This window comes from Telopea speciosissima, chromosome 8 (genome assembly GCF_018873765.1).
Source record: "Telopea speciosissima isolate NSW1024214 ecotype Mountain lineage chromosome 8, Tspe_v1, whole genome shotgun sequence".
In the NCBI taxonomy this organism is placed as follows: domain Eukaryota; kingdom Viridiplantae; phylum Streptophyta; class Magnoliopsida; order Proteales; family Proteaceae; genus Telopea; species Telopea speciosissima.
In genome coordinates, this window is record NC_057923.1 from 55237433 (window position 1) to 55381611 (window position 144179).

Consider the following 144179-nt stretch of genomic DNA (forward strand, 5'->3'; position numbering starts at 1 on the left):
ATAAAATTGTATTCTTTTTAAATATTTCAAACCATGTGGATAATAAATTCTATTCCTTTTAACTATTTGGAAAATTTTGGTGGATTATGACCCTAACAAATAAGGGGTGTTTTGTAGGTGAAGATGTAAAAATTGGCCTAAACACCTAAAATACGACCTAAAACGAATATTAAACCGAGTAAGGAATCAAAACCAAACCGAGTTGGTTCAGTTTTGGTTTTGACAAAATGTTTATACTTTTGGATTTGGATTGATTTTGATTTCTGCATTTTGTATCTTGAACTGAACCGAATAGTTGAAACCGAACCTATTGACACCCTTATATGACATCTGGCCCAAATAACTTGAGCCGATCCGACCTAGTCTGATTCCAAAATCCCAAAGCAAGAAACTAGCTAACTGAGAACATGGTCAGACGAATAATTATCTCCTCCAATTTGCGGGCACCTCCAATTCCTCCAATAGGGGGGAGTGGACCCACCTTGGGCAATGTTTTTGGGCTGGGGTAGGGTGGTCATTTCCACCCCCATGTGAGCAAGCGAAAGAATTGAATAGGATAACGATCCATAGTCAGGTTAAAGTCGAATCTTTATCATCTCAAGTGTAGTGTACTGTCCAGTGCATCTACGTGGCATATCAAACACTACACAACACTTGAGATGATAAATATACATCATTCTTCTTGTGTGGTACACCATCCGATGCGCTACGTAGGTGCACTGCACATGAGAGGATAAAAATCCGGCTAAAGTCACACCAAACCCGGACGGACTAAAACTCCAAAAATGGACGGAGTCCATTTCGTGGAGTGGCCTCCCACTTTCCCAGTTAGCAAACATACGTGAATCCCACATTCCCACTACCAATTATCTTTCAAAGACACAATGCTTTGCTTCTAAAACCCCATTTTTTATTCTTGAAAAGATAGGCCAAACTGCAGTCAAACCTCCATTAATTTTCTCCCTCCTTCTCCCTCTCTGCTTTTTTCTCTGGTTCTCTGCAACTCTACCCATTAAAGAACTCCCCACAAGAAGCTCTCAAAAGCTTCCAACATCTAAAGAATTCAAGTTAAAAAAAAAATGCCAACATCTCTTTCTCCCTGTTGCTTCAATTCAGAATTCAAAGCCTTTACTACCTTCAAATCCAAGCTTTTCAAGCCATGGTCATGCAGATGCAAGACAAGATGCGTAGTCTTACCATCTTTCAAATTCAAATTGAAAACACCCAAATGGGTAAGTAATGCCTTTCGATTTCGTCGACACCATTCCACACCCAAGAAAATCCAAATAAGGAAAAAGATTTCTACAGCATTACGATCAGTTTTCCGGCCATCGGTGAAGCAATTAGAGGAGATGGACCAGCTTGGGGAGATGGCTAGTGTGACGGAACCGGAACGCGATCGCCTGCTCGTTTCATCCCCTGTTACTCCTGCTTATGTTCGGACATCGACCAGTAGGGCTCGGAAAAAGGAATTTACAGGTGGTGATGAAGATGATGTGGAGGAGGCTTGTAGGAGTTTTGAGAATTATTTGGCTGAGATGATAGTGGAAGAACAGAAAGTGAAGGATTTGATGGATGTAGAAGAGCTTCTCCAATGCTGGAAGAATTTGAAATGTCCTGTATTTACAGACATGGTTGGTAGATTCTATGGGGAGCTATGCAAAGACCTCTTTTCAGGTGAGGAAGGAGAGAGTGTTGATGTATCAAACTGACCGGCCTGATGTTCTATTCTGTTGTTGGGGTTAGTTGTTTTCTCATTTCTTGGTTAGTGTGTATCTTTACTCCCCAATATGAGACTTCGGCTGTGTTTGGTATGCATTCTTAGAGTGCATTCAAGGTCAATTTCACATTCTGGGACGATAAAAATAGATGTTTTTATCATCTGAGAATGCAAACTATTTTTATCATCCAATAATACAAAATTGACCTAGAATGCATTCCAAAATTACATACCCAACACAGCTTTATCTTTCTTCATTAGCCAATTGGCAAAAGCAAGTGTTTAGAGCACATTATGGGAATTGGTAATCTTGAGTAGGGGTGCGAGTCGAGCGGTCTAGACTTGGGCTTTGCGGTTTTGCCGGTCCTAAATTTTGAACCAGCTGGGCCAGGCATGGCTGGAAGTCAACATAAATGCAGTCAAATGCACTCCTAGTTCATACTTTTTTGTGCATTGCTTTATTTTTTGGCTAAATCAATGTATGTATAAATGAAATTGAAGTGATGTTACAAAAATGACTAGAAAACTACCAAAAAACCTTGTCAGAAGTCTGATGACCTTTCACCTTCGGCATTGTCATCAGCAAAAAGTCAAAACCTGGAGAACAAGACACATACAAGGAAAATTCCCAATGCCCCAAAGAAAAAAAATTTGGAAATCTATAATGGGGCCTGCCTAGCCCTTCACAAGAGACAACCTGAGTAATGAAGTTAGGAGTAACTTGCCAAGTGCTTGAAGTTTTTTGTTTGGCTGCATGATTAGCTAAAACATCTGTTGTTACGTTTGCTTTCCGGTAATAATGGGTGATTCTTCACTGAATAGAATCAAGGAAAGTAGAGATTGACCACCAAGTCTGAAGAAAACACCAGGGTATCTTGCGGGTGAGGATAGTGGTGATCGTGGCTGCAGAATCACTTTCAATCCAAAGCTTATTAATACATAAATCCCGAGGTTGCTTAATAACCATCAAGAAAACCACTATCTCTGCCATGAAATTGGTTCCCACTAGGGGTGTAAATGAATAGCCGAAATCCGTTTCCGTATCCGTGTCCGTATCCGTTCTGCACTATCTGAATCCGTCTGAAAGCTAAATGGATGTGGATATGGATAGGCTATAGTTATCCGAAAAGCTATATTTACACGTAAACAGATAAAATATCCGATCCGTATCCGTGTCCGTATCCGTTTAGCACTATCTGAGCCGAATCCGATCCGTTTACAGCCCTAGTTCCCACCCCTTGATTGGAGGCAAAACATCTAATAGGTGTGCCAAATTGGTTCCAAAAAATCCCTCCAACTCCTATGGATCTTGAATTTCCCAACGAGGAACTGTCAATGTTTAATTTCCACCACCCTGGCGGTGGCTGCTTTCACCTCACCTCTATTATATTTTTTGCTAGCAATTTGGAGATAACAACTCACAACTTCCTAGCCAGGTAACTTTTACCCCATCAATACAAGTTCAATTCGAGACCTCTACGAAACACAAGTTTACCACCTGTGAAGGGACTCTGCACAAATTTTCATATCTTCGTTTGTTACGCTCCAACCAAATCTGCTGGCAAATAATAATAAGAAGAGACCCCAGATTTCCTTGGCTTTTTTGTGCATTGCATATCTGGTAAATAGGCAAAAAAATTTATAGACCAGCAGGTGTAGGAGGTATATCTAGTTTGACCATGAAGAGTGATGTGGCAATTTGGACCATATGGATAATGGGTTTATAAATCATAATGTAGATTAGTGACATGTCAAATTTCATACCTACATTCAATCATATGTCCTCTCATGTATTAATATTTTCATTATATTCTCATTTTTCTATTGCTTTTATAGGAAGTTTCATTTTCACTAGAACTTCAAAGCTTCATTTTACTGTTTCGCCAGCTCTATTTTAATTGAAACTTGACATGTAAACAAAGGATCTTGGGATCTACTTGTCCATAAAATGTCAATTATATCCAATCAACCACATGGTGAAGGGGAATCCTTCGACCATGAGTTATTATGATAGTGGGATAAACAATTTATCTAGTACGGGCTGATTAATACCGACAATAGATGGGTGTCTTTTCTCTACCAACCGGTGGAGAAAAACTTTCTCCTTGATATGTATAGGGGAGAGGTTTTGTGCATGGCAGTGCATGATGCATGACCTTGCACGCAGCCGTCAGATGGGGATAAAAGGGGTTGCATCGTAGACCCTTATCTCCCATCCAACGAATGTATGATGCACAACCGTGCACAAAACCTTTAGATATATATATATATATATGTATGCATTTTTTTTAGAGAGGTTGGGGGTTGGGTATGCTCTCTCTCTCTCTCTTTCTCTCTCCCTCCCTCTCTGTGTGGCTGTGTAGCCACCCATAAGAGTCAGTATCTTCTTGTCACATGATCAATCCATCTGTGAAGAGGAGGGTTGGCCTTTAAACACAATTATTTAGTTGTTTCCACAGTTTCCAAAACTGATAAAAGAATCAACAAAATGTTGGAACTAAAAAATGGACAATTAAAAGAAGATTACAACTTAATTTACCCCTTTGGTGATAAGAAGTTGCACCCATTGATTGATAAATAGTATTAGGAAATTCGGTAAATAAGAATTGAGTATAGGTTTACCAGCCCTACTCATTTTCGTGCTAAATATTGTCATTTCTTATTGGTGCCCTACAAGGCTACTGATACCCAAAAGGTTGCTCCTATTTAGGAGGACAAGGATATGTAAGGTCAATATCTGACCATACCCTCACCTTTGTAGCCCTATTCAAAATGTTGGACCACTTTGATAAACTTTGGAAATCCGTTTTTTGTCTAGCATGGCTCTTACACCAGTGTGGCGGTCAATGATTGTACATATGTAAGCATCAACAAGGTTAGAGTTTCCGCCTTTCATGGGTACAGGACGATCGTTTTGCTTCATCCTATGTCAGAGCGTAAGGGCGAAGCTCCTAAGCTCCCAAATGGAGTTCTTTCTCTCTCTCTCTCTCTCTCACCTTCTTTTTTTTTTTCGTTTTGTAAATAGATAAACTCCATAACTGTGAAAAAAGAACATTATTAGAATGGATCTTGAATGAAAATTCCTACAACATATTTATTTTAAATTTGAGATAAGATAACATCCGAGTTCACCTTGAGAAAAGTGTCATTTCTCTCCCCATTAACGTTGGATGCAAGGCCAATGTGTTATGTTCTTTATTAAGAAGACACTATGCCAGGCGTTGGCTCCAAACCAATCTCTTAGATGTGAAACAGTCTTAAAGGAACTTTCATTTCAAGGAGAGGGTTCCCTACACTGCCTGAGTATAGTTTCAGGCGAATGAGAGAATTTCTTTTGGAATCTGACAATAAGGAGAAGGGCATTTATGACATATCACCCTCTCACTTGAACATTGATATGTGAAGGGATGTGCAATTTCATTTTTTAAATTGGCATTGTGCATAACTGTTACCCTTTCAGGAATTCTACTTCAGATTCTATTTTCGTGATCAATCACTTAGGATCTTCAATCCAATCAAATAATATAGGGAAGTAATTTTTTGTCCGAGAGTGTGGCCTATATCAACACTCCCATGTGTCTATCTCTCTCCTCCTCAAAATAAAGGGGTAGAGGTGTCTTTTCAAATGAGGAGGAGAGAGATACACTCATGGGAGTGCTGGTATAAGCCACACTCCGGGACAAAGAACTTTCTCCCAATAAAACATGCATGTTGCAAGGGGGAGAGAGCATAGCAATGATTAGAATATAATAGGCTTGATTAAACATACATATATGTACCGTGTTTTCCCACTCCCAGGGACTTGGGAGACTGATGAGTGCGGATAGTGTTGAGAGGTATCACACAAGGGGTGGGGGCATTGTCGATTTTTTCCTACAGAGGGGTTAGACATTAATGACCCTAGGATGGTGATTAATTGCCGTACAATGAAGGAAAGCTTTCCACTACATATATAAACATGCTAGTCCTTCCTATCTAATGGTCGGAATAGCCACATCATATGTGCGACACAACCAAGGTGGACCATTTTGTGAGCAGACCTTCTAAATGGATTCAGAATGAATTTTTCCCTATATCTAGGAATGTTAAATGGTTAATTCAATCCGGCTGCGGTCGATTTTTTCGTGTTTTGTATATAGACTCAGTCAAATTGAAATTATGCCGATAAGATGGTCGGTTTACAAAAGCTAAACTGAAACTGATAACTATCAATTTGGTCATTTTCGATCCGTTATCGATTTCTTTATATATATAAGAACAAAGTAAAAAATATGGGATTGAGTTCTTTGTTCGGCTGCATAGCGTATGCTAGTGCCTCCCTGTGTTTATCTTTCTTCCCACAATAGGGGAGTAAATATGTCATTTCATTAGAGGAGAGGAGAAAGAAAGAACCAGGGAGACACTAGCTTATGCTATGTGTGTAGCCTAACAACGCTCTTTCCCCTAAAAATATTGGATCCAAATCGTCTACGGTGCAGCTGCCGGTCCTGCCTATACTACGCAGACAAAGGGCCACGCACAAAGACTACCTTACCCCCACTCGGGCAAGGCGATCTTTGCACGTGGCCCTGTGTCTGCACAGGACGGGCAGCTGCGCCGTAGATGATCCAAATTGAAAAATATTACCCTTTTTTTTTATACTGATCGTCTCTTTATAGTCATGGTATTTAAGTAAATTGTATCGATGTACCAGCTGATACGTATTAGTATCGCCAGAGATCGAGACTGATACCTATACGGATCAGTGGTGTCGATATTACTGAGATAAAATGAATAAATGATCCAAGAATCGACTGTGTATCCAAATTTGACTATTTGAGAGCAAAATGGTCTGATCAAGCCCGACACAACCAATCCTAATCGGTATTGATGTTGGCCAAGAGAGATACCGTAACGGAAATCGTGATTTAAATCCCTGCTTTACACATAAATGTTGTCAGCGTCACCACTCACCATCCACCTCCTTTGATAGAAATGGATCGAACAGGATATTGAAGTTATTGGATCGAAGGTTTTAATACTCTGAATCGGAAATGGGATCGGTCAAAGAGGATTTCGATCCGAAACGGTTCAGGAATCGAAAATTTAAACTGTTTTATACTGATAATCGAATCAATTCATGAATCGAGAATTGGCCCATAAATCGATTCAATTTAAGATGGATTACAAAGAAAATGATTAAGAATCAGTTGGTTCAACCTATCTGTTTAAATTCAGGATGCAACGATTAGGAATGGTGGAAATAAGGTTTGGTGTCGGCCGATTCATCGAACTGATTCCCGATTTCCAATTTTTTAAACCATGATTAAATCATAAAACCCATCACTTTCTTCTTAAATAATCCAGTACTTTTTTTTTGTCAAGAAATAATCCAGTTCTTAGTCTCTTCAAAGCCACACTTTGGGTTGTCAACCGGTCAGCCCCGTCAATTTCAGTTGGGTCTCATTGGTACCCATCAATTTTATGGGGCGTTGTTCTTTGTGCTGCAGCGCAGCCTACGTCCAGACACATGAGGGTGAGCGCAATGACCACCATACCCCCCTACACAGGCTGCCCATGTGCCTGATCGTAGGCTGCGCTACGGCACAGAGAACATTCTCCCCCATTTTAAAGTATTGTATCATTTCTGCCGGTGGAGTTAATCGAGCCTTGTAAGCTAGCATATGGTAGGGGTGTCAACCGGTTGGGCTCGGTCAGGCCTAATTGGGCAATTAGGCTTAATCAATTTTAAACCCTGCACTGTGATCATCCGTTTAACTAATCAAGCTTAGCTTGGACGAGCATGATATTGTTTACATACGATCAATCGGTCTCGGGCTACTAGAATTGGGCTTTAACCAGGCCTTAAGTGGGTTGTAGGCCTATTTAACTCTATACGGTCTTTGAACGGGCTCTAATTAGTTCAACCCTAAACTTGGTCTCTAAAGTAGGTTGGAAGGGGATACCAAATATTTCATTGACATCCACCCGTCATCATCAGATCTTAAAGTTTTTATGGAGTACGAAACTGTACAATTGTTTGATATTCTGATAAATATAATGACAAATCTAAGAAATATTAATGAACACTGACAGAGAGTATTTCTCTCTTATCAAACATGGGAACATGATGATGGGTTGCATCAAAGATTAGCAACCATACTTGCACATGCCATGCATTTTTTGTGCTTGAAATCAACTTCATTTTTTATGTTTGGAATCTTTAATTTATAGGCATTGGAGGAAAAAATGGGAATTTCAAACAATATTAAAAGGTCAGGCAAGGTCGAGCTAAAAGGGTCGGTTTAGGTAGGGGGCCCGATGGGCTAGGACCCCACATTGGAAACAACCGATTATTAAATGTGTGAGGCTTAAGCCTCACATGTTTTATAATTGGACCGATCCAGGCATGTACTAGTTAGAGACTTAAAGGTAAACCATTATCCCATTTTTGTCATTTACAAAGGGAGGAAGGGTATTTATGGAAATAAAAAGACAAGTGGTTACCTCTGATTGTACATTCACCTGCACGTCCATTCTTACCAATCCCTGTCCAATGCGGATCTCTGATGCCGATGACTTCGCTCATTCTAATAAAATATGGGGGTGCTGTTCTCTGTGCCGCAGCGCAGACTGCGCCTAGGCATATGGGGATGGGCGCAATAACCACTCTACCCCTGCATAGGATGCCCATGGGCCTGGGCGCAGGCTGCGCTGCGGCACAGAGAACATTCTCCCTAAAATATGAAAAAATTAATCTTTTAATTGAACTCCTATATTCCTTCCCGCCCATCCCATGTCATGTTTCCACTTTCCATGAAAGCAGAGAAGAGAGCATGTACTCATGTACGATTGTCTTCTTCGTTGTCAATCATTTTTTTTTTAAAATTTTTTTCTCTCTTTTTCTTACTTCTCTATTCTTATAAACTTTGCCATTGTCGGTTGTTGCAGAGCTACATTTGGTCTTTTCCTCTTCCATGAAAGCCTGATTGAGAGTTCAAGTCTTTTTCTTTTTCCTTTTATCCTAATCGCCAATGATAGTCTCTACTCTAAGCGTTGGATTTGTTCTTTGGAGGTCTGAAATGGTGGAATGGTGGAGCGAGGAAGAGAGGGATGGGCATGAATTGCTTTACGCAGTTCTCAGTTCATTTCAGTAGGTTACAGCTTAGATCTCGATTATAGATGAATAAAAGCGCAATTAAAGACAACCCAAACAGACCTACCAGGTCGGTAATCTAACCTTTTCACTCACTCAGATTAATTATCTCAGCTAGTTCCTGCTCTCATGCTAGAGCTGATTTCTATTTCAATTTAATAAATCTTCTTACATTTACCGCTCTGTAATCTCTGCAATGCTAGTACATCAACAATGCTTCAAACTTAATGGCTGTGCGGTGTGAAAGCCCCGAACGAAGGCGAATCAACGGAAGGAGTTGTTTTACTAATGACGGTGATAAGGGCAAAGATGGATATTAAAAAAAACAGAGAGGAGTTGGGGTTTAAGGTAAATCAGGAATCAGGAAGGTAGGGAAGGCAAGGCATGATGGGTAGTACGGTTGGAGCATGTGCAGGCCTCATGGTCCGAGAAACGGGCCTTCACGTGGTTCTGCCGATAACATCAATTTTATAATAATGATGGAATGATTCCATGCTACCATTATAATTCCTGTTGCTTTTGGAGCTCAAAACCTCTCTCCAATCTCCATTGCTAACTTGGGTTCTTCACTTCAATTATTCTAGCTCTGTTAGGTAAGCCATGAATATCCTCTTGTGTTTTTTTTAATTTTTTTTTCTAGGTTTTTGCATTTACAACACTGAAAGTTTTAGCAAATAGTAGCAATGAATCGTAAGGAAAATGGGGTTTGATGGTTGGATCTGAGAAGATAAATGGGTCTCTGTCATAGCTTCAATTGGCATTTAATTCAGTGGGGCTCATTTCTTGGTGTGGATATCTTTGTTTTGGGAAATTTTTTTCTTATCACGTGATTATGAATTTTTTTTGTTTTTCACCCAATCTGGTTTCACGTCTCCATCATAAATTTTATTTTACTCTACTTTCGTCTCTTGGTGGAAAAAGGAAACATCTACAATTTGTGATCATTTCCCTGTTTTACTCAACTCAGTATTGTGGATGAAGACCTGCCCTGTTTTTCACTTCAGTCATTTTTCAGTGGCATAAGAATGACAATTAGACTGCAATGAGAGGGTGTTTTAGGAAAAAGACTTTATGGGTGATGGTAGTCACGGGACTCAGCTCTGTAAGTGGGCTAAAGGTTTTTAAGGACTGTGAGCCTAAATGAGTAGCAGTTGGGATTGCTCTCCATGTTATTGGTTGTGGCCAGTGGGAGAATTCTTCCAAAATTTGGGGCATTGGGCCAGTTCCTCAATCATAGGCAACAGTATGATCTCTGACTTCTCCACCAATCTACTTTGAAAGAATGATAAACAAATGATAGAATGAATGAACAAAAAAAAAAAAATGTAGAAAATCCAAGAAACTTTTCCTACAGTTACACTTTCAACAAATTGTTGCCAGTTGCTTTTCTTTGGGCTTATATCATATTTACTCTAAATGCAGTTTGTTTTATGAAAGATTAATGGATGTAAGAAAGGTATGGTTGTGCAGTGGGAATTGGTTGCCACTTGTGGGAGAATGCTTCTTGGTTTTTTGGTTGCTTTTGTCCCTTCCATGTTTGAGAGAAAGTGGAGTGATGGGTGTGAATCTATTGGATGCTTTGTTCTTGAAGTTTCATTATTTTTGTTTTTATAGTTGCTTGTTCTGAGTTTTCTTCATTTAAGTCTTGGATATTTCAGTGCAGATCTGCAAGTAGCTGAGGATAGCAACGGAATTCAGTGTAGATCCAGCTCTGTAAAAAGATGGTTCTTGATCATGGGGAATGCTTGAGTACAAAGGTTTTTTTTTTTCTCCCTTACTTGAATACTTGTTTTAACTTTATTTCACAGATCCATACATTAAAAATGCTAATGAGGTGAATATAAGTATAAACCCTTTTGAAAATTTTCAGGAATTCACTTGGAAATAATCCTTCTGTTTGGTGGAAACCTGTTGGTTTTCCACTAGAGAACAAGTGTTATTCTATACTTACTAGACTTACCTGAGTTGAACATCTGTAAGTTTGAATGACTATTTGCGTTTCAGAAGGATTCTTGGAAGACTGTGCTGCTGTTAGCTTATCAGAGTCTTGGTGTGGTCTACGGGGACTTGAGCATTTCCCCTCTGTATGTTTACAAGAGCACATTTGCAGAAGATATTCATCATTCAGAGACAAATGAAGAGATTTTTGGCGTGCTTTCTTTTGTCTTCTGGACTTTAACACTTGTTCCTTTGTTCAAGTATGTCTTCGTGGTTCTTCGAGCAGATGACAATGGAGAAGGTAAGTACATGTTTTGAGTATTAGTATTTATTCCTTTATTAATAGAGATGTTTTATTCATCAATCAAATTTGAGTTTTTGTGCACAATTTTTGCAGGTGGCACTTTTGCTCTGTATTCTTTGATATGTAGGCATGCTAAAGTAAGCCTTCTACCCAACAGACAGATTGCAGATGAAGCGCTGTCTACTTACAAACTGGAATCTCCTGAAACCAAAAGCCACTCAAGGGTGAAACTTTTGCTTGAGAAGCACAAGTCATTACACACAGCTTTGCTAGTCCTAGTTCTGCTTGGTACTTGTATGGTAATTGGAGATGGAGTGCTCACTCCATCCATTTCTGGTATTCTTCTTGTCTGCTATACAAAATTTTCTCTCTCTGTTTCCATCAGTTTGCTGATTATCATTTTATATATATATATATATATATATATATATATATATATATCCAGTTTTCTCAGCAGTGTCAGGCCTTGAGTTATCAATGTCAAAGGAACACCACCAGTGTAAGCTTCTTGACTTTTATTCTGCATGTCATCCTGGTTGTTGATCCTAATCTACATTTCATTCAATTGGGATCTAATTGGTTGTAATATGGAATGTGTGCTTCATAAAATTATGTGAAGGGAAAAATAATGGACAAAATGCTTGAACCATGAAATCAATGGAAGAAGTCAGGAGGGGATATATTACTTTTCAACTTGAGATCAGTAATTTGTAGAAACATATAATCTCTACAGTTGCTGATCAAGGGGAAGCATATGTTTCTTTCGATTCTTCTGTGATGCTTCCTCTGCATCAATTTGGCATCTGGTTGTGAAATCTGGTTATATTATAATACCAACTCAATATGTGTTGCACAGTATTTCCTCACAGAATGCCTATATCAAATTGTGTCATTATGTTAAACTGTGTTTCTTTTTTGACGCAAAGTTAATTGCTAAAGATTAATAATATGTCAATTTATAGGACAAGAGATTGATATGGTGTATGTTGTTGAAATTTATATGAGGGTTCATTTGGTCACACTAGACCAGTTAGAATATTCTCTAATATTGGATTAGAACAACCAATCAGATTGTTCCTTTTTTGACCTAAAATGCTTGTGTTCCTGTCCTGATGCAGGACAACCTAGGGTTCTCTCTTTCTAGGTACAAATTCAACTGCACCTTTCTAAGGTATAAATTGACTTTGGGCATTTTTTTTTTTTGTTATTGGCATTTGAAGTGCACCTTTTTGAGTATCTAGAAGGCTGCATTCTTTTGTCACCTGGAAAAGAAATAATTTCTTCTTGAAATCCCATAGCATTTGAGGTGATGCTTCTAAACTGAATCATTTCAAGCCTTGACTAGATTGATATTTTAATTTATTTAAAAAGGGGGAGGGGGGGGGGGGGGAGGAATAAGATCTTCTTCATTTTCCAGCAATTGCACCCAATTCTATTGTTTATTCACATTCTGGCGGAGACTCTGGATGAGTCCATTTTCGCTGAAGTTCTTTCTGCATTGAGATGCTGTGGAAACCAAAATAAAATGATTTAATTCCAGATAACCAAAGAAAATCCCATAGCATTTGAGCAGATGATGTGATGCTTCTAAACTGAATCATCTCAAGCCTTGACTAGATTGATATTTTAATTTATTTAAAAAAAAAAAGAAGGGGAATAAGATCTTCAGTTTCCAGCAATTGAACCCAATTCTATTGTTTATTCACATTCTGGCGGAGACTCTGGATGAGTCCATTTTTGCTGAAGTTCTTTCTGCACTGAGATTGTGTGGAAACCAAAATAAAATGATTTAATTCCAGTTAACCAAAGAAGCTGCAGTAATTTGAGTTACCAATAGAGAGCTGCAGGTGATGCTTTCAGTATTCTATCTTTTGAATGTATCTGAGATTATGTCTTTGTTTGCAGATGCAGTGGTTCCAATCACTTGCTTCATATTAGTATGTCTATTTGCTCTGCAACACTATGGCACACATCGGGTTGGATTCTTTTTTGCACCAGTTGTATTGACTTGGCTACTTTGCATTAGTGCCCTTGGCTTATACAACATATTCCATTGGAACCCACACGTTTACCAAGCTCTTTCCCCATATTACATGTACAAGTTCTTGAAGAAGACAAGGAAAGGTGGCTGGATGTCTCTGGGTGGGATTTTATTGTGCATAACAGGTAATATTTTGAATGCATGACCGAATATTGTTATTGTGTTATGTATTGCTGGTTTTACATATGTAAAACTTTGAGAAAATAATTTTAAGTCATCTATCTGATAAAAAAGAAAAAGTCAACTGAACTAAGAATTATCCAGACTACTTGGAATTGGCTCATGAATCCTCTGCTGCCATTCCATCATCTATGACTATATCTTTTGTTAAATAATAGCATAAGGTCCACAGAAAACTTTCTGTTTTCATGCTAAAATGGCTACTCTGAAGGTTTTCCATTAACCGTCCTCACTGGAATCATGCGGCTGGAACATTCACCCAAATATCATCATAAAGACACATTTTAAACATTTTTTGTGCAGGTTTAGTTACAGCAAAAACAAGCTATGGAAGCCATTTTTCTCCATAAGGCAGGCAATTCTTTTCCTGCACCCAGAATCAGGGCATCCCTAAACGAGGATTCTCCTACCTGTGCACTCTTGACAACACATCAAAAAGGGCAGGAAAAAGGCATCTCAGAGATACTTACAAAGTACCCTGGTATATCCCTTCAGGTGCTTTTTCCCACTCTTTTAACGTGTCAGCAGGAGCACAGAGGGAGGAGACAATAACAGAAGTTCCAAATTTCTGATCTCACACAGGGGTTGTACCATTCATTAAGAGAAGAACTCTATCTAGCAATTTTGTGTGCCAACCAGTTATTTTACTCCACTGATTATTTCAAATCCAAGATTTTCCAATCACAAAATGTTGCAGGGAAAAATAAAAAGATGCATTAAATCTTTTGATTTTTCACCAATTACGAAGAAATCAACAGATAAAACTGCAATATGATGTGTGAATGACTTGCAGGCTCAGAGGCAATGTTTGCTGATCTTGGTCATTTCACATACACTGCAATCCAGGTACATTCTATTACAACTGGTCTATCTGTCTATTTGTCTATATGCATGGCTGATGAGTGTGTGTTGTTCCTGAACTTATTCTCCCAATACTATCTATAGACTTATACTCCAGTTTCTGGTCCTCTCCCCACCCTCAAAACAAAGAATGGGAAATGGCTTACTCTGTCCAATTTTACAGATTGCTTTCACTTTTATGGTTTACCCCGCTCTGATTTTAGCGTATATGGGTCAAGCTGCTTACTTGTCAAGGCATCACAATATTAACACCAGCTATCAGATTGGATTTTACATCTCAGTTCCAGGTATTCTTTTTTTCGTTCATTATTCCTTATAACATTGTTTGAACAAGTCATCTTTTTTTTATTGCAAGCAACTTTACCTGCAAATAGTGAGCATCAACTGAATATGCAGTACACCTGGGTTCTAATACTTGGCTTCATTATGCAACTTGGAAACCTTAATATACTATTAATGGAAAAAGGACGGGTGGGGAATGAAAAAAAACATGAGTTGGGATGTCCATGTATTAATTCTCAACTCAGCTTAATCTCAACTAAATGGGGTCAGCTACATGTATCCTTTTTCTCCAGTCCTATTCAAAGCCGTACTTGTTACTAGTTCTAAGTTATGCATGTCTTTCTTCACCACTTCTCCTAAGATCATTTTAGGCCTACTCCTAGCTCTTTTAGAACTTCAATCTGAATCAAATCACCCCTCCATACTGGACAATTCAAAGGCCTCCATTGCACATGTCCATGCCACCTCAAACGACTTTCTCGCAACTTACTTATCATGTATTGGAGCTACTCCTAAATTAGCTCTAATTTGTTCATTCCTTATTTTATCTTTTCAGCACCCATCAATCACAACATCCTCATTTCAGCTATGCTAAGTTTGTCCATGTATTAATTGCTACTGGAATTTTTCCCAGGTAAGGAGGGTAGTAAGAAAAAACAGAGAAGTAATTATGATGACCATATTGTACGTTAATTTCATAAAATGCTAACGGAACCATTTGATGAGGGCCGGCCTTGGCACAACAGTAAGGTTGCACCATTGCAACCTAGTGGTCGCAGATCCGAGTCGAGAAACAGCTTCTCCACGAAGTGGTGGTAAGGCTGCGTACATTTTGACCTTCCTCAGACCCTTCAGTGGCGGGAGCTTCGTGCACTCGGTATGCCCTTTTTGCTAACTGAACCATTTGATATGCTAAGGACTTGGGACTAGGGAGTCCTTACAGTTGATGCAGTACTCCTAACTGGTTTGTCTGTCACTTTCTTCATGATCTTAAGAGTTGACTCAGCAAAATTTCTTGGCATTCTATCGGCCTAGTGATTGAACATGCTACCTTAGGTTGTGCAGTTTATGTGGCTAATTACATAGATAAAGAATTGTGAAATAACTGATTTTACTGTTACAGAAAGTGTAAGGTGGCCAGTGGTTATAGTAGCCATTCTTGCTTCTGTGGTGGGAAGCCAAGCAATCATCAGCGGGACATTCTCTATCATCAACCAGAGCCAGTCACTGTCCTGCTTCCCAAGAGTGAAGGTTGTTCACACCTCTGACAAGATACATGGCCAGATATACATCCCTGAGATCAACTGGATTCTCATGATCCTCTGCAATGCTGTCACCATTGGATTTAGAGACACAAAGCACATAGGAAATGCTTCAGGTACGTAACATCTCACTAATATCTTAATTCTCATGATATGTGCTTTGAAATTATAACTATAATAGTTGGGAGGTTCAAGAATATTTCAAAAGGGTCCTTTTAGGTGTCACTATGCCTAGTGAAACGCACCACTTCACTATTTGCCATTTGGTGATACATGGTTTAGTCCATGAGATAGAAGACCCCACATCCATCTCAATGATCAAATGTAGCCCAAAATAAGTAAGGAAAGTGGCTCAAACTTTGATTCAAAGTTTTAGTAAAATTACAAAAATGCCATCACATAGAAATGATTACAAAAACAGAAGGCCAACTTTTGTAAGTGGGAGTGTCTGAATGAGACCTCATAGGTGTATTTAGAACTTGACACCTTCTTTTAATTGCCCCTTGTCTTATTCCCAAAAGTTGTTTAAGATAAGGGTATAAAAGGGTTTTCAAAGTAACATATCCTTATGTCATTATCAAAAGATGTCATTGTCATGCACATTTTCCAAGTACAAATGTGAAATGAGCTACTACCCTCATTGGAAAAAAAATTGTGTATCATACTAAAAAGAGAAAAAAGTAAGGTTACAAATTATTTGACATCTTGAGGGGTGTCAATAAAAAAATCCCTTTGTAATTTTAGCAACTTCTTTTACTCATTTTAAGCCGACTTTGTACCAATAAGATGTTTGCCTGTTTCACTCTCAAGGATGTACTCATGTACTGCCATATGGCAATAGTGAAGTGTTAATACTTCACTAGGTATAGTGGCAATTATATTATATATAGGGGAGAAGAATGCTGCCTGTTCGCGTGCAGCCTGCGCCCATACACAACCCCTCCTGAAATGATCGCCCTGCCCCCCTGCAAAATGAAAAACCCCCCTAGTCAATGCCCCTACACATTGGCCCCCGCGCTGGTCGAGGGGCCATGCGACCAGGTAGCGTTCTTCTTATATATATTTATATTGGGACTGTCTCAAAAACACCTCTATAGGTGTATTTAAAACATTAAACATTCTTTTGATTGCCCCTTGGCTATTCCCAAAAGTTCTTTAAAGTCTAGAGTCAAAAAAGGTTTTCAAAATAATTTGAAAGTGTAATTACCATTATGTCATTCTCAAGAGATGTCATCATCCTACACGTTTTTCAAGTACGCATGTGAAATGACAGGATTTTAACCTCAGTGAATAGCCAAGGGGCAATCAAAAGAATGTTTAATGTTTTAGTGAAAGAAGTATGTTATGTTAAGAAGGCATAAAATAAGGTTACAAATTTTTTGGCTGTCTGTGTGCAGGTTTGGCAGTTATGGCAGTAATGCTAGTGACCACATGCCTTACCTCTCTGGTGATTGTACTCTGTTGGCACAAACCCCCTGTTATAGCTCTTGCATTCCTACTCCTCTTTGGCTCCATTGAAGCCCTCTACTTTTCAGCTTCCCTTATGAAGTTCCTTGAAGGAGCCTGGCTTCCTATCCTCCTGGCTTTAATCCTCATGACAGTTATGTTTGTTTGGCATTACGCCACAATCAAGAAATATGAGTTTGATCTTCATAACAAGGTTTCCTTAGAGTGGCTCCTAGCCCTGGGTCCCAGCTTGGGCATAACTCGAGTCCCTGGCATCGGCCTAGTGTACACTGACCTCATTTCGGGGATCCCTGCAAACTTCTCCCACTTTGTCACCAACCTCCCTGCCTTCCACCGCATTCTTGTCTTTGTGTGTGTCAAGTCTGTGACTGTACCTTATGTGCCCCAAGCAGAGCGTTATCTAGTGGGTCGTGTAGGTCCTCCAGCTCATAGGTCCTACAGGTGCATCGTTCGTTATGGATACAAAGACGTTCACCAGGACATTGATTCATTTGAATCTGAGCTCATAGATAGGTTGGCTGATTTCATCCGCTACAATGGTTATCAGACCAATGTGACTAATTCATTTTTGGAAGACGAAGGAACAAGTTCTAATGACTCAACCAGAGAATGTAGTTTCACAGTTATTAAAACTGTGGCATTCTCGGGCCAACCAGCATATGAGATGGATGAAAGTGTGCACCCAGAAAGCGTATCTGTCGAGTTTCAAACATTAGAGAGTGCAACAGATGTGATAGAGATGGAGCCCGTGGGTGTAGTTGAGAAAAGGGTAAGGTTTCTTGTTGAGGATGATTCTGAAGCAGATTCCCACTCTGAGATGGATATGCATGTACAGGAAGAGCTGGAAGAGTTGTGGGCAGCTAAACAAGCAGGGACAGCATTCATACTTGGGCACTCGCATGTAAAAGCAAAGCAAGGATCATCGCTGCTGAAGAGAGCAGCAATTGACCTAGGATACAATTTTCTGAGAAGGAATTGCCGAGGACCAGATGTGGTGCTCAAGGTTCCACCAGCTTCACTCCTCAAGGTTGGCATGGTATACATCGTGTGAGCTGCGCCTGTATCCTGTTGGGTAATTTTGCAGCTTTGAGATACCACAGTCATGTATTTAAGTAAAGAAACTGTGACTGCTGGCTTCCAAACACAATGAGACTGTTTGGAATGTAAACATGTTGCACTGTTAAGCAAAATATAATCCTCCTACTGTTGTAACAGCACCGAATTGATGGAGAAGTTATCTGTTTACAAATTGCTAACAATTAGCTTCCCCCCACTCATTGGATTTCAGTGACCTTTTCCAAATATATTGATCCCAGCTCTGAAGTTTTATCACAACAGATCAAATTTGTATAACAGTTTGCATTAGTCTTTGTGGCTGGTATAAGGTGTTGGAACTGAGATTGTCAAGGTATTCGATATTGTGGCCAAGGAAATGAAGAAGGATGTGATTATACTCCAAGGCCCTGAGAATGACTGATCTTTGCTCCAAAGTTTGTTCCTTTTTTATTTTTTGGGAGAAACAAGTAATAAGTTTTCTTGGAAGCATCATTAGTTGTCAGGGTGGGGTTAAAGCCTTAGAGGGATGAAATATCGGTGAAAGGAAACTACAAATTTCCACTACACTGTGGGACCTGGTCCCACAAGGTTCTTCATCCAAGAAGGGAAGTTCAAAGTCCAGGTACCTGGGAGAACCCCATGATTGATTGAAGGTGTAAAGTCCAGTTCTTAACCAAGTGGCAAAGGCAACATCTTTAACTATGTAGATAGAAGAGAATTAAAAATGTTTAAATTAACTGTGGTACCAACCAGTTTGAGATGCAAACTTTTTCTTTTTATTTTGTTTGAGGGTGTTGTAACTGGTAAGAAATAAGGATCAAATATTTGGACTGAACCCTAGAAATCCATTACGGATTGACCGTTCTGAATCTATGGGAATCAAGATCAGGCTCAAATCGGCCGATTCAGAAAGCTCCCACAAAATAAACAGTAGAAAAAGAAGTGCGGTTGTAAGCAAGGTTCTAGGGATTGGTAGCGGATCGGAGGAATCACCCAGACAGATCGGTATCAGTGGAGGGCGATCCTATAACAATGGATTGGTACAGACCAAAGGTAAAAGGGTTTTAAAAAAAGGGTCAGCTCAGTTGGAAAACGACCAACTCTTCAAATAAAAGGTCATGAGTTCAAACCCCTCCCTCCCCGCCCGCCCTCCCTCTCATTAAAGCTCTCCAGTTCCAAAAAAAAAAAAAGCATTTTTTAAATGAAAATCAGGGGTAAATCTGTCCAATCCAAACCGAGATGGTGCGATGCGGATCGATCTTGACCGAGACTGATCCCATATCCGATACCAATTCCTAAAACCCAGGCTGTCAGTAGATCCTTAAATTTTCTTATCTTTCATTTTTCTCAGTAAAATGAAAGCAACATGAAATTACAATGGAGAAGCTTTGATTAATGGGGGAAACCGGGGAATTTTTCCTCCTCACTCTGTGACTCTATATCGTAGAAATTTATTACGACATGGCAACCTATACTTGGCTAACTCAATTCAATGTAGCCAACCGGAAGCTTAGTTGAAATAGGGAGATGAAAAGGGTACGAGAAAAAGATAATAAATGAACGGTTGATGAGTAACATGAGTTGCGTTTCGAAAACTGATTTTTTCTGTGTATGGCCCCAAAGCCAACTCCAACCCAACCCCTCTCTGTCTCAAATTCTCAATCCTCTCATTTCTACAGGTAAGGCAAAACGCCACGTCCTCCTTCACACACCACTAAAACTCTCTTATGGTCTAGCAGTCCAAATGAGCAGAAACGATCTACATCTTCCCTCCCAGAACCATTACTATTTTGGTAGGACCTCAGAGGCTCAGATACTAATGGCTTTCTTCTCGACTATAAATATAGGAAGAAGGTTTGGAATTGCAGTATCTTCTTGTTCCTGCAGAACTTAAAATTAATAATAGAAAGAATGGGAATAAGGGCTCTCCCTTTATCTTCTTCCCAAAGTTATTATCCCTCGTTTGGAGGGACTCTGCAAAACACTTCCTCATTTAGGATCAACAAGAGCTCTTACTCAAGAAGAATTTGTGCTAAATCAGATGAGAAGAGTGAGGAGGGAGAGACCACAAAGAGTAAACAATCTCTCTTCACAAGTTTAACTGATGCTCTTGACTTCTCTCAAGTTAGATCTGCCGAGGATGCCCAACTCTTGGAAGAGGCTAGAGAATCCACCACTTCCGGCGAAAAGATGACAAGGGAGCAGGTAAATCTGTGACATAATCAATATTTGAATTTGTATTAAATACTGCAAATACAGAATTATTTCATCATTTTCCTTAACCAGAATGGATGGTGATTTCTTATGCAGTATGCTGCTCTTAGACGGAAGATTGGTGGGACTTACAAGGATTTCTTCAAATCCTATGTTGATGGTAATCACCCATAATTTTTGTTTTACCAATCCCATTATTTTATTTAGCTCATCCTGCAGAATCAAATGCTTCAATTTCTTGATCTTCTTATTTATTATTTAAGCAAAAGCAGCTATTTACCACAAATCAATTGCATAATTCAATGAACATAATTCAATTTATTGTTTGTCGACTCCAAAAATTTCTTAACAAGTTTGATATTTTCTTATTTGATACCTATTTTAAATTGATGGCATTGATTATCAGACTAATATACTACTGTTGTGTTCAACCAATAAAGAAATATACTACTGTTATGTAAAGTACTTACAGTCAATTGCTGAGAAGATGCAAATGAGCCCTTTCTTACCATCCTTACCTACTTATTACCTTATTTTAAGCTAAGTAATGAATATTTTTACTTTCCCAGCATCATGTGTTGAGTTTTTTCAAATCAAATTTGGAATTTATTATGTATATATTGTCTTAAATTATTCTTGGGTGAAATCTTTTGAATTTCTCCTCATCATATTAAGAGTGTGGCTCATACAAGATTTGTCCTTGAGTTTCCTCATTCTTTTTTTCTTTTTTCATGGACATCAGTTGATGGGCAATATGTTGAAGAAGGTTGGGTTGACAAAACATGCAAGGTCTGCAAGAAAGACACCAAAGGTGAGCCACGGCAATTAGACAATTTAGGCAGATATGTTCATGTCGCATGTTTAGAGAAATCCAGATCTGGCAACTTCTTTACAAGACTCTTCTCAAGATAGCAAACCTCATCATTTCTCCTTTTTCTTATAACTTGTACTTCTCATTACTGATAATATAGCCAAAGGCAAAATGAGATATGATGTTCAACCTTGGCCCTAGCTACTCCAAGTCTACAATAGTATTACAAATATGCTGTGCTCAGAGACCATTCTTCCCCTGTTCCCCCATAGCTTCTATAGGATCTCCTGCACGAAAAATCAGGATACAAGATTCTTTCATACTAGGTTCAGCAACACTATGCAGCAGTAAATCTGGTTTTCTTGTATTTGTGGTCTGCGCATAAACTAATTTTAGTTTATTGCTGGAGGATATAACTGCTTAGAAACCAGCCAAAGTGTCGTTCAATCAACTAGTCTCTCCTACATACATTCATTCACAAGAGCTACCCATGACTTACCATTCCCGATCTTCCCTAAAATAAAAGACTTGCCATTTCCGAAGCAGTGCTGAAAAAGAACATAAAAGCAAAAAAAAGCCTATATGGAATGCCTGCCTGTACCTGGTCTGGTTTAGTTTATCAAAACTACTTCAGTCTTAACGTGCAATTGAACTCTTTTGCAACAAGACAATCATCTCAGCTGGATTAATTTATTGTTTACCAAAAAAAAAAAAAAAGCTGGATTAATTTATTGACACTCTTGCAAGCTAGGGAATAGTAATACTCTCTTCTTCTTCTTTTTTTGGGGGGGGGGGGGGGGGCGCTAAAAATCAGCACTTTTATAAAAGAAATAAAAGAGAGAATATAGGATTAACGCCCAGGAATAAATACCTTGAGAAAGGATTGGCTCTCTTCCACCTTAAGCATTGCCATCAGTAGAAAAGAGAACCAACTAAAAAAAATCTAAATGGAAATCAACTAAACCGATATCTAGGTCTATCCATGGCTTCCTTTTCAATCTCATGGAACACAAAAGAACGGGGGAATTCCCAAACAGAGGAGACTCTCAATTGGGCAGCCTGTTTAGCAAGACCATCAGCCAGTGTGTTCACCTCTCTATAGCAATGTGTGATTTAATTTGTTGAAGAACTCTATATGAGGTGCAAGGAGGAAAAAACAGAATTGCGCATGTACAAATTCATAATTTGGTTGATGAAAGCATCATGTCAACACGATTAAAACACTAACTATAGAGTTCAGAACTTCGCGATTTGTATATAATGAACATCAGAAAGTAGCTGTCTGTCTAGTATTTACAGTTCACTAAACGCAGCAAGCATTATCTTGCTGATAATTAAAACAGAGCCAAATAACTTAGAAGGGCTTCAAAATGAAACCAAGTGGGATACTTGGCTGGTGCACCTCCAAACTGTACGTGGCATACAGAATCAAAAATCACACCTAGTCTCTCAGCCTCTTTGGCTATTCCATCCTCTATTACTCGAGCAATGAAGAATTAATCAAGGCAGCAATTGGTCCAAAATGGCTTGGCCAACTATGTAAAAACATTTTTACCAAGACCTTTTCCATTAAAATCATTATGATGTACCTTATGAGCACTTCATCTTGGACAGATAAACACGAGACCTAATCACAGACTTCCCCACTCTGAAGCCAGGCATGACCATAAACCCAACAATGTGTCTTCCATGGTCCCTGTCAACCTCTAGGGCATCATCCCCATCTTCCACTACATTCTCCATGTAATCCTCAGAGAATTCGCTTCCTCTTTGGACCCCAAATATCTCAGCTTTAGCCTCTACAGAGGCAGCAAGCCCCTGTAGAATCCAAACCCACTTGGCCATTTTCACAAATGCCTGGTATAGTGGTGTCCTTGGATGCTTCCCACTCAAAACAAATGTCCTCTGATCCAAATTCCCAAAGAATGATGCCTCCATTTTCGGATGTACCACCAGGGGGTACTTCAATCTGCAAAATTTCGCAAAACTAGAACTTGGTTCCTCAACCAGAGCATCAAATGGGTCTTTAAACCTTGTAATATCGTCCACATTAGGGAGTGTGGGGCGAAAACCATGGAACATTCTGCGGGACAGATAGGACTCAAATGCGTATTTCTTGTGGGACCTTTTCAAGTAGACAACTGATTCTTCAATGGAGTTGGCAGCGAGGTCAAGATCCCAGCATGAAGCTTTCATCAGACCGATCAAGGGCTTAGCAAAATCGTGAATCGACTTCGCTGCCGCATTGAAAACATCAACAAACGAATATGGATCCAACTCCCGACAAGGCCCCATATTTTCTTCCTCAAAATCTTTTTGTCTCTTCAACTGCTCTTCCAAAGATGCATTCTTCCGATCCAACCCCTCAAGCTCTCGCCGTAGTTCGAAGATCTGGGAGTCTTTGTGTTGGATGTGAGACTGTAATTTCTCCAACCGGCTTTCATGATCTTGGATCTCTGCAAGCAGAAGAGAACTACCAGAGGAGGAATCACAGTTGGGTTTGGTGATCTGCTTCTCTTTGTAGGTACGCTTGATGTCAGAAAGGACTTTAAGCTGGGACACAACAAGGTCATTAGCGACTTCGATTTTTTCAGGGTTTAAGGGAATGTGAGCCTCCTGGAGCTGAATGTAAGCTAGTTTCAGAGCTGAAATGCTATCAAATAGCTTTGGAATCACTGCAGTAGCAGCCGCATTGTGACTTCCAACTAGGGTTTCTTCAATGGGATGGGGATGTATTTTCTGCTCATCAAACTCGATCTCATCCGTAGTATTACTGCTATCTTCAGCAGAAGAGGCTCTATTGTGGTGGTTGTGAATAGGGTTTTCACCGGAAAACACTCCCATAGATCTCAGCCTGCAAACTTTGGCAAATCTATGAACAATATCAGATATATTTGAAGAAGATCTAGCATGTTTAGTTGCAGACTCCATTGCCTGAAACTTTCTTAGAGTAGAAAACGGGACTGAGTCAACTTAACGATAGGATAAACAGGATCACTCCCTCCAGAACCATAACCACAATATTTACAAGTTTCTATGAAAAAAGCAAGATTTGGTAACAGAAAAAAGCTGTCTTTAAAGGGAAGAAACACTGTAATTAATAGTAATGTAACAGAAAAGAGTGTTTAAGAAGAACCAACATTTCTCAGACTCTCCAAAGAGAAAACAAAGATTCAAAGTACCCGGAAAACCTTCTTTCAGTGCAGGAGAAATCATGGAATAGAGAGAATGAGAGCACAATAGAGACGTCTCTGTCGATAGATCTATCTCAAGTGGGGTTTGGAGTTTGAACTTAAAAAACTTTAGATTGTTCCCACTTCCCAGAATCAAAGCAAAAAAGATTAAAGATCACTCTATCACCATTCGCTCCCTCTTTTCAATATGGAGTTTTTGTGCTGCGAGCCTGAGACACTGCTACTGAATCCCGCCAAAAGAAATGGCCGTTTTACATGGAAAGGGTCGCCATTGTTTCAGATTCTCGAACAGTGGAGAGCCGCTTTTTTGAATTTTTTTTTTTTCTTGGTAAGTGACTAAGTGGTAACGTTTAAAAAGAATCGGAAGTGCACGCGAAGTCGCACTAGTGTCAGGTTAGCCAACTTGCCGTTAGCAGGCGCGTATGAATTCTCTCTGGCTCTTCCCTCTTCTCAAATTTCAAAATAGATGATCGAATTCATACCGTTGATGTAGATTCTCATGATCTAGAGTGTGCTCATCACTGTCGACTCACACTTGTCCCTACCGCACAGAAAACGCATGGGTGTCAGGAGTGGGGTCTCTACCATCTCACATCAATCAATCAGCAAAGGGAAATCTGTGGCAGAGATTTTCGGTAGCCATAGCATAAAGATGACCTAATCATGGTCAAACTTTTAGTCTCAAGGGACCCACGGCCTACAATAAATGCTGTGCACCTTTGCTTTAAAATCCGTATCACGAGATCCTCTCCAGCGCACATCGTGCGGATGGGGGGCTTCGATCCACACCATCGCACATATCCCGGTGTAGTGGCGTGTGGATCGAGATCTCCCCAGCCGGACGATTTGCTTGGAACAATGAGAGGATCACTTTTGGATTTTCGTTTGAAAATTAATGAGAGTAGTAGGGTCCGAATTAAGAGTGTCAAAATTAAATCGAAACTGTTTATTGGAATTGAATCGAACCGTTTAAAGTAAAATCGATAGATCATTTAATTAAATGATTTAATTATGATTTTAGAAATGATACCGTTTATTTAATCGATTCAATTCAATTTAGGCCGATTAATCCAACGATTTTAAACTGTATAATCCAATTAAATTCGATTATAACCAAACCACTTAACTATTTAAAAACTTAATAAATTTTTTTTTTGGGAAAATTTCACGGGACACCCCCTAAAAATATCCAATATCTCATAAACTTACCATACTTGGTCAAAATGTCACAGACACCCCCTATTTTTATGAATTTATTTCAATTTAGTCCACTCCGTTAGTCTCTCCAGTTAAGTGTCTGTTAACTCTTTTTAAATGGTGAAATTACCCTTACCACAATGAAATCCCTATAATACCCTTAATGATGAATTAATGATGTTAGAAGTTAGTTTTTAGAAAAAAACAATTTTGCCCTTGTTTTTATTTGATACTTTTTTTTTATTCCTGTTTTTCCCCCCTTCTTCTTCTCCTTCTGCTTCTGTTGTTTATTTCGCCGCCGCCACCACCACCACCACCACCACCGCCACCTCATCCAACCCTCCTTCTATGTCCACACATTTTCCTCCCCATCTCCTTCTTCTACGCCCAGGTTTCCTCTTCTTCTTCCTAATCTTCTTCTATTTTTTCTGCTCCACATTTCTTTGCACCACAGCCGACAATGGATTCTAGAGAGTTTGAAAAAAAATGATGGCAGCTAAGGGATTCTGATTCTGTATTGGGTTTGGAAAAATGGGAATAAAAGAAAAGAAATAGGGATCCGATGGTTATTGGGAGGGAAAATGGAAAAGGAAATCAAAGACATGATGGGATCAAAAATGATAAATTAATTGAGGATGAGTGTGGTCATGGCTAGAATTCAGATTGGGGTTTTGTTTAGACAAGGATGTGGGTTAGATTAGAAGTGAAAAGAAATGGAGAGGAGAATCGGTGATGGTGGGATGAGGGTTTTTTGAATGAAAATGATAAAAAAATAAAGAGAAAAGAATAGGGATGAAAGGATAAATAGGGGTTATTGGAGATGATGGCAGTTTTAGCAGAGATGGGTTTTGAGAGAGGGTCGGTGATGGGGTTTCGGAAATGGAAGATGTATTTGCCTCGTTTTGTCACCCTTCTTTAGTTCACTTTCAGCCATGGGTGGAAATGGAAGTCCGATCATCTTCTCATTTTGTTGCCCTTCTTCAGTTCGCTTTCTCCTTGCCTTGCCGCTGGTAATGGTCATTGTTGCCTAAGCAAGTGATCGTCGCCGGAGCCTGAGCCATAGAGGGAAGAAGATGAAATGACAGTTTTGTCTTTTTATTTAAAAAACTATGGGGTAAAATGGATATTTAGGGAAGAAGATGAAATGATATTTTTGTCCTTTTATTTAAATAATTAAGGGGTAAAATGGATATTTCACCTTTGGGCACTTACTGTGCTTAACGTTTGGGGTGTCTGTGACATTTTGACCAAGTATGGTAAATTTCTGAGATATTGGATACTTTTAGGGGGTGTCCGTGAAATTTTCCCTTTTTTCTGTTATATAAATCAAAAATCAAAAATCAAAAATCAAAAATCAAAATCTAGCAAGTAACAACTACTAAGCTGTCATGTTTCTTCATTAATGATTTCTTTTTTTCAAAGAAAAAAATTAATAATTTAATAAGTAATAAGTAATAACTATTAACTAATAACTAGTATTAATAAATAGAGTAGAAAATGTGTACAGAACTGTCTAATCAAAACTATGTAAAATCGTATAAAACTATTTAATCTAAATCGTTCATCAAACGGTCCAGGTTTTGATTATGAGACCCTTCTGCTAAACGGTCTGGTTATGGTTTTTATCCTCAAGCAATCAAAATCAAATTGAACCGAACCGTTTAATCAAAGCTGAACCGTTTAACACCTTTAGTCCGAATCGTTATCCCCTAAGGTTTGCTGATTGGTACGAGTGTGTGGTTCCTCTCATAGGAGATTGAAATGATCATTCTATCTCCGACTGAACAGACTGCCCGGTGGGATTCACCCCCTTTTATTAGAGGCAATAGAGAACCGTATGTTACCGAAAAAAGAGTAGAGAACCGTACCTGGTAGGGTCCAGTGTTCATGTGACACGGTTGGATTTTAACATGACTGATGGGGCCAATGCCATACCTGATGGATGTCCTGTAGGACCTGTACTGTGTAGACATCCTATGAATTGTTTGCCTTTTTTTCAAAGCCATAGGGATATTTGGAACGAATAACAAAAGGTTTGATTTGATACTAGGAATAATTGAGAGACACAAATATACTACGGTTTTACGTGCACGTGGCACTAAAACAAGTAGAAGTTTCTTCTTTGGATCGGATCCCTCTATTGGGCGGGCCCCAACTGTCCTGCTGAGCAGATATAAGGGTCACGTGTAATGATCGCCTTACCCTTATTCATGCGTCTTACTTGTTGCAATTATTATTAAGAAGAGTTTTTTGCGGGGAGTGTGGCTTCTTTGTGTGTGCAGGGTCAATGAAAACGCATGGAAACATCAATAAGACGGCTATTTCTGCCTTTCATTGGGATGGGCGATCATTTCATCCCCTCTATGTCTGTCTGGACATAAGGGCCATCGTCACCATAAGATTTTTTTCACCAATGGTGGTGCATGATGATTATACACAAAACATCAGAAGAGAACAATAGAAAATCGACATGACGAAACCCCCCTTCTATTTGGTGAATAATTCATTCCCAGCTGCATCCCTTTCTTGTAGGCTGTCATCTAAGTTGTCTTAGTCTCTACCCTGCCTTCTTCAAACTATTCTCCCATCCTATATTAATATAGTTAGAGGTTTTCCAATGATGCCAAAGTGAAAAATCACACTAATTATGAGTGGGTAGGTCAAATTTTTAGCGTGTGATCCACATTTTATACGTGGAGAGACAGTGTAGGAAAATCCCTAAACTCCACTGTCTTAATATATGGGGAAGGCTTCCATTGACCTAAATCGTTTCCTATGTCTCCTCACAATGGAATTCTTTATTTATTTTTTTAAGACGCAAAAAAAAAAATGAAAACTCCTATGTGAGGGGACCATAGGTTTAAAGTCTTTAGACACCCTGGATGAGGCCTGGATTGGCTTAGGATTGTTAATTTCCAGGCAAACGTGGAGGTAGCATAGGCTAGAGCTGGAGATGACAGATCTGGAAATCGCCCCATTCGCCCCCTGAAATGAAAACTCACCCCCATTGATGTCTCTATGTGCGTTCTCATATGCCGATATTTATGTAAGGACCACGCAGCCTGACCGGGATCTTCTATTTTTCAAATTTTATCATTCGAGAAAACGACCAGAACAGGCTAGGAATTGGTTGGACTTGACTCGACCTAACTTGGTAGGACGGTATATGTAAAATCAGATTTCTGTGTTTTAAAACAATGTTCCCAGTCGTATCAAACTATCCTAACCCTATGACTATCTAGTTATTGATGGACTATGTTCATGTCAACCAAGTACAACAAATTGGATAGATATGATAATAGATTTTAGGTATTTTTATTGATATTATTAAAAGGGAAAGAGAAAGCCACCATTAGCGCAGAGTACGTTGCCCCAACGCCCTGACATAAAGGTTTGCAAAATGACCCTTGTACCCTTGAATCTTCAAAATGACCAGGGGTGTAACAATTATTTCTCACACCCCTATGTCAAGGCATAGAAGTGGCATGTCTGGCGTGACCGAATGACTTATTAAAATTTTGTTTTAAATCGATAAATTACATAATTTTTTTAAAGAATAATATAAAAGAACTTAAAATCCAAACTTTACGTATAAAAATAAAATAAATCAAAACATCAAGTTACACATTATATCAATGCCTAGGTATTTTATATATATATAATCCATATTTTATGGATTCTAATATTTAAATTAGGCAAAAGCTTTAGGTAGTCGATTGTACCCAAAGGAAATATTAACTCCCACTCCCTACTGTTTATTGTCTAAAATACACTTCTCTAGTCCAATCAGAGGGTCTGATGGAGTGGATAAAGAGATTCTCTCTTCACCATAAGTGAAAAGAAATTGAGTCCTCAAAGAATTTTTTAACTTGAGCAAATAACTTTTGTACAGCTGCGTTGCCCATGTGGGCTTCTAAGATCTTCCTCCCCATGTCAAGTGTCATTCCTCCCTATTCTTCTTTTGTGTCTCTCCTCCCTGGAAGACTTCAGATTGTGAAACTTCACTTTGTTTCAAAAGACGTGTGTAATGCATGAGGTTTCTGTCACTGCATGATCTGGGGAGGGTCATAATGTATGCAATCTTATCCCTGCTTGACGGAGAGATTGTCTACCTTGTCTTTTTTTTTATTTTTTTTTTTTATTTCATTCTAATATTTTTTTTTCTTTGGTAATATAAAAAAAAAAAATAACCGTGCACGAGGGAGATCAACGTGGGTTGAAATAACCAAAACGTTTCCCCCTATTTGAAGAATCATGTATGGTAGCGGTGTCATGCACGAATCCCCTTCCCATAAGATAATAAGTCAAAATTGATAAAATAATACCTTTTTATTTGAGGAGGGGTGTGGGGAGTTTGGTTCCTCTAGACACAGGTGCGCATACATGTGAGAGGCAACCACCTGTCCTATTTTTACCATTTACAAGAGAAGGGATATTTATGAAAACAAAATAAAATAAATATGTGATTCAGTGGTTGGCTTTGAGATGTACGTACGTGCAAATGATCCCTGTTCGGGTGTGGGGGCCTTTAAAATTTTTTTGGGGTCAAAATCGTCTTCCATTACATTTCATTTACCTTCTTACCAAAATATCTGAATTTTAGCAATAATACAGTAATGGGATAGACATGTTGCCGGGGGTGCACGGTTCATGTACAAGACCTTAGATGGGCACAAAAGTCCCAGCCAAATGACAAAAGCACCATCCATCCCTTATTTTGATGAATTGATGCATGGAATCTCCCTTGCATTTTTTTTGGGGGTAAAAATCTCCCGTGTATTTTCACTCGTCGATCCTGTAGATTTTTGCCATTCCGGCAAGTCTGTTTAAAAGTAGGTTGTGGCAGCGTGTCGGCACGTGTGGGCTATGTGGCGTTGAACTTCTCGACACGTATGGGGCCCCCTCTTTTGGCACGTATGTGCATGCGCCTAAAATTAGCAGTGACATTTGCTTGTTATCTAGGGAAGTGGTCGTGACCCAACCTCTCGTCTGGATGACCCAGTCAATGACATATGAGACCGGGTCAATTTCCACTTCTTGGTGTTGGATACCGTATATCCATACCTTGCGTTTATCATGTTATCCATCAGCTTTATATATTGTATTTCCTTTTGTTTGGTGTTGGGCACGCATGATTGAATAGCCTTGCTTTCTACCCAAAAAAAAAACATAGGAATAGTCACAAAGTCAAGACAAGTATTAAATTAAAAAAAAAAATAGAGTATGACCATATAATCAATTTTTTTTTTCTTTTGGTAAGAAACAATGATTTATTAGAACATGCAACAACCCAATGATTTGAGACCAAACATAATTCTCGTAGCCAAGGACTGGAAATAGGCCAAACCTTCGAGCATGTAATCGATAGGGCCTTCCGAGCCAGGGAATCAGCCACAGTGTTTATCTCCCTTGGAACATAACTGAAATTACAGACAGAAAACAAGGATGATAAATGTAAAATATCATCAACAATTTGACGGATTAGCAACGGCGAAGGGTGGTTTCCATCGGTCAAGAATCTGATTAGGTTGATATTATCAGATTCAATAACAACTCTCATATGTCCATATGCTTGTAGATCCATCAAACTTTGACGAACAACCATCGCCTCACCCACCAAAATATCAGTGAAATGACGTGGAGATGACACAGCCATAATCGGTGCACCCAAAGAATTCTGCTTGACATAACCAAGACCACCAAAAGAACTATCCAAAGGTAGACTTGCATCACAGTTGCATTTAATGAAATCGGGTTCTGGTAATTGCCACTGAAGATGAGCATTTATAGTTGCAGGAGAAGCACCATGTACAACAAGAAGTGATCCTAAAAAATCCTTACCTGTCGAAGATGTTGCAGCAATAATATCCTCTGGTTTCCATGTGCGACGACCAAAAACAAGATCGTTGCGAGCAAGCCAAAGTTACCAGCAAATAAAGATGGGGTGAAAACAACGACTAATGCTCTTTCTCCGTCGTCGAATATGGATACGAACTTTCAATGGTAGGATCAGCCTCGCATGCCTATAGAGCCATAACAAGACTAGCCTGCCCTTCCAATCAGAGTTATTACTGATCTGGTATCAATAACACCAGCCAATCGTGTTGGTACGGTGGGTTCCCCATGCTCACTATTTGGGGGGGGGGGAGGAAAACTTGCCCACCGAGTTGCCCCGGTGCCTTTAATAAGAGGGGATGCAATAACCACCCTACCCCCTGCCCAAACACTCTGTATGGGTGAGGTCCACCCTCCTTAGTACAGGCACTGGGGGGGAACTGGAGGAGATAATTTTCTAGTTAAAGGGAACCTATAGCATGGTTCTAAGTATCGGTATCATATCGCCTGTATAGGACGATATGTACCGGTTTTGATAGTCACCCATATCGATACCGTATCGATAGCATGATACAAACAAGGGGTAAAATGGTCAAAAAAACTCATTTTTAAAGTTTAGGGGTAATTTTGTCCGCTACAGCCGATCCAGGCCGCTATCATATCGATTTTGTAGGTTACCGATACTCGTTCCGATACCGTGCACTAAAACCATGACGCATAGGGTAGGGTTGGAAAACAAACATAGGGAAGGGCAAATAGTATTTTCAGAATGCTAAACCATGACCAAAATTTAAAAAAAAATAATTTAATGCATATTAATGAAATTTAAAAAAAATACATAAAAATGTAATACAAAATTTTTTTTGGTACAAAAACATTTTATTCATAGTCCACATGTAAAATACATGGAGAGTGAAGAATACATCTCCAGAATTCATGGAATGACATTGGGTCAAACCGTCGTATAAAAATGCTATACAATTACATTCATAAAAAATAATGAAAGAATCTGCTAGAAAATCAAATTCCGAGTATACAATGACTCACTATTTACAATCAGACCCTATCACACAAAATAAATTTTTTTTTGGGTATGTACCCTATCACAAACATTTCTTGCTTGATCAAGCTATGATAAGTTCAGTCATATTGGTGAAGACTTGAACAACCCGGTTCTGATGAGTGTGACCAGGTTCGGCCGCCCATTGCCGAAGAGTCCGCCATAGGCTCGCCGCCTTCCGCCGTGCCCTAATCGTTCCAATCCTCATCAAGTCCCAAATTGCTTTTTGAATCCTTGGGGTTAACGCCAATTTAGCCACCACCTCATTCCCTCCCCTCCGGCAAACTGTATCAAGCGCCGCGGCGGCACTCTCTTTCGCTCCCTCTGGACCATCCGTCAACACTGTCGCTAACTTCCCGATAGCCCCATCCGTCGTAGCTATAGCCATTGCTCCGCCCCTCTTCGCCATCACGGCCAGAATGGTCACCACTTCTTCCGGCGACTCCTCCATTAATTCCACAGCCATTTTCAGCACCCCACCTTCTATTAATCTCCCAATGCAGCCTCTTTCTCCCGCCAAATTCAAAATAGAAGCCAAAGCATCTCTTCTTGGACTTGCGGGTCCCACACTCGCCAGCTCTACTAATCCATGCACGACACGTTTCTTCCTCCCTATCTCCTTCCTGTAGGTATGCACACCTGAAAGGCTATACACCGTGGCAGCCGCACTTCCCTTCGCTTCCCACGTGGCACCTGATCTCAGCACCCTAACGACGCCGTCAATAACTCCGCCAGTTTCCATGATCATCGTCTTATTGGCTTCGAGAATAGATAGGTTAAGAATCGTAGTAACGGCGTTAAGTTGCAGGTCAGGATTATTTGAACCCAAGTGATCAACGAGTAGAGGAATCGCTCCAGACTCGGCGATGCAAGCACGGCTTTCGGAAACTGTTTTCGCAAGAGTCCTAAGCTCGTGAACGATCCGATTCGCCGTCTCCATTGACGGTGAATCACGGAGTTCGTTCACGAGAAACGACGCCGTCATCTTCGTGGCCTCCACCGCAGCCTTGCTCAATGTAACGCCGTTAGATTTATCGTTGGTCTCCGCCGTTTCAAATGGGAGTTTATTTTCACGGCACCACAACACGATCAAATTCTTCAATGCATGATTCGGGATCAGATTCATGTGAGCGAGTATTTGACCCGTTTTCGGACACGTGTTACGCCCAGAATTGATCCAGAGGCTGATGGAGGATCTATCATAGGTCTGCCCTGTTGCAACAACCACTGGATCACTCATCAATTCGAGGCTGATCGGGCAGAGGAAATCGGACGGGAACGAAGACATAGAGAGATCGTTTGTGCTGTTGGATCTCGGTGATGTGGTGATTCTCTTTGGTGACGAAGCACCGTAGAGGATGCATTTCGCGTAGCGAAGGAGGCCCATCAATGCGAGCATCTGAACCGTCGATTTCCCATCTGAAGAATCCAAACTCTGAACCTCGTCTTCAAGACACTCGATCTCGTCTCTGCAACTCGAAGAATCACTTAACCCTAATTTCTCGAAGATATTCTCCAGCTTCGATTGCTCAGGAACGATTGCTTTCTCTAAATCATCGAGCATCTTCAGAACCTCTTGCTTGAGATTCTCTGCGAAGGGATCCGCGAAAGTTGTAGCCTCGCAACACTGTTTTGTAAGCAGAACTACGAGCTCCTCCACGTCATCGTTCAAATCGAATTCTTTGAAAGGGAAAACGTCTAACAGAGTCGAGATTTCGAGTGTTATCTGATGAAAACTGTGAGAGACCGATTTGTGCTGCATCAAAAGCCACATCTTGCTTCCATTAGAACAGTCTTCAATCAAAGTTTTGATTCTCTGTAAAACTACGTATAATTCTTTGGAACAGAGAAGTGCAGATTGAGGGAGAAAGGAAATGGGAAGACGAAAAATCTCTTCGAATACGATTGCTAGGAGTTTAGATTTGCGGATTATAGAAGAGAAGGTGGGTTTGAGAAGGGACTGGAGAGGTTTAAGAAGGGAAATTTCTCGGGAGAGAAGGAGAAGAGATTGAAGGAGCTTTCGGTCGGTGAATTCAGGGGAGATGAAAGAGCTCGCTGAAGGTCTTCTCTTTCTTGGTAGGAAAACTTGAGGAGGAATTGCCATGAAAGAAACAGAGAAAGCTCGAATTCAGGTAGCAATCTGGCACAAATTGCAGTTCAACTCGATTACGCCGATGATGGGCAGGGTTCGATTATGGAATAAATCAAAAATAAAGATCAAATTTGTCGATAGATATTAATAATCTGTCTGGGTATTGCAGTGTTGAAAATAAACGGAATGCTTTTGGGGTTTTGTAGAGAAAAGGCATAATAAAAACATGTTTTGAAAGAGCCAAAGTGGAGGAAGAAGAAGAAGAAGAGAGGAGAGTTCCCAAAGGCCGAACTAATGACAAGTCTAATCTGATGGATTGTGTTTTGCAGGCGGCTTGGTCAACGGCAAATGCAACCAAGGTTGGAAACCAGTAAGGATAACGATTCAACCAGTAAGACCCTTTCAAGAATTGTTTTTTTATAATTAAATTTCTTTCTCCTCGCACATCAAAGAGAAATAGAAATTGAATTCTTCTTCTTCTTCTTCTTCTTGAAGTGGCTAACTACTACTCTAAATGTGGGGTAAGCTAAGGTTGTTGACACGTTAAATAGGGAGCATCTCAGTCATATTCTTTTCCTACATTTGCAAATCGTGCTTTCCAATGATAAGCCGCCAATAGCTTCGTGCTTTAAAATTCTAATAAGAAACCTCTAATCCAAAATAAATAAATAAATAAATAACTAACAAACAAACAGGGGCCATGTTTACTGCCTTGGAACGCACAGGGTGCGCCCAAACTCATGGGGCAGGATGGACACATCATATTTCGGTGACACATGGGACAGAATGGATACATCATTTCGGCCATTCCAGAGGTGGGCCGATCATTTCGTCCAACCCATGTTTTTTGGGTGCATCCTATCCACCTAGTGAAAAAAGAACAATTTCCTTATAATAACTAATAAGAAGCCAATCAATTAATCATCTACTCTTTTTTCTGGTAAAAGTCCAAACCATTAATTCTCTACTCCTTTTTCTGGTAAAAAATCATTTATTTTCCTAAATGGTGGCCTAACCCATGAAATAAAAAATGACATCTATGTTGATGTCTTGCATGCACTTTCATTGGTCCCTGATGAAATAAAACATGACATCTATATTAATGTCTTGCGTACACTCTCATTGGTCCCTGCATTGGTGTAGGTGTTATACGACAGACGTCAATCTCATGCCCTAAATATATAATGGAAGAAAGTTTTCTACCCTGGCCCATATGTACCCTTGTGTTTGTCTCTGTCCTTCTCCTTGCAAAATGATGTCCTTACCACGGATCTTTATCCTCTCAATTACACTGCCCGTACTTGATGTCAAGTACATCTAACAAAGGAGGCAAAAATGACTGTTCTACCCCCTGCGCGGATACATTGCTCGAGGTGGGGTCCACCACCCTCTATTAGAAGTACGGGCAGTGTAATTGAGAGGATAAAAATTCTCCTTACCCCACCCCCCATAGATTGAACCAAAAAGGAGTGATGGTTGGGTTTGGTGCAAGCGTAGGAGCCATGCTCCCAAACATAGAGCACTTCCCCATATGTAATTGGGAAGGTGTTACGTGCCCAATAGCGGAGTGTATATGGGCGAAAATTATCTACTCTAGGTCTCTGCCTGGCCTAGTTCCCATTTCCTCTAATAGAGGGATGGATCCCATCCAGACAGAGTGTTCGGACAGGGGTGGTACGGTGGTCATTCTAGCCCCCCTTGTTAGAGGAACTAGGGAATTGGAGGGGATAAAGATCCCTATGTGGACAGGCAAGAGCTAATGAAAGCCTCGCTATTGGTTCAATCAATAGGGGACAAAGAAATTATTTCTTGGGGATGAGAGAGAAAGAGAGAGGGGTTGCTAGCAAAGGCTACTCGCCCATGCAAGAAACGTTCTCTTTATGTATAATTGTAAGGAAACGATTTTTAACTATCTTTGGTATAATGTAAATTTATGTTTATCTAGCACCTAAACATAAATAGATGTGTATGGTATGATTTATGATCTTTATGTCTCATAAAAGTAAATCAATATAAGCATAAATTCATAAACAACACGAGAGTTGTTTATGATTTATCACCATAAATTGTTAACGCTTGTTTATGTGAGTATTATTAATGAACATGTACATAATTGCTACTTAAGAAATAATATGACCAATTGAAAAAAATAAGGTGGAGGACTCTATAAATAGCAGGGCCATGGTTAAGCTAAGCCGTTAAAGTTTTACAAGTGGTCTATCGATTGGGTCTTATATCTATACAACAATCAACTTGTCAATTTATTGGTCCATCTGGCTAAAAAGTGGAAGACTCACACAAGAAGGATTCCTCCTTCAATGAGTAAGAAATGGTTTTCCTTTTTTTTTTTTAATAAAATGTTTTGGTCAAAGGATCGTTGCATCCGACTACAACTTTTTTAGGAGTTTTGTTTTTTGTTTTTTTTAAATGTTTTTTATGGGAAACTTTTTTAGGAGTTAGATCATAGATGAGACAAAATGGGAGTCTGACGACATTTGGAACACTTCTATAGGAGTAATTATTCCATTCAGATTTTTTTTTTGGGGGGGGGTGGGTGGGTGGATGGTGTACCAAATTTTGGTTAAGATGGGAATCGGTCAAATATTGTGTGGGAATGTTATTGGTCTCATCTTTGAGGCCTTGCTTCATTGTGCAAAGTTTTAGTCTAAACAATGTCTTCATAAAAAAAAATTCTATACAATGGCTAAATAAAATTTTGAAAAATGATTTGAAGTAAATATTGTGACTTCACAATGAGGAACAAATTTTTTAATAGGTCTTATAGCAAATTGATTGCTTTTGTAGTAGGTCTAGCCAAGGATCGTCCCTCTGTCTCTATACATTATTAGAATTTAGAGATTATGTCTTTACAAAAGAAATAAAAGAATTTAAAGATTATGTATTATCCACTAGAAAAGTAGGAAATGGTGTTAGTTATTGTTAATGATATTCATTAGTTTCATCTTGATTAATCATCTGTTCCAATTGCCTAGAGATAAATACATTTTAAATGGATTTGTAATACCTTTTAATGTCTTAACATTGTTGACTTTATATGTGTTATAGTGTTAATGGTATTTCTATAATTTATCGTAACCTAATAGTGCATCTCTGTCTTTTTTTCTTTTTTTTTTTAATGTACACTTTATATGGATTTTTAATAATTTTAATGTTCTAACATCATTGACTTTATATGGATTATAACATTAATGACATTTTTGTAATTTATAGTAATCATTACAAAACTGTTGCAAAAACAGATTTTATCAAACACTTTTACAGTACTAAAATTGTTCTAAATACGTTCTTGGAACAGGTTTATCAAACACCATTTTGCAAATCAGAAATATGTTTTTGATTACAAAAACATCAAAAAGCATTTTTGGTGAGAAACGGAACAGAAACACGCGTAAGGTTATAAAACGGTTCCTTAGTTTGCAATCAAATTTTTTTGCAAGTTTAAATCAATTTTCTATTTATTTATTTATTTCATTATTTTTGTTGCAATTGCTATTGTTGTTATTGTTGTTGTTCGTTGTTGTTGTTATTAAGGAAAGAACATTGCTTGGTTGCATGGCCACTACGTCAATGACTGGGCCAATGGTAGTGCACGCATGGGCATCGACTAGAAGGGGTGGGATGGTCTTTCTACGTGCCCATGTGAGAGGGCGTTGGGGGCACGACTAAACAATGTTCTTTCTTCCTTACTTTTATTCAGGAAATGGTTCTCTAAGCCATTGGGGTAGGGTACACTAACACCTCCATGTCTATCTTCTTCACATGAAATGGCCTTGCTGCCCTCTTATGGTCGATTTTATTTTACTACAACCAATTGGTGTGCTCCCTTATCCCAGTTGCTCATAGAACAAATAAGGGTGGTGATTTGAAGGAAGGGGCATTTGGGCCATTTGGTCTTTGGTGCTCGATTGCTCCCAACCACCTCTGGTAACCAGAATAAAAAAAATTTCATTATTATTATTTGAGTAAGATAAGAACAAGTATAGGCACGACGACACGACATAATTGTTGGGATTGGTGTGTCGTTTGTGTGATTACACTTTCATATAAAAAATTAAAAAAAAAAAAAAACAACAACAATAATAATAATACTAATTGTTATTATTATTATTATTATTAAAGTCCATTTGATTTGGATGAATTGTATGAAATAGTGGAAGAAGGTGGTTCGTGGGAAAGCACTTTGATTGAGGTGGTCCAATCAAGGTTTAGGGTTTATGGATATGGTGAACGTGATTCTGTATGAATCGAGGAATACCTTTTTTCCAGAAAAAATTTGCGTGTTTCCACACTCCAAAAATGGATCATGGAGATCACGGAAGATCCAATGCATTTCAAACCATTGCAAAGAGTTTTTCAAGCACGAAAAAGGCCTGGGTAGCTTTTTGCATCAAGGATCACACACGGAGCATTCATGAAGAGAAAAGATTCAGTTGTGCTCCTTCAGGCCGTCATCCTTAAAGCGAATGGGGTTTTTGGGAGGCTTAAACCATGTCTCCCAAGAGAACTCAATACATATGGCACGAGAAGGATTTTTATGTATTATTATTATTATGTTTACCAAAAAATATTATTATTATTAATATTTTGGTAAAACACAACACTTATCTTGCTATGGTTAGAAAGAAAACCACCCCCAACTAAATTGTATATAAAAAAGCACTAGTGTGAGCAAGCAATCTACTACCATTTTATATCATATTTTATTCATCTAAATTTTGTACCAAAAGTCCACCATACGGTAAATGACCGAGTCTTCTACCAAAAAAAAAAAAGACCGAGTCTCTCTTCACCCATGGAGACAAGCATTGGAGATGAGATTCTCTCTTCTCCATGGGTAAATGAAAACTCAATCGACAAATGTGACCATTGGTTATATAAGAAATGGCCTAAATTGATTATGTATATATAAAACTTAAAACTCAAATTCAACAATATCCATTCCCACGTATAAACATTTTCCTGGTGTACATTTTGTTTGTTAATTTATTCAACGACTTTCATTTGTTTATTGGATTTTCAAAGCTTTATTTTGTGCTTGGCCAAATCTGTTTAGATTGAAACTTTACAAATGAGTAAGTGATCTTGGTATCTATTTGTTGGAAAATATCAACCGTACCTTGACATGCCATGTTGCAAATGTTTGTGTTATCCATAATTTCGATATTGGATATGTCCATCTAGGAAAATTGTCCCCTTTATTTAAAAATGATGAAAATTTTTAAGGGTTGAGGATATCTACTATGTATATTTATATTCTTACCAAAACACAAAAAAAAAAAACTATGTACATGTATATCTTAATTGTGTGTCAGCTCAGACGTGACTGAAATTTTATTGCAACTCCAAGGTCCCTTGTTTACTTGTCAAGTGTAAATCTAGGAGGATACATACCAATATGTGAGCCGCTGAAAAATACAAGTATACATGGATATAAATGGAAAGGTATATGATTGGATTTTAAGTATGAAAATCAACACATGTTCAATCCATATTATTTCTTAAATACCCAACGGTAAGAATTGTCACATCATCCATTCATGTGACACAATTTATTATGCAGAGTAGATAACAGTTATCTACTTTGTAAATAGTTAAATCAGTCACCAAACTTTAGGGGGGTGAGAGAAGACAAAATTTTGTTGTTACCTGAGTTGCAGGACTTTGCTGCTACACTGGCTCGCAATAATAATAATAATAATAAAAATAAAAAAGAGGGAAAACTTAGGGACTAATATCGCTATTGAGGAGTGGATTGAGTGGTACAAGTATCTTAGCCAAGGGTTTCAAAGCCATATTGCTTATAAATATATAGTACCAAAAAATATTCAAACTCCAAAGGATATATATATTTGATACCAACATACATCTTCCTGGAAAATAGAAAATAAAGAGAAAGAAACCTGAAAGAAAATGTAGGGAAATATTTGTTTTGCCCTCCATAAACGATAGGAGGTAGATTAGAAAAGCAGTAGAGAGCAACAAAATACCGAAAACATCAGATAATGGTATCCTAAATATGAATCCAAAGTTACAAGTTATCAAAAATAAAATAAAATAAAATCCGAAGTTACAAAAGTTAATTATAGAATCCCATAGATACCATCAAAGTGAAATGACATTCTTGTAACTTTTGAGAAAGCTATTTTTGGTTCTCAATTTATGAAACTATTACCTCATTAATTTTTTATTTGGCGATTGTTCTCAGCCTAGGAATGTAGGCTGCGCCTAGACACATGGGGCAGTCATTTCGGCCATTTAAAGGAGCAGGGTGATCATTTTACCCACCCCATCTTGCACCCTCGGCATAGAGAACATTTGACCTTTATTATTTTATCTTCTTACTTAAAGCTAAAATTTGACTGGCAATGAAGCGAGTGAGGGGCTCTTCTCATCACATGATCCACCCTCATGTATCCAAATCGGGATACCAAGTTAGATGATCAAGGAATTTGCTTATTATGGGACACCACTTAAGTGATCTAGGAAATTACATCTGGCATCAAATATATGCCATGTGGCAGCTTTGATAGGCCAAAAAGTTATGAGCTGGTTGATATCATGGTCCCTTAGACCCTTACCCACAAATTTCAGTTCAATCCGATTAAGCTAGTGGCAAAATGACCAACCATTAAAAATCTGGGACTACAAAGAGGGTGGTTGGACTTTAATGGAATTTATCATTACTTGGGAGTTTAAATGATTGAATTTGAAGCTGACATTTAAGACACGTGATCAATATGGACTTTGGCTTAATTTTTCCCTACATCAGTTTCTATGATAGATCTTAAAAGTGTTTTTTTTTTTTTTTTTTGGGGGGGGGGGTAATGAAAGGTGTATATAATTAAGGGGCAAGAGATCTCTACTTGGTCGCATGGTCTCTACACAAGCATTTGGGTCAATGGGTAAGTACGTTTGGGTTCTATCCAAGGGTAGAGGTGTCATCTCACAATACCCCGTGAGAAGGCGTAGGAAACACCACCAAGTAGAGATCTTTTTCCCATAATTAAGATAAGACACACGGTCATAATTTGTCAAGGGTGGACAATGGAAGGGTCATAAATGCATTTGTGTTGATCTTTAATTAGGAGGCTATAGTAAGAACATACGCATAAAAGAGGGAGGGATCTAGGTACACAATGTCCGCATGTATTGGCATCTTCTAAGTCAAGCCAATGGACCGACGAGAAAGAATGTCTCAAGATTTGTATATAGAAAGCTCACATGGTCAAGGAGGAGAGAAAGTATTAGGGAGAATAGAATGTGTGAGACAACGTGTACCAGTGATGGTGTGCACATCATTTTCTCTTACAATAATGTCAAATTCTGGTGTTGAATATATAGGGAATAGTCTAGATTGACCAAGTAATCAAATTTAAGCCTTGAATTATTATACATTACTTCAAATATATAGGGAATAGTCTAGATTGAACACGTAATCAAAAACGATAATGCATCTAGTATCCACAGCCCTTCATTATGGCCATTATCTGCTCAATCAGTTTTTCAAAGCTGAACCATCAATCACATTTCACCATCTTAGCTTTGGGGAAGTACTGCAACTAGGGTGTCAATGGGTCGGGTTGGGCGCGCCACCACCACGACCGACGATCAGGGTCAAGAAACTCTCACCGACCCGACCGCCAGGGTCGGGTCGGGCCGGTCGTTGGTCCGATTTATGGCACCGTTCACGTGTCTCATTAGAACATGTTTTTGTAACATAGGATCTCAACCTATGGGACAGCTAATAAATATGTTGAAAAAATGGCGTGTGTATAAACTCTCTCTACAATTGTAACGATGTCCCTTAATAGCCTCGAAGCTTATGGGCTACAACTAAATAACAATCATGTCGTGACTCTTTTTATGGTCCCGATCAAAATAGTAGATGATCTACTCTTTTTATGGTTCCCACATGATGATGACAAAGCTAGTAGTTATCTATGTACAATTCTCTTCTTTTTTTTTTTGTCAAGAAAATACTTATATTAAGTATATAATATATATATATATATATATATATATATATATATATATATATATATATATGTAATATTATATACCTATAATTAATAAGAGGTCGGGTCGGGCCGGCCGGCTAGGCCAGGATCTAAACCCCGACCCGACCCGCCCTCGCCAGGGTCGGACTATAACTAAACCCAAACCCGCCCTCGGGGTCAAAAATCGTGGTCGCCCGGGCCGGGCTCAGGGCGGGTTCGGGCGGGTTCGGGCCAGCCGGGCTTTATTGACACCCCTAACTCGCAACAACATTCATCTAATTAAGAACAAGAAAGGGAGGAAAAATGGCAAAAAAAAAGCAAGCAATTTGAAAATAAAAATAGGTGAAACTCATCTTTTCAATGAGGGATAGATAGTAAGGCTTGACTTTCTCCACATTGACCTACACTTTACTTTTGCTGTAAAGGCCATACTTGCTGCAAATAATATGAAAAATTAAATTAAAAAAAAAAAGGTTCTGAACTTGAAGGTTTCTTCTTTCTTTCTTTTTTTTTTTTTTTGGGGGGGGGGAGGGAGATCTTCATACTTGAAGATGTGAAGCCACTTCAGATTCTCATTATCCTCTTCATTCATCAAGTGTTTACATGCTCCAGATTTATGTAAAGCTGCAAAATGAGAGGTTGAAATTGTTTTTCAATCAAATGGATCATTACATTACAAAAATTACTATATTTTTATATGAGTTAGATAATTAGAGAATAGCATTTAAGTTAAGTACTTACGATAGAAGGAATGGAATCGAATGATGAACAGTGCAGCAGAAGGTAGAGTTGTCTTATTCTCTTTTTTTTTGTGCTAATGGTCAGCAATTTGTATTAAAATGAAACATAAATAGTACAGCTAATAGCCTTTAACCAGCCAAAGGGAAAAAAACTAGCGATTCAAAACATCCTGGCATACTAATGACTCAACACATTACTGAAATCTATAGTTAGGTTGCCCAAGAGCATCACTGTCAACAATGTTAGCAATGAAGCTTGGAGTAGAGTTCCAATAACATGTTGTTTTCCTCTTGGCTGCCAAATTTGCGAGGGCGTCCGCTGCTGAGTTTGCCTCCCTGTAGCAGTGTGTGACCCGCCATTGAATGGAGTCTAGGAAAGACTTTGCTGTCCACCATTCTTGCAAAAGATTCCATGGTAAATTCTCTGAAAGTATTGCCGCCACTGCAGCTTGAGAGTCACTTTCAATCCACAGTTTTTCCGATTTCAAAGTGCTAGCTATCTTGATGCCAGTGAGGAAAGAGCCCATCTCAGCTCTGAAATTTGTGCCTGTCCCAAGGTAAACCACAAAGCATTTCTTGACTATTCCAAGGTGGTCTCTAAAAATGCCTCCTGCCCCAATTGATCCCGGGTTACCTAAAGAAGAGGGAAAAAGTTTAGTTAGTTTTTAAACCATTTTCTTATAAAATGCAGTGTTAAGACATTAATTAGAGGAGTTTAGACTCCTAAAATCTAAATGAGAGTGTAAAGAGGCAATACCAAGTACATATACTCATCATGTCCCCATGTCATGTTCACATTGTCAAGCCCACATCCCTCAGAGTAAATTCCATACTTAGTATTGTAGGCAGGATTGTGGTGGTCAGGATTATCCTTGAAACACCTGTATTAACAACAACAACAACAAAATGGATTTCAGATAAGTTTATATGTTTAGTGATTTGCTTTTTTTGTAATAACATAACATCTAAGCAGTTAGTTACTGCAATTGTAAATTGTGAGATGATATTACCTTGTGATGAACAATTGATTCATCAAAAGCACACCCAACAGGGAATGTGTCACCTGTAAAATATGAATATTTTGAGCAATTTGAAACAACAAAAGCAGGACTAGTTCCATATACAGGTGAAATAAACTTAATAAAACAAATTTGATTCTTATCCACAACAGCCCATTGAGGAAGGTCTCCAAATTTATGGTGCAGAAGGACCTTCCCAAGATCTAAAATCCATACAAGAATTAACTGTTAGGGTTTTTAGGGTTTAAGCACTGGTTGCTTAAAGCATTACACCCTGTGTATCAAGTTTGGAATATCCAGGTTATTGCCTCCAGCTAGTATTTATAGAAAAACTAGGGTTTAGGTCAGATGAGACTAATTACTAGATTACCTCTCACAACCTGAACCATAATACATGTAGGATTATATTAGAACATATAAAAAACTATTACCATAATACCCTTACATTAACAAAGTGATGAGAGAGAGAGAGAGAGAGCGTTTATGAATTATAGGTGGGTGGGTGGGTATACACCATGGATGAGGCCTATCAAGTGCAACCAATCTTCATTAGGGTAGTCTTTCCTGATTGCTTCAGCTGTCTGAACCAAGTGCTGAATTTGAGGCTTATCCAAATCAGGGTCACTTTCATCCACAAACTCATTGACAAGTTCACAGCATTCCCATATGCTCTTCTCTATCCTATTCAGCTTTCCAGACTCTTCTCTCATCTTCTTTACCTGAACTCATCATACAAAATATAAACTTATAATAGAATAAAAAACTATGCTTTCAATTTTGAAACCAACCCCAAAAAAGGGAATTAAAACCCTTTTAATTTATAATAATATAATTTCACATCAAAAGGCTGGGCTTACTTACAAAGTCCACTGTTTGGTGGATGTGATTCTGCTTGTAAAATTCCTCAACGCTCTTTTTCCTTTCGCTTTCAGCATCATAATCCCTGTTGAAAGCCAGGCATTTCAAATAAATGAATCTGACATCTGAAGCACTAGTTTTCAATGCAACCACCAACACAGCCAAGACCCATGAAGCCACCAAATGGGTCATTTTGGGCCCCTGGGCTTAGGCAATTGAGGCCCATATATGCCAGAAATGAAGGTCTTCTTCTTCTTCTTCTTCTGAAAGAAATACCTAAAGGTGTGACCAAATGTGTTGGATCCAGGAACCGCAAATCCACCATCAACCACCAACTCGTTGGTCTCTTCATTGATATTCTTATCCTGGTTTTGGGTTCCTGCAAAAATAGCAACCAGATCTCTTAGAAGGAATTTATCATGTCCAGATAAAAACTCTTTTATCTAATAAATTAGATAGATAGTAAGAATCTTACCAACTACTGGCTCTTCAACCATGACTGTCATTTTCTCAGGAAAATGAAAAAGAAGATCAAATGTTGAAAGCAAAAAAAAAAGAAAAGAAATGAACAGAAGAGAGGACAAGCAAAATCACAAAGAAAAAAACAGAGAAAACGAAGGTAAGACAGGGAAAGGATTGGGAAAGTTGGTGTGGTGTGGAGGGGAAGTTGTAAAATGGGGTGGTATTTTATAGGTTGATAAACTGTCCTTCCTTGGAATTTGGAAGGAATTTGAGTCCTTCTCCAGAGAATCAGATATCCCATATCCATTTTTATGTTTATTACAGGCAAGGAGGCAATGATTTAGATTTTAGAAGGTTTGGTTGGTTCTTAGCATCTGGCAATGGGTGAAATGATTTGTTATAAACTTGGTAAGTTAGTAATGTAACATGTGGTACGTCATTGGCTGGGCTGACTGAGTCAAGAGTGACGTGGAATACTCATCCACAAATCACCATGTTTGCCTATAACAGAGATATCTCAACAACCCTTTTCCTACATGCATGCTTCCGGGGTGTTTCAGTCTTTTTGAATGTCTTCTTCAATGTAATTTCACCGCCGTTTTTGTATCTCAGCGTAGGCTCAATCCTACTGGGCTCAGCTTGGCCCTGATTGACCTTGATCAGACTGGGTTAGCCCTGATTGACCCTGATTCTATGCATTCAGAAAAAGAGATACATGATGGACATCACATCTTGAACACATACAGCTTTGTGTTACAATTCAACGAAAAATGAAAGCTTCTGATGAAATGTTATCTTACAGTTTAACCAAAAAAAAATTTAGATGTTAAATACGTTTGTCAAATTTTTGTTCAATAGGTAATTACCCTCTAAACAAAAATTGTAAAAGCTGAAGCATAACCTAACACATGGTTGGGTTAGGCCGGGCTGGACTCAGCCTGAGGCTTCAACCCTAGTCTGGCCCAACCCTGACCCAGAGCTTGAAAATCTAAACCCTAACTCATCCTCAGGGTTGAAAAATCCAGCCCAAGCCCTATTCAGGCTCAGGATGGGCTAGGGCGGGCTTGGGCCGACAAGGCCAAACTTGTACCCTTAGTTTTGGATATTCAAAAGTCTCAAATATTTATGGGGAAATGGTTTCCGTGGGGAGCGTGGCCCCTTGTGAGAGGGCATATCTGATGAGCATGGGCATGAGGCACATCACAGCTCACCAACTGCCTGGTGCACTAGGCAGCTGTTGGTTTTTTTTTATTTTAATTTTTCTTTTTCTTCCTTTACCTCAAAAAAAGTTGGATCAAATCATCAATGACAGGTTTTTTTTTTTTAAAGAAAAAAAACAACGTTGGTCATTGTTTAATTCCCAAAAGTTATTTAACTTAATATTTCATGGATAAGTAAAAAAATCGTGATTGTTTTCTGTTTGGCTGTGTAGCGTATACTAGCATCTCCCCATGTCTGTCTTTCTCCTCCCTCCTATGATATGACATATCTACCCCTATTGTGAGAGGAGAGAGATAAAAGTTACAAGTTATTTAATGCATTTTTTAAGTGAAATGATAAGACTTACTCTCATCTAAAAGAAGTGTGTTGTCTTAAGGGAGTATTTGAATGACACCTCTATAGGAGTATTTAGAACTTGACACATTCATTTAATTGCCATTTTTTTATATTCCCAAAAGTATTTTAATAAGGTTAAATCTATCCTTTCACATAGGAACAACATTAAATTTTGTATTACAACGTTCAATTTTTTGAAAACCCTTTTTTTTACCCCAATATTTAGTTTTGCATTAAATAACCTTTAGGGAAAAAATGCATTTTTCATGGCTTTGCATAAATATGAGGTGCGAGGATGGAAATGTAATTAATCGTTTTTGTTAGAGCCGCAACCATGGTCACCGCGAAGAAAACTGTAATCTCCTTCTTTCTTTCTCTTATGAATCTCTCTTCGCGTTTCTGTTATTGATTTCTATTCCTATGTTTTTTGTCGGTTGTTCCATGCGATTGTACAAATTCTATCACTTTTGGGATAGAATTGACTCCGGTAAGCTCTTCATGTCTCTCCTTAGTCCTTTCGTTCATTAGGGTTTTCAGTCTCTGTTTTATATTGCTTCCTTTACTGTTCTTCCTTTTCTGTTCTTTTGGCTCGTAAAGGATTCCATTCAATGTTTTCCGCCGTTGTGTGTTAGGGGTTTTTTCTCCACTGCACAAATAATCAATTGAAGATCGTTAGGGTTTTTTCCGCTGCGTGTAATCCAAACTTCCCATCTCCTCCTTAGTTTCTTTCACCATGATCCTTGGAACCGGTACCAAATACGAGGCTGACGAGATGACGACGATGATAACGACGACAGAAAATCTGTCTAGGAAAGCATTCCCCATTTCATGCATCATCACCGCCTTGCCTTCCACTTTGTTTCACCGCCCTCTGTGACCGCCCCCCCTCCGCCCTGCTCCATCACTCTATGTACTTGCCCCCACTCTATCTTGCTCCACCTCCCTCTGCGCCCGCACCCCTTCCGCTCTGCTCCCACCATGGCTGTCACTGCCAATACTTTCCGCCATTCCCCTTCCCCTCCCCCTCCCCTGAAGCTCCCCGTTCTGTGGTTGATTAGGTTTTTTTGCCATCGTCAGCAGACAATCATAGTTTATGTGCTCCAAATTTATGTTTCAGTTTCTGGGCTATATATGGACAACACCAAGGGGCTCCCAATCAAGGGAGGCTATTCTTTTTTCTTTGTTTCTGTTTGCAGGTGATGTCGACTCAGATGTTGGTGGCATTGAGATTATCGTCGGCTCCGAAACTCCAGCCGTCGTTCAAAAAATTAAGGTTACATATTATATGACACCTTAAGGGATATCGATAAGAAAATCCATTAACTATACATTCTTACAAGGGTGGGCACGCTCCCCGCTCCAGGCGGAAGAATGGATAGGTGGCATGGGGAGGGGTGGGGTGGTCCTTTGCAAGGGAGTGGGAGAGAGATAGACATAGTCTAGGTACCTTGGCGGTGTGCCCAGAATTTTCTTCACATCAAAATAATTAAATAAATCCAAAACCTTAATAATTATTGATTATTAATTAACCTTAATAAGTAAGAATACATCTTGTTGTAATCAAAATTAGTTTTACTTTTTTACCCTTTTAGTAGAAGACTTATGTTTTCCAATGATGGTAAATTTAATAAGGGTTAAATACGCATACCCCCTAAAATGCACTCAATATTCCTCATACCCCCTAAGGTTCTGACAAGTCCACGTACCACCCCTAAAAATTTCCCGTACTACCCCTACTTTACCTCCCTAAAGCCATTTAAGTCCACACCAAGTGTTAAATGCTAAAAAATGATCAAACTACCATTTCTTCTATATTTTCTAAAATTTGAAAAGAACTAATTGCCCTAATATATTTGCTAAATTTTGAAAAGACAAAAATGCCCTCATCTTCCCCAAAGCAGCATCTTCTTTTACATACCCACCACCACCACCACCACCATCACCGCCACCCACCATTAACACCATCACCACCGTGAAGCTCCACTGCCACCCACACCATTAACCCATTAATTTATTATTCTAATCCCAGATAGAATTCCTGAATATAAGGCGGCCGGCGCTTCTCGTAGCATAGGGCAGCCAGCCAGCCAACCCTGCCAGCCATCTCAGACTCAGAGTCGCACTCACACACAGTAGAACTGAGATTTTGAATTCCCGTCCCACCAAAGCTGAAAACCACACATAAAAAAATATTAAAAATAAAATAAAAAAAGAAGAAGAAGGAATCATCCAAAATCTGAGATTTTTCCCCGAAACATCTCCCACCTTTATCGTTTCTGTTTTTTTGCTCTTTTAGTTTTGTTCCTTTTTATTACTCATTCTGCTTCTAATTTCCCCCCCCCCCCCCTTTTTTTTTCTTTCTCTTTTTGTTTTTGGGTTTTCGAATTAATTAACGAGAGAAGAAAAATATTTTGGTTCACAAGACTCAGAACTCATAGCACCACCTTCCCATGTCCCATTCTCTATCTCTCTCTCTCTCTCTCTCTCTTTCTGCTACCGGTGCAATGGTTGTGAATGTTGAGCTTCCGTCTAGACTTGGGAATTGGGAGGAAGAGAAAAAGAGAGAGATGAGTATGTGATTAGTTCCAGTCCCACCAAGTTGATCGCTGTTCTTTTTGGTTGTTTTCTAATTCTCAGAATTTTTCTTTCTGGAAAGGGAAGGGAAATTTTTTACATCTAAAAAAGAAATATTTGTAATCATTACCCCATGTGATTGTATAAATTACTTAAATTTCTTACCATATCTAGTAAAGATAAATTTTACATGTAATATTTATTTTACATTTTAAACCAAAAGGAAATGGATGCAAAGTAAAGTGAAATTTAATGACCAAATATGGAATGATTTGGAGTTAAATATATGGACCCTGATCCTCTACGGCCTGCTACCCGTAGCGGCTATAGCAGCGCACTAATGAGGCACAGTGCAATGACCACCTTACCCCCACTCGGGCAAGGCGCTAGGCAGGGATAAGGCGGTCATTGCGCCGCACCTCATCAGGGTGCTGCTCTGGCCGCTACAGGCAGGCAGGCCGTAGACGATCTGGATTGTAAATATATTGTCACATGGTGTCACATGGGGTAATGATTAAAAAAGTTCCTTTTTTAAGTATGAAAATTTCACTTCCCTTCCCTTTAATTCCCCTTGCAACCAAACGGAGCCTCTTTGTTCCTTTTTTTCTCCATTTTCCCTTTCGTTTTTTCCTCCAATCAAGCCTAAATCCACCACCGCCGCCCTTACCATATCCGCGGTGTTGGTGAAGGAATAGGCAAGCGAGGGGGACTCGGTGGTGGAATTGGTAAAGATTGAGGAGTTGGAGGTGGCGCTTCATGGTGGCTTATGAACCTTCTTCCCCACTTTCTCTGTTGGCCCATGGGCCTTACCTCCCTTCTTATGTTGGCTTATGAACTCCTTCCCTCCTTCTCTGTTGGCCCATGGGCCTTAACTCCCCTCCCCCTTCTGTAGACTGTAGTTGGGCTATGGGCCCTTGATTAGGAAAGAGAAAAATAAAAGTACTTGCTTGTATGTAATTATTTCAATAAAAAAGGGTTCCTGAAACAGACATAAATGGGAAAGCAATAACACTCAGTTTTTTTTTTTTTTTTTTGGTAACGCAATAACACTAAGTAGTAGTATGGTATATGAATAATACAAAGACACATGGAAAGTCACAGCATGAGAGCTGTTTGGAAATTTATCTTTTGTGATTAATAGAGGGATCTAAAGCAATACAATGCAATGGAAGCAAAAGAAAATATATCATATCATATCTGTGGGACAATAATTGATTCTGCGTATCACTTTAGGGTATAGACTTACAGTCCTAATTTAGGACTGTAAGGGCACCCATCCATATATACATATATATATATATATATAGAGAGAGAGAGAGAGAGAGATGACAATGACAAGGCTTCACTACTACTGCTGCTGCTGCTTATTACTTGTAGTAGTTAAAGGGAAAGAGGGATAAAAGCTTATGGACTTAAAAACACGTACATTTAAACAAGAGCTACACAACAAGCAACATATGGGACATCAACCCTTCTACCCTACTCTCACTCATCACTATTCTCTCTCTCTCTCTCTCTCTTAATCTCAACACACACTTTTTTACTCCAACACAGTCAACACTTTCTGCACAGCGACCCTTCATTATTTGGGCCCGAAGTAGAAATAGAATATAAATGGACTGCCATGTCCCATTCTTCAAACCCCTCTTTTTCAACTCTCTCTCTCACTCACTCACAGACACACTCATGAAACACAGTCCCTTCACTGCAATGTAAGGGGAGCATGAAAAATTTTAAAGTTTAGATATGTGGCTATAACTTTGTTTGACCTAATTGTCCCTTTTGTATTCTATTATTTCAGCTCTACCTCCCTAAAGCTTCTACAAACATATGAAGAATAAAGATAAAAAGGACAAAAAAAAAAAAAACTTAAAGAAGCACCCCTTTTCCTATAGTTTTTCCCAGTTCTACCTATTCGTTAGCTTCCCTTTCATTACCCCCCCCCCAACACCCCAAAAGGCACTAAGGGAAAGAAAGAGCTCAGCTTCCTTTGTTGGGAAAATCTCTCTCTCTCTCTCTCTCTCTCTCTCTGTCTCTCTCTGTCTCTGCAAGAGGAAGAGGTGTACCAAAGTGAAATATATGATATGGGAAGCAGTTTTCTGCATGGGAGTGTGGCCTACACCAGCACTCCCATGTGTCTATCTCTCTCCTCCTTAAAATAAGTGGGTAGAAATGTCTTTTCATATGAGGAGGAGAGAGATAGACTCATGGGAGTGCTGGCATAGGCCACACTCCCGGACAGAGAACTTTTTCCCATATGATATATATGGGCTGATGCTCTCTGTACCATAGCGCAGCCTGCGCCAAGACACATGTGCCGGCCATTCAAGGGGACAAGGTGATCGATCATTTTGCCCACCCTCATGTGTCTAGGCGCAACCTGCACTCCCAGCATAAGGAATATTTGACCTATTTATAAAGTTGGGGCGGCTCCAAAGCATTTTCTTGTTTACACATGAATGTAAATATACATGGATTTTAAGGCTTCATTATGTTAAAACATTAGTGATAGAGAACAATGAAAATACCTAGAATGTTTGATCAGATATGGATTAATTCTAGGTTTAAAACTGTCCAATTAAATCAATTTATATATCATTTAATGACCTCTCTACAAAAGCAGGGGTAAGGCTGCGTACATTATGATCCTCCCCAGGTCCCACGGTGGTGGGAGCCTTGAGTACGCCATTTTTTAGTGGATTTCATTTAAGTGTTCACGATCTCAAGTATTTTAATTCAAAGACATATAAAATGCTCTCACTCTGAGACTAGTATAGTATAAGTGAACTCCATGTTCTTCCAAATTTTTTATCTAGAGAAGAAGTAATGAAACTCGACGAGTAAACTCATAACACAACCTAATCAATTCATAATGGAACTTATATTTAGATTAGAGTTTTTGGTTTTTTTTTTTTTTAATCAAGAGATTGAGAAAACTTTATTAAAGGAAGTCTATAGAGAAGATTCTCCTCCCGACAAACAAAGAAGAATCAAGGAAAGGAGGGACATCCTTATACCAAACAAACAAATAATTCAGCCAATCTATAAAAGAATCACTCTGAAAATCTCGAGTATCAAATCTCAAAGAATATACTTGTAAGAACCCAATATATACGATCCAACTTATATTTAGAAAATTTACATAATAATGATCATTGTCCTATTGTACCTAGTCTCATATTTGATTTATATTATTGTTGGAAAATATGATCTTATCTATAAATAAAAAAAATGGTCTCAATTAGGTTGGAGAAATGTTCTTATTCTGTAATAAGTATGACTGGTCAAATGATTTTATTTTTACATGATACTTTTTATATTGGGTAGAGCATAAAACCAACTTTCCAACAAATACAAGATTTTTTAACTTTGATTTATATTAAATGAGTAATGTTTCCGTCAAACCTTATTTGGTGTGCACGAATACAACTTAAAATCATTTAAGAATTTTAGACATCAAAACAAAAAATTATTTTGTCAGTATTTTGGTTTTTAGTGATGGTTAAGATTTATGAAATTTTTATATTTGAAAGTAAAAAAAATCACCCACCCCTACTACTAAAAAATTTGGTTTTTGTTGATTTTTATTTTTGAGCTGAATAATTGACTTTTTATCCTTTTGTAATGTAAATTTTTAACTTTTTTTTGTTAGAATCAATTGGAAGATGTTTGCTTATTTATGAACAATAGCTTAAGTAAATGGATAAATAATTATAAAGTTATTTACTTGAATTGTGTTACACATAAATTAGTGGTGTTTCCTGAAATATTTGAACCTAGCTAGGGCCAATTTTGAAAACATAAATCACATACAACTATGCCTTCGCTATTTTAAGACAATTTAGTTTGGCAAAGGATTTGGCCTCCTTTGACATTTTACTATGTTTTATGTGTCAGGGTGTAGGGTTTAAGCACAAGGTTGCTTAATGCAATACACCCTGCATATCAAGTTTAGAATAAACAGGTTGTTGCCTTCAGTTAGTATTTATAGGAAAGACTAGGATTTTAGGTTAGATGAGTTCTTTCAAATGGGGCCTATTACAGCCTGGATCCTTATTCTAGTAGACTTATATTAGAACATATAAAAGTGTTATATAATATACCCAACATTCTGTTCTTTACCTTTGATCACTTACAACAACAACAACAACAACCATAGCCTTATCCCAACTAAATGGGGTCGGTTACACGGATCCAATAGATGCTAAGCCAATAAAGGATGCAAGAGAGATAAAAAGTAAAAAAGGAAAATAAGTAAAGGTAGGAGTCGAAGCAATAGTCAAAACAGCATCCTAGGAACATCCCCCTTACAAAGGGTAGGTTATATGGATCCTTGTCCTCCAAACAACTCTATCCGCAGTCATACTAGGGTCGAACCGTACCACATGCATATCCTTTCTTACCACTTCACCAATAGTCATCTTAGGCCTGCCCCTACCCCTTTTAGCTCCATTAAGCTGAATCTTGTCACTTTTCCTTACTGTTGCATTCATGGGTCTCCATTGGACATGACCATACCACCGCAGGCGGCTCTCCCGGAGCTTGTCTTGGATTGGTGCAACTCCCAAACCAGTTCTAATACAATCGTTCCTTACTCTATCTCTCCTGGTCTTGCCGCACATCCACCTCAACATCCTCATCTCCGCTACACTCATCTTATTTATATTATTCTTCTTAACTGCCCAACATTCAGCCCCATAAGTCATAGCTGGTCTTATTACTGTCTTGTAGAATTTTCCTTTAAGTGTAACAGGCATGTGTTTGTCACATAACACTCCCGATGCGCCTCTCCACTTCATCCATCCTACTTTAATTCTGTGGAAAACATCATCCTCTATATCGCCCTCTTTGTTAATGATTGACCCCAGGTATCGAAAGCGTTCACTTTGTGGTAGCTCTTGCTCCTCAAGTTTCACCGCTTCATCCCCCCTCCTAGTCTGGCTGAAGTTACACATCATATATTCTGTCTTTGTTCTGCTTAACTTAAACCCTCCTGATTCCAAGCTTGATCCCTATAATTCCAATTTTGCATTAATCCCTTTCACTGTCTCGTCTATCAAAACAATATCATCGGCGAAAAGCATTTACCAAGGAACCTCATCTTGAATGTGTCTGGTTAAGTCAGCCATGATGAGTGTAAACATATAAGGGCTTAGAGCTGATCCTTGGTGTAGCCCAATTGTAATTGGGAATTCACTACTTTGGCCCTCTGCAGTTCTGACACTCGTCATTACACCCTCATACATGTCCTTAATTAAACTTATATAGTTACTTGAGCTCATTCTCTTGTTTAGGACATGCCAAATAAGCTCTCTAGGGACTCTGTCATAGGCCTTTTCTAGGTCTATAAAGATCATATGGAGGTTCCTTTTGTTAGCTCTAAAAATTTCCATAAGCCTTCTTAACAAATAAATAGCTTCTGTCGTGGATCTCCCTGACATAAAACCAAATTGATTCTCCGAAATATCAGTCTCTCTTCTTATGTAGGTTTTATTGATTTTTTCCCATAGCTTCATGGTATGACTCATTAGTTTTATGCCTCTATAGTTATTGCAGTTCTAAATATCACCTTTATTCTTATAAATCGGGACTATAGTGCTTCTCCTCCACTCATCTGGCATTTTCTTTGTACTCAAAATTTTGTTGAACAGCTTGGTTAGCCAAGATATACCCTGTACTCCTAAGCTCTTCCACACTTCAATTGGGATCTCATCCGGTCCCAGTGTTTTACCTACATTCATTTTTCGTAGGGCCTTTTTAACTTCGGCCTCACCAACTCTTTGTAGATGCCCATGACATGAGTTGGCTTCAAGACTATTCCTCTCTACTTCAGAATCCATCCTATCTGTCAAGGTAGTTCCATTTAGTAGGTTGTAAAAATATTCACCCCATCTCTCCAAAATTTCTGCCTCTCGTATCAGTACTCTACCATCCTCACTCTTAATGCATCTAACATGGTGTAGATCTCTGTTCTACCTTTCTCTTATTTTTGCTATCCGACAGATCTCATTTTTGCCCTTCTTTTGTATTAAGTTTTACATAGAAGTCATCATATTTCTTTGCTCTAGCTTTCCCCGCAATCCTCCGAGCTTCTTTTCTAGCTGCATAATATCTCACTTTATCCTCTGCTTCTCTAGTCCTTGGCCAGGTCTTAAAACGATCTTTCTTAGTCTTAATGGCTACTTGGACCTTGTCATCCCACCACCAAGTCTCTCTAGGGGCCAAACACATACCCTTTGAGATCCCTAGCATTTCTTTAGCAACCTTCTTAATACAAGTCGCCATCTCAATCCACATCTCATTGGTATCCCCCTCAAAGTCCCACTTTCCTTGTGTAGCTACTTTATAGGTAAATGACTCTAAGAGAACTCCTTGTAGCAGCCTCCATCTTATCTTAGGGCAAACCTGATTCACCTTCGTGTGTTGCCTTGCACCAAGGTACATATCTAAGACCACCAGTCGATGTTGAGTGGTTAGACTCTCTCCAGGTATAACCTTACAATCCTTACATAGAAGTCTGTCAGACCTTCTAGTTAGGAAGAAATCTGTTTGGCTTGCATGTTGTTCACTCTTGTAAGTAACTAAATGTTCTTCTCTCTTCTTAAAAAAAGTATTTGCAATGCACATATCAAATGCTATCGCAAAGTCTAACACTGAGATCCCCTCTTCATTCCTCTCCCCAACCCCGTATCCTCCATGAACTTCTTCATAGCGTCTTCGATCTCTTCCCACATGTTCGTTAAGGTCACCTTCGATAATAATTTTCTCTCCTTGGCCAAAACCTTGCACTAAACCATCCATATATTTCTAGAATTGTATTTTAACACTCTCATCTAACCCTGCTTGGGGTGCGTAGGCACTTACAATGTTGATAACCTTGTTGTCTAGCACCAGTTTGATAGATAGGATCCTCTCTCCAAATCTTTTAACATCCACTACTTCGTTCTTAAGATCTTTGTCCACAACTATGCCCACTCCGCCTCTCCCGCTTTCATTTCCCAAGTACCATAGTTTGAAGTCATCTAAAGCCTTGGCTTTGTGACCCTTCCATCTCGTTTCTTGAATGCAGGCAACATTAATCCTTCTTCTCCGCATAACATCTATCAGCTCCATACTCTTGCCTGTCAGCGATCCGATGTTCCAGGATGCAAATCTAATCCTATGCTTATGAACAAGATTTGTATGAGAGGGCATGATAAACGAAAAGATAATGGATAATTAAAATATATTAAGAAAAATATTAAGATCCATGCAAAAGGGATTGACTGGATATAATATAGTGTTGGCTGCCTACCTGACGCACCAAAAAAGGAGAGATACTATATAATATATAGATGCAGCACTAACAGTAAGGTTAATAGGACAACTTACCAAAGATTATTTAATACATTGTATAGGTAAATAGATTAGGTACACAAGAATCAATTCATACCAAAATACCCTAGACTACTACACAGTCAGTCCCACTATACTAATGGATACAATAGTGTATAAAACAATAAGCATGAATAGATAATGCAAAGCAATGATACACTAAAGGAACAATACAGTAGTGTAAAAGAACAATATGCAAACAGATGCAATACAGCAAGTATAAGCAATATCACACAACACAAGTATAGGTACACAAAATGCAGCAAGATACAGAGCACTTCAGCTAGCAATTACGCAACACCTACTAAGGCAATGGTAGGGATAATCCAAAGGGGTACAGTAGTGTAAAGAACAGTATGCAAACAAAGAGAGTAAGATAAATTATCACCCAAATACAACACAAGAGTGAAATTTCCTGCATATCCCCAAAATTACCAACAGAATGTTGCAAGGTAGAGAGGTACCAATGCAGCGCGCACAGGGTCGGTGAGTCGATGGTAGTCATCGGGGATTAAGGAGACACAGGTGCTGGTGGAGGAACCAAACACCTTTGATCACTTATAAATATTTAATTTCACAAAAAACTATTTCTTAGAATGCCAAGTAGCAAAGAGGAGATTGATATAGAAGGACCCAATCTTTATGAAATTATCAATAAGAAAGAGACATCTTGACCTTTTCTTCACTTAAACGTAACAAGAAAGACATAATATTGTTGGATGTGCACATGACAATAGATTCTAAGATTCTCTTCCTTCAGATTTTTTTGTTCAAGTCTATGGAAGTCCACTTTTTTATTTGATAGTGATCTCTTCCAACCTTTCCATGTGGTTGAATTAATGGTTCTAGATAGTGAGGAAGGATTTCCTCAATGGTCCATCCTTGTTCACTTATTATTAATTTGGCTAAGCCAACCTTTGGATCGAAAAGTTCCATTTGCATGGTCATGTGTTAAATTTCAAGCCCCATCTCTATTGTATGGCCTACTATAGTAGGATATTTATCCTTATATTTTCAATGTTGAACTGATGTTGTCCTCGATTTATTGAAATTGAAGTTTCGACCAATTTATAAAGCTGTCTGCGTATCTCCTAAGAGTGTTAATTTGGGACCAAAATCAGGAACCATATTAGAACCGTCTTAGTAGAACCCGGTGCCAAACCATTTGATTAATAAATGGGATAGTATTGAGATCTGATTTTGATACCAAATAATAAATGGAACATGACAGATCCGGGATGGGATTTCCGAAATACCAATTAAGTATTGGCTAGAACCAGAACTAGTAGTACTCTTTCAAAGGGTATATTTCATGTTTTTGTATACAAGTTTTATGATTGTAGTTTGATGTAGTTGGGTGATATTTTTTCTTATAGAGGTTTTAGCTGAGGGACCGTCAGTTTTGTTTCTATAGACTTATTTAGTGATGGCAATAAAACCATATATGGGCTTGTGTATTTTGGTTTTTGGTCATCATTAATTCATAGTTGTCATTTTGAGAAGCTTACATGTTATTGTTAAATATGGCAATGCCAAAATATAGAGCTATATTGGCTTGAATTTATTGAATGTCTATGATTGAATATATATACAAGTTACAAGAATCAATTAGAATAAATTATTCCCTAATCTACTGCTATGATTGAGATTGTACACATATACATGACAAATATAGATACAAAGAGATAAGGATGGGAGGTGGCATGCGTGGGCATGATAAACATGTGATAATAGTTATTTTAAGGAATTTAAAGAAATATAGTTATGAAATTCACATGGTTACGTATTCTAAGTTGCTTTCTAAAGTAAAGAACACTTAGATCTCGTAAGAGTGAAAAGATCCACAACAATAATAACATAATCAAATTAATCAATAACAAACAACATTTTGTAAGAGAGCGAATCAATCTAAACTTCAAAAATCTTAAGCCAGAGTAACATGACACATATGCATAGCATTTCCAAAATATTGAAGAGTTTTGAGTGATTATTATTTCCCTTGCCAAAATAATAAGCAAAGGAGTAAAAAACATCACATAACATAAACCATGAAAATACATTTTCCAAAGGTGCTACCCTAGTTCACTAGTAAAATCTGTTGTATGTTGTTGCCAGGACTTGAGATCAAATCCATATTCACTTTAGTACCTATTAAGGGGGAAAAAATATTACATAATTTACTAGCCAGTCCCAACATTTATTATCTGCATCTACTAAGTAGAGTTTTTGTCACTTGAGTTCAGTTCCTTGCATTTAAATACATATCTGGATTTCCCTTTTGCTTTCATAAATATCCTTCTTCATCCTTTAAATGACAGTAAATGGGATTGGCATTTGACCTATACATTGGTTCATATGAATGTACGTGCAAAGGAACTCAACTCTTGTCAATCCACGTAAACTCCAAAAGCTTGTGCCTGATGGAGTTTTAATGGGAAGCAAAGGACCCAAGTTTAACTAAATATGCTCTTAATTGTAAAACTTCAAGTTGTCCATGCCAGTCCTCAATTATGCCATAAATTTAAACTCAAAAACATTCACTACTAGCTTAGAAAAATAAAAAAGTCAATTCTAGTTAAGAATTAGATGGATAGGAATAAAGTTTTAAAAATTCAAGAGATGGTAAATCTAAAAATCCTCTTTTCTACATATATTTTTTTAATGGAAAAAATTTTCAAACATGACTGTAAGCCGTGTATGTGAGAGGGTCTCTCACAAAGAGTTGGAAAAATTATAAATCCCCACCCATCAATTAATGCCTTGAAACTCCCACCCTCTCATATACACGGTTTACACACGATCATGTATGAAAACTTCCCCTTTTTTTAATTATTAAAAATTACATATCAACTCTCTACTGATTCCCCTTTTAACTGTTAAAAATTACATATCAACTCTCTACTGATTTAATAATTCAAAATGCATAGGAGAAAATTCATTAAATGTATTGGGTCACTAAGGAGTTATCAAGCAAATAGGAAACTTGAAAAGGGTAGAGAAGAGAAGGTAACACATTGAGGAGGGTAAGAGTGTAAAACGGATGTTGGCTTCCCCGACAACGGTTTCGGGATGCCCCAGGTGACCTGCAAGTTCCAGTAACCAATGTATCTTTTCTCTACCCTTTCCCTCCAATTATTTGTTTTCTGACTTGACAGGTTTACCCTTCCATTTTCTTGGAACCAATCACCAATGTTCCTCTACCCTAGTGGTGCCCTTATTTTTTACTCTCTCTCTCTCATTTTTGATATTTCTGAGGAGAATCCACCAATGTTGCTTTGCCAGTTGTAGCAGAATTTTTATCCTCTTAATTACACTGTCTGTACTTGACCGTCAAGTACATCTAATAGAGGGAGGTAGACCCCATCTCGGACAATGTGCTTGGGCAGAGGGTAGGATAGTCATTTCTGCCTCCTCTGTTAGATGTACTTGAGTCAAATACGGACAATGTAATTGAAAGGATAAAGATCCATTGTAGCATCCAGTAGAGTGAACCTAACCATGGAAAAGCATGTCTAGCATCTTTAACTTCTTCCATTTTTTGATATTCATAATAGGTGCATTATTGTAATAAAATTAGTGAATTAAGAAGCTTCTTCTGATTTCCTCTTATTTATTTCTAAATCCTTTTTGGAAAGAGTTTTCTATCCGGGACTCGATCCTGCCTCCTCGGGGTTCCTGTGATGGGGGTACGAAAAAACATCAATATGGGTGAGATTTTTGTCTTTCATGGGGATGGAATATTGACCATTTCACACCATCATGTGTTTGCACGCAAGAGCTACACTCTCGGACGAAGTCATTTTTCTCATATTTTTTAATAATGAGTAAAAAAAGAATTTTAATATATATAAAATAATATAATTTTACATTGAAAAAAAATATGTTATACTAAAAAGGCAAAGAGTATGGGGATGAGCTTAAATGTTTGAATGTGAATATAAATGTCCAAAAACTCGTAGAATTACCAATACATTCTATTACACTAAAATAATTTTCTAGTAATTTTTTTGAAATTTTAAACTCACATTTTACCATTTCTTGTACTTGTATTTTAGGTTGGACCTAAGGATGAACAGTATTGAGGTATGAATACTTGATCATGGTTTCAAATATCAGCATCAGTTGAGGTCGAGGTCAATTTCAATACTTGTTCGATCTCTTATCGTTGCAATGATTAATAATAAAAGTAAATTTAACCAAAAATCAAATTTTTTTATAAAAATAAGGACAAAACTGTGTAAGATAACCTGATAAAATCAATAGATATCAGTATCAAATCCCATTATTGATATTTAAAACAATGACCAGATTCAATCCTAGGTTTTACATAACATAGAGACTTTATTAATGCAACATGCTCGTGCACATACTTTGTGACCAAACGTTTATAAAGAGCATGGCTGTAAATGGATAACCGAAAATTCAATTCGATCCACATCTGTATCCATTTAGGGACATCCGTAATCGCTTAGAGATATCCGAAAAAAAATATCCAAATACTCTGATAAGAATCCAAATACTTAATAATAAAAAATTAAGTAAATAATGATCTTAAGGGGTTTTTTTTTTTTTTTTTTAAATTCAACAGGTTCTAGAATATGAGGAAAAGAGAATCATGATCTAAGAGATATGGATTGAGAGTGACTTGTATCAGCTAGGGAGAGGAAGGTCCGGGTTAACAAGGTAGAGATGTAAACAGATGATCGAAAATCCGAATTCGATCTACAACCGAATCCGTTTAAAGATATCCATATTCGACCAAAAAATATCTGAATCCAATCACATCCGATCCGTATCCAAGCTGAATCCGATCCGATGGACCTAATAAAGAGAGATTAGGGGGCTGGACTCTAGAGGCCGGAGGCCCTATCATGTAAAGTGATGTGGTACCGGTGCATCAAAAAAGAAAAAGTTGTAGTGGTTAGGGAGGGGTTGGCATCAGATCTCCACGTGGGGTATTATCCCACATGGATCTTACCATGCATGAGGTATGGGTCCTGCAAGTTAGAGATGAGTTCTACACCTCATTAATGGTGAGATCCATGTAAAGTGGCATCCCATGTGGGTTAGAATCCAAAAACATTGGGGACTTTGGAGGAGGCCTAACCCCTATATGTATTAAATGTATTTCTCTCTACATAAATTTGACTAGAGTGTGCAATAGTGCATTGGAGACAATCTGTCTCTCTTATCTAGGTATTGTGTGCATGCTGCTTACAAATTGCATGCGTGAACCCTAAAACTAGTGATGAATAAATGTAACAAGTAAATGGGATAAGTAGTACTTTAGGGTTTTGCAAGAGCAATGGAAAGTTGCCCACTTGCTATCATCCCTACTCCCAAGGGCCAAGAGGCCCAAGACCCTACATGACCTACCCTCTTCTTTGTTTCTTTTTATTTTCAGGAGAAAGGACATAAGGAAAGATTGATTATTTTCTAATTTATCTTTTTGCCCAAAACTAACCCTTTCTTCCTTCCACTCTTTCACCTGTTCACCAATTCTTCACCAACTGAAAAAAATATAACCGTTGTTCTGTTACCATTTTTTGTAACCCTCCTGAGGCCCCTGACTTGGTGGGTAGAGCACGATAACGATCCATTTTGATATAAACAGAGCTAAAACTAGGTAAAGGTAATTCAAGACTTTGGTTCCTATAATTTGCAAATGGACTGTTTTGGGAAACTAAGGAAGGGTAGAAACGTCTTTTTAATGAAAGCTGATTATAGATGTCTTGAAAGAGTAAAAGAACGACAAACATACTTTGTTTGCTTTCTTTAGAAAACAGAGGAGTGTTGTGTTTTCTGGTGTTGTTCCAAGTTTGAATCCAGACTCTACCTCTCTCTCTTCTACTACTACTACTACTTCTACTACTATTCCAAGTTCCAACTCCATAGTCTCCTAGCTTGGAGAGATGGGTTTGTGTGTATGTGTGCGTGAGAGAGAGAGAAAGAGACTGAGTATTGATACGACCGATATGTATCAATTCTGAGAAACAAATATTAAATTGTGTGTTGTCTGCTTTATATGGTAATCACTAAGATCTGAGGCTCTCTCATAGTCTCACAGAGGTCCAGTAGTTTGATCTGCTTTGTTTATTAGGCGAATTCAACAACGAAAGCTTTTGTTCTGTGGGTGTTTGTGTGTTTGTCTCAGAGAGAGAGAAAGGGGAGATAAAAGGTTAGTTTTTCAGGTAAGTAATGACCTGTAAGGAGATGGTTTATACTGACAAGCAGAAAAAGAAGGGGGGGTCATGATTCTCCTGTAGGGCTCAAACTGTAGATCTCGAGAAGCCCACACACACACACACACACATACAGAAGAGAAAGAGACAGAGAAAGAGAAGGAGAGAGAATAGGGAGACATTTAGGCTAGATCAAGAAGTGGGCTTGCTTGAGTTTCAGGTATCTCTTCATGGATTTAAAGAGAAGTATACAGAAGTTCATGTCCAGAAAGCTTCTTTTCTACTTGGCTTCCCTCTGTTTCTTCTCTGTATGTGCTCTGATCAGTACCAACGCCAGCAATCCTCTCTGTTTAGGTAAGTGAGTAATACCCATCTCATGTTTCCACTAAATTTAGTAGTTTTCAACAACTTTGAAGAAATCTTAAAGCATCCACCACTCATTGCTGCTAAATTTAGTAGGTTTTTAACTTGAAATCTCTGCTTATCACTCTTATTACTTTATTGCAGATACCATTGGAACTCAATTGGGTAGAGCAACTAAACTTAATGCTCAGGTATGTTTACATACACTAATCTCATCATCTCTTCAAAGCCCATAGTTGATTCTCACTTCTCAGGCCAGCCTTTCTGAGAGTAGAGCCCTGATTGGTGATTACAAAGCATCTCAAATCAAATGGGTTTTGGTATGAAACATGGGAAAATAGTTATTATTACTGAGATGCGTTTTCCTGACCTTTTATTGGTTTGAAACTGTGTATTTGATCTTGATGCCGTTGGATTCAAGGAAACAGAGTATCAATGTCAAATCTAATGGCTCAGATCACCTAATCATCATAGGTTTTTTATTTTTTATTTTTAAATTTTCTTTCTATTTCAAAATTTTGGGTATCGGTAACATGCGCAGATAGGTTCAGCGTCTTAACCGGAACTCTGTTTCTGAGGAAGCCAACCCCGTGAACTTCTGGAATCTGCCTAGGCTGTAGCCAAATATGAAATATTCTGTACAGTAATGCACAGTTGAGATGTCCCTACGGTTGCATTCTCGTGATGGTGTTTTGGTACGTACAGTCTGCAAAGGACTCACCTTCGGGTGCCTTGTCCCTTCTCATGATTGGTATGGCAGGCTCCAAGGAGGTCGCTAGATCGATTCTCCTACCTCACCTGGGAAAGGGGCTTGAGTAAGGTGTCAATTGGTCGGTTAGTTTGGTTTCGGTCGGGTTGAATCAGTTTTATTTCTTTCGGTTTTGAGTCGATTCGGTCTTTTATCAAGTTAATTTAATGAGTTCCTATGGGTACGGGTGTCAATCAGTGGGTTCGGGCCGGTTTTGATTATGGTTGAGTTGGTTTCAATGTGAGAATGGTGACTCCGAAACCAAAACAATAAGAAAAGTTCAGTTTTGGTTCAATTTGATTTTGGGTTCGATCGGTTTGTTATCAAGCTGACTTTCGTTTCACCCCGGTTTGGGTATGCAAAACTGTGGAAAAAAATATATTTTTTAATTGGTTTCGGGCTATTAACAGTTTCTTATTAGGATAGACCGGTTTGGTTTGATTTCGATCTTGGTTTTGAGCTGGTTTTGGAGTCGTAACTCGTAATACCCCAATCCAAAACCCTGCCCAATAAGACCTCAGTTCGGTCCTACTTTTAACACCCCTACCTATAGAGCTGTTATTAGTTCATGTTTTAGTTTTCTATATACATATTCCTTGAAAGACAGTGTGGCCCTTGTGCGAACATGGGGACCAATGGAAGTGTACGCGAAAGCATCAACATGGGTGGATTTTTGCCTTTTATGGGGGTCGGAGCGATCATTTTGCACCCCTTTGTGTCTAGGTGTAGGGGCCACCTTGCCTTTGAAGGTTCTTTTTTCTTATATAAAAAATAAAAAAAATATAACATTATTTTTATTGATTTTTTGTTTCCGATTTCAATTCAGTTTCCAGTCCATTTGATCGGTCCGTTGCGGTTTTCTTCCAATTTCATAAATGCCCAGCCCAAATTCGAACCAGTGAGGGTTTGGTTTGGTTGGTCAGATCAGTTTGGCTGGAACTAGGCTTAAGATATCTTCTCTGTATTCCAACAAAAAATTCTTAATTAGAGGTTAACTGTTTGAGTAAATGCCAAACAGGAATTTTCCAGCAAAATAGCCATGAAAGATGATGAAGGCAAATGGGGGCTTTCTTTGATGAGCTTTACGAGGAGATACCTAAGAGGCGTTGGATCGTCGCCACCTCGATGTACGTCGAAATGCGGCAAGTGTACACCATGTAAGCCGGTTCATGTGCCGGTGCCACCGGGAACACCTGTGACGACGGAGTATTATCCAGAAGCTTGGAGGTGCAAATGTGGGAACAAATTGTACATGCCTTAAGAGACCTAACTTGTTGATCCAAAAATTTGAGTCTGTAACATCTTCTCACTTTGGATGTTGGGCTCATGTTTATATGCTATATAGCTTACCAAAAAATTACTGCCTACCTATGTGGTGTTGGACTGCAATCTTCATCTTTGGGTTTGTAGAAGTTATATATATTGAGTATGCAAGAGAAGTAAGATTGTTGTAATGTGCTGTTAAGGGTGTACAACTTTGATTTTATATATTTAAGAAAAAATAGGGCCAGACAGCCATGGTTATAACAATTGAGGAGAGGGTTTAGCATGGAGAAAGCATCAATGAGGGTGACAAAATGATTTCGTACATAGGGGCAGAGAGATTATTTTATGTGACGAGGAGAGAGAGAGAGAGAGAGAGAGGATGTTAGTGCACCTCTGCAGTCAGCTCAAAGAACCTTTTCCTTTATAATTTTAATGGATTAGATTCTATCATGTCTCACCTTAATAAAGATTGCTTAGACCAAAAAAGAATTTGATCGATCAATTGTCTGTAGGGAACTTGGTACAAAAGAGTATGGCACGATAAGTTTATTAATTTATTAGTTAAATATTTAAAAAAATTATTTGACAAAAGGAAACGCTTAGCCCTTTATGACAAAGAAATAAGAAATGTTCAACTGTCCACACCTAGACACAAAGGTGGGCGGAATGACTGCTCTGGCCCCATAAAAAACAGAAATCCTACCCCTCATGATACCAAAATGCACGTTCTCATTGGCTTTGCCTGTGCATAAGGGCCATGCTCCCCCACAAAGAATATTTTTTTTTAAAAAAATAAAAAAAATAAAAAAAACTAAAATCAATCGTAAGGAGAAAAAACTTAAGTTTATGTCTCAAATAAAAAATACTTCCAAAAAATCAATCTTTAGCTGTAAAATTCTGATAAATTATTGCATTATTTTTGAAAGGGATTCTATATTTGCTGGGTGGTTGGTCAATTATTGTATCCAACTTTTTTATTGACCCACCCCTAATGTATAATGCATCAAATGTTAATGTTTTCCAAACAAATACTGTGTAGTAGGCTATATATGTTAGTAACAAATTTGTCTTCAACTTTTTCAATCATACAATTATACCACCCATAAGGAGACCATCTCTACCATGTACATGATTTTGCCCCATCAATTCAACCATGGCCTAATATGTTTCTTTGTCATGTACAATCAACAAAATGACAAATGTCAACTCATTTCTGGCCCACAATTCTTGATGAGATCTAGTTGGCTAGGTAAATTTGATGTTAGTACTTAGCCATTGAAAATTTCAATTCACTCCCTAGTGACCTCATAAGAATAAAGTGAAATTACTAAAGGCTGCATTGTTTCAAAGATGTTTCTTAAAAAGTGTTTCAAAGTTGAAAATTTTTCATAAGTTGACTCTTTTTTGAATATATATAACCATTTAGTTAATTTGATTTCTCTAGGAAAGAAGTCAAGATAACCCTCACCCACGTTTCAAAATATGGTACCATCCAATAAAATTTCCAAAATGGTAAATGCATCCTTTCACATATATGTTGTTCGCCATACTCTCATTTGGTGAAAGGTTAAATGTATGGCCGTGCATGATATATAATCGTGCGATGGAGGTTGTTCATGTAAGGTTGAAATGACCAAAACTCTTCACCCCTATTTGAAAAAGCTTTTGATTGTCATATGCGACCGTGCATGAATCCCTTTTCCTTCTTATTTTTCTACAAAAATTTAAATAGATGCAGGGAAAAAGTAAATTAAATATTTTCATTCCATATGGCTGGCATCCAGCGTACGAGAACACATTCTCGTACAAGAATGTGATCCAAACTCTTGAAAGGAGGGATATCCTTTTGATATAGTAGGTGCTTAGGACACTATTGCCTATCTCTATTGTGTTGCAATAATCCCAAGTCAGTTTCATTCACTAACGGTTAAATAAAAAACAATTATGTGAAATATATCATAAGTTAAATTTAATGACTTATCTCAATTGAATGTCCCAACATACCAAAGCTTTTCTCTTTGGCCATGTTTTGTTGGATGAAAAATGATAAAATGTTATAAATTATAGCAAAAGTCACTTGCATGGTTTACGCACTTACTTACGCCATTTGAAGAGGTGATGTGCCAAGTCTGACTATTGGATATTTAAAAAAGAGAAAATGGTTTTTTTTGGGGAGCATGACCCCTGGGCTCAAACACAGAGGGGGTGAACATGACTGCCTCACCCCTCATGAAAGGTGAAAATGCCCATCTTGTGGATGCTTTCATGCGCGCTCCCATTAACCTTGCACGCATGCATGGATCACACTCCTCCACAAATAACTCTTTCCCTTTAGAAAATTACATGGGTCAATTACATGTCAAATTTCAATCTCTAATTCAATCATTTACCTCCATGTACGTCTATTCATTCTCTTTGTAATCCATGGATCCTCCCTTTGGCGAAAACTTGGCATGTGAATAGAGAACATTCAGATCTAATTATTCACCAAATTTGAGCCTCATCCTATGTACCTCAAGGAAAATGGGGGGGGGGGGGGAGGTGGTTTCTCTAATCAGATCGACGAGGAGATACTTAATTGAGAGGCGATGGATTGTCGCCACTCGTCACCTTGGTGTACATCGAAATGCGAAAAATTTATGCCGTGTAAGCCGATTTATGTGCTGGTCCCATCAGGAACACCTGTGATGACAGAGAGTATCATTAAAAAAGCTTGGAGAAGCAAATGTGAGAAGGAATTGTACATGTCTTAAGAGACCTAACTTCTTGATCCAAAATTTGTATGTAACATCTCTATGTTAGATGTTCTATCCATGTTAAAATGTTATAGATTGCCTGGTTGATGGTGTACAACTTCGATTCTATGTTTAAGAGAAAAAAAGATGAAGGATGATGAGCTAGTCTGACTCTGGACTCTGGACTCTGGACAATGATAATTATGTCATTTCTCTTTCCTAAAATTTAGGGGAAAAAATCCCCACGTTGTCCACATTATTTGGACACTTTTGACTTATTTTTGATGCGGGCTATGTAGATAACAACTGGACTTCAAACTACTTCAATCATATAATTATGCCACCCATTTACCAAGAAACCAGTAATAATAATTATGCCACCCAAACGAGACCACATTCCATCGAGGTACTCAATGTTTAAGACAAAACAACACTTGAGATATCTCAAATTTCAAAAGTAACATTTGGAGTATCTTGTGAACTATTTTTATTCATAAATCAGACATTTTTTTAGAGATAATGTTTTCTACACTGGGGCAGAGGATGTGTCCAGACACATGGGGGTGGGGCTAAATGATCCCCCTGAATGACTCAAATCCTATTCCTATCCTGCCTCATGTGTCTGAGCATAGCTTGCAATTGTGCCCAGATGCATTCCTCGGACAGAAAACATCAGCCCTATTTTCTATTTTACCCCTCCATCACATATTGGTTAGGTACTTAGTTATTACTTAACATTTTGAACCGGAATATTCCAATGAGGTCAACTCAATACACCTAATATTCTAGCTCCCCCAATGGGGAAGTGCCTCTTGACTGATGGTAAGTCCAAGGAAGAGGTTGTTGGTTGGACTTTCTCCCACAATCGATTTATGTATTTGATAGGTGGGCCAGTCGGTTCAAGGATCTAATTGGTTCGACCAAATCTGCGTCTGAACCGGTTCAATTTATGGGTTATTATTTAAAGATATTTTGTTTTAGGTCAATGGTAATGATATGCATTTTAGTTTTGTTTTATAGGAAATGAAAAAAGAAGTCAAGAAGAGAACGAACAACAAAATTCAGACACTGCCAAATCTGATTCTCGTTCTAGTACCACTCTCTCTCTCTCTCCGATTATCTGTACACATTGTAGAGGATAAGAAGGAAAGAAAAGCGAGGATGACAATTCGTTCTCGCTTGCGTTCGATCGTTTCGTCTATTGTTTCAGTATATCCTCACGAGATCTCTGCATTGCTTCACTCTTCTTCCTGCTTTTTCTTCGTAAGTTCTCTTTTCTCTTTTTCCAGACCTAATTATATCCCTCTACATTGCTCCAATTCTTTTATCCACGAAAGAAGTCGATCTTTTCAGCGAAAATTTACTCTTTAAAGCTTGTCAGTTTTTAGTTTGCGTCTTTTCTCTGATTCTAAGGTTAGTCTATTTGTATGAGTCCGGTAAAATTCAGTCTCACTTAACAACAAAAAAAAAAAAAAGAAATTTTTTTTTTCTTCTCTTTCATTAAGAGGAGCTGTTGTGAATTGTGAGTTAAGGAACAATTTTGGTAACGTGTTTCCATCAGTGGATACAGTTATCGTGCTTTATAGCTGGAATGGTGATAGATAGGTAATAGACAGTATTTTGGCATTGCAGAAAGTCATACTTCATTGCTTTTATTATTCACATAGTGTGCCAATTCCTGCGGCTTGTTGATATTGGCATCCTCTACTTGCGCAAAGTTCTCTTTCATAGCTGACAATAAGTAATAGTTTACATGTCTAGATATGGGCTGTCATTAGTTTCTCCTTTGAGATTGGTAATTATGTAATCTTGTTTTATTCTTCCTTAACCAATAACTTTTCCTATTTGATTTGAATTTTTTTTTTTTGTTTTTGTTTTCTATATGCAGATTTTAAGTGCGTACTTTGTTGTTCTTCCTTTACGTGATGATGGTGCCATATCTTTAGGTATAACAAATCTCCCTGGGCTGTTCGTTGGATCATTAGTCCTAACATTGGTCGCTGCCCCTGTTTCGACAGTCATCTTCTCTTTGCCCTATCTTTCCAAAGGGAAAGTATGTCATTCTCCTTGCTCTCTTTTGTTTGATTTGGTGGGTCTGATTTGTTAGATGCATTAATTCTGAATTTAAACCAGGACATTGGAATTTTTATATTTTATTCATATTGCTATTTTTTTTATGTCTTTTGGTTGATATTTTCCATACTGTAAATGTTTGACATAGAATAATCAAGTCTCATTAGAACCTTTTCATGTACTTTCATATATAGACAACTGATTAAAACTGGTAGAAAAGTGGTACTGTTTGTGCTTAAGATCTTGTTATTTATTTTTAGTGGAGGAATCCCATACTCAGCATTTTGCCCTAAGGGTCCCAAAATATATAGTTTCAGTTTAGAATATTATTAAGTAATCTCCTGATATATGTTAGTGTACATTCACGCTGTTGTGGTTTGTTGGGTTTTATCTTTTGTATTCTGTAGTGATCCACATAATTATTATTGGGCTTATATATGTTTGGTCAGGTTTTGGGTCCATTACATGTATAGGGGTAAATTGTAATTGTGTGGGGATTAGGGTTTCTAGGGTTTCCTATATATTCTCCGTGGAGAAAACCTTAGACGCAACCAAAAGAGATCACTTTGTGAGGTGGAAAGTGGTGTAGAGAGTTTTTACGGCTCAGTGAACAATATTTGGTTCTCTTGGGTGCATGTAAGCATTTGTGCCGAACCGGGTTAAATTCGTCGTATTTTGTGTGATTGTTTGCTTGTTTTTTTCCTCGTGGTTGCACATTTGTCCCCAACAAGTGGTATCAGAGCGAGGTTTGGAAAGTCGTCGTAGGTGGTGCGTGGAGATTTGGGAAATGGTCGGTGCGCTAGGAGAGCGGAATAATGTATTTTTTTTTTCACTGTAGAGCATGGATCTGTTTTTTTTTTTTTTTTCTCTCTCTCTAAATCCACGGAGTTGCTGGAGAAAAGAGAGAAATTGGGAAGAAAAGAGCTGCGCAGGAAAAACATTGTATGATTCGATTCAGAAATGTGACAGAGAAGAAGCGAAAAGGGGGTGAATAGTGATTCGTACAGTGAAGAAAACATGTGAAAAAAGGGGGATGGTGGATACAGAATCCACCTTAAAAACGAAGAGAAAAAGTAAGAGAAGGAGTTTGTACGAGGATTCTTGGAAAATTTCTTTCCAAGCTAATTCTGCATGGGTTTGGGTTCTGTATAGAAAATCTGATTTCGTATAGAAGATAGCAAACACTGATAAAACCTGCTCTGATACCATGAAACAATATCAAATACAGGAAATCACTGTTAGCAAAGTAGGGGAGAAGAAGAAGAGAGAGGGGACCACAAGCTAGTGGGATAAGGAACACTGCTCAAGGTTGGGCAGCATCCTCCAACCGTGGGCTCTCTATTATATTTATATCATAAAATAAACACAAGGACAAGTATGCCCTTGACATAACCCTTAGTACATATAATGATTTCACTACATAATCAAATACCCAAAACAGCTCCTATGGTTAGATTAAACATAATAACCATAAACTTAACAGAGAGTCTTGCTTTCTGAATCATATGGTATTTAATTAGAGAGTCTCTTTGATTTGTTGGTTCAATTACAACTAAGTATTTCTGAGTGTCAATTGCATGGTTGATTCTCCAACCAGCAGCCTCTTATGATGGATGCAATAACAGAAAATAAATTACCTTGAATGCGCTGCAAGAAAGAAAGGGTTAGGAATACAAACATGCAACAAGAATATAGAAACCCTAAACTAAATGACTGTTAATATGGTTGTCAGACATCATGGTTGATGAATCAAGAAACCATAACTTGGTTTATCCAAATATCCAGAAATTTCATTTTTTGTTGATTGTTGATACATCAGATCTGCTAAATTTATAATTTTCTACTAAGTATTGGGGGATTTTTCTTCAATAATCAAGTTAACTTATTTTGGTTGACCTCTAATCTGAAATTATTCTGGTTGGCTGATTTAGTTGAGTTTTTAGAGTGATCTGATTCTCAAGTATGTTATCATTTTGTTTATATTTGACTCTGATTTTGATGTTGGGTTATGATTGGATATTATATTGGTCTTTTAACTTGAAAGCTTAGGGAGGGTGGGTAGTTGGTTTTAATGAACCTTATTTGTTGAAAAATGTGATAATTTTGCCTAGTGAAGAAGTATTATTCTTGTAAAACCTATTAGTTGGGCACATTTCAATGATATGAATTTGCCCTTATCAAATTTATTTTTTTAGGGTCCAGGGTTTCTGATATTTTTCTGCTTTACTCAATGTTTCATCCATCTTTGCTTTTCCAAAACAAGTTTCAGCAGGGTCCTTGTGCTTGTGTATGAAGAATAGTAGGGGCAGTTCTGAGTATTGTACTTGGTAATAGAACCACTTTTTTTGGTTAAGTGATCAGAAAGAAGTTTTCCTCTAGACGGATATGCATCTCTTTGACAGCCCGTAGACTCTAACATAACCCCCCTCTTGAGAGAACTAGAAGGACATGCTCAAGACTGTATTTGCATAAACTATTGTTAAAGTAGTTGATTCTGCAGGATTGAATTGATGTGATATTCTATTTGAAGTCATATGAGTGTTATCTGTGACATTTGCTTTCCATTATATAAAATCTTGGTTGCCTGTTATTTATGTAACAGTTATGTTTTTGAAGATTAGTGCTGTAGATCGGGTCTTTGTTAAACACCATTTTGTGATCAGTGTCTCTTGATTTCAGGCTTTGGTTTTGGTACACAGGTTTTTTAGTGTTTCCCTTGTTGTATTCTTCGTTCTATGGTACTCTTCTTCGGCTAAATCTTTCCCTGCTGGTTCCAAGGTATGATAAGAGATTCAGGATATATGAATGAAATATGGAGTTAATATTCTTATGGCTAAAGTGCAAAATGGATGTGTATTGTGCTAGCAATAGCACAATGGCTGCCTGATTTGAGGCCATGTGGAGGGATGATGTGGCCAAGCTGAACTGTTGGATAGATAGGAAGGTTTCTTCCTAGTCCCTAGATCGATCACATGTTATTTTGCTGGCCTGACTCAACCACATGGCCCATCTTGTATTGGATATTTTTTTTTTGTTTTTTTAGCCATAAAAACAGTCTTTCCCTATTATTGACTTTTCAACCATTTCTAGAGCTTTGTTTTGCCAAGTGGCAACTCTGTTTGTCTTCAAAATTTGACTAGTAGTATAGGAGGGTGGGGCATACCTGTGCACCAACTATGAGAACCGGGAAGGCTGACTGGTGGCAGTTGTAAACAGTGTTGTACTAGGCTTGGCACGACACCCATTGTCCTACCATGGTACCACCTGCCCTATTCTTATTAAGACATGTACCTGAATTTTGTTTACTTAGTTGTTAGTTAATTGGTTTGCCATGTCCAGGTTTCAGTTCCTCACTCCACTTTTAAAGAGGATCTCAAGGTTGATGAAAACCATGGAAGTCCTGCAATTTCTGATGGTTGGGGTAACCATGGGTGGTTTTACATTTCAGTCAGAACTGGCTTCTTCCTTTGGGTATATGACATTTTCAGTACTTTGTTGCTGGCTGATTAGTTAAATGTTTTGTCTATGAGATGTTAGTGCGGAAATCTTTTCGTTGAATTTGATTTTCTGATTTGAATCTGTTTTGTTATTTGAAGGTGGCACTGCTTAATCTTATTACTATTTCTTCAACTTGGGCTAGAATAATTGATGTTCTGGACAGTGAGGTATGTGTGCTGCCATTTATGTTTTAAATAATGAATTGTGAATCTTATGCTGGGCCCAGACTAACGTCATTGTGGATTCAGTCAGGTTCAAGATTGTTTGGGTTCATTGGTGCTGGTGCTACGCTTGGCCAACTTTTTGGTTCATTGTTTGCTGCTGCCATGACTTGGATGGGACCCTGTATGTATGCATTCTCTTCTGAGATGTTCCTGCTGTTTCTACTTCCCCTTATTTCAATAACTGATATTAATCAAATGGTTCCTTTCAGTTTTACTGCTGTTTGCTGCTCTCTTGATGGAACTTGCTGCACAGTCATCAAAAGGAATCAGTCAGGGTATACCACATGACTCTGAAGAACTTTCTTTTCTGAGGTCAGTTGAAATTCTTAGATTGTTACCATCTCAAACGTGTTGCCATTGTTATAAAGTCAGACCACTGGCTGATCCATTTTGGATGTTCTATCTTTTCTGCTTATTCCACTTAACAAATCGTGGTTTGAGGCTGTCTGTAGATTCAATTGACTGGAACATGGATATAAGGTTCCTTCATTGTACTATTTACCTACTTATTGCTGATAAATGTCTCGATGTAGAGCCTTTGAAATAATTATGATGATAACATTACTTTTGGTAGGCAGATGAAAACAGGATTAGGCTTTGGATATATCGCTAGACTGTAGAAATAGGTACTTCAAGGAGATAACATGGAAAGTTCTGCTCTTATAAGCACATCAATGTACTTGGTTTCCATTGACAATAGGATATGGAAAACTTTTACATGGTTAAGCTTCTGTGTTACATGAGTTTCTTTTATGTAAGTTATAATCCATGTGTAACTATTGTACAAATGGGGAAGCAGTGAACGCTGTGTTTCCTTGAAACTTTAAGTCCCTTTCTGTCTCTGTGATGAGACTTGAGTCTAGATAACCTGTGCTTTAAAAATTGGTGACAATATATTTAAACTTCACTGCTATAACAAACCAGGATCTGAAACCAGTACCTGCCAAGTAGAATAGAGAGGAGAGAGAGAGAGAGAGAGAGAGAGAACAATGGGAGAGAGAATGTGCTGAACCACGATAGATTCAGACTTATGATCTATTGTGGTATTCACCTTTATTTATATTAGCAAACCAAATAGGCTCCTAGTAGGAGTACACACTGGACAAGACTAAGAGTCTAAGACTGCCTAAGGCTAATTACATAATAACAAGGATACTAACTAAAAGAGACATAAACACACCCTAACTCTACAACTCATGATAGGGACGTTCCCCCTATCGTGAGTAACCTTTAACACTCCAATAATAGAGTCTCTTCTTGGTGTTGTAGATTTTCATGGTCTGTTAGGTTTGCATATTACATTATAACTTCTGTATAGTAGTTCATACTGATTAAATTCATGCTGCTTGACATTTATTTACTTTGGTTGCCTCTGTTCATAGAGAAGGGGATCCTGATCAACATGTTGAGACTGATGAACAAATCAGGCCTGCTCTGGCAGGATCTTCCCCCAAGTTATCTACTTCCTTGGGGAATCCTCGGCTTTGGGTTATCTTAGATGGGCTCCGACTGATAATGTCATCAAGTTACCTCCTTTCCATATCTTTGTTCCTATGGCTTGGTGCAGTTGTCTCTTCCTTCTTTTATTTTCAGGTATAGTTTTTCTCTTTTCAAAGATAATTTGTATTTGTGATTTTAATCCATTAGTATATTCTGTGTGTTTTTTTTAAAAATAAATTTCTCTGGTTTTTTTTTTTTTTTCCTATTCAATATAAGATTGCTTTGATGCGTGTAAAATTAGAACATGCTTTGTATTACCCAAAGTGCAGGTAATAGTGCAAATGACTCATTAAGGTCTTTGTATGTTTCCAAACTCTTCTGGTATGTTGGACTTTCAAAAGGAAAACTTGCAATATGAACTTCTCCATCTGTAATAAACTATTCATCTTGGAAGAATTAATATTTCATCTTTTTTCTCACTTGAAAAGAACTTGAGAAAATGTAGTCATATTCTCATAATGCATAGAAAACGTAAAATATTTGACATTGCACATATTTCTCCCCTACACCAAAAACGAAAAGAGTCCCCACACACACAGAAAACCTTGGCCAGTAATTTTCTTCTTCTTGGCAAATTATGGAACCTGGCCATAAATCCTTTGAGGCATTCATGTCTTTGTTTTATGCTACAAACTCTGACAGAGGCATTTAGTCTTCACTCTACCAAATGCATGCAGGTGCAAATGTGCAATAAGTGTGTCAAGATAAGGCATAAGGGGGTGTGGTGGGGCAATGGGGCATGGCATGGTCTTTTTGCATCATTTGCAGGGTTGTAGTTGACTAGCGGAAAGCTATTTTTATGAGAAGAGAATAGGACAAAGTAAATTAAGACAGTCGAAAAGCTACTACTAAATGATAACACAAAATAAGTGAGATAAGAAGGAAAAATGATGAAAGAATTTGAGATGAGACAGGTGGGACTCTAAGGAGAATAGAAATACCAGTCAAACCCTTCTTCTGGGTTGAATCGTTTCGTAGAATGGGGTACTGTGAGATTTCTCTCAACTAAGAAAGAACTTGTGTTAAAGACATACTATGGGTATTAGTAAAGAGAAATTGCTGGTTTCTTTCCTCACAGGGATTGTAGAGTTTTGCTGGCTGCTGTGGAGTGTTTGATCCTGATGGTAGTTGCAGATAGGCTAACAAATTGAAGGGGATTGGGATCTAAGGAGGCTGAAAATATTCCTAAATTACTCTAATACCTTATAACTGAAACGCTTTATATTTGTTGTGATGGTTATATTTGACCTTGTTATGTGCGTCAAGTCACAAAGCTTTGTAACATAAGAAAAGCATAGAAAAGTTAGTGGATGTTTTTGAAATCTTCTGCAATTCACCCACCTTGTGAAAACTTATAACTATTTCATTTTATTTATTTTTTCCTTGATTTATTAAACTTTTGTAACTTTCACAAATCTAGATGCAGACTAGAAATTTCAGATTCAATTAAAGGGGCTTCATTGTATCGTTTTTGGGTACCCATATCAAATATGAAAATGCACATTCTGCTCATATTTGGCACCCAAAATCCTCCTCCATTGAAGTTCTTGTTTTGAAGTAGCACTATATTCCCCTTTATAGATTTTGTGTTTGCATTTATGAGATTTTTTTATTGGTCCTTTCTTATTTGATATTTTGACTATTAGACTAATATGCCCTATTTAATTATTTGGATTTAATTTGCAGCTTTCTATTTCTGGACATGTCAAGCACTAGATCATAACTAACTTTTCCTTCTGACAATTTTCAACACAGAAAATAACTGTAGTTGCCATTACTGTTGCTAGTCCTCTTGGCCGAAGAAGGTTGTTTGCTCAGATCAATAGCTTCATTGCTGTTTTTATCCTTGCTGGACAACTCACTTTAACGGTATGGTTTCTTAATTATTTCTGCACAACTTGCTTGGTTGGGATTACTTTCTTCATTTGAATAATTGCTGCCTGCCCACATTTGGTTTACAAGTGCCCCTTGGCTAAGAAGCCCAAAAATAACAGTTTGATCACCTTTAGGTTCTCTTAGTTTGCAATAGAAATCATTCTATGAATTTAAATACTTATTTGGGAAAATTTGAAGTCCTGACTATCAAGAACTACAATAGATAATATTCCTCAGATTAGGCATTCTTTCTTAACTCCTTCCTCACCTTCTCAATTCGTAGTCGAAAAAATTTGACTTATGAAATGATAAACAAATTAGAGTTGCTTTGGGAGAAAAAGAACAGCAAGCTTTCCAAAACCTGCAATCAGATGGTGGGGAGTTAATTGATAAAATGAAAATTAGAGTTCTACACTGGGTGATAACTGACGATATGTTTAAAGATATACCAGCAGAACAGCTCTGTAGAGACTGGTCTCCTTTTCTCTTTATAAAGGAAAGAAGATCAAAGAAGACAATTCATTATTCCAAATCTGAAATCTCTAAGTGGAAACATTCCCGCAAGATTTTCTTCTATGTTTGCTTCTGAATGCTTGAAACTACAGAGCAGAACATTGTTATACAGTAAAGAGCTAGGGCTTCAAGTTTATATCTTCATTTTCAGTCTAAAATCTTTTCCATGGAAGTTTATGGGAGATAGTGTAAAAAGTTGCAGAAACACATTGGTACATTACGGAAGGATTGCAATTTTCGAGTGAAATTTTCAAAATGATATTGTGAGCACCAATTCACACCTAAGGTTTTCTCACATAAGCAAAATAACTGTCTATAATAGCTTAATATCAGCTTAGGTTATATTGGTTGTTGTGCATGTCTGAATCCTTATATTAAGGTATTAATGTATTATAGTTTCATAAGGTAATTATGAAAATTACTGAGGAGATGATAAAATGTAAAACAAACAACCACAGAAAACACACCCAAAAGGCAAATAAAGCCAGACTTCAGAGCCTTGACTTCCAAACAATACATGCTCGACTCGACTAGACTAAGCCTTATCCTGTTCTACATTTCCAATTTAGCACCAAACTCCCTTTTCTCTTTTTTTTTTTTTGGGAGGGGTGTGGTTTTAACATTGGCCATACTACATTAAAACATTAGCATTTGTGACTTTTCTTACTGCTTTAACCTTACTCAAACAATTTTATCTAGATAGTCAACCATATTTTCGCTGTTTATCTTATTGTATTGATATGTTACATTAATTTAAAATATTTCTAATAGATGCTTCTTGTTGTCACCGATGTGGTGAAGTGAGAAGTTGTAACCGTCTTTTGATTGCCTATTGTCTTAGTCCCAGAAGTTATTTTAAGGTAGGAGTAAAAAAGGATTTTCAAAATAGTTTGAGAGGGACGTATCATTATGTCATTCTCAAGAGCTGTTATTGTCTTGCATGTTTTTGGAGTACATATGTGAAATGACATATTTTCCCTGTTTTATACTAAAAGGGGAAAAAAGTATGGTTGCAATTTCATTTTCATCAACTTTAGTTACACCAAGATTTTCCCATTTTTAAATCATGTATTTTTAAAAAAAATTTACTATACATTATATTTAGTTTTTGAAATAATATTTTTTAAAAAGTCTGAATAGGGCAAGAAAAAGCAGCACTCTCAGTGTTGGTTTCCATCTCAAAACAGGTGGTATATCTGTCATGTTGCAGGTCCACTGCACCCAATCCCATCTCATGGTTTGGTTTGACTTATGGGTGCCAGAACTTCCTTCTCTATTTATATGTTCCCGCACTGTTTCCATTTTGTGTAATTGTCTTGGGAGAAAAATATACTCTATCAATATATTGCTAAGATACTATATTATGCTTACATCCTAAGCTTTTACAATGCTCATCTAACATTAAAATTTTGAATAAATGTGTGTGTTTTAATTTTACTAAATTTTATCAATAAATTATATCAAATCCATAAAATGTGGTGAAAATACAAATGATCTTAATGTTGATACATTCATTGTAATGACATACACCTGAACTTTGAGTTACCAATTTTTTTAAAGGCATCGTAACAAAAACAATTTGGGATTAGTATGGGTTATTTCTGGGGTTTTTGTTTTGGGGGGGGAGGTGGTTGGTGTTTAATATTCACTTTCTATAAACAATTCAAATGTGGGTTTTGATGCGATTTGAATGATGTCAAGAAATACTCTTGGGAAGCATTTCTATTAGAAGAGAGAATTAGGAGAATACTTGAATGATCGATCAGACCAGTCAAGTCCTTTATTTATAGGATGAAAAATACAATCAAAAGTCCAAAATAGCCCTAGTCATAGCCGAAATATGACTAGGAATCTAAGAATACATAAAACATAATAATAAATATAAAATAGAGTATAAAAAGACCAGAATACCCCTACGGTTAGTATTCTGGCATATCTTAACATTCCCCCTCAAGTTGGAGCAAAGATATCACTCATGCCCAACTTGACTAGGCTAGGATGAAAAACTCTTCCAGGCAGTCCCTTGGTGAATATATCAGCAAGCTGATCAACAAACTTCACAGATCACCTCATTAGATTTGCCCTAATTGGATAAGAAAAACAGAAAAAAACTGAAGAAATTCGAGTGGGAGGGGAGGGGAATGGATATTGAGTGGAAAAAAGATGGAAAAGAGAACAATGTAAGAAGGGGGGGGGGGGGGCTAGGAATCAGGCTAGGTCAGAGAGACCTGCTTTAATACCATATTAGAAGAGAGAATTAGGAGAATACTTGAATGATCGATCAGATCAGTCAAGTCCTTTATTTATAGAATGAAAAATACAATCAAAAGTCCAAAATAGCCCAAGTCATAGCCGAAATATGACTAGGAATCTAAGAATACATAAAACAGAATAATAAATATAAAATAGAGTATAAAAAGACCAGAATACCCCTACGGTTAGTATTCTGGCATATCTTAACAATTTCTATCCAGACAACCATGCAAAAATAGGATGGATTCTTCTATGACCAACATCTGGAGTTTCTGAGGGCTTGGAATCTCTGTGGGGTTAAGATGCGTGACAAAAATAGGAGTTTTCTGTATGCATTTTGTAGTTTAGTGCATGATTCTTGTTTTACTTGATTTTTTTTCCAGCATGTTTGTCTTAATATTTTTATAATGTGGGATTTGGGTTTAGTCATGTAAATTTTGAGTTGTAAGTTATATTTTCCAGTTGCCCATTTAATATTAGTCGTGTCTTTATCAAAGTTCTATTCCATTATCTCTCTAGGCCATTCTTTCAAGTTCAGAAACTTGCCTGTTTTGCCTTGATAGTTTCATAGTGCCATCAGAGAGGTTTTCCAGTTGGCCATATGATGAAAAACTAAGATTGCATGAATCCAATGTGATTTGCGAATTTTATGCCTAATTGCTAGAGCTGAGTATAAATCTATGATGGGATTTCACGGGTCACACTTGAGGAATCCATGGGTGTGTAAATACTGTGTATTTGTCAATTGAAGCTTAATATAGGGTCTTTTGCTACTGTCTGAAGTTTACGCTTTTTAATGTGAAGGTAGGTCTATCTTTTCTTATTTTGTTTCTTTGTGTTTTATTTTGCTGTGATTCTTCTGCTGAAATACCCTTCCATATGTCTAAACTAGGATCTGTTTTCAATCTCAAAAGCCCATCCACATTTACATTTCAAATTTCTGATCTCCAGAAGTGCCAACTGACTAGTAGGAAGGAAAACCTGTTTCTGCTCTTTTCAGCTTTTCTGTCTTAATTTGGTTTTCACCACTAATCCCGCTTGAACTTTACATTAGTAAGTAAATTTTTGTCTCTCTTAATGAACTATTCATAAGATTTTTAATTTTTTCTCTAATCTTTGAAACACTGGCTGTCCTCTACCAGGGAAAGAAAATGGATGTCATTTTGATCCCTAGAACTACTGAATCTAGGTCTTCATTACTATGAAATGCACGCTGTTTAGTACCAGTTCAGTCGAAGTGCGCAACTTTTATGAAGTACTGCTGGATTTTGATTAAAACTATGTACTTCCTTTTACTTGCATGTAAATTTTGTTTGGAGGTAACATCGATTGAAATATATGTCAATTTTTGCGGGCAACCAATATTTCGATATCTTGATCCGTGAGTTTGTTATTCTTGTCAATTAGGACAATATTTCTGAGCAAAAATTTATAATTGGTGGTTTGGAGAACATCAGAACAACTTAGTACCAAACTAGGAGTTTTAAAGTTGCATATAACTTTTGAGAAGTTTTGGTGGAACCGAAGGAATGTTGCATGCGTCCTGACTTATGCATAATAAAAGTATCGTTCTCCCTTATCTGTTTTCCAAACTTTGGAATCTTGGGCTTGTTATTATTTATTAAGCTTTATTCCAAGTCATTTCCAATTGTTTTTCTATTAGTCCTATCATAAATGGTTGACAAATAAGATTCCCAAGGGATTACTGATATTTGAACTTTTTAATCTTGGGTTTTTGGAAATCTCATTCAAAGTTCTTTCTTATTTGCCCCGATTCAATCTTTAAATGGTTAGAAACTTAGTTTAAATCAATGATGATGTGTCAATCATAATCAAAACTTAGTTTAATCCAATGATGATATTGGTATCCACCATGTAGAACATAATCTCAGTAATCCATGTTTAGTAGTTGAAAAGTGTCATTCTTTCACAAAATGGAGTGTCTATTGTATGAATTGTGACAATAAATCCATTTAATTGGTCAGTGAAGTCTAATTTTGGGGGATGAAATTGTTTTTCTTTGGCAAACACCTTAATAATTATTTTTTCTGGATTTATTTATTTAAATTAAAATTTTCTTTTCTAATATCAACCTTGTACAGGGACGTATTCTTACAATTGCTGGGGTTACTGTGGCTATTTGCTTGGCTCCGTTCATTGCCTTCTCAAATATGGTTGCTATTGCTCTATGGCCCACCTGGTTTGTGGTGGCTTTCTCTGAGACTTTGCGGAAGGTTTGACTGTAGGAATGTTGATTCAGTATTTTTCAGAGGCATTTTCACTTCAGTTTTTTCCTCCATATATTATTAGTTGATGATTCTGTAGGAAATTTTGTATTAATTTTTTTTCATGTTCTTTTCATGAAAATTCAACTGGTTAATGAGTGTATGCTCAGTTTGATTTTTATCATGTTGCAGGTGGTTATGTATGTGGTAACCAGACCCGGAAGAGAACTCCTATTTACTGTTGTCTCACGGGAAGAGAAGTATAAAGCCAAGGTAATTCCTAAGAATCAATTCTTCCTTCTCATTGTCTAGTGTATGGATGTCAAATGCATGGTAGTTTCTGCTGAATTAGCTGTGCCTATTTTTGGCATAGAAGAGGGCATCTTGTATCCAAAGTTCAAGTTTCACCTTTGGGAAAAGTTTCACTCCATAACATGATGAGAGCTTATAGAATATTTAAGCTAAGTATTATGGTGCTGCAGGTATGTATAGATGTGATTGTTCAAAGACTGGGAGATGCAACAGCAGCAGGGATGTACAAATTTCTTTTTGGCACCCTCAATCAGGGAACATCAACTGTTTCCCTCTATACTTTGCCTGTACGTATGATTATACATTTGATTTGTTCTTCAGAAAAGCTGGGTTGTCGATAATATTTTTGTTGCCTATATCATGACGTAAACTGTCTAATTCCTTATCTGAAAAGCTTAAATTCACTGCAATTTGCATCACTCCTTTCCCCTGTTAAGGTAATCACCATTAAAGTTGGGTAAACCTAACAACCTCACTAATTAATGAAAAACCAGCAGTATTGGAGTCTCTTGTCATGCTTTCTGCTTCAGCATAATTTCGTCAGCTTTGTTATTATTCTGCTAGGTCAACTTTGTATAAGCTGGATTGCTGGAACATAGAGACTTAATAATCATTGGTTACACTAGTAAACTATGTTTCATGGAAGGTGAAGTATCTTTTTCTGCTGACTCTTTTGATTTCAGGTGTGTTTCTTGTGGATAGTTACAGCATTCTATTTGGGACGTCGTCAAGAGCACCTGGCCAAGCTCCACGTTGCCTCTACACCCTGATAATTTTTTGCAGGATGGGAAGGTTTGGCCGGCTGCTTATCATGTACGCATGTAAGTGGGCCTACCCATTTGTTTTAAGAGTCTAATCAAAGTTAGGTTCCTCATAGATCACATCTTTTTGAAATTCAAACTTCCCCCCCAATATGGTTAGGGTAATTGTAGCTCTGTGATTTACTTATTTAACCTAGTATATAAATGGGGAAAAGTTTTCTTAAGATATTTAGTAATTGCAGCAGCTCATCCAGTCTATTTATATAAATAACCCTGGACACCTTTTTCCACTGTCTGATTAGTTCGGGTGATCTAGCTAGGTCACCTGTGGCTGATTTAATCTCTGATTCTCAGGATAATTTTATTGGCTCTGATGCCCTGCGACTTTCATCGAATATTGATTTTTTGGACCCTTCATTTTGGATCTTTTGTAGACCCTTCTGTTTTTATTGGGCTGGAGATGCAATACTCTTAGTTATTCTCTTATTTGAGTGAAAAAAGAAAAGAAAAGAAAACCACAAACCATTCTTCCTCCCCTTGCATCCCCTTCTTTCGTGGTATGCTCTCATTGTCCTGCTACGCACCCCCTGGGGAGGGGAGAATTCCCTTTTTCAGTCCACTTCCTCTGTTCTTTCTTTGATTGTGGCTGATTCATGGGCCATGCTGAAAGAAGGAAAAAAATCAACCTACTTTCTGTTGCTCCACACTGTTTCCTTTACTTCGTCTCAGCAAAAAGGCTGTGGAGGGGCAATCCTTGTTTTCAACTTTTAGTGTTCTCCAATGTCGCCTGTCTTTCCTCTCCTATGTGATGCTAAGAAAGAAAGCATCCGCGCACTGTTTGTAGGCAAAGCATGCTTGGCATTACTTCCACCCACCTCAAATAGATTCATGGTTGCATATACAGCTGCTACCCACCACACCGTCGGGTGGGGGGCGGGGTTTCACACTCTCAGATGTAAGCTACTTTAAAACTTCAACTATAATCGTCAACTTCATCATTTCATAGATTGTCTGTCATGGCAGGTTCATTTTCCATTCTTTGTTTCAATTTTATGTTCATGGCCATAAAATTCTGCTGTTACCTTCTAGCATCAACAATTCTGCTGTCAAATGAAATAGGAGCAGGTGGGAAGTGAGAAAGTGGGATTAGCTCTCTTCTTTTCTGCCAAACTGACAATTAGACTGTGTTGCCTGACGGGGAGAATGGTTGTGTGTTTGGGTATGGCAATAAAAGAGGTACGGATTCCATAAAAAATTAAAAGAGGTACATATATGTACGGGTATAAAATGGATTAGACATCTTTATATTTAAAAAAAATTCATCGCAAAAAGCTTGTTGAACAATAATATGGTATGCATTTAAAGTGTTTTATACGGTTCCTCTGTAAAAATTCAAGGGTAAAAATATGGGCATATATTCACTATGCAATAGACATGTATCCAATAACATAGCCTTATCCCAACTAAATGGGGTTGGCCACATCCTTGTGCTTCAATCAGCTCTATTCAAAGTCATATAGGATACGAGACCTAAACTTAACATGTCTTTCCTCACCACTTCTGTGATTATTTTAGTTTTGCCCCTGCCTCTTTTAGTTCTTTCAATCGAAATCAAAACACTCCGCCATATTAGAGCCTCCCAAGGCCTCCATTGAACATGAAAATGCCACCTCAAACGACTCTCTCGTAGATTATCATTAATTGGAGCTACTTCCAACTCGGCTCTAATATGGTCATTCTTTACTTTATACTTCCTAATTTTGCCACACATCATCCATCTCGACATCCTCATCTCTGTTACACTTAGTTTATCTATATGACGCTTCTTAACTGTCCAAAATCCTGCACCATACATCATAACCAGTTGTATGATAGTCCTATAAAATTTTCTTTTAAGTTTTAAAGGAATATGTCAATCACATAGACGTATCTCTCCACTTCATCCATTCCTTTTTAATTCTCTGGGTAATATCATTCCCTGTATCACCTTCTTTATTTATGATTGACCTCAGATATCTAATTGTCCTTCTCATCAATATTCACTACCTCCTTAATTGCCCTAGTGTGCCTAAAGTCACACCATATATTCCTTCTTAGTACTACTTATCTTAAGACCTTATGATTCCAATGTTGATCTCCATAACTCCAACTAGGCGTTAATCCTTGCTTTTGCCTCATCCATCAAAACAATATTATTAGCAAAAAGCATACACCAAGGAACCTCATATTATGTCTCTGGTTAAATCATCCATGATATGCACAAAAGAATAAGGGCTTAAGGTTGATCCTTGATGTAACCCAATTGTAATTAGGAATTCACTACCTTAACCCCCCCCCCAGTTCTTATGCCAGTCACCACATCATCATACACATCTGTAATTATGTCTACATATTTACATGACACCCTTCTCTTTTCTAGTGTATGCCAAATTAACTCTCTAGGGACTCTGTCGTAGGCTTTTTCTAGGTTAATAAAAATCATATGGAGATCCTTCTTGCCCTCTTTATATCTTTCCATGAGTTTTCTAAGTCAAAAAATAGCTTCAATCATGGATCTTCTTGGCATAAAACTAAATTGGTTCTCCAAAATAGTAGTTTATTTTCTCAGGTGGGTTTCAATAACCCTCTCCCATAACTTCATCGTACGACTCATTAGTTTTATGATTCCTATAGTTATTGTAGCTCTGAATATCACCTTTATTTGTGTAAATCGGGATTGCAATGTTTCTCCTTCATTCATCTGGCATTTTCTTTGTGGTCATAATCTTGTTAAATTGCTTGGTTAGCTAAGATAAACCACATATTCCTAAGCTCTTCCACACTTCTATAGGGACTCCGTTTGCCCTAGTACCTTGCCTACTTTCATTTTTCTCAAAGCTTCTTTTATTTTAGACATCCTAATTTTACGTATATATCTACATCATGTGGTGCCAAGATGAGTAATGCAGCCTTTCAGGGACCTATTACTTGAAAAGTCTTCATTAAGTAGGTTGTAGAAATATTCTTTCCATTTCCCCTGTATGTCCTCATCCCTTATTAGTACTCTACCATCATCACTTTTAATAAATCTAACATAGTCCAAAATCTTTACTCTTCCTTTCTCTCATTTTAGCTAACTTATAGATAGTTTTTCCCCTTTCTTTATGTTCAGATTATTATATAGATCTTCATATTTCTTCGCCCTTGATTTTCCCACAATCTTCTTTGCCATGTCTTAAAACTGGTTTTCTTGGTCTTAATGGCATGCATCAAACTTGTATATCATCTAATAAATAGCATGTAGACTGATTTTATCGAAATGAAGCTTCACAACTGAAATAAACACAATATAATAATAGTCGAATACTTAATCCTCTATTACATCCCATAAGATTATCTTAAAACACATCAATGTATCAATGGCTTATCATAAAATCTCACAAAAATTAGCCTTCACAAGAAAAAATTCATCATACAACCCTTGAAATCCATGAAATATTATTCATAATCCATAAGAATACGATGACTTTATCCCGTATGTGTTTGTTTTTACTTTTCTGTAGGTCTTGAATGTTTATGGAGTTTGATTACTATTTTTCAATTCCTGTAACTGTATTAAATATCGTCATATGGAAAATTAGTAGAAAATTACATTACTACAGGGAATAATAGCATGACGCAGGCTAGAAATCAAAGATCTAATTGAAGCCTGCAGGATAATGGTGCTCAAATTACAGAAAACTCAGACTTTAATGAATTCCTGAATATGTTATAGATTAGAAACTAAGAAGAAAACCTAAGAATTTCAGACTTCACAGATAGCAGAAAAGTAGCAGAAATAGGGAATATCAGAATAGAAACAAAGTAATAATAAAGACAACTGCAATGGAGTTAGCAACCTGATGTGTCAAAAGTTCTTAAACAGAACAAAAATAGAAACCGAGAGATAAAGAACAAAACCTGTGTAGGGAGTGGTAGCAGAACCTGTAACAGATATAGATAAAGAAGAAACAGGGGAAAAAGCAAGGAAATTGACAGGAGAAGACTGAGGTAGAAATAAAAGGAACGATAGAAAGATCCGAGAGAGAAAGAACTCGGCCACAGACGATCAAAGAGATGGGAAAAGACTCCTGTAAACCAGTTGCAACAGCTACTTGTAGGAGGGTTTGAAGGAATGGAAGAAGGGTTTGCACTTATAGCTGCGGACCGGGGGGGGGATTCAATTTAGAACAGTAACCGACCAGAACTGAAACTGGCTGTTTAAAACAAAACTGAATTGAACAGAAAAAAATCAGTTCAATTTTGGCATTGAAAAGTGAACTTTCAGTCGGTTCAGTTTGGTTTTGGTTTTAGAGTAAAAACCGTCTAATTGAACCGAGCAAAATTGAACTCCTGTTCTGATTGAAGATCTCCTCCTCATATCCTTACTGATCAGAAGGTAGGTGGATTCTTGAGTTCTATCCCTTGTTCTGGCTAGGCTATAAATCACATCTCGTCCTAGAGGCAGGGGACTCTCGGCTTGCTATGTGAAACTCTATCAGGAGAGGGCTATAAGGATAGGATATTGATAATTCTTAATCATATGAATTCGTACCGAACCTAACCCAATCCATACTAAACCCTATAATCATGTGTCTTTGTTGATTTGTGTGAAATTACCTACTATAGGTTTCTTTGTTGAGTTGTGTAAAAATGGGTTAAAGTTATCAGATTTGACATTGTGGGAGTGTATCTTCATGGTATTGTAATTCCTTCCGAACTTTATTTGTTCCAGCAGGTTATTTTCACTTGCACCGAAATACCGAGACCGTGTAAGAACGGAATAAAACTAAATCGGTTCAGTTCGGTTCAATTTCGGTGTTGAGGTTATGAAAGTTATTGGGTTTCGGTTTGTACATATTGTATCTTGAAGCAAACTAGAATTGAACCGAGTGACCCTTACCATATAGATGAAGCGAGGCTTGGAGGACCTGGTTTTACACTTTTACTTAGGTGTTTTGACACCCATCAATTGCAACGAAGGGGAGCTCTGGCGGAGGAATGAAGGATGAAGGTCGAGGCGATTTTGGTACTTGGGTTTCGAGAAAAGGGTAATCCGAAGGATTTTAGTTTTTTTATTAGTAATTTTTTTTTATATTTTAAATTGGAAACCGTGTATATTTTGCGTTTAATATGGGATAGTTTAAAATGCATGTAATTTTCCAACTCTTTGCAGGTAAATATGTTTTTTTAATCTAAAGAAAACAATTTTATCAAAAAAAAAGATCTAAAGAAAACAACGGTTGTAATTCACATATTTAATGCGAATTTATTAAAAATGATTTTATCCATTAAGGATAGGACAAAGTTTCCCTCCACCCATATTGGATGGTTCATCCATCATCATAGGGTTCACAAATCCCTCCTAAGATTTTGGCATGTTCTAAAATACCCTGCCGATACTTCCTGCCCTCTCTTGTGATTCCATTCACCGTGCTTGGAGGGAAACTCGATCTTTAAGAATAATACATAACATAAAGGATTTTCACCTCTATTTTCCATTTTAGGTGGGACCGACCCACCATTTGATGTCATGGACCAATAAAAACAAATGTTCCACAAAGACAGTCGGGAGCATAAATTATAAAATTGAGATCGGATTGGCCGAATTGCCAGTATGGATCAGAATCAAACTAAGCAGAGCGCGTGCAGCAGCAAGTTGGGAAGCAAATCAGACAAGAAGCCAAGTTCTAAAGACGCTAACGCAGGATAAAATGTGACTCAGCTAAGTATGTGGCTCCCCAAGTAGCTATTTTTACAACTGACTAAAACAAATGCTTAATTGCCTTAAGATGTTAAGGGTGTGAATTGCAAATCAATATCGTTTTATTTAAATCATAATTGATAAATCGTTTATAATCAGTTCAGTTTTGGTTTTCAGATGTAAAATTGTTTGTTAAATGGTTCAGTTTTGGTTTTAAGAAACGAACTCATTTAAACCATCAGTTTACCGAGAACTACTATGCTATTGAACTTATCATACAAACTAAATCGATTAAAAAAAAAAAAAAACTAGTCCTGACATTCTATATACGCTCTCTCTAATGTGTTGTAGTTGATTTAAACCATGTAACTTAATTTAGGGAAAAAGATCTCTACTTGGTGATGTTTACTATGTCCTGTGACAGGGCACCATGAAATGATGCCTCTGCCCCTTGGGTAGATATTCAGACGTGCTCCCCCATTGGCCCAAACGCTTGTATAGAGAACATGTGACCAAGTAGAGATCTTTTGCCCATTAATTTAGTTGTTTTTATTTCTTAAGTCACAATTTGAGACTAGATGCAGTGGTTTAAGCCTATGAACTTCAGATTTCTTAATTGGGTTTCAAAAATTGGTTTGTTCCCAATTAGGCCCAAAATTGCTAACTCGAATTGACAATAAAAATAAATCAATAAAAACCATTCAACCAATTTTCGATATTAGAACCTTATAATTAAACGATTTGGATTTGGTTTCTACCTTTCACACTTTGAACCGAATCGATTAAGATTTTTGTCGTTCCGAGCCCCATATCTGTGAATCGTATTTATGAAAATCGGGGATCATTGTTGTCTCTGCCTGGTTTGCCTCTAAAATTTCATATTCCACCAAACCCAGTAACTCCTGCAATCCCGAAGTACCTAAAATATGATCAGAATAGTGAGCTCACAGGCTCGATACACAAAATGGTGATTCAGTTGTATGGAAACTGTAATGATGATTCCCGCAGTCAAGGCGATAGAGGGGGTAATGAGAATATGAATCGAGTGAAGTGTGGGAGGAGAAGGGCAAGGTAAGGTAATGAATGGCTCTCCTCATTCTTTTGGGAAAATTTTAAGAAAAAAAGTTGGTAGTATGGTTCCTATATAGGGTAGTTTGGGCACGAATCCATGGATGAGCATCTTCTTCAGTCACGTGGTAAACCGTAAGAGAATGAAATTTTGTAGACAAGTAGGCCTCAAGATCCCCAATTTTATATGTCAAGTTTTAGTGCAAATGGACTTTTTGAACAAATTTTGGATTACCAAAATGGTGTTGTTGAGATGAAAGGCTGCGCATCCGGGTATGGCTTTAGATGGAGGGTATGTAGTTGAAGTTGAGCTTGAAATTTGACATGAGGTAAATTTAAACCATTTCCCGGATATCTAATGGTTTGCCACATCATTTTTCCATTTGGTAAAGTCAGGGGTTTCCATCGAAAGAACTCCTTTAGATATGTCAACATAGGAAAATTTTTGCTTAATCTATAAGGTCTGAAATACTGCCATTAATTTTGAGGGTTTGTCTCTTTATCAAACAAATCTAGGTAGAGAGGTATATGATCTGAATGCTTTTGTGTGTGCCTCCATAGGTTTGGTTAGTTTTTGCTTATTCAAGTAAAATTTGAAATGGTTGTGCAGCATAGAGATTTACGACCCATGATACAATATGGTGTTTCCAGTATGTTGTGCCACGGAATTTAGTCCTACATCACTGTGCCTTGGCCATGGAATGTTTATATAAGTGGCAACCATTCTTCACATGATACGACACGTTCTGAGTCTGAAAATATGCATCAGAAATAAAATCAAGTGAACTGGAATGTGATTGCGTACTCTAATACACTTACAACACGTTTTAAACCTGTGTGACAAACCTTAGCCAAAACGGACAATATCGTGACATGTGGGGGGACCTTGTGGACTGTGACACTTCACATCAATTATGTTTTTTTCCCATACACGTAATAATTGCTTGACAGTGATGATTGAATCATTGGACCACAATAGATGTGATGTATACTGGCCACTAAAATAGTATCCGATGGTTGATGAAGGTGAGCTAGAGCTACCCACTCTGAATATAAATAAATAGTTCCATCAATATTACAGATCCATAAAAAACTACAAATGTGGGTCTCTTTATCGTTTCTGAACCTTGTTTTGTGTAAGAAATTAGGTTAAAGAGAGAGAGACAAGGTAGGGAAGGGACCAGTTAGGGAAGAAGATAGAAAATTATCACCTCACTTTGTCTGTTTGTCAATTTTCTCAATTCCCTCTAATAGAGGGAGGTGGACCTCACCTGGGTAGTGTATTCAGGCAGGGGATAGGGTGGTCATTTCCATCCCCCTATTAGATGGAATTGAAGAAATTAACGTACAGATAAATTGAGGGGATCGATAACAATCCAGAAGAAGATACCTAAAGTTGATATTGAAAGCAAAGTGATCGTTAGCAACCGAGCCACTCACATGAGACTTGTCCTCCTTTTCAGGTGAAACATGCATGAGAGCCTTATCCGAAACCAAGCATCTAAGAGAATCAATCCATTTATTCCCCTTAATTGCTTGAACAATCCTAAATTTGCCTTGTATAATTCAGATAATTCACTAATATAAGCTTGGGCAAAGTATTGAGTTTTATAAAGTTGGCCAGTTTTGTGATATTTATTAATTTTTTCCGAAGGCAAAAGTTTTCCTTTTCTAATCGTGCTTGTTTATTTGTGCTATATAGAAAGATGATGTGACAAATCTTATTCATGTTGATGCCGGCCCCATGCTAGTAGAGGGGCCATGCGACCAAACATTGATCTTTATTTACTCATTTAATAATATACCCTCATGTGATGTCATATTCTCTAACGTATGTCCATGCACTTCCTTGAAAGTTCATATGTCGTCATACAAAATTGGACAAACACCTTGTTGTCTCCATGCAAAATTGGACTTGGTTTCTTACATGAAGCTTAAGGAAGAAAATTTTCATTCTAATGAGAAATAGATCTACTATGTAGCGGATCATATTAGGTTGATATTTTATGGACAGGTAGACCTTAAGGTTTCCTACTTGTTAAGTTCAACTCAAACATAATTTGTTAACTAACAAAACAAAAAATTGAAAAATTAGGAGAGATCTAGTAGTGGTTGGAGCACCATGAGACATGCATTGATTTACAGAAAGAGTATGAATTGGACGGGAGGATAAATGATTGAAATTGAAATTGAAATTGAAATTCGACATTGACCTATTCAATCCATTTCCTAAAATCAAAATTTCCAAGTAACTCTTTCATGTGGCAAAACTAGATGCACTTTCTAAGATCAAGACATCTTTTACAAAACTTTTTTTTTAAAAATTAATGCACCATATATAGAGGACTAATTAATAATTATAAATTTAGATAATAAAGAAAGAAAGAAATATGATTGCATAACATGTTCTCCATATCTCATAGATAAGATGCCTTTGTCTTCATTCTCTGTAATTGGGACTTTTGATAAGTGCATGTCCCAATCAATCACATGGCTCATAGGAGACAAGAATGCATGGCTGTAGAAGTGATCACAATAAATTTTATGTAAAGTGTATATATCATCATTGTGATCATAATTACAATAAGATTAATTCATAAACAAAGCTGATAAAAGAGATACTTAGTGCATGTGGGGTCTAAGAAAGGTCATACTGTTTGTGCAGTCATGCCTTTGCGACGCTAGCTATGACAATCATAAAAGAACGCCTACTCAAGTAGTCGAGCTTTGCATCAGAGAGGTCTCAGACAGCTCTGGCATAGAAGGAATAAAAGTCTGCTCAGTACATGAACTGATCCTTGCGAAAAGACTGTAGGTCCAGATCACCAACCCTCGAGCCAAACCCATTTTGGAGGTGTATTGGAAACATCTGAGTTAGAAAATCTAAAAAAAAAATTTTTTTTTTTTAAAAAAAAAAAAAAAAAAATTTTAAAAAAAAAAAAAAAAAAAAAAAAAAAAAACCAAGAACCTGCCCATTACAAAGCACTGGATTGAAAGTGATTCGGCTGCGGCGGTATATGCAATCCTCTCTCGTAAGATTCTTTGGAATTTGATGCAAGGGTGGTGGTCCATTTCTACTTTTATGGACTCTATTCAGTGGAGAATCATGCACTGCTATTGGGAAGCTAATGTAGCCGTCGATGCATTAGCAAATCATGCGGCTAAAAGCAAGAGTTCAAGCACTTGGCTAGCTCCCCCACCATTCATCACTCAGATTGTATATTGGGATGCTATTGACTGGCCTAATTACGGATTCACTTGATACTCTCTGTTGAGCTGTAAAATTTGCCCTTTGAGGTGTTTTTAGTTCGTCCTTCAGTTATCTTGTAACACTACATTTTTCATTTTCCAGATCAATACATTGCTGACCTTTAGCCAAAAAAAAAAATCATGCCTGTGCTTTTGCAGAGAGATTATTTTTAAACTTAAACCCATGACACCTTAATCACAATGGAGCAATCTTACTGTTGCACCAAGGCCTGCCACCCTCTTGAGAGTAATTTGTTTCGTATTGCAATTTTATTTTTAATGATAATTATCATGTTGCAATTTTCAAGCACCAAAGTAAGCATTTCCCACATATAATAAATCTTCAAAAAAAGGGACCCCACCAGATTGTAAGGCATCGGGCACCGACCAGAAGGATCTTCCTTTGTGTGAAATTGGAATATTGGATCTTCTTTTTGCTTTTCTGTTTGATTTTAATTGATAAAAAAAAAATTATAAATTTTAATAAAACAAACACAGTCAGACCTTGCCTGGATGAGGAGACCGGCCAGGAAGTTCCCACCAAATAAAAAACTGACTTGGAGGCAATATACCATAAAGCCTTACCGTCCACACATAAAACCCTAATTAATTATTTCTATTTTTCTTATTTTTATAAACTATATTATATTACTTTCATATATAGTGCCAAAACAAGAAGCTTCGATCTCTAGAGATACGATAATGTCATTGTACCTGCACTTAGCTCTATGTTTGTGCGTGTATATAGGCTTCCCATTGGTTATTATTGAGAAGGAGTAACTAGTAAGGGAAAATGTTCTCCCGTCGTGAGCGAAATGACAGTCCCTATGAAAGGTGGAAATCTTGCCCCTGAGATGTCAGTGCGCTTTCATTGGCTGTTGTGCATGTGCTTTCCATAGAGAATGCTCCCTCTTTTCTTAATTAATTCATCATTCTAAAGTTGGACTCAATGACTTTTTGATCAAACTCATCCCTTTAAGTCAAATGTTGCCAAAGAGGCGATCTTCTTGGAGTGGATCACATCCATCCATATTCACAGCTTCCGTCCACCGCTTTTTTTTTCTTTCTCTTTTTTCATTGCAGGTAGTGAAGAGATATATATTCAATACATAAAATTATTGTATACGTATTTTCTTCTAGGGAGAGGCTTTCTTACACTGCCAATGTGAGAAGGAATCTACACGACACATTAATGATTGTACTAAAAAAAGTATCATTCCGGAATTGCACAATGATAGCATGAGGAAGTTTTTCCTTTTCTTTGATAAGTATGTTTTTAAGCCTATTTAAAAAAAAATTTTGAATTTTTGTGGGAAGGCAGTCTCTAAGATTCTTTGTTGATATGTCAAGTTTCAGCCAAAATAGAGTTGACCAATTGCCTCATCCTCTCAATAGTTGTTTTTATGGTTTTCATACATACGGTATAGGATAGGGATCACTACGATGCCAGAGTGCAGTTTCCCACCAATGGGAGGGTGGCAAATTGAATCGTTCAGTAAGAAATTAATGAAGAGAGAGTGTAGGATCCACGATGAAATGAGAGAGAGGGCATATGCATAGGAATCTACACACTACCATTATTTCAATCTTGTTGCCTTGTTTTTTTTTTGGTTTAAAATCTTTTTGCCGTTAGAAATATAATATTTTAAGAAAAGATTTAGGAGAAATTTTGTAGCTATGGTTTACCTTCCAAATCACATATACACCATTGGATAATACCAAAAGATATCACTATCAAGTACACAAATGTATTTATTTTTTTTACAAAAAATGTAATTAAAAAAATAATATCACATGAATGATAGTGATTGCAAAACAGTTACCTACCAATAACTATGTATTTCCCCTCCCACTCCCCACCACCACCACCACCTCCCTCGCCGCTCAAAAAAATAAAAAATAAAAAATAAAAAAACTACCAATTGCCTAGGTGTTAACTTGTCTAGCATCAACATCAAATTTTGATGCATAGGGCATAGGCCAACCTTCTATATCCAGTTCAGAAGGCTTTGACAAAGAGAAGTCAGATTAATATACAAGATTTCTACTCGTCAATGCGGAAAATTATTCTCTTCAATTTCCTATTGTTCGGTAGTGTGGCAGTGCTAGTGTGGATGTTTGACACGTGGCAGCTCCGACATCCAACGGTCTGAACTCATTGATTATGTTGAGCTCAGACCGTTGGATGTCCGAAGTGCCACATGTCGAACATCCACACTAACACTGTTGCACTGCCGAGCTATAGGGAATTGGAGAGGATAATAATCCCGTTTATGCGGGTAGAGGATTTTGGCCTATAAATCTATGTACAATATCTTACAAAATAATTGTCAAAATTTTTGCTGATAGACTTTGTCTTTTATTTGCATACATTTATTTCTTCTTCTTAAGCTGTCTTTGTTAAAGAAAGGTAGATATCTGACAAAATTGTCATAGCTCATGAAATCTTTCATTTCTTGAAAAGCATAGGGGGAAGCATGGGTGGGTAGTTTTGAGGGTAGATATAACTAAGGCTTACATTAGTTATTTGTTATCCCTAGTGACTTATTCCCTTAAGATAAGAGGAAATAGTTTTGGATTTTTTGAGCCATCTCGTAGTATTAGATAAAGATGTCTCTTAAGTCCGTATCTTTTTATTATTATTATTACTATTGCAATGGAGGGGTCTATTTAGGATTTTGAATGTCTATCGGGTAATGGATTTCCCTAATAGTGATTTATTAAACCCACAAACATTATCTAGGCGTGGGTCACTGATTTGGAATAGTATTGATGTGATTCTTTTTCTTTTTTAAAAGATGGTTTGTAGGAAAATTGAGAATGGCAATGATATTCTAATTTTGAAGGACAATTGGATCCTATATATTGATGGCTTTCAAATCCGTGAGTCAATCTTGGTTAACCCCCAATTTAATCTTGTGAGTGCGCTAATTCATAACATGGAATGGAATTTAATCTCATCCATTCTAGTTTTCCTAGTAATATTGCTAGTGAGATCATTAGGGTTTCTACGAGTGACAACATTTTATTCCAAGTGGAAGAAATTTTCCTCTTCTCTTCCATTTTATGATTGCGTCAAGGGAAAGGGGAAATTATAAAAAGCAGGCAGCGAAAGCCTTGTTGTCTTCATTCAAAATTGGACTTGGTTTTTTGAACACAACCTTTGAAGAAAGAATCCCCTTAACGAGCACTAAATTTGCCACATAATAGGTTAACTTGAATTGAAAATTTTGTAATCCATTGCTCACGTATCAAGTTTCAACTCGATCAAAGTTTGTCCACTAACAAAGCAAAAAATTGAAAAATTAAGAGACCTAGTAATATTTGGAGTACCATTAAACGTGTACGAGAAGATATGACAATGGATGGTAGGATAAATAATTGAATTTGACACTAGCTTATTCTGACCATTTCCTAACTAGAAATCCAATATTCAAATTTTCCACATAACTCTTCTATGTGATAAAATTAGATGTGTCCATTAAAGAGAGATCTTTTTCAAAACCGCACTGAAAAAGTTTTTGCTTTAAAATTTAAGGACTAAGTTTTCCTCCACCCACGGTGACCCATTCACCGCAGGACAGGAGAGGGTGGGAAAGGGTATCAGGAGGGTATTCTGAAACATACTAAAACCCTAAAAGAGGTTTGTGAACCCTAGAATATAGGGTGAACCGTCCTCTATTGGGGGAGGGAAATTTAGTCCTAAAATTAATGCAGTACTATAGAAGAGTAATAATTATTAAGTAAGATAAAAAAAAAAATTTTAAAAGAAATATTATTTTATAACATATTCTCCACAGCCTATAGATGCCTTTATCTCCATTCTCATTGCTTGGGACTTGATAAGTGCATGTCCCAATCATTGACATGCTCATAGGACTACTATATATAGGAGAGTAGAAGTTACAATATATTTTTATGTAAATGGGGTTTTCAATAATCTGTCACACTTATTAAAAGAATCTTTACCATTTTCATACTTTATCTATTGAAAGTGCTAAACTCCTAAAGATAAAGATGGATTATATATAATTCAGACTCCATGGGCAAATAATTGGAGGTACGTAAGTGGCTTTATATTTATAAACTCTTCTTCATTACGGAATCATCATAAGAGATTGGACATTTTTTTTAAAATCTTTTATATTTTGAAACATTTTGAGAAAACAACCCCTAATAATTTCAGCATGAGAAAAATCTGTTAATAATATTACAAGTGGAACTAGATCATTAAAACTCTAAGCCTATGAGTGCAGGACTATGATGAGGATGCATAGACATACATGAGGAGGTATGCCATTACATGTCACGTAAGTGATTGAATTTGATGTTGAAATTTGACACATAGCTAATCCAGACCTTGACCTATCAAAGCAGATTTTCACTATTCACGTGTTTGCAGTACGTATTGCCACATGTGCAGAGAGTGTTGGGAGTTTAGTCTCACATCGCGCGGCTACTATATAACCTAAACACCTTATGTACCTAGAAGTCCCTCTATCTACTAGTTCAAATTTTTGGGATTGAAACTTTACAGACATGTCTATCCAATGGTCAAATGGAGCACCAATATCATCATGAAACTAATTTTATTTTTATTTTTATGAGTACCTAATTCTAAGGGGGAGGGAGGGAAGATGAGAACCAGGAGGCTTGTTCAAGCCTCCTAGTTGGGTGGGCTTTTACGCTCACACTGTAACCAACTGCGCTAGGCAATTGTTCTCGAGAAACTAAGTTGGTTTCACGATTTGTACCCATTACTTTTTTTTTGGCTAATGATCAGCAGTGTGTATATTAGATGTAATGTAAAGTACAAGTAGGATACTGAAAGTTAAGGAAACATGACCCAAGTGTTCCTTACAAAGGCTGGGTCCCAAACCAACCTATCACAATAGGCTAGGTAAATCTATAAGAGAGACGACCAAGAGCGTCCCAAGATATTTTCTGTGCAATGAAACTTGGTGAGTCAATCCACATATTAGATGTTTTCGTCTTTGCCTCGTGGCTAACTAACAAATCTGCTGCTGCATTTCCCTCTCGGTAACAGTGGGTAATTCGCCATCGAATGGTATCTAAATAGGTGGAGGCAGACCACCACCTCTGAATGAAGGCCCATGGTATGTTGCGAGCAAGAATAGATGTTACCACTGCAATTGAGTCACTCTCGATCCATAGGTGCATAATATTTAGATTTCTCGCTTGATCTACGCCATCGAAGGAAGCAGCCATCTCCACCATGAAGTTTGTACCCGCACCCTGGTATGAAGCAAAGCTTCTGATAACTGTACCCCTACTGTCCCTAATCAGTCCGCCCGCTCTTGAGGCGCCGGGGTTACCAAGTGATGACCCATCAACATTTAATTTCCGCCATCCTCTTGGTGGCTGCTTCCATATCACCTCCATTATATTTCTTGCTGGTGGTCTTCTGCTGTTGATTTGCAGCCTTCTAGCTAACTCCAGATCGCGGACAGTCTTCACTGCAACTTCTCTAACCTTGGAGCAATCCATAGTAGATTTGAGGCAAAGGTTCAACACCTGCATTGGAGCTCTTTTCATACTATCATATTTCCTTCTATTGCGCTCCATCCATATCTGCTGGCAAATAACAATCAGTAGGACCCCCCATGTTTTGGGAAGTGGTACCACCTTGAGTTTTCTTTGCCACCATGAGAATAATAGTTCAATGGATGGAACCCCCCCCCCCCCCCCAACTTTCACCAAAAAGGCTGAGTGCTTCGCACCAAATTGCGCCAGAGAATACACAATTTAAAAAGATGTGATTGGCTGATTCCATCTCTGCCGTGCATAGTTCACATCTTGAAACCACAGGTATCCTCTTATGTCGTACTCTGTAGTCCGTAGGTAGTGCACCATGCACCAATCTCCAACCAAACACCAAAGTCCAGGGATGCAGCGCCTGCTGCCAGATTGCCCAATACCAGGGGGTGTCGGTGCCTTTACTCTGATTGCATTCCAAGCCGTACTGACCGTGAACCTGCCTGAAAGAGAGTGAGGCCAGACTCGCATATCTGTGTTGTCCGTGCCCAGAACCCCCAAGTCATGGATTTTATTAGAAATTTCCTGTAAGGCCGGGGCATTCATCATTGTTTGCAAATTATCCCCCTCTAGAAAATCAGAAACCGTGGTTGATAGGTTTCAGGGCACCTGCGTAGGGAGTAGAATCTCCTCAATACTGCTATTCCCAATCCATCTATCATACCAGAATCTTATCGATCGTCCATTACCAACCACCCATCTCTGTTGATGGGTAATTGTACCCATTACTTTGAACAACCCTATTGGTTTCACAGTTGAAACTCTGTTGATGGCCATACCGAAGGTGGGGAAATAACTCCATTGATTTGTTTCAAACGTTCTCTGTAATTTTGATTTGTTAATTAGTACAATACTTTGTTGACCTTTAACCAAAAAAAAAAATTTGTTTCATAAATATAGACTTTTTATTAGATTACTTTAATATATATATTAGTAACTTTTATAACCTTCTTATTAAGTATCACTAATCTTCGACCTTGTCTTTTATTGTAATAAAAAAAGATGATTCAGATGCCAAGGTCAAATAGTTTTTCTCATTGACCAGACATTGCTTTTCTTCTATATTTTAATTTAAAAAATACATAATTAATTAATTTTGTAGCTATGTTTAATATTCCAAACCTCATCTCACACCCTCGAAGATTTTTTTGCTAAAGATCAACAAAGATAATTAATTTTAATGTGGTGAATTATCTTCAAGCTATAACATGAAAAATAACCCATAGCTATAGAATAATTGTTAAAAGATATAAATAATAAAAATATCCTATGACCAATGTATTTTTTTTCTAACAAAAAACGTAATAAAATAAAAAATAATGGATGAACGATCACTTTTTAAGGAATCAGTATCGACCAATTTGTATCACGATCGATACATGAGTGATACATATCGATTGATACAGTATGAATGCAGATTTTTTAGATGAAGAATGCTGTTTTGATTTAGTGTTGGACTTGATACGCCCAAAAATAGTCATCCAATAAACAATAGACACGTGGCACGACCTTACAAAGAAGGCCCTTAGTACAACACAACAAAACATGGCAACAAGACTTGCCTTGGGAGGCAAGCAACTGATGTCAGACACAACATGGGAGACAATTGGAATTGGGATCTACAGGAGAAGATTTCGTTCTCTGATAGGGTATGTTACCCTTCATTGGGATGACTAATTACTATCCCATTACCGCTACATGTCAGAGGATAGGAAGCAGGGAGGTTCTCAACCGCCTTGATAACCGTTCTAGGTATAAAAGCGCAAGGGAGACCCAGGTAAAAGGATTCTGACATTTTTTACTTACTGCTCTCTCCGTACTCCTCTAATCAACTCATCTGTGCGTCGGACTGACCTAGGCATCGGAGAATCCTCCTTCGGAATCCGCTCTAAGTCTCTTCTTTGTTATTTCTCCCATTGCAGATTGCACACATCACCAGGAGACTTTTCGACGACAGTAGAGGACTGATATGAATATCGGTATCAATTTTTCCGGCAACCAATATCCATCCTTATATGTGAACTAATCCGTTTGCATACATTTAGGGACCAACATTAATGCATGTGGTGCATGGTGTTGCTTGCAGACTAGTGTTGGATGGCCCTATAATGAGGATCCAGATCTTCTACAGCGCGGGCTGCTCGTCCTGCCGTGCTGTGCAAACACAAGGCGGTGCACATTGACCGCTTTACCCTTGCTCGAGCTCCTTGCCCGAGTGGGGGTAAGGTGGTCAATGCACACCGCCTTATGTCTGCACAGCACAGGCAGGACAGGACAACGCACCATAGAAGATCTGTGTTGCTATAACGATGTATGGAGCTTACATGGGTAGTCGGTAAAAACTATCCTATGTACGTAATTAATAGAATGTGGAGTCATGGTAGGAACTAGGAAGTTAATTGGAGTTAGTAAGTAGTGGAAGATGTATGGAGACCTAGAAGCTAGGTAACTCCTCGAACATCTAAAATTTTTTTAAGTAAATATTTTCAAGTAAAAGTTTTCAGGTAAAATTTTACCCCAAAACAAACAAAATTATTAGAGAAATTAAAGAGGCTCGGTACTTCAAAATTAAGTGAATTAGTTCCTAAATCCTCTATGTTGCTTAGTATTCGTGTCTTCGATCTTCAAGATAACCAAACCGTGCACATATCTCTCTCTGGTCATTCTAAACTTAGCATCAACGTACAATGTGTTCCCTGCGTACAGCTTTCGTGAGAGAAATGAACTCTCAAAGTCTCTTTTAACCTTTATCACCATTCTACTTCTTGTCGGTTTGATGGAGATATAGTCCACCAATAAGACACATCTTTTCGTCTCTATAAAGAAAAGAGTGATTCTCAACTCACAAGGTGTCATATGGAATTATGGGCAATTGATTCCTTCCTGCATTGACAATTCAAATCTCTCTTCTCCGATGAATATTATATGACAATGAAATGAAGATATAATGCAAATGGGAATTGAAACATGTAAACAATCAACATATGGATCATTCATTACACACTACTATTGCTTTCACTCACTCCTGTTTTCACATCTCTATTCAAACTCCAATCACTCCACCCTAGAGAGAGATGTTAGAAAAACAACACTCAAAATGACAATTTTGTAAAAGGGAAAAAAAAAAAAAAAATGAAGAGAAAAGAGAAGAACAAGCACAAGACAAGATTTGCGTGGTTTACCCCCAAGAAAGAAGGCTACATCCACGCACGGTCGAGAGATAAGACGGTTTCACTACTTCTGTGAAGCAAAATACAAACCCTCAAACTCACATCTCTCTGGAAAACCCTAACTTAGAAAGTACATAATTACCCCTAAAGACCCCACCCGTCGGTCTGGTTCAAACATGAACCAACATATGTCAAAATACATATCAAATTGAAAATCTCACCAGCGTTGATGTTTACACTTTTTGACCATTCTAACACGTTTCAAAAACAAAACGATCCACCAAAGAATCACCACAACACTTTCTGAATAGAAATCAAACTTCAACAATAATAGAAAACTCTAAGAGTCTGGACCCATAGAGCATAGATCGATGAGTTTGCATTATTGTTAGGATTCTTGAATTCGTATCGCCCTTTGAAGTATGAAAGTGATCATAGAAATGATGTTATCCCATTTTCTATTTTCTTATCCATAGCCTACGGTCCATACAGGACTTATTCACATGCAAATATGCAATCAATGGACCCCCGGCCACTAGTTCACGTTTTGTCTGTCCAAACAAACAAACAAAAGAAATAAAAAAAAAAAAAAAGTTTCTCAAACATCAGAGACTGATGAGAGAGAGAGAGAGAGAGGTTTCTTGGAAGCTTGAAATTTGAATCTATGAATCATTGAAGATTTGAAGGAGAGGAGCTTTCTAAATGATGGAGTTTGGAACCTTCACATCTCATCTACTAATGTGGGCACTGTTCTTTTGTGTATGCTTTCCATTAAAATAGTTTAAGATGATTAATGAAGGTGAGCTACCCACAGTCCCACACTGAATTTAATAAATTCTTAATCAATATTACTACCTACCTTAAAGTATAATTTGCTTAATTAATTCTCAAAACAATATCACAATTAAGCAAAGAAGACACTTTAGAAGCTACTTTTAAATGTCATAGACTGTGATGAGATAGATAGGTAAATTTGGAGATCACCTGATAAGCTATGGACATAAAAGAATATATATATATGAACCCTACTATTAATAATAATAATCTCTAGGTTTGTTTATAGTAAGAGCAGTATGGGAGGATGAGAATGATCGATTAGATGAGATTTTTTTTTTTTTTTTTTTAAATTTAGGGGGGGGGGGCGGCGTGGGGGGTGGAGAGGAACAGACAAGACCCCATCACCGACTGTTAGCATGGGGAATTGATTCATTTATATAATATTGATTCATGATATGATCCAGGTAATGCAATCCTAAGAGATATGCAAATAAATATTTATATGTTACCAAAAAAAAAAAAAAAATATTTATGGACCTTCCCTTGCATATTTCATGTGATCCAAAATATTGGCAGCCTAGCTTGAGCTATCCTTATCCCTTTTTTCTTTTTTCTTTTTTGTTGGAACATCATGAGGCCTATTCGAAGCAATGCATTTAAGAGTATGTATGCATTCATGAAAGGCGTTCAGGTAGGGATAAGGCGGAGATTGCGCGCAACACCATGTTTAGGCAGCACGGTCCTACAGGGCAGCTCGGCAATGGAGGATTCAAATTGATGAACTTCATGTATGGACTCATCTATATTTGTGAAAGCCTACAATATGGTTTGCAATCCTTTGCCTTCTAAAATTGAGATAATTTAATAATATAAGCTTGGGCAAATTATTGAGCTTTATAAAGTTGGCTAGGCCACATATCAAATTTCATAACTAAATTTAATACGGAGAAAAGAATGTTGTTGGTTGTGTGGATCTTGCGCCTACACAAAAGAACATGCAAAGTTACCACCTGCCACACTCTCATTTACTCGAGCACTGGTGTAGGTTCCACACGACCAGGTAACGATCCCTTGCCCATTTAATAATACACTCCGTATGACGTCCATATTCTCCAATATATGTCCATTCACCTCCTTGGAAGTTTATATATATGACTTTTTGGTACTCCCATATTTTTCAATACCTAATTTTGTCACTTGGCATGTAAATACTATTTGAATCGAAACTTGACATGTGAATAAGGGACCTTAAGGTCTATCCTGCTTTAACATGATAAATTTAGATTGCGATCACAAGAATTTTATTGCAAACCAGACGAACCAATGCATAAGACCTAGCTAGACCCTAACCCAATCTATTTTTTTTTTTTCGGTAAAAGACCCTAATCCAGTCTTGATAGTTCAAAGCTTGGAAAACCTATGACAGTCATAAGGTGTAGCTCTTGTTTGAAAATTAATAGGTGTATATATAATCTGAGTCTTCTAACTAGAAGCTTAGCCATCGGAATTATATATAATTAGTATGTTGAGAGACTTATTCAATTGTTTTTAACAATTATTAACCCTTAACATTCTAATAAGAGTAACCATATTTTCTTCCAAGTAGAAGAGATTTTTTCTCCTCTTTCATTTTATGATTGTGTAAGGGAAAAACCTTGTTGTCTCCATTCAAAATTGGATTTGGATTTTCTACGCAAACCTCAGAGAAAGAATCTCCTTAACGGAACTAGTTTTGCCACGTAATAGGTTAAATTGGGTTGAAATTTATGGTCTCCGGCCTTCTCTCATATCAAGTTTCAATTCAAACAGATTTTGTCAAGTGACATAACAATGTAGTGAAAAATTATAGAAGATCTACTAATAATTTAAATACCATTAAACGTGTACAAGATGGCATGACATTAGATGAGAGTTAAATAATTGAATTTGAGATTGAAATTTGACACTAACCTATTCTGACCATTACCTAAATAGAAATTCAATGATCAAATTTTTCACATAACTCTTTTATGCGACAAAACTAGATGTGTGCGTGAAAGAAAGATCTTTTCCAAAATGGAATACTATAAAGGACTAATAATTATTAATTATGATAATATATAACGAAAGAAATATTATTTTATAACATGTTCTTCACAACTTATAGATGCCTTTGTCTCCATTCTCTCACACTTATTAAGCATCTTTACTTCTTTTTCTTTTTTTTTTTGGGGGGGGAGGGGGGGGGGGGGAGGGGACATCTTTACCATTTTCACACTTTATCTATTGCAACTGCTAAACTCCTATAGATCGAGATGCGTTATATAATTCGGAAAACAACTTGAAATCAATTCCACATGAGAAGAATCTATTAACATTATTACAAGTGAACCCACACCGGAGGTGGCTGATTGTATTGGTAAAGTACAATTCTAACAAATCAGACGGCAACACGTGGCATAAATGGAAAAAGAAGATCAAAAAATATTGTTAAATTTTGTGGACAAGTTTGATCTAAAGGTCTTCTATTTATACATTTAAGTGATTTATCAAACCACTTTTAATATCAAATATTTGTCATATTGACAGCTTTGCTGGGATTAAATTTTGTGGGCAAGTTTTATCTCAAGCTCTCTTGTCTGTACATTAAGTTTCAGCATAATTCAAGTTCGTCAGGTGACAAAATAAATCATTAAAATTTCAAGACTACGAATAGATGATAGGATTATGACGTAAGCGATTGCATTTGATGTTGGAATTTGACACATAGTTAATCTAGATCTTGACATTGTTGGGGTTCAGTCATACATCGGCTACCGACTAACCTACAATCCCTTAATACACTTGGGAGTCCTTCCACCTATCAATTCGAACTTTTGGAATAGAAACTTTACATTGTAACAGAACAGATTTTCACCGTATCCACGTGTCTGCAATATATACTGTCACGCATGCGGAGGAGTATTGAGAGTTTAGTATCACATCAGCTGCCAACTAACCTAAGTCCCCCCATATTCATACACTTAGGAGTCCATCCAATATCATCATGAAAGCAAAGAGCATATATTGTGAAGTTCAATATCTATAATTTTACCTTAAAACAAAAAGGGTTCCATCTTTGTGATATGGTGTGTTGCATAGCACATCTCACTCCAATGTCTAATTGCAAATTAATTTCCAAAGGACTGCATATATAAGTTGGTAGGCTAAGTTCAATACTTTTAGATTCATTTTTGTTGGGAACTCCTTCCTCGCGTGGTGGAGTGATTGAAGGATTCCCTAGACACTATATATAGTTTCTACAATTTTAATAGAAAAATCTTATTTATTAAACAAAAAAAAAAAAGAGTCAACCACCTTCCTCAAGCTATACAAGAAGCATGCCTCTATGAAAAGGATTCTTCACCCAAAGCTTTACGCTAATTAATTATGCACAAAAATATGAGCGCGTATGAGGACAGGATGTTTTTCCTGTTCTCATGCATTTGGAATTTTGAAAAAGAAAAATCTATTTTAAAAGTGTATTTGGGTCCTGGGGACCTTAACTTCTTGTTTCCAACTAATAGAAAATTTTCAAGTAAAAGAATGGAGCAGAGCCTTAATATTGTCAAATGTGTGGTTTAAAATAGTAAAATATTTCGGTTCCAATACAATAAATAAAATTGGAAAAGAAGACTCCTTGGTCACATAGCTCTTCCATCCAGACACATGAGTGTGCAAAATTATCATTCCGACCTCTGTGAAATTTAAAATTCCATCCATGTATATGTTGAGGTTGGAAAATACAACTTTTTAACTTTCTCTTGGTAATGCGAGCAAAACAAAAAAATGGTATGTGCTAGATCAACAAAACACCCCAAAAAAAAAGAAGTACATATACACAAAGAATAGACAAGAGATTTACATGGTTCAGCAAAACCGCCTATGTCCACGGAGTACGAACCAACTTCCACTATGAATCAAGAGAAAAAGAAAAAAATATAACCCTTGCGATTTGACATTCAAACACAAACCCTCATGTACACCCTTCTCTCATCTCCCATATTCACTCAACATCTTCACCTTGATTGGTTCCTCGCTTAGTCCTTATACACATGTTACATCAACATTGTACCTCTTGGACTTTCACTTGGATCCTTACATTTTAGCTCCTCACTTGGTAGACACCTCTCTTTTTCTATAGGACTCATTCTCTATCTTATTTTTTTTTCTCTCTTTTTTTCTTTTTTTTTTTTCTATTTAAAGAAAACCCATTAACTCTTTCTCTCTTTACTTTGCTTAATGTGTTCACCACCAACTAACTTCTACTTCCTTGGAAGACCCGATCTTGTTGAAGACTTTACTCTTCCACTTGCTAGGAAGACTCCATCTCCTTGGAAAACTCCACATCTTCCACTCTCTTGGAAGATTCTTCATTATTGAAGATTTCAACTCCTCCACTAACTCATTTAAACCATTCAACCAAACATTCATCTGAGAAACCCTTTCCTTAACATCGTTGTATTATTATAGCTTGTTTCATGGTCAAGTAGATTTTTGTCATTGACCAAAGATATTATTAAACCCTAAGATCACCGACCAGATCTCTGAGTCATTTCTTGTGTGATTTTAAGAAGATCTTGCCTACCTTATTTAATTTTTCCTAATACCACTTACCCACTAATGAATCTAGCAAATCAATCATGCTTAATCTTATCAATTAATTAAATAATTAACAAAAAATATAAAATATGCTTTAATTATTATCTTATACATATTATGAACAATAAGTTATATATATTATCATTGTGATCGTAATTACAATAAGATTAAAATCATAAACAAAGCTAGTAAGAGATATATACATAACGTTGTCCATTGAGAGTAAATCTGTACTTTCAGGTTGCAATTTTCAAGCACCAAAGTAAGCATTTATCTCCCTTCATGTGAAATTGGAATATTAATTGAATCTTCTTTGCTTCTCTTCTTTATTTTTGTTAAAAATATATATATGAGAGAAAGATCGTTAACCAGTGTTGTGCTTCTGTGTGTATCTATGTTCAGATACAGCCCGACACGAAAAGACAGGTGCTGCTTTCTGGAAAAACAAAAAGGACCAGGTGTAACACACCAATCTTTTGCGCCAGACTGTATCTGGACACAGGTACACATCGAGGCACAACACCAGTTAGTTAGCATTCCTTTTCCCAATAAATATATCATGAGGAGACCAGAAAGGTAAGAAGATTGCACTAAATAAAACACTGATGTGGAGGCAATATACCATATATAAGTCCTAACCACACCTAAAACGCTTAATTAATTATTTTCATAAACTCTATATAGAATCATAATGCCATAACTGGAAGGTACCTATTCATAAGAAGAAGAAGAAGAAGAAGAATATCTTTTTTTTTCCCCTTAATTGTCCATCCGAACGCTTGATATTAATTAGATGAATTTGATGAGAATCATCCCGTTAGGAATATTCTCTTGTTAACAAATCAATTAAGTTAATTTTAGTTTCATGTATAATAATAATATTATATGAATTAATATTGTTTTTGGGGAAGGGTACGGGAAAAATTTTGTAATTATGTTTTACGCTCCAAAGTCCAAACCTCACCTCTCAGCCTCTAATGATTGTTAAAATTAAGATATCAATTCTTATAAAAAAAAATTTTAAGATATCAATAATAAAAATATCATATGTCAAATGTTTTTTTTTTGTTTTAGTTAAAATGTGTATAGTAAAATAAAACGGAAAAAAGAACACTAATTGGTTGTGTGGTTCCTACGCTCAGACATAGACCATGTGAAATTATTGCTCAATCCCCATTGATCTTAAAAATCCGTTTCAGTCAAATGCTCCAGCACTTGCTCTTATTGGCACCCATTGTTGCAAATGCTATATGACCAGATAGCAACCTCTTGCTTCATAACATGAATGATGTGGATTTTGATAAATCTATTTAAAAAGGAAGTTTCAAAATACCTCTCATATCCTCTTTGAAAATGGGTTTTGATTGTTGTGTCTTCCACAAGGTTTGAACTCATGATTTCAATGAAATTGCTTTTAAACAAAGCATTTGTGTGGAGAAAATATAGTTCTACATTGAAAATGGAAGAGAATGAAGTGAGGTTCATATATATTAAAATGGGGACTACAAAGGGTAGGGTTTTATGAAAAGAAGGTTCACTATGCTAGCTCTCTTGTATCCGGGGTTTAAAGGTTATCTTTACACATGTGTATGCCTAACAGAGCCGAGCCAAGTTATGACTTAGGCAAGGAAATGTCTTGGTGTGTACGTGCGAAGTCTCTTTTTCTCAGACCGGACTTGTATCATGATTTCTTTTTTTATGGATTGAGTCTTTTCTTTTTGAGAGACACATCTTTTAGATTATCTTGAATAGGTGGTTACAAGGGGCATCTCACCTCCTTTTTTGAGAAACACATCTTTTGAGCCCTCTTGGATATGAATTGGGATCGTCTCCAAAGACATTTAACCACCAGAGTGTATATCACACCATCCATGACCTGTGCACCCCACACTCCAACGATGGTGTGAGATGGACTCTGGTGGTTAAATGTCATACCCCACACCCCATCGATGGTATGAGATCGATTCTAATGGTTAAATGTCATTGGAGAGGATATGGCCTTGACAGAACCAAATACTGAACCGGATGATATAAATATGAATTTTAACACTCTCTCTCTCTCTTCAGAGATGTGGTCCCTATGTACAGCTTTCGTGAGAGAAATGCACTCTGTAGTCTCTTCTAACCTCGAACCATCTCTCTCCTGAGTCTCCTGGCCACACTTTATTTTGGAAAAAAAAATAAATAAAAGCGCATCCAAACTGATTGGCTGCTGTGGGTTTAACATGATTTCCCTTCACCAAAACACAGTAGTCTTGTGGAATGGCATGTCTAGTTTGGGATTGTCAAAGAGTGATGTGATTCATAAAAATAAAAATAAAAACAGAAAAAGTGATGTGATGTTTTTTTATAATTGGATATAAATCTGATGAAGTGGAAATATAATATATCTAATTTCAAACTCTATCATGTGACCTCCCATGCACATATGCCATCCAAGTAATCCAAGCACTTGTATCCATTCCATCAATAAGGTTTGATGTCTTGTATTTTGTCACTTGGATTTGTAAGTTGATTCAAAAGAGCCGTTAAGAAGTCGTAGGGCTAAGGGTCTTTTCTATAATATGTATATGTAAGGTGTCGCTACATATTTTTAGTGGGATGATTTTCTCTATAATCTAGAGAGATATGATAACGAACAGTTATAACCTATTTTCCATTGATAGTGAAATAGATCTCATCTCATCGTAGACGTAGATAACCTTAACAAATCACGTAATTCCTTATGTATATATTTTTTTTAACGCAGAAACCCCATGGAGGAGAAGATGGATTATTCTTCCTCAACCGAGGAGGGGGGGGGGGGAGTCCTTATGTATATATTGTGTAATTTTTTGTATGTGATTTACATTCTTTGTATCATTTTAGGTTCTTATTTTCTACAATCAATCACCCCACCTACTCTGTTGAGGGTGGCTTATGGTCCACAATAAGCCACATCTTTTCTTTTTTAAACAGTAATTAAACATATGGTCTACAATAAGCCATATCGTTTCGTCTTTAAACAGTAATTATTTTCAACTCAACCAACAGTTGTCTAGTGCAGTTGGTGAGCTGTGGTGCGCTTCATGCCCATGGTCACTAGGAGGTCTCGAGTTCGAGCCTCCTAGCTAGTACTTTCTCCCTCTCTATGCCTCCCTAAAAAAATAAAATATATATAAAAACTCCAAATTCCAAAAAATAAAATAAAATTCTCTACTCAAAAGGTGTCCTATCATGCGGCAATTATGAGTTATTGATTATTGCATTGAATTGACAAATCTCTCCTTTTAGATGAATAGGTTCTTATAATAATGAAATGAAGATAAACTTAATCGGAAACAAACAAACAAACATTTGAATCATTAGAAATTATACAGATTAGCATTTTGATGAGATATATTTGATGTCACATTCACATTTGCATTCACTTTGCGAATCATTGAGTCTGTCTCTCTAGCAATATTGCTTTCATTCACTCCTGTTCTCACACGCTATCCAAACCCCCACCCTCAACATCGAAACTGGAACCTCTCTCCACCCTAGACCCACAACCCATAGATCGATGAGTTTGGATTATCCATAGCATTCTTGAATTCATATTGCCCCTTCGAAATATGAATGTGATATGATGTTATTCCAAATTTTTTTTTTTCGGGGAGGGGGATCAAGTTTTCCTTAAACCACGGCCACCACAAGGCTTCAGATGTACACGAAAACATATCATGAAAATATTTTGGAGAACATTTTAAAACTCTATAGGAGTTTGTGAACTGTAGAATGATGTGGTGAACATGTTGTAAAGGAAAACTTTCTCCTTTTCTGTACCTTATCGGTAGCCATCTTAGAAAGGAGTTACTCTTTTGACAATCTTAATTGTGTGGTGGCTATCTAGTCATAAAGTGGATAGAGGCAGAGTCCCAATAAACTTAAAACAAAATACACCCTTTATTTTTTTTTCATTTTTTTAATATAAAGCTCGCCTTCATTCTTTTTTTTTCACGGTCTTCTTGGCTTTACTGCTTTCCCGGTAAAATATAACTTGAACCTATACTTCTCTTTATTTTCACTTCAACTCGATTTGTCATAATTTAAAATTTGGAAGAAGGATAGGTATACCGCCCACGTGCGGTAAAATAGGGCATCATACAAGAGGTGCAAGGGATTCATTTTGGAGGAGGGAAGAGAAAGATAGAGACAGGGACACTACTTTATTGTACGCAAGTGGTATGTCCAATGTTTTCCTAAATTTTATGTACATGTTGTTCATATCACCCATGACTTATGCCATAAGTTTTAGAAGAAAAGTGTTACTACAGAGAGGATAATATGATTGCGTATGTATTTAAATTAATTTGAAAAGCAACTAATCCATATAGCCCATACTTATCAACTAGTGACAATTGATGCATTACCTTTCCATCAATTTGATGGCTAAAAAATTGGAGAGAAAATATGTTGGAGGTGCTTGTCACATAGTTGTAGATTTTAATATTGGAGAAGAGTATTCTCTAAGCAAGAAATGTGGGAGGATCGCACCAATGAGGTATGACAAAATAATATCATACATGGGAAGGTAGCGAGGTCATTTTATTTGAAGAGTAGAAAGATGGACTCAAAGGTACTAGTGAACCTTACCCGAGCAGGTCCAAAGACCTTTTGCCATTAGATTTTTAAGAAGAAAGATAGGAAATTGCATGTTTGTAGTACACTCTACACATGCCCATAGATCAAGAAGGAAAAGAATTATACCATAGAGTTGAGATGGAATACAAAATTTTACATAGGGGCAATCTAAGGGAAAAATGTTGACACCTCACTTATCCTGAGAAAATTATTTATTGGGATAAAATTTCCATACCACGCGAGCTGAGTGTATTACTCTTTTCATATGAATTTTTTTTTATTGTTTTTTTCTCTTACCTCAATCACTAGAACCGTATGAATTATACCATTCTTCACACCACTATTGGTGTGGTATAAGAATTTTTTTATTTTTATTTTTTTTCTTTTCTTTTTCTCGAGCTCAACACCGTTGATTGTTGCATCTTCAACGTGTTGAGCTCTCAGGCCCGCACTACAGAAGCTTTTTTTTCTAGTTTTATTTAATTAATTGTATTTTTCTAACCATAATCACTAATTATTTAATTATGGACACCGTTGTGGGATTAAAGAATGCTAAATCATCTGAAAAACTTAAACTTGATGTAATGAGTGCAACTCCATAACTAGAAACAAGGGGTTTTAGTCCAACAATGGTCGGTTAATGATATAATTATTAAATTTATGATTTTGGGAAGGATTTCTCCACCTTGAAACTCAAAACTTTTGAATTAAATTTTCTTAAATGGTTACGATCATAGATTATTCATACAAAAATAAATCCACTCCAACACGCCAACCCCTTCAACGCGGATCCAATGGCTGAAGGAACTCGAGGTGCATGCCTAGATGCTTCCAGCTGTTGTATCCAGATCTTATCCGTAGACCGGCTATGTGAGTTGATGGTTCTAGATAGAACTGGTGGGGTGTAGGGCCTTAAACTCCACTTATCGCCGCATCCAACTACTGATCCCCAACCCCTAAATTTAATTTTCTTGGTTATTATCAAAAACAAAAAATCTTGGTCGTCCAAGGAGACTGTGTAGAAGGTAGGACATCTGAATATTCGTCACACATCACATTTCAATTGAGAGGAGTAATTGTTGAGTGAAACTTAATTAATGGGTCCATTATTATGAAGACGTACGATTATAGTACAATGGTAGTTTTGTTAATGTTAGAGACTTTGTTGGTCCATTCATTGTTTGCATAAAAGTCTCACCTAGCTAGTTAAAAATTTTAAGGCCCACAGCTTTGATTTTGTGTTTGTGTGTGAAATAAACATCATCTTCAAGAATTTTCACCCACACACACATACACACCCATATTGATGGAGAGGGGAGACTTATTTTTATGTCTCATTCGCAAGTCATAATCCATTCATTGTTGCATAAAAGGGAGGAAAACCCACCCTAAAACAATTTTGCAACACTTGATTTATTTACTGGCTTTTAGTTCCTTCCACTTAGGGTTGCAGTTTGGTCCTGTTGGCCCGAACTCGTCTTGGCGCACCCTGAGCCTAGGCTGAGATTCTTGGCTTGAGGGTGGGTCAAGGTTGGAAATTTCTGATCCTAAGTGAGGGTCTGATTAGAGGCCATGGTTGAGGCCTTAGGCTAAGCTCGATCCTATTTTAAGATAAATTATAAAATATATATTATAAACTTTAAACATCACACATGTGATATAATATATTTTTTTATAATATTATTTTATGTAAAATTGATATTTCCTTCCCTGGCCAACCTAGCCTATGCATCTCCCTTACCCCTCCCTATGATCATGGTCAATCAAGGTTGGATTTTTCAAGCCCTTAGTCAGGGTCGGTCCGGACTTAAGCCTAACTAAGGGGACTCCAGGTTGGGCTGGGGTTTTAAAAAAATCCGGCCCAACCCAACCCTGTTGCAAGCTTGCAACCTTCCTTCCACCCTGATTTTTCTTCACTAGCAACAGCCAGACAGTAATTTGCTTGAAAAAACAAAAAAGTTTAAATAAAGTCCTTGTTTGTTTCCAAATACATTCTAGACTGAGAATAAGAACCTATTCTATGAATGCATACCAAACACAATCTTACTTTTTTCAATTGGTTTTTTACGAGAGAGTTTGAGAAGAAACATCATTACTCCTATTCGTGCCTCTCAGTCATTTTTATAACAATTAATTGAACTGATCAAACGCAACCTTAGTGCTCCAAAGATCATTTGACCAAACTCAATCAAATGAATAATCTAATCCTAACCTTGAAAAGGTCATCGATCGGTAAATAAAGAAGTCAGGTTGAACCGACGGTTATGGTTATGGTAGTTCATATTGCATGGGACCTTCGTTAATTTCTCCCAACACCAAGATTTGCTTGAAAGAATGGTTTTTGCCCCTTAATCCCATCGAAGTCACCAAACACAACCTTTTAGCTTAGGGAATCAATTTTAACCACACAAGGACTGAGAAGAACAAAACCAACAATTTTAATTTTTAACCGTTGAGAAGGTCAACAGAAAATTGTAAGGAAAAATTCTAAGATTACATAAAAGATAAAATTAACGTTGTCTGGTCGGGATTTTAATCCTCTCTAATTTCTAAAATGCGGTAGTGTGGCAGTGCTAGGTGGAGATGTCGACACCTAATAGCTGCCGCATCCAATGGTCCGAGTTCATTGATATGGATCGTTGGATGCGATAACTGCCACATGTCGACATCTCCACCTAGCACTGCCCACTACCACACTGTAAGGAATTGGAGAGGATTATTTTCCATCTGATCGCGTGGCCCCTTCACCTAGACACAAGAGCACATGAAATTATCACCCCTCCTCCTATGAAATAAAAAATCTCATCCATGTAGATGCCCCTACGATGGTGGAGGGACTACACGATCAGGCTGCTATCTCTTGCCCTTACATAAATTTAGGTTTCACTTTACAAAATTAATCTCAATATTCCGTTACTTTAATTAATATAACCAAACCAAAGATATGTATTACAAAAGAGAGAAAGAGTGCTACATGGGTGTGTGTTGTGCATTGCCCCTGTGCCCAGACACAGGGGCAGGCTAAATGATCCCCACGCCCCCATGGAAAAGTGGAATTTTTTGGGGACGTGGCGGTCAATTCACCCACCCTTATGTCTGAGTGCAAGGGCAGCATACCATACATGCCTAGATAGCATTTTCTTCCCATTACAAAAATACCCAAAACCCTCACCGTGTCTTTTTTGACATTTTTGCCTTTGAGTTCCTTCTATCTTCACTAGATGACTGCCACCGCTGATGAGAAAGCACTACAAAACATCAGTCTTATCACCTTCACAGAACACTAGTCCTCCTAGCCATCATTCTCTTTTGCATTGTAAGGCTCCATTGTCTCTAGCGATGTAGGTGTTGTGGAGAAGGTCAGAAGTGAGGAAGATTATCTCCTCCAGTTCCTTGCCCCAGCCCAATCCCTCTATTAAAGAGGGTGATCGACCTCACCTAGGTAGAGTGTTTAAGTAGAGATAGAGTGATCATTGCATCCAATGTTAGGACCATTGGGGAACTAAGCCGAACAGGAAACTGGCGGGGATAAAGATCCTAGAAGTGATCTTAGAGTCGTGCAATTCATTTTCATTCGCACTAGTTTGCAAACTCAAGAACTCTCTTGTGGTAGAGGGCGTACGAGCCACGCGACCAAATAGTGTTCATAGCGAATAAGTCTATGACCAACGGTAAATAGAGAAATCAGTTACACAAACTGCAACGGTCAGGTAGATAACGTCAGGAGGTTCGTGAATCACGCTGCACGGCCAATTGTTGGTGAATCATTGACCTCCACACGCGCTATTTACACAAGCAGTGCACCAGTTTTCTCCGTGTTTTTCCCCTTTTTTCTAAGGCTAAATATCCATCTATAGATCACGCGTTCACGACGCGCGAGCGGTAATTCGTAAATTTGAAACACCGTAATCAACCATACAACTAAGCAAGGACACGTGTATGGCTTGTTCACTTCCACCGCCTCCTTTAAATACCTAATGTAATAATCACGTTCACCATTTGTGTTCCGGCTTCTTACTTGGCTTTCTTCCCACCTCTGCATCTCCCTTCCTCTCCCTCTCTCTCTCTCTCTCTCTCTCTCTCTCTTCGCCAATAGAGCTTTCTCTAGTCTTCTCGAAGAAAATCTCTCTCAGAACCGATCGTTTCGGAGCTTTACGAACCTTGCATATAGCACTTCGAGCGTTTGATTTCGCTCGTAAGGTTCATGCTATTGAAGTTCATTCAAATTTAAATAGGTTCGGTCTCTGGTTTTCTATGCCAGAGATCGAACAGCTCGACGGTGATGCAGAGCCGGAAATCGGCGCCGGCGAATTATCACCACATAATGCGTTGTTTGGCAAATATGAGCTTGGAAAGCTTCTCGGTTGTGGAGCCTTTGGTAAGGTCTACCATGCCAGAAACATTCGAACAGGACAAAGCGTCGCCATTAAAGCGATCAGTAAGCACAAGGTTATTAAGGGAGGTCTGGTCCCTCACATCAAGCGTGAGATCTCTATCATGCGCCGTATGCGACATCCGAGAATCGTGAAGCTCTTCGAAGTTCTCGCCTCCAAAACTAAGATTTATTTCGTACTGGAATTCATCAAGGGCGGTGAGCTTTTCTCTAAGATCGCTAAATGCCGCCTCAACGAGGATCTTAGCCGTCGGTACTTTCAGCAATTGATCTCCGCCGTTGGATACTGCCATTCCCATGGTGTCTTCCACAGAGATCTCAAACCAGAGAATCTCCTCGTCGATGAGAACGGAGATCTCAAGGTTTCCGATTTCGGACTCAGCGCCGTAACCGATCAGATCAGAGACGACGGCCTTCTACACACCCTTTGTGGCACACCGGCTTATGTGGCACCAGAAATTCTTGCGAAGAAAGGTTACGATGGAGCTAAGGTGGATATCTGGTCATGCGGTATTATTCTCTATGTCTTGAACGCTGGTTATCTCCCCTTCAACGATCCAAACCTCATGAAAATGTACAAGAAGATCTACAGAGGAGAATTTCGGTGTCCGAGATGGTTTTCGTCGGAGCTCCGACGATTGTTGTCTCGGCTCCTTGATACGAATCCGGAGACTCGAATCACTGTCGATGAAATCATCCGCGATCATTGGTTTAAAAAGGGAGGGCTTAAACAGCTGAAATTTCACGAAGAAGAAGACGATTTCTTCGCTCTAAAAGCTGATAAAGACGAACAGAGCAACCAATTCTTGAACGCCTTCGACATAATCTCCTTCTCTTCGGGCTTCGATTTGTCGGGTCTATTTAATGAATCCGATAACCCAATCGATGGGGAGAGATTCGTATCAGCAGAGTCACCGGAGAGAATAATCGAGAAACTAGAGGAAGTTGGGAAACGAGAAGGGATATCGGTGAAGAGGAAGAAAGAGTGGCTAATCGGAATGGAAGGGCAAAACGGTAATTTGATGGTCAGAATCGAGGTGTACCGGTTGACCGATACTCTGGTGGTGGTGGACGTGAAGAAGAAGGGCGGTGATGTAGAATCTAGCGAAGGGGTCTGGAGTACAAAGATTCGGCCGGAGCTGTGCGCCCTGGTTTACCGACCGGAAACACCAGTTCCCGGTGACACTGCTTCTACAGCATAACAATGTCCGGTGAGACCGTCGGACTCGGATGTGTTGTTATTTATTTTTATTTTTTTAAATCATAATTTATGCCTCTTTCTGTGATATGAGAACTTAATAACAAAAATAAAAAAAAACATAAACAAAAAAACCAAATTATAAGAATCGGGTTTGGTTCTGTACTATTTTTGCCCGGTTCTTGTAAGAAACTCCTTTTTTATGTTTTCATTGTTAAGCACAACCTGTGCTATTGTAAATATTTGATGACTTATGAACTCAGATGAACTCCAAAGGTCTTTACAAATCAAATGCAGGTACATTCAATCTGGCATTATACTATTTGTTCTTGTTTAGTTTTCTCTCTCTTGAGTTTCATGTGAGCATCACATGAAACTCAAAAGCAGAAAAAGAAAACAACTTATACCTACCAGTCATGGTGGAGATTTTCCATGGTCAAGCAAAGAGGAACATTGGTTGGAACTGGGAAAGAGTGAGGTTGGATGATGAGAAGGACAACTAATTTTCTTCTTATTTACATACCTTGTGTTTATTTTGCTGGCGAATTTGCTTATTTTTAATTTGCTAGACTAACAGTACACAAATCCTACATAAATATGGAGATTATCTCCAATAAATAAATGAGACATATGGGACAAAAATCAATGCTTATCTGAAACAATAATTGTAGGTTTGGGATCATAATGTATGTAATCTTACATTTTTACCCTTTTCTTTCTTAAAAAGACTGTTTCTAGATTCGAACCCATGATCAGTTGGTTACAATGGCCAAAATCTGCCTTCTTGAGATAGATATAAACTGTTATTTTACAAAGATCCTTTCTCTTGGGATGAAATATCTCTCAACAATTTTAGTTGTTGGAGGTCTTTTAAGAAATCAAACTTAACCATTTTTATTTACTAATAATAAGACAATTTGAAGACAACATTTAATAAGGTTAATTATAAGAAAGTTGCAAATAAAAGTAAAAAAAGTTAACCATTATTGATTATTAATTCAACAAGACCATATCAATCATAGCTATTGCTGGTTTCTTCTTCTGTTTAATGATGATTGAGCTATAGAAAGGTAGCAATCTCTAATTTAAATTGGGTCACCTAATGTGGGTCCATCGAGTTCATACCAGACTTTTTGAAAAAGTGTATTAAAGCATGAATAGGATTAGCACAGGATTCTTCCCCCACACTACAAACCGTGAAGCATACCTCAAAGCTAACATTGAACAATGCCTGAACCCTTTGAGTACAAAGAGGAGAACACGTTAGTTACTTTTCTAATCTGAATAATACACACGCACACGATGGTGCCATACATTTAGTTTGTTGCGTATACTCATAATTACATGATAATAGGGAAAAAAGTTGCCACCTAAAGCTTACTTGGAAAGCATTAATGTAATTGAATTATCTTGCTTTTATCATGAGGATTATTTATTTGGTAATATTGGAGGGTTGAATTTAAAACCTTAAAAGCTATTATGAGGAGAGACGTTTTTTTTTTTTTTTTTTACCCGAATATTACCTGGGATCCGGGCTGGCCCTTAGACTTTTATTAGAATATCAAAACAGAAGTACATGGGGAGGACGTAGCCCGCCTTACCCCAAACCCAATTGGACAAAACCTCTCACTAGAAACCTCATGCACAAGGAACAAAAGCCCTTAACCCTTACAGCTGAAACAGGAGAGCATAAGCTCCCTAAAAACGAAAAACTGGAAGGCCTGACTTATCCTCTCTAACAATGCTCGAAAGCCCAGGCGGAAGCTCCCCTTGCGTCAAGAAAACACTATTAACTTGGGTGCCACAGGCCATATTAGCCAGGAAATCTGCTGCCCGATTGCTTTTTCTAAAGGAAAAAATCACATTGGCATCTAAAGCTTCAACCAGGTGCATGACCTCATCAAACTAGTACCAGCATTTCCAAATCTCACACTTTTTCGCAGAAATGTACTACACAATGGTCTTCGAGTCCGAGTTCACCTGGCATCCCACAAGACCCAATCTATCACAGTGGTGCAAACCATCTAACAGCGCCCTCAACTCAGCTTCAGTGTTTGAGCAATGGCCATAGAAACTAGAAAACACCATGATCAGGTCACCCTCTGGGTTTCTAATAATACCACCCCCTCCTCTAAGGCCTGGGTTGAGTTACCAAAAAATTACGTGCTTTGATACCATGTTGGAGAGTCTAATAAAAAACCTTAAGGCATTAAGTGAAAAGAATTCTTCAAATATATATAAAGTCATCAAAATCCTGAAAAAATCGATTGAGGACTATAATCCTATAACTCTTAACTAAGGGAGTACAAACCAAACCGAATTGAATCATTTACACCAAAAGTGAAACTGTTTAATAAATGTTTTTTGTTTTAGTTTACAAAATGATACCGTTTTTAAATGGTTGGTTTTGGTTTAAAAAATGAAACCATTTATGCCGATTAAATTTTGATTTATATATCAAATAAATAACATCCTCTTGAATTTTGACTTTCTTTTTTTTTTTGGGTAGGATCCTGAATCTTTGACTTCCCTATGGCCTCATCTCATTGACAATATTTAAAAAGATAGAGTATTTTTATATTAAATAATTACTTATGTCTATTCTATGAAAGTAGGTTTATATCAAATAAATGTTTTTTTTTTTTTTTTTTTTTTTTTGTTTTACGAAATTTCTATGAAACCGTTTAGGACCTATATAACCATTTAATAAATGATTCTATTTTGTTTTCATTACATAGAACCGTTTAATAAACAGCTCAGTTTTGGTTTTATATCTCTGATGCTGTGAATCAAATCGAACTGTACCATTTAACCAAAATGGCATCAATTAACACTCTTACTCTCAACATGTCATTCTAAAATTTGGATAGATGGCGTATGACTTGGATAGCCACATATTAAATATGGAAGCCTACCTCAATGTTACTATATATACGGTTTCTCGGATAGCCACATGTTAAATTGATAATGTCTTTGTGAGACCAAAAAAACACCAAGTTTGGTTCTTTGAGAGATTTGTTTACCTAAAAACTCAAAATCTAATGAGGATGAAATTCTCAAATTCCTAGATTTTTCGATGTTCAAAAAATCAAACAAAAGGAAATCTTAAACAAGACATTGAGGATAAAATGTAGGGATGTAAATGGATAACCGAAAATCTAGCTAACTCCGATCCGTATCCGTATTTATTTAGAAATATTTGGAAAAAAAATTCGAATACTCCGATAAAAATCCATCCGAAAAAAAAATATGAATACTTAATAATAAAAAATTAAGCAAATAACGCTTGAGGGTTTTTGAAGATTCAAAAGGTTCTAGAATATGAGGAAAAGAGAATCATGATCTAAGAGATATGGATTGAGAGTGAATTATACCTGTTAGGGGGGAGGAAAGCCCAAGTTACATAAGGCAGAGATGTAAATGGATAATCAAAAATCCAAATTTGAATTGCATCCAAATTCATTTAGAAGTATCCGTATTTGGCCAAGAAATATTTGAATCCGATCACATCCGATCCGTATCCATATCCATATCCAAACCGAATTGGATCCGTTTACATCCCTATAAAAATGCAAATAAGCAAGGACTTCCACTTATCTCTTTTTTTTTTCTTTTTTTTTTTTTTTGGTAAAGGACTTCCACTTATATGTCAATGATTATTCCTTAACAAAGATGGTCTTGGGCCCTATTTTATTTATGTTGTGGGAGTTGGGTTTCAGCATCCCTATACCACAATGATTCGATCACACCATTAAATAACAGAACCGAGTGGATCCAGCGGATGGAGTTGTGCTTGGATGCGTGCCAACCCATTCAACCATCTGATGCACGCTGGAGAGGATCTGAATCCATATATAACTACTATATTGCAGTTTGGATAATTGGGCCCAAGATGTATGAAAGTATTAAGATCCAACTTAGCTTCATGATATAGTATTTGATATTAATGGAGGTTTTTTCTGTATAAATATTGATGGATTCCAGTTGGGTAGTAAATTGAACGGAGCATAATGATGACGACAATGATGATAAAATTAATAATTGTCTTTTTGGTTATTCTAATATGGGGAAAGTTTTCCCCCAACAATAATAGTGATTTTAAAATCTTAAGTTGGTAATGTAGAATTATTTACAATGATGTTAAAGATTAAATATTACAATTAAGTTCTTCCACCAAGATTAATTATATGTATCATGCTTAAAATGTGACCTTTTAAACACCATGTTCACTTCAAAAATTTTGAACATCATTGGGTTGGGGTTTTATGGGTGGTTCACCCATCATTAAGGAGGTCAACAGATCGAAATCGGTTGGATAGTGACATTATCATATTCGTATCCGATTATATTCAGATGGATTCAAATAATATCTTATTAGTTTTTCGATGGATTCAGATAATACGATATTCATTTTGTTGATGAGGGTTAGGGTTGAGAATTGAAAGTTCAGCATGTACTCTTTCTTCTACTCTTCTTAGTCTATTTTTTTCTTACGTTTTTTTTTTTTTTTTTTTTTTTTTTTTTATCTTGTATTTATTTTAATAAATATATGATTCCATATATCACAGTGCATAAATAAATAAATATATATATATATATATATAAACCAATAGAAAATCTAGAAACAGAATCACATTATTTTGATTTATAAAATTATAAAAATAGAAAAACAAAATCCAATAAGGTATCATATTCGTATCCGATTAGTTTTCGGATGGATTTGGATTCTCCTAAATGGATACGAACGCAGATCGAATACAGATTTTCAAATATCCATTGACATCTTTACCCATCATAGACTCTATGAACCATTTTGCGGCTTCTTTTTTTCTTTTCTTTTTTTTTGGGGGGGGCGGGGGGAAATTACAACTACATCCGGGGGTGGAGGAGGGGGGGGGGGGGGCAAGCAGTTCAACTAACAAGCCTCCAACTAACCAAGCAAGTGACTGTTCACAACGTGGTAGGTTGGATGGAACTGAAACTTTGTAGATACGTATACACCACCTCCTCTAACTATGCCTGCACGAGGTCCACTGCCAACTGAGTTAGGCCTGGGGATCCTCATGCCTTATTTGAAGTTTGAACATGGGAAATGTTGGCCTGGTCGATTTCAGAAGTGATTAAAGCATGGAAGATGGAACTTTGTGGTTGGGGGTTTCATGAGTGGTTTAATTACTCATCATAGATTCTATGAGCCGATACTTAGTTTTGGATAGAGCCGAAACTTTGTGGACAAGTAAACCCAAATTCCTCAAACCACGCTTGCACGAGGTCCCCTCCCAACTGAGCTAGGCCTGAGGTTTCCTCATGCCTTACTGGAAGTTTGAACATCGGAAAAGTTGGGGAGATTCAGAAGTGATTAAAGCAAGAAACTAGTGAGGCAAATTTCATGCCTCTTTCTCTTGGCTTCTTTTTACTGTCTTCTTCAGTTTCCTTAACCACAAAGTCATTGTTTGGTTATATAGATGATCGAATGTCAATGATTTTCTCCTTCCATAGTAGTAAATGGATTGTAGTCAATACCTTAAGAGGAAGTAAATCTTGCTTTCATTATTATATATGATTCATTTTTCATTGGTGATGTGACAGTTATAGTTGGATTTTGGATTCATCATTAACTCCCACACCTTATTGTTTATAGTCACTCTTAGGTTCAACCAGAGCCTTTAGATGCATTTGGTGAAGGAATTCTTTCTTTATTCACTTTGGGGGAGAAGGGAAATTCGGTCAATTAATATATTAACATTCAGCTATCTCTTTCTTTTTTTGGCCTTTTTTGGTGTTTCCACCCTACTTTATTTCTATTGTGGGAAGGGGTGATGTGACTACTCTGACTATTGGATAGACAATGCAACCTATAAAACCTCCCTATGCAAACAACCGTCCGATGGATTCTTTTCAAATACATTTTCAACCATCAAATCAGTTGGTGGATGAGAATCAATATATATAATTATACGAACTCAATCACATGACCTATATATGATGAATTCGACCTTTTACCTAACCATCCAAATTATACCAAAATTGACATTTTGATTGTAACATATGATTATAACACTCTTGTACATGTGCAGAAATTTAATATAAATTAAGATTGATGTGGACAAGTTGTCTACAAAATTTGGACACCAACTAAATTGCCATATGTGACAAGTACCCAAGGTAACTCATCAAGAGATACTATTTATTTACCTGTGACTTGTGGCTGGTTTGTTTTTTTTTTTTGTGGTACAGTAGAAGAGGCATTCCATGGTAAATTTGAGATGCTAAAGATATTGATTTTACACCCATTTCTTTGGCATCATATTTGATCTACCATTCAAAACTCTAAGGCTCTAAGCATTAGACTGTTAGGAGGCAGATCGATGGTTATTACTCCAAAGCATTACTATTGAAGTTAAAGGGCAAGGATCCTCGCCTGTATGCATTCCATCAGGGCAGGTAGTGGCATGGTTCGAAATTTCGGTTTCGATCGAAATCGAAACAAAATAATTATCAGAATTATAATGTCAAAATGAATCGAAGTAGACCAAAATATTGCGGTTTCGACAAAAATCAAACCTTGGGTAGTAGGGTAGTCCCCCCCCCCCCCCGGGTCGTATTCTAATTTAGCTCCAATAGAGACGTTGTGTTGACCGAAACAAGTCTAAGTAATGAACAAGGAGATCAAACAACGATCAGTACATGCTGTCTAGGTGATTAATGATGGATAGGGCCGGGTTGGGCCAGGTTTTTTAAAACCTGAGTCCAACCCTGAGTCCTCTTTGCTCAGTCCAAGCCCAGCCCAACCTTAGATCAGGTTGAGATATCTTAGCTCAGGCCCAACCCTCCTGGGCTCAGCCCATCCCAACCCAGTCCTGATTGACCCCGATCGGGCCAGGTTGGCCCTGATTGACCCTAATTTATGCTAGGGCCTGGTTGGCCTTGACTTGCCTTGCTTTTTTGTCATTTACATTGTCTTATGCATTTAAAAAATGAGACGCATGCGGTTGAGTATTGGTTTCTTTCGTACTCAATTGACTATTAAACTTTTCTTTTGGTTAAAAAACTTAGCCCAATCTTAAAATTGTAAATATATCGTTCAATAGATAATTACCCTTGTTTTTTGTAAATCAATAGATAATTAGATACTAAACAAAAATTGCAATAACAATAAATTGTAAAGCATAACCTAACACAGGGCTGGGCTGGGCTGGGCTTAGCCTGAGGTCTCAACCCTGGCCTAGCCCAACCCAACCTCAGGCCTGAAAATTTCAACCCTAAACCGCCCTTAGGGTTGAAAATTCCAGCCCAGGCCTTGTTCGAGCTCAGGGCAGGCCAAGGTGGGCTCGGGCCGACAGGGCCAAACTTACACCCCTAATGACAGCTCTTTTCATTTTTGGGGGGCTAGGGGGTGGGTGAGAGAGAATGCTCATAGAGTAACTTTAGATTTGTTGCAGCTTGTGCTAGTTTTTTATTTCCTATTCCATCATTATGGGGTTTAAATTTGGTTCTGTCGGCCCAAGCCCGCCCTAGCCAGCCCTAAGCCTGAACAAGGCATGGGCTGGATTTTTCAACCCTGAGAGCGGATTAGGGGTTCGATTGTTCAAGCCCGAGGTCAAGGTTGGGCGGGCTAGAGTTGAGACCTTGGGCTGAGCCCAACCCGGCCCAGCCCAACCCTGATTTTAACCTTGACTTTATGATGGTTTTAGTTTTAGGTTTTACACTTTTACCGATTTAGTCTTTAGTAAGTTTCACTTTTCATTTTGCAAATTTTCCTCGTCATATGGCTTCTGCAACTCAAGAGCACGCAAAGCAGTGGAACACCTCTGCATTGAGCTACTTGCTACAAGGCTTCAATCGAACTCCTCTCCCAATCTCGTCTTCTGCTTTCTGCTATTTCCTTATTGATTTGGCTTTCTCCCTCTAATGCCGATATTCAAACTCTCCTTAATCATTGACTCATTGTTGATCTGGCTTTTCCTACGAGATTTAGGGGGGGGCCTGGAATTTCATTCTTGATTTGGCTTTTCTTCTTCTTCTTCTTCTTTTTCTTTTTCTCTTTTTTTTTTTTTGTTTTTTGAATAGGATGTATCCGGCCTTTGGCCGACTAAGTCCCCTAGGGCTTGTACGACCTCGCAACACACACGAATCAGGAGATACTGAGCCCTCCATGTTCACTAGGGAGTTTCCTTTCAGGCGGATGGCCCCAAGGGAGGAGGCAGAGTCGAACTCAAGACCTTCAGCATCCTTAGGCCTCGTCCCTTGCCAATTGCGCTGCCCCTTGGGGTTGATTTGGCTTTTCTTTATGGTTGATTTTAGTTTCCTATTGCTGATAGGATAGTTTAAACTAGTTTAAACTTTAAACCTATAAGGGAATGTTTAATTATAAGGGAATGTTGGAATCATAGTTGTCAAGGTGTCCAGGAAAAAATCCTTGCCCTGAACAAGTTCTGAACCTGAGTTGCTTTTCATTTATTTGAGCTGTATCTGCATTTGGAAATCGCTAGAGAAGTCCGGAATTAGCTACTGCTGTTGAACTTGTTTGAGTATAGGTTTAAAGTTCCTATTTTTTTTGTTTTTTTTTGTTTTGGAGTGTTAATTGGAAGCACACAAATTTTACTAACAAGTTATGGTGTTTACTCTTCTTTGATTTGCCATGCAAATTCATGGGATTTGCTCTAACCTAAGGTGGATTCCAAGGGTTTTTCTTTGAGAGGATTCTCAACAATCTTTCTTCTTCAACTTATTGTTCTTTTTGTTGTGCCACCAAATTGGAGTTTCAGCAACTGGTATTACATCTCACAAAGAGACAGAATGTGGAAGTTGATTTCCATTTTAGAAAGCTTTTGTTGTTCTACACTAGTTCTCTGCAATTACTTTACTTTCCAAGATCTGTTTTGCTGTTTCTGCTGAGCTCTAATCCATAATCAGGTCAGGGTCAATCAAGGCCAACGCAGCCCTGCCCAGCCCGATCAGGGTCAATCAGGACCAGGCTGGGTTGGGCTAAGGCCGGCAGGGTTGGGCCTGGGCTAAGATATCTCAGTCTGACCTCAAGGCCGTGTTGGGCTTGGGCTGAGCTAAGAGGGCTCGGGGTTGGGCTGGGGTTTTAAAAAATCCGGCTCAACCCGGCCCTGTTTCATCCCTATTGGCCATCAACTTCAGTCAAAATACTGGCCTTATTCGCAAAGAGTTGAAGCTTGAATCAATCATTAAACCCCCAGCCTTGTCAAATGACCAATATTGATCATTTTATCAGTGCAAACATGAGAACAAATTCAGGATGATGAACTAATGAATTTTGTTCAAGAAGCTTTGTATTGTTTAGCTCAAAAGAATCACATATGACTTCAGATAAGAAATCCAGCCAAGTGAAGACATCTTAGATCATAAGTGTGCATATATATATATCAGGAATATTAGGAAGATATACACCTTCTCCAGTCACATCAGAAGTACACATGGCCACAGATCAAAGTAAAACTCTCTTGTAGAGAATGCAAGACGAACCCAGTGTTAATCAGAGTGTTCTCAACACCTTCAACCCCAAGCAAAAAAATTTAAAGAGATACTATTTATTTACTTCTGACTTGTTGCTGGTTTCTGGTTTTTGGTTTTTGCTTTTTGCAAGGATGTTTCTTTTGTTTGGTTAGATTGTTTCACTCCAGCATTAATGAAGGTTGTTCAGACTTTTTAGCTTGTTTTCCCTTTTTAGTTTCTGTTGTGCCCAAATATGTCGTTTCATGTATTTAGCAAAGAGGACTATGCATGGAGATTGAATCCAATTACTTAAAGCTTTGATGGTACAGTAGAAGAGACATTCCATGGTAAATTTAGGAAGCTAAAGATATTGGTTTTGCCATAACACCCACTTCTTTGGCATCATATATTTGATCTTCCATTCAAAACTCTAAGGCTCTAAGCATTAGGGTGTTAAGAGGCAGATGGTTATTACTCAAAAGTAATGGAACACATAGCATACCAGCCACTCCATCAGAAATTTTGGTTAAATCGAAACAAAATAACTATCAAAACTATAATGTCAAAATGAACCGAAATAGATCAAAATGTCACCAAAATATTTCGGTTTCAACAAAAATTGAAATGGGATCAAAATCCAAAATTTTAAACCTTGGGTATTACGATAGTATGTTCAAGACGCATGAATTAAACTTAAGCATGGAAAGCAAGATCAAGCCCCCTGTTGTATTCTACTTTAGCTCCAATAGAGTTGTGTTGACCGTAACAATTCCAGAACTGAACAAGGAGATCAAACAAGGATCAGTACATGCTGTCTAGGTGATTAATGATGGATAGCTTGAGAGCTTCACAGTGTGTTTCTATATGACAGCTCTATTCATTTTTTGGGGGGGCTGTGGGGTGGTGGGGGGGGGGGGGGGGGAAGAAGGAATGCTCATAGAGTAACTTTAGATTTGTTGCAGCTTGTGCTAGTTTTTTATTTCCAATCCCATCATTATGTCACTGTTCCCTCCACCTCCATGGCGATCAACTACAGTCAAAATACTGGCCTTATTCGCAAAGAGCTGAAGCTCGAATCAATCATTAAACCCCAGCCTCATCAAATGATAATATTTATCATTTTATCAGTGCAAGCATGAGAACAAATTATCAGGATTTAAAGCTACGACAATAACTCTGTGAAATGATATTATTGGTAGGGAAGGTTCTATATGATAGACTTTAGGCCATTAAACAGCAAAAGTGATTGAAGTTTCTTAAGGTACAATTTAAACAGTTACTTGTGGCTCAGATGAACTAATGAATTTTGTTCAAGAAGCTTTGGGTTGTTTAACTCAAAAGAATCGCATGACTTCAGATAAGAACTCCAGCCAAGTGAAGACATCTTAGGAAGATATACCCCTTCTCCAGTCACATCAGAGGTACACATGGCCACAGATCAAAGCAAACACACTTGCAGAGAATGCAAGACGAGCCCAGTGTTAATCAGAGTGTTCTCAACATCTTCAACCCCAAGAAAAAAAAATTATAGAAAAAAGGTGCTTTAAATAAAATTTACCTGCATTCTCAAGTTCCACGGAGGGCACGGACTTGTTCTTGTATCAAGTTCCGCTCCCAACCTGCTATATCCTCAAAAGCATGTTCAGGAAGGCTCTCAAATGGCTCTTTCCATGGATCATTTTTAGCCAGATCATAAGTGGCTCCACGTATTGCTCTTTTATTTGGTCCACATGGCCTCTTTGAAGTAAGCCTCTCATATGCTTTATTTAACTGCTCCATGAACACAATTTATGATCAGAAACAGTTACACAAGTTCCTATTCGATATTGAAATAATGAAGAGGGGGGGGGGGGGGAGAGAGCCAAAAGATAACTCTTGAATTCGAATAACATGAGCATCACACTTTAGAATTTGAAACCTTGAATAAAAATCAAGGTTTCAGGACTGACAAAAATTGACAGTGACTATCAAGTTTTAAAATCTCAGATAAGTTGTAGAACTAAGAAGATAAGGCTTTGCACGAAATCCAAACAAATTGAATTAGAAAACCAAAGCTAATAGAGAAGTCGAAGGATAGGTCACATACAGAAGAAATCAGACTTACATTCATATCACAGAACCAGAACATATAAGCAATTGCAACAGCAGGGGCCCTCCCCAATCCAGCCGTACAGTGTACATAAACTCTTCCTTTCCCCTCTGATATGGCCCATTCCAATGAAGAAACAGATTTAGGTAATCCCTTCCTTAGGGAATCTGGATCAAAATCCCTTGCCTGCAAGTAATAGCATCCCTCAATCCATTTGAAAATAAAGTCAAAAGAAAAACAGCAATGACTTTGATTATGTCTCTCTAGTGATATACATTTATTTACAAGGAGAAAAGTGAAATATCCAAGAGCACCAAAAAGCAATCCTCATGATTTTCCATTTTCTCTTCCCCAATAAAGAACTTCTTAGAGAAGGTGGCAAGCACATAGAACATCTCTATGCCATAATAGGTTTAAGAAGCAAAAGAGGGGAGCTGTACAAAAAGACTCAGGATGCACAAAGAATCATCCCTATGTCTAGGGGGAGTTCCATCACCGATCTGCCCCACTGGAACATAGAACTCACTAAAATAGAGGCCAGAAGATGTTCAGCTCTTCATATCTAGAAGCTTCCCCAAGGGAATACAGCATGTCTGAGAGTTTCTTTTCAGAATGACAAAAACCCTCCTGGAAGAAGCACAAAACAATTTCCCCATTTTTTTTCCCCTTTTTACATCTATGAAAATGGCCATAATACGTTCCCCAAAGTAACAAATCAAACTTGAATCATATAAGTGCTGAATGGTTCAATTTTTTGTTTTAGACAGATTCCATATTCACACTGTATTGTTGTCATCTAATTGCCGAAACTGGGTAACATAGTAACAGAAACACTGTCTGAACATTTGTAGTAAAATTGGGTGAAAATTAAAAGTTTCGTGTAATTTTCTATATGTACTGCATAAATTTTGGGGGGGGGGGGGGCAATTCCTAAGAGGTGGCAATTCTAAAGATGTACTTTGACTTAGTCATTTTGCCCACGAACTGGGGTAACAGCCTAACCAAATGCTGTACCAATATCTATGAAGCCATAGAAGAGCCGTACAGAGTGCAATTGAACAAAGGATTCTAGCCCCATGACACCCTTGCTTCCCCCGTCTACCCAAACAATGTCAATATACAAAAGGGACACATTCAAGTTCATAAAGACCTGTAGCTTTCCTCTTGAGATTTCCTACACTTCAATTTATGACAAGAAAAGTCCACAAATTCCTTAACTAAAAGTTGGGAATTGATTTTGTCCACTGACCAAGGTATTGCAATCCTCTTCATTGCACTATTGCTGATTTGTTTCTTGATCATATCGTTCATATGATGATGCCCTCAAGTCTTGTATTAATTAAACTTCTATCATAATGATTATATCCATAAATGTTCATGCAAAGCCACCTTGAAACAATTATAATACGCTTATTCAAGAGCACTATAATGGCCACATTAAGTAAACACAATCTCATACATCCACTTGGTAGTTACATTCCTCAATGACTAAATCAACCAAGAGTGCAATGAGAATTTCTTTCCAGATCCACTGTAAGATTTTCTTAATCCCTCATGTATCTTTTTACATGGTCATTCCAGTGTACATCAAATTGGTATAAAGGAAAACTCATGCGAAGGAAGAGTTCTGCATGCCAGTGGTAATCAATTGTTATGTCCAACAGAACGAAATAAAGTCTTATCATCAATGGAAAGATATGGTTGCCTTCGAGAGATGTTAAAAAGAAGGCTTAGGGCTAGGATACTAACAACATATCCTATGTATTTACAAGCCTACTCTGCAGTTTTTTATTTTTCCATGAATAGGTAGGCCCCAAGAGAGTTGAACTCTGACCTCTTAATTGTGAGGTGTTGGTCCTTGCCAACTGAGCCTCAACTCTGCAGATGATTTTTCACAACTTTCAAAGGCATGACTGCATGAGCAAAACAGGAACAGGATTTCGCATGAACAAAGGATCGTGTCCCCCAAAAGACTGGCTTATAGGGGTGACAGAACAGTAACCTAGGATCTTTGTGTTTGGATGATGTGATCTTCAGTACCACTGAAGATGCTGCTACCAATAGATACATGGAATAATACATAAACAATTGAATATAGACCAACTAAGTAATTGTGAAGGATCATGGGAGTTTAGTCAAAGTAGGTATGTTATCTGCAAGATGAATTACATGAAATATCATGGATCCTCTCCAGCAGACTGGAACAGTAAGGACAGAGAATAATTTCTCCTCACATAGCTAAGTCATTGATTATTACTCTAAACTCTAAACATCACAGCATCAACAAATATTTCTGACAAAGGAAATTGCTACATGAGACTATAAATCAACAGAAAAACTGGTCAAGAGATCAATCCATTCAGCACCATATCAACACCTGTCCATATGATGTAAAATGAAAACCAACTAAAAGAATATTGAATGAAAATGGAAAAAAAAAAATTTACAAGGCCAGCACTCAACTGAATGATGTTGACAAAAAATCTTATATTTACTTTTATTGACGCCCATGAACTATGGTAAATGTAGAAAAAAACTGTGATATAACAGAAACATAGACCATCTGGACCATCCCAGTTGGTTGCTTTTTACCCAAGAAGATTTGTTGGGGAGCCACCAAGTTTTGAGCAACTCATTTCTCTGTACCATAATGACACAGGACCTGCTGGACAGGAACCATGGATCCTCCAATAGAGGATCTTGTTCCTAAACTATCCCAAGAATCAGAATCCCAACATAAAAAAAATAAAGGTAATTAGCTTACAGGCCTTCTCATGTGACGGATACCAAGTTCTTTACATCGATTGACAATGGACCCCAATTCAATTCCCCAGTACTCAATGTCCTTATCCTGCTGCAAGTTTAGAATGTAGGCTACTTTCTCCTCCTTCTTCAGATGATCTATGTCTTCACGCTTCTGAGGCTGGGAACCCACAATCAAATGGTGAGTTATGTGGGTATAGTTCATGCCTGAGAGCAGAAAAAAAAAAAACCCAGAGAGATAAGAAAAAACAGAGACGGCATAGAATCGTATAAAAATCTCACAACTACCAAATAACAACGTCCTTGTAAAATCTGAACATAAGTAAGCAGTTTCAAGAAATCAAATGCAACTCAAAAAGACCTTGCTTTAAGAACCCACCTAAGTTGGATGATCTTGCTCTGAATTTTATATAAATAGAAAGTAACAGTACAAATATATTATAAGCCACCATTTAACAGAAGTGGCATAAATGTTTCTTGTAGGAACAATAAATCCATTCTGAAAGCAGCTGCAAATTGCAGTTCTCCTGGTGAATAGAACCCATAAGTGGGAATTATCATTTGCAAACAAAATAAAGAAGAAACTTGAAAATTTTGCAGTCAACCGAAAGAGAAACAATTTAATACTACAGGGCATTACTAACCCCTCCTCCCCCCCTACCCCACCCCACACCCAAAAAAAGTTTTTTTTTACAACTGCTGGATAGTGATAAAAGCTCCGCACCAGGTGATCTTCTGTTGCAGTTGTCCAGAAAGAAAACAGATCTGCTCAAATAGTTAAGCACGAGATCAATGAATACCCACTATTTTTCAGGGCTTGAATACAAGTATCCAATTCAAGTGACTCTCAGAAAAAACCGAAATCCAAGTCCTAATAAGTCACTAAATCAAGGGCAACAATCAAAATCAATTCATTGACAAATACAAGAACTTATGCTTGATAACGACATTTCGAAGCCATCTCACGACAAGAGAAAAATCTGATTGAGAAACCAAAACTTGAGATATGAAGATATTGAACTAAAGTCCCAAAGTTATTAAAACAAAACCAAAATAGGATCAGAAAGACCATGGTTCACTTTTCTCACCCAAAAATTAGATAAAACAATTGGAGAAAAACCAAGTCTAGTTCATATCAAGACCGGATCTTTAGCACTATCATAGTAACTTCAATCAGTACAGGAAAGAGAAATTACATCAAACTAATAAAAGGGCATAAAAACTGAGAAGGGTTTAGGGAAGAAAAGCTCACCAAGATCATGGTGGTATTCATATGGGTTCCTCATCATACTCTTCATCGCAACGTTATACTCTTCCATCTTGGTCCCGCTGCTACTGGTTCTCGTGGGGTTATCTTCAATCCCACCACCTGAAACTTTGCAGGAAACTCTATTTATTCTAGAAGATTTTCTGGATACCATGGAACTGCAGAAAAGTCTCTTTTTTGAAGAGAACTCATTTTCATGTTGGATTCTGAGGACTGTTGAGAAGAAACCGTTAGTAACAGCGTCCATTTTTCTCCTCCTTTTTCCTCCCTTTTCCGTTGCCAAGATTCGGTCAGGATTCAGGAACTCCCAACGGAAAATAAGAAAATCTTATACACCCACTGCACGGACAGTCATGGTGGAATTTGGACCACGCGTACAATTACGGGCGAGTGGAGCTAACATCGAAAAAGATCCTAAGCATCCGGGCAGTCGGACTGCATGTGCGGCATTAGGCTCAGGCGTTGCTTTTTGACAGCCTTACCTCTACTCGGGTAAAATGCTTGGGGTTAAGGCGGTCAAAACGCAGCGCCTTGAGTCTGGCACTGCACATGTAGCCCGGCTGCCCGGATGCACAGGAGCCAGGTCCAGCTAACATTGCTTCCACCAGTATATTCTATGGTTACCCTTTCTTTGGTTTATGAATTTAGAAGGGGAGAAGAACACTGCCCAGTCACTTGGTCCCTGCATCGGCAGCACAGAGCCAATAGCAGAGCATGTAGGGGCATCGATAGGAGGATTTTTTTCGTTTTTGTAAAGAGGTAGGATAATCATTTCATGGGGAATTATATCTTAACACAAGCTGCATGTGACTAGGCAATGTTCTTTATCTAAAAAATTATTGAATTTGGAAGCATTCACTAATTGTGGAGAAATGCAAGTAGGGAAAGAATTTTAGTCTAGTGTAAACATGCTTTCAAAGTCTTTCTAAAAAATATCTACGACGTGATAGATTAGATAAGGCCCAAATTTTGTGGATAAGAGATAAACTCCAGGATTATTGCTACGTGTTAAGTTTTCAGTCCATATGATGTTTGTCAAATGACAAACCTTACAAATATAAGGATTATGGGAGGGTGCATGGACCTAGACAAAAGATTAAAAAATACAAGGATTTATAGACATGATTGGTGTGAAATTTGACACGTAATTAATCCACGAAGAGTACAACAAATTTGACAATTAGTTGACCAAAACCAATTGTCTGTGGGGCTTAAAATAGTCAACAACCATTTTGGAAGGGCTTCCATATGCGTCATGAGAATGAGTTTTTCTCTCGCAGATAACATGTATAAATACACAAATTAACTATGGCTTTGACTCGAAAGATTTGGAAATTTTTTTGCTATGAATACGGAACAAAATGTGTCTTAACTGCTTAATTTTTATTAAAAAAAAGGGAGGGATTCTCCAAGCTGGCGACTGAGAAGGAATCCCCAAGCTGAACCTATATGAGGGGCAAATGGTGATTCAGATAGTAGGGGAAGGCAGGATGGGGGTGAAATAATGTACAAATAATATGGGAAAATGAACGCTAACCGGCCGCTGGAGCGGCGTGTACCTGCATCGAGGCACAGCCTAATACGAAAAGACCGGTGCACCTCCCTGGAAAGGGGGAAAGGACCAGAGGTGCGCCAGTCTTTTCATGTTGGGTTATGTCTGGGCACAGGTATACACGTCAAGGCACAACATCAGTTAACGTTCTTTCTCCCAAAAAATATTTAAAAAACTTTATGTGAGAATATTCCTCTAACCAAGTCGCTTGAAGGATTTTTTTTTTCCTTAAAAAAAAAAAAGAAAAGATTGACAAAATATTTTTGGATGGCGATCTAACCATGAAATCTTTGGGTTGTTACCTCTTGTTTTGTCATGTAAAAGAATAATGTGACAAATTTGACCATTGGAGATCTATGGAATGGTTTGGATATGCTACATCTCGAATTTTACACAACATAAATTGCTTCTTTTTTTTTTTTGGCTAGAACCCCACACCAGGGAGCCAGACAAGGACCCATTTGAGACTAGATAAGGACCCACAAGGAGTCTATTGGGCCACACTTATTACTACACTACCATCCTAATACTATTTCAAGAAAGGTGGGAGTGGGGGGGGGTAAGAGGGTCGAACTCTCGACTTTCCTTGAACTTATGCTAGACCCAACTGTCTAGCTGCCAGTTGGCATTGAGCTAGAAGCTCATCCCTAAGTCGTCCTCTCGCTTTGCTTCCCAATTGACCTCATCCGAATGATTCTACTCTCTTCCCTTTAAATCATCCCTTCATCTTCTCCTTCATATGATTCTGCAACACCCCCTGCCACTTCTTTCCATCATCAATGTCAAATACTCTTTACTCAACGATATCAATTAACTCCTTTGGCAAGCTCAATTTCTTCCTTTAGTTCAAGCATGCAACCTCTATGACTATCAAAGGGTATTACTCCATTCCCTTAAATCTTCCTCCATTTTCATATCCTTCAGCTCTCCAAGTATAGATAGATGGTATTTGGCTTGGTATAAATAAGATTAGATCAGTCTTATCTTGCTTTATACTTCTGTTTTGGCAAAATCTAGCTTCATACTTCATTAGTTCACTTTGTAGAGGAGCTCGTTTTCATACAAATAAAATATTTTCTAAACAATAAACTAAAAAACTAAATATAAAGGAATTCCAATTAAATTGAAATAAAATTTAATAATCAAATAAGATAATTGGAACACATTTTTTTTCTTTAGTTTGTCTTTGAATTTCGAATTCTATCTATATATTTTCTTAGATTTTAATATTTAAAATTTTTATTTTATAATTTTATAGTTATTTATATTTGTTACATTTAAATTTTTTATTTATTTAATTTAAGTCCCGCAACGAGCGCAACCCTTATGTTTAGTTGCCACCGTTGAGTTTGGAACCCTGAATAGACTACCGGTGATAAGCCGGAGGAAGGTAAGGATGACGTCAAGTCATCATGCCCCTCATGCCCTGGGCGACACACGTGCTACAATGGACGGGACAAAGGGTCGCGATCCCACGAGGGTGAGCTAACTCCAAAAACCCGTCCTCAGTTCGAATTGCAAGTTGCGACTCGCCTGCATGGATCTCAACTCAAGTTGGGCCCATGAGTTTGTTTTACGAGAAGAAAAGCGAATGAAACACGATCCCCATGGCCTCCTCCATCCCCAGTAGGGAGGCATGCATGGACTTCAAGACTCCTTGATACAGATGAGACATTCCTCAATACAGGTGCCACATTCACGGAGGACAACACATTAGGGGATTGGGGGATAAGCATGGAGGGATAATGAAATGTGAGTCTTCGAGTAGGAGATTCTAGTTCACAGCAAGATGCGGGCACTCCCGCTGGTCCCATAGTAAGAAGCGGTCAGGATGCAGAGACACAGAGTAAGAACCCCTATGTTGTACTTCACCCCAGTGAGAGACCACCACCTGTACTATACCAAGGCATAGGGCCTTGTAGTCGACAGGCGTGAGCACACCGCAAGCGTTGTATGTTTGAATGAGAGGGAGCTAATTAGTTTCAATTTGTTACTAGCCCAACCCAAAGCTAAATCATTAAGGAAGTTCTAGTTTCAGTGTAGTTTGGTTCGATTTCTTATCGATTTGTAATCATGCTACTATTGGGTTCGATCGGATCTGGTTTCGATTCTACATGTATACATAAAGAAATCAATGGGAAATTTTTATTATCTCAGGGTACTATTGGTCTGGTCTTAATTTTATCAGGTTCAGTTTCTTTTTTTGGTTTTAATCCGGTTTAATTTCAGTTTCTATCGATTTCATGCATCCCCAACCAAAAACCAAAAGAGCTCGGTTCAGTTTAGCTGATCTGATCGATTTTGGTCAGTCCAACTGGTTCTAGCTGAACTTTGACACCTATACCTTTGATACTAAGCGGGCTGAGATTTGAGAGTGTTTGGATGTGAGTAGGGATGTAAACGGATTGGATTCGGCTCGGATAGTGCTATATCTGCATCCGAATCCGCATCCGATTAGCTTTCGAACGGATTCGGATAGTGCTAAATGGATACGGACATGGATACAGATCGGATATTTTATCCGTTTACATGTAAATACAGCTTTTCGGATAGCTATAGCCTATCTGTATTCGTATCCGTTTAGCTTTCGGATGGATTTGGATAGTGCTAAACGGATACGGACACGGATACGGAAACAAATTTTGGCTATTCATTTACATCCCTAGGTGTGAGGGCGGACTGGGCTTTTCGCTTGTCGTACCTTTAAATCTAGTTTTGTATACCACCCGTGGACTAGCTGGGCCCCCTGTTGTCCTAACTTCAAACACGACCCTATTCATTGGCCTTCAGGAAAATTGGATAAAGCTTGCAAAATAAATTGGGCTCAGGATGAAGCCCATACTATTTATTTATCAAATTCAACCCTAAGCCGAGCACAAGACCTCATAATTAGTCTGGCCCATTAGATTGACCCAGGCTTTAGATTGTTGTGATAAATCTTACCCAAGCCCAACCGGGTTCTGCTCCCATTGAACAGCCCAGAACAGCCCATGTAGCACCACATTCAAAAGAAGTAAAATATAACAAAGAGTAATTTGAGCTCCATCACGGACAGAATGTGCTAACTGATGCAGGAAGACTCTCAACCCAAGATTCAAAGGAAGCAGAACTCTTTGGACTTCTTCAAGGATGGAAACAAGCTATGACGGCAAACCTCCAAATTAAACAAGTCTGGTTTTGCAATGAAGCTTTTTGAGATCTTTTTACATCCACAAACTCTTTCAAACTTTCACAGAACCTTGTTAATAGTTTTTTTTTGAACTTGCTGAAGTTTCTGACAGTTTCACTAGGACAATGTTTAACTAGTGTAAAATAGGAGATCTCCATCAGAACTTATCTAGTTCCTAACTATGTATATTTTTAGCTTTCTAATATATTTCTCTTTCACATCAAAAAATTTGAGCTCCATCACACATGGATAGATTTTTTGTCACATATATTGAGGCTCAAACTTTAAGAGAACGGTTTCACTGGTCTACGCAAACCATGTAACCCTATCTAGTTTGCACTTATTTCCTATCACATGGAAGGTCAGATGAGGCTAAAATTTTTTGGATAGATTGATCCTAAAGTTTCTTGTTCATGTATATATCAAGATTCAGCCTGAACAGAGTTTTTCACATGAGTGAAAAATGATGGAATTTGAGGCTGAAAATTGGCATGTGGGAGATCCAAAATTTCTAAACATCTAATGGTCAAAATGTCATCAAATCAAACTTCCCTGTGGCAAAACTAGGTGTATCAATCAAAAAAACAAAAAAATAAAATTTGCCCAAACTTATACACATGTGCAACTCATCAACTAGTCTTTTGTCAAACTTCAAAGCAATATGAACTCTTCACATCTTAATAATATTTTGGAAATTATTTGAAAAAAAATTAATTACATATGCTTATTTAAAGAACGAGTGCCATCAAGAAAACAAAGAAAAAACCTCATACATGATGAACCGTATGGTTAAGAGAGGCCACCAAATTTGATATTTGAATATCTAAATGATTCTTCATCTACACAAATACCACACAAAAAATGATGATATCATCATCATTGCCAAAGATAGAGTTAACTCAATATATGAATGGATTCATAAACTTTTCCTTCGTTAAGATCACTTCCTAGACATACCAAATAACTAGGTCAAGTATGACTCCAACTGAAACCATTTATATTATAGAATCAATTTGGGTTCTATTTGCCATTATTATCATGTTTCCATCATTGAGAGTAATAGGGAAGCCCCTCTTCGCATGGTAGCAGCTGCCAATGTAGTAGAGCTTTGGCCTAAGTACAAGGGAGAGGTCGCTAGTTTGACTTTCCTCCCCCCTGCCACCTTCCCCTGGAGTTGGGATGCCATTGGGCTACCCTCTTGGGCTGTCACCCCTAATGACCTATGGACCCTCGATGGGATATATCTCAAAAAAAATAAAAAACCTTCGAGAGTAATAAGCTCATAGAATGTAGATTCTTTTAAGCTCAATCCCTAATTTTAAGATACATGAATGAAAGAACCATTCGGTACCTTTCTTTTAAGCTCGTCAATAAAATCAACGGTCCATATGGATCATAGAATATTGGCTTTTGTGTACTCTAAGTGGGGAGGATCCGTTACAGCTTATGTTTGTTGAAGTCTTGAATCTAAGGGTGTTAATCGAAAAGGTTTCTAATCGGTTCTAGTGATTGCTCAGTTGGTCGGTGGCTTGCCAGTGGAGTGCATGCCCTCTGGAGGTCACATGACCAACTCTCTTACTTCACATTTGTGTCATAAGGCACCCCTCCCTCTCCCCATGGTTGGAAAAATCTCTTATAGTTGTAGTCTCAGGCAGTTACATAGGATAGCCAAAAAACCTTTCATGAGGGTGGGTGGTCATCCCCCCCCCTCCCTCCCTCCCGTCTGTCTAGGCGCAGGTCATACACTCTCTCACAAAAAATCTTTCCCACCTTCCCTCCCGTGTGTCTGGGTGCAGGTCATACATTCTCTCACAAAAAACCTTTCTTTTAATTTTGATATACACTAGTAGAGTGTAGATCCTTCTCCCTCGGTAAAATATACAACAACAACAACAACAACATAGCCTTATCTCAACTTAATGGATCGGCTACATGGAAGGCCACTCGTGGATCATAATTGTTCATTGCTCCAATAACAACAACCGGCTTTGATGGCACATCATCGTCAATCAATTTTGTTGATGCCGACTCTTTCCGACCTCACTCGAACTCGGAGTCCCTCAATGTGACTAGCTAGACAAATGGGCTCGCTAGTCTCCTTGGTGGGAAGCCCACCTCCTCAACAATCTTGACGGTTCAAATAGGCTATGCTTCCTTTAATTAGTGAAGCCCATCTTTGAAACCAATACTTGAGTTCTTTTTAGAATTTTGTGGTTAAAGATGAGGAGAGCCAAACATTCGTTATTATTATGCTTCTTATATTCCAACAATAGATGGGCCACTATAAAATTAATTGGAGAACGTTAAGACATTTTACCAAACATGTCTAGGACATTGTCTTTAAAGAGTATTTCTAACACATGATTTTGTTTATATAATACCAACCAATGATTATTTTTTCCAAATGATTTTGTCTGTTCTTCATTTTAATTGTTGGATTAATGTAGATTTAACTATAAAAACTACATATCAAATTAGTGGCTTGTCTCATGTAAATGTATGGACTTATCACTTATTTTTCAATTATACTTATTCTTCGATTGAAATTAACATTATGGCTTTGTTTGTTTCAGCGTAAAATAGACGGAAATAAAATTTTATTATTAAATATAATTGTAAATTACTTTTTTATAAATTTATAATACAAAGAGACCATACATTTTCACATTTTACCTAGGCAAATTTCATTGCAATTTAATTGAAAAATGTTCCCTTGTAAAATTTTCAAAAATGATAATGTTCTTTGTGGGTTGGGATGTAAACGGATCGAATTCAGCTCGAATACGTTGTTATCTGACTTCAAATTTGATTGTCGTAACTAATACAATCTTCTTACCCTTCTCGTCCCAACCGGATAAGAAAAAATTGAGAGAAATACAGATGCCATACAAAATTGAGTGATTTTCAGTATTAGTGTAAATCTGTAACAGATCAAGGCTTCAACCAAATAGATCCTAAGTTGTAAGTGGTGCGGACACGAGGTGGAAACAACAGATCACATCCTTCTCGAATGCCCTTTTGCTCAGGCAGCTTGGTTTGGTAGCAACCTATACTTTATTGTTTCTGATAATGGTTCCCCAAGCCTGCCTAGGTGGCTTCAGAATTGGGATCGTTTTTGGTTTCCAAACAAGTTCATGGATTCTTCCTACTCCAGGAGTTATTAAAGTAAATTGTGATGCTGCATTACCCCTTGACCCATCTATTGGAGGCTTTACCAAAAAAAATCTATTAGAGGTTTGGATGTGGTTCTGAGAAATTTTATAGGTCTCCCATGTATTAGACTTCATAGCTATCCCCCTTCTCTAATATTCTTCGGGGCGAAGCATTAGTAGTTCAATCTTGTATTTCAGTTGCCCTGAAAATGGAGTTTCCTCAAATAGTGGTAGAGTCGGATAATGCGACCCTCATATCTACTCTCAAGTGGCAAGATTTTCATCCCTCGATTTTAATCTCAGGCATCTTCACAGACATACTAGAGACATAAATGGTGTTCTGCACTCTTTAGATCGAATGGCCCTATCTGTGGCATGTACGACATTCTGACTACTGTCCTCTCCTTGGCTTCTAAATTTTTGTAATCTAAGATGCTTCGAGCTCCTCAAAAGTAACATAAGCATCTAAGAGAAGGAAATCTAAATAATAATGGAGAACAGTCTCCCTATTAAGGGTATGTCATGCCCTGTTTCATTGGCTCAAGAATTTATTATATTTCTATCGGCCCGCACCAAGGTTCCAAACTGAATTTTGTCCCTAATAAAATCTCATGAATATTCCTTACCCAAAAAAACAAAATCTCATGAATATTCTCTTGGGGCAAAAAGTTTTCTACTCCGTCAGTTGACCAATCAAGAGAATTCATAGTTTTGAGCAACTTCCCAAAATATTGTGATCGGGTACAGTACTTTTTCTTTTTTGGTTATTAATTAACACTTAAAAGTAAGAAAATAATACATTTTAAAACATTTTATAGAAAAAATTATTTTTCTCTTTTATCTATTATAATAATTACTAAAAAATACAAAATAAAAATGATAATTTTGAGTTAGATGATGCCCAAGAATTAAACTGCTAATTGAAGTTCAGATGATGGCTTCCTCTCCCCATCTTGAAGATCAAACCGATTTGACTCATCTACCTTATTCTTCTCCACTCTATTCCCAATAATCCCATACATCACCAAAAACCCAACTCCCCAATCCCACAAATGCAAAACAATATAAGTTCCAATCCCACCAACCAACCCATACGCAATCGAATAAGTCATAGGCATCAGCATCATCGTAACAAACGCTGGTATCGCCTCTCTCATATCATTCCATTCAATCTCCACCACTGATTTCATCATCAACACTCCAACCAAAATCAACGGTGGTCCTACTGCCCACGCTGGTATCGAAGCCAACAACGGCGTAAAAAAGAACGACAAGAAAAAAAACCCCGCCACCGTTAACGCCGTCAACCCCGTCCTTCCACCTTCCTTTATCCCCGTCGACGACTCTATAAACGCCGTCACCGGTGAAGTCCCCAATAACGATCCAACCACTATCGACGTCGCATCTGATATGAAAGCAAAATACTGACCCTCGAAATCACCGTTCGAGTCAACGAACCCGGCAAACCGGGCCATCGAGTAAAGCGTTCCTGTCGTATCGAGTATATCTACGTATAAAAATGTAACCAAAGACTCCCAAAATGACCCTGTATTTATACCCTTAAAGCTTAACGCACCTGCCGTGTTCTTGATGGTATGAACGTCAATAACTTTCTTGAAGTATTGGTAAGACGAGTTGCCCGAGTCAGTATCGGGGAACACGGTGACTTGGGTGTGACGGAACCATGAAACCGCCGTTACAAATACTATACCATATATCATCGCTCCTTTGATGTTCTTCACAAGGCAATAAGCGATTATAACGAACCCCAATGCGCCAAGCCAGAAAGTTGGGCTTTCCATCTTGTTATGTAAGCAGAGAATGCCACCGGATACGGTTCCACCCGGTAATAGACTAACGGTGCCGTTTGGATACGTTATTACTGGAGCGACTGAAGCTTGTGACTTAACGGGGCAAGCACCGAGTGTAACAAGTGTAGCAGAGTTATAACTGACGAGGCCAAGGCCTTGGCTACTTTGAAGACCAATGAAAGCGAGGAAGAGACCGATTCCGGCAGAGGAGGAGATTCGGATGGGTTTGGGGACGAGTTTAGCGAGTCTGGTTCTTAACCCGATTGCAGAAATAAGGAGAAAAATTAGTCCTTCAATGAAGACTGCCGCTAAAGCGGATCTATAAGAGACGTTGCCGGAGCCGTGGAATCCGACGACGGAGTAGGCGAAGTAAGCGTTGGTACCCATACCAGGAGCTAAAGCTAAGGGCAGGTTAGCGAAGGCACCCATGATTACACAACCGATGAGTGAGGAAGCTACGGTGGCGACGATGAGATCTCGTCGAACTCGGTCGAGACAGGCTGTGTAACCTGGGTTGACTGGGTCGAACTTGCATGACTCGTCGGGTTGGATTACGGTGAGATTGGCGGCGGAGCAGTTGGAGATAGAGATGGAACTATCGCTGCAGAGGGGGATACAGTCGGAAACGGTGCAGGTTCCACCAGAGTCGGTGAGGATACTAGCGTTGACTGCTAGGATGTAGGCCATGGTTAGGAAGGTGGCTGTGCCGGCACGAAGCTCGGTTGTGAAAGTGGAACCTCTTTGGGTGAGTTTGAATCGTTTTCCAATTGGGCTATT

At 37.8% G+C, this 144179-nt stretch overlaps 11 protein-coding genes across 16 annotated transcripts in view; 6 read left to right on the forward strand and 5 right to left on the reverse strand.

The window, feature by feature from the left end:
• The first annotated feature begins 1317 nt into the window (after positions 1-1317).
• On the forward strand, positions 1318-1727 carry LOC122671580 (transcription repressor OFP17-like). The gene has a single exon (XM_043868881.1). It carries the CDS (start codon positions 1353-1355, stop codon positions 1710-1712), a length of 360 nt encoding a protein of 119 aa, XP_043724816.1. The 5' UTR covers positions 1318-1352; the 3' UTR covers positions 1713-1727.
• Positions 1728-10199: 8472 nt separating this feature from the next.
• Positions 10200-39451, forward strand: LOC122671573 (potassium transporter 2-like). Of its 3 annotated transcripts, none has more exons than XM_043868874.1 (10): positions 10200-10230; positions 10514-10612; positions 10860-11094; positions 11191-11433; positions 11543-11596; positions 13003-13263; positions 14112-14164; positions 14343-14466; positions 15585-15839; positions 17121-18291. In XM_043868874.1, exons 2-10 carry the CDS (start codon positions 10577-10579, stop codon positions 18239-18241), a joined length of 2382 nt encoding a protein of 793 aa, XP_043724809.1. In that variant the 5' UTR covers positions 10200-10230; positions 10514-10576; the 3' UTR covers positions 18242-18291. The 3 variants fall into 3 exon arrangements, with proteins under 3 accessions (XP_043724809.1, XP_043724808.1, XP_043724807.1); XM_043868873.1 differs by lacking the exon at positions 10200-10230 and adding an exon at positions 10235-10311 and having other exon boundaries at positions 10519-10612; XM_043868872.1 differs by lacking the exon at positions 10200-10230 and adding an exon at positions 39424-39451 and having other exon boundaries at positions 10427-10612; positions 17121-18290.
• LOC122671577 lies at positions 20108-21473 on the forward strand. The gene is made up of 3 exons (XM_043868878.1): positions 20108-20451; positions 20557-20620; positions 21203-21473. Exons 1-3 carry the CDS (start codon positions 20158-20160, stop codon positions 21370-21372), a joined length of 528 nt encoding a protein of 175 aa, XP_043724813.1. The 5' UTR covers positions 20108-20157; the 3' UTR covers positions 21373-21473.
• Positions 22862-24202, reverse strand: LOC122672457 (protein GRAVITROPIC IN THE LIGHT 1-like). Its single transcript, XM_043869927.1, has one exon. It carries the CDS (start codon positions 24200-24202, stop codon positions 22862-22864), a length of 1341 nt encoding a protein of 446 aa, XP_043725862.1.
• LOC122671574 (U-box domain-containing protein 16-like) lies at positions 32609-34722 on the reverse strand. Its single transcript, XM_043868875.1, has one exon. It carries the CDS (start codon positions 34659-34661, stop codon positions 32622-32624), a length of 2040 nt encoding a protein of 679 aa, XP_043724810.1. The 5' UTR covers positions 34662-34722; the 3' UTR covers positions 32609-32621.
• A 3574-nt stretch (positions 39452-43025) lies between the features above and the next one.
• LOC122671576 (inositol oxygenase 1-like) lies at positions 43026-45793 on the reverse strand. Its single transcript, XM_043868877.1, has 10 exons — positions 45760-45793; positions 45561-45663; positions 45288-45369; positions 44941-45145; positions 44570-44629; positions 44418-44470; positions 44163-44287; positions 43409-43476; positions 43213-43291; positions 43026-43102 (listed from the first exon to the last, which is right to left on the reverse strand). Exons 1-10 carry the CDS (start codon positions 45788-45790, stop codon positions 43069-43071), a joined length of 840 nt encoding a protein of 279 aa, XP_043724812.1. The 5' UTR covers positions 45791-45793; the 3' UTR covers positions 43026-43068.
• On the forward strand, positions 44886-68645 carry LOC122671579 (EPIDERMAL PATTERNING FACTOR-like protein 6). 2 transcript variants are annotated; one of them, XM_043868880.1, is made up of 5 exons: positions 44886-44905; positions 63620-63787; positions 63941-63987; positions 65563-65803; positions 68563-68645. In XM_043868880.1, coding segments are annotated over exons 2-5 (414 nt in total). In that variant the 5' UTR covers positions 44886-44905; positions 63620-63663; the 3' UTR covers positions 68565-68645. The 2 variants fall into 2 exon arrangements, with proteins under 2 accessions (XP_043724815.1, XP_043724814.1); XM_043868879.1 differs by lacking the exon at positions 68563-68645 and having other exon boundaries at positions 65563-65996.
• Positions 68646-69596: 951 nt separating this feature from the next.
• On the forward strand, positions 69597-84009 carry LOC122671575. Its single transcript, XM_043868876.1, has 13 exons — positions 69597-69808; positions 70434-70598; positions 73298-73396; positions 73958-74089; positions 74215-74283; positions 74365-74461; positions 74550-74652; positions 75723-75933; positions 77596-77709; positions 82584-82715; positions 82899-82979; positions 83189-83305; positions 83702-84009. The coding sequence occupies exons 1-13, from the start codon at positions 69707-69709 to the stop codon at positions 83786-83788; spliced, it is 1509 nt and encodes a 502-aa protein (XP_043724811.1). The 5' UTR covers positions 69597-69706; the 3' UTR covers positions 83789-84009.
• A 32674-nt stretch (positions 84010-116683) lies between these two features.
• On the forward strand, positions 116684-118157 carry LOC122672609 (CBL-interacting serine/threonine-protein kinase 11-like). Its single transcript, XM_043870071.1, has one exon. It carries the CDS (start codon positions 116801-116803, stop codon positions 118139-118141), a length of 1341 nt encoding a protein of 446 aa, XP_043726006.1. The 5' UTR covers positions 116684-116800; the 3' UTR covers positions 118142-118157.
• A 9282-nt stretch (positions 118158-127439) lies between these two features.
• Positions 127440-134075, reverse strand: LOC122672728 (phosphoglucan phosphatase LSF2, chloroplastic). Of its 3 annotated transcripts, XR_006334467.1 has the most exons (6): positions 133704-134075; positions 132453-132658; positions 129704-129874; positions 129158-129369; positions 128986-129051; positions 127440-127528 (listed from the first exon to the last, which is right to left on the reverse strand). XR_006334467.1 is itself a non-coding variant. In XM_043870203.1 (5 exons), exons 1-4 carry the CDS (start codon positions 133963-133965, stop codon positions 129166-129168), a joined length of 843 nt encoding a protein of 280 aa, XP_043726138.1. In that variant the 5' UTR covers positions 133966-134075; the 3' UTR covers positions 128758-129051; positions 129158-129165. The 3 variants fall into 3 exon arrangements, 2 of the variants coding, with proteins under 2 accessions (XP_043726138.1, XP_043726137.1); XM_043870203.1 differs by lacking the exon at positions 127440-127528 and having other exon boundaries at positions 128758-129051; XM_043870202.1 differs by lacking the exons at positions 127440-127528; positions 128986-129051 and having other exon boundaries at positions 129129-129369.
• An 8398-nt stretch (positions 134076-142473) lies between these two features.
• The window catches only part of LOC122670605 (adenine/guanine permease AZG1), a 1789-nt gene continuing 83 nt past the window's right edge, over positions 142474-144179 (reverse strand). The window contains exon 1 of the mRNA XM_043867545.1: positions 142474-144179. This exon is cut by the window's right edge and continues 83 nt beyond it. Within this exon, the coding sequence (XP_043723480.1) occupies positions 142500-144179 (1680 nt within the window). The 3' untranslated portion in view covers positions 142474-142499.

Bases quoted from the DNA above. Each gene is read 5' to 3' on its own strand.
- LOC122671577 (XM_043868878.1), top strand. From the start codon at position 20,158: ATGGGAATAAGGGCTCTCCCTTTATCTTCTTCCCAAAGTTATTATCCC. The intron at 20,452-20,556 runs GTAAATCTGTGA...TTTCTTATGCAG, and splicing joins AAAAGATGACAAGGGAGCAG to TATGCTGCTCTTAGACGGAA. The intron at 20,621-21,202 runs GTAATCACCCAT...CATGGACATCAG, and splicing joins CTTCAAATCCTATGTTGATG to TTGATGGGCAATATGTTGAA.
- LOC122672457 (XM_043869927.1), bottom strand. From the start codon at position 24,202: ATGGAGTCTGCAACTAAACATGCTAGATCTTCTTCAAATATATCTGAT.
- LOC122672609 (XM_043870071.1), top strand. From the start codon at position 116,801: ATGCCAGAGATCGAACAGCTCGACGGTGATGCAGAGCCGGAAATCGGC.
- LOC122671579 (XM_043868880.1), top strand. From the start codon at position 63,664: ATGGATTTAAAGAGAAGTATACAGAAGTTCATGTCCAGAAAGCTTCTT. The intron at 63,788-63,940 runs GTAAGTGAGTAA...ACTTTATTGCAG, and splicing joins CAGCAATCCTCTCTGTTTAG to ATACCATTGGAACTCAATTG. The intron at 63,988-65,562 runs GTATGTTTACAT...AATGCCAAACAG, and splicing joins CAACTAAACTTAATGCTCAG to GAATTTTCCAGCAAAATAGC.
- LOC122671573 (XM_043868874.1), top strand. From the start codon at position 10,577: ATGGTTCTTGATCATGGGGAATGCTTGAGTACAAAG. The intron at 14,165-14,342 runs GTACATTCTATT...CCAATTTTACAG, and splicing joins TCACATACACTGCAATCCAG to ATTGCTTTCACTTTTATGGT. The intron at 15,840-17,120 runs GTACGTAACATC...GTCTGTGTGCAG, and splicing joins GCACATAGGAAATGCTTCAG to GTTTGGCAGTTATGGCAGTA.
- LOC122671575 (XM_043868876.1), top strand. From the start codon at position 69,707: ATGACAATTCGTTCTCGCTTGCGTTCGATCGTTTCGTCTATTGTTTCA. The intron at 70,599-73,297 runs GTATGTCATTCT...TCTTGATTTCAG, and splicing joins CCTATCTTTCCAAAGGGAAA to GCTTTGGTTTTGGTACACAG. The intron at 74,090-74,214 runs GTATATGACATT...TGTTATTTGAAG, and splicing joins GAACTGGCTTCTTCCTTTGG to GTGGCACTGCTTAATCTTAT.
- LOC122671580 (XM_043868881.1), top strand. From the start codon at position 1,353: ATGGACCAGCTTGGGGAGATGGCTAGTGTGACGGAACCGGAACGCGAT.
- LOC122672728 (XM_043870203.1), bottom strand. From the start codon at position 133,965: ATGGACGCTGTTACTAACGGTTTCTTCTCAACAGTCCTCAGAATCCAA. The intron at 132,659-133,703 runs GTGAGCTTTTCT...TTCTGCTCTCAG, and splicing joins TGAATACCACCATGATCTTG to GCATGAACTATACCCACATA. The intron at 129,370-129,703 runs GTAAGTCTGATT...TTCATGGAGCAG, and splicing joins TCTGGTTCTGTGATATGAAT to TTAAATAAAGCATATGAGAG.
- LOC122671574 (XM_043868875.1), bottom strand. From the start codon at position 34,661: ATGGCAATTCCTCCTCAAGTTTTCCTACCAAGAAAGAGAAGACCTTCA.
- LOC122671576 (XM_043868877.1), bottom strand. From the start codon at position 45,790: ATGACAGTCATGGTTGAAGAGCCAGTAGTTG. The intron at 45,146-45,287 runs GTAAGTAAGCCC...TGATGAGTTCAG, and splicing joins TCCACCAAACAGTGGACTTT to GTAAAGAAGATGAGAGAAGA. The intron at 44,288-44,417 runs GTAATATCATCT...TGTTAATACAGG, and splicing joins AATCAATTGTTCATCACAAG to TGTTTCAAGGATAATCCTGA.